The sequence below is a fragment of the Barbus barbus genome, assembly GCF_936440315.1.
Source record: "Barbus barbus genome assembly, chromosome: 18".
Classification (NCBI taxonomy): domain Eukaryota; kingdom Metazoa; phylum Chordata; class Actinopteri; order Cypriniformes; family Cyprinidae; genus Barbus; species Barbus barbus.
The window spans coordinates 20,595,271-20,727,694 of NC_136746.1; the positions used below are offsets into that span (position 1 = coordinate 20,595,271).

At 36.8% G+C, this 132,424-nt stretch overlaps 4 protein-coding genes across 7 annotated transcripts; 2 read left to right on the top strand and 2 right to left on the bottom strand.

Moving 5' to 3' along the window:
* The first annotated feature begins 4,898 nt into the window (after positions 1-4,898).
* On the top strand, positions 4,899-34,002 carry LOC306884517 (sine oculis-binding protein homolog A-like). Its single transcript, XM_079440447.1, has 9 exons — positions 4,899-5,202; positions 11,992-12,063; positions 13,058-13,193; positions 15,440-15,637; positions 19,321-19,472; positions 20,384-20,407; positions 26,506-26,589; positions 30,778-32,847; positions 33,937-34,002. The coding sequence occupies exons 1-8, from the start codon at positions 5,107-5,109 to the stop codon at positions 32,833-32,835; spliced, it is 2,820 nt and encodes a 939-aa protein (XP_079296573.1). The 5' UTR covers positions 4,899-5,106; the 3' UTR covers positions 32,836-32,847; positions 33,937-34,002.
* A 6,289-nt stretch (positions 34,003-40,291) lies between these two features.
* Positions 40,292-44,822, top strand: LOC306884530 (solute carrier family 66 member 3-like). Its single transcript, XM_079440464.1, has 7 exons — positions 40,292-40,561; positions 41,897-41,979; positions 42,064-42,133; positions 42,889-42,946; positions 43,093-43,213; positions 43,290-43,331; positions 43,414-44,822. Exons 1-7 carry the CDS (start codon positions 40,416-40,418, stop codon positions 43,503-43,505), a joined length of 612 nt encoding a protein of 203 aa, XP_079296590.1. The 5' UTR covers positions 40,292-40,415; the 3' UTR covers positions 43,506-44,822.
* Positions 44,823-44,844: 22 nt separating this feature from the next.
* LOC306884514 (rho-associated protein kinase 2-like) lies at positions 44,845-91,208 on the bottom strand. 4 transcript variants are annotated; one of them, XM_079440440.1, is made up of 31 exons: positions 90,402-90,899; positions 67,927-68,008; positions 64,792-64,892; positions 63,909-64,046; positions 60,455-60,715; positions 59,168-59,312; positions 58,940-59,078; positions 58,737-58,828; positions 57,521-57,680; positions 57,333-57,393; positions 56,886-57,014; positions 56,579-56,806; positions 55,617-55,863; positions 55,427-55,533; positions 55,004-55,163; positions 54,587-54,747; positions 54,174-54,358; positions 53,965-54,034; positions 53,737-53,840; positions 53,289-53,475; positions 53,081-53,174; positions 52,741-52,835; positions 52,438-52,629; positions 52,182-52,350; positions 51,778-51,848; positions 50,622-50,710; positions 50,409-50,487; positions 50,006-50,264; positions 49,425-49,638; positions 48,517-48,783; positions 47,729-47,932 (listed from the first exon to the last, which is right to left on the bottom strand). In XM_079440440.1, the coding sequence occupies exons 1-31, from the start codon at positions 90,498-90,500 to the stop codon at positions 47,848-47,850; spliced, it is 4,470 nt and encodes a 1,489-aa protein (XP_079296566.1). In that variant the 5' UTR covers positions 90,501-90,899; the 3' UTR covers positions 47,729-47,847. The 4 variants fall into 4 exon arrangements, with proteins under 4 accessions (XP_079296568.1, XP_079296569.1, XP_079296567.1 ...); XM_079440442.1 differs by lacking the exons at positions 47,729-47,932; positions 48,517-48,783 and adding an exon at positions 44,845-46,106 and having other exon boundaries at positions 90,402-91,208; XM_079440441.1 differs by lacking the exons at positions 47,729-47,932; positions 48,517-48,783 and adding an exon at positions 44,849-46,480.
* A 1,296-nt stretch (positions 91,209-92,504) lies between these two features.
* On the bottom strand, positions 92,505-95,367 carry LOC306884531 (ciliary microtubule inner protein 5-like). The gene is made up of 3 exons (XM_079440465.1): positions 94,869-95,367; positions 94,467-94,506; positions 92,505-93,360 (listed from the first exon to the last, which is right to left on the bottom strand). Exons 1-3 carry the CDS (start codon positions 95,099-95,101, stop codon positions 93,163-93,165), a joined length of 471 nt encoding a protein of 156 aa, XP_079296591.1. The 5' UTR covers positions 95,102-95,367; the 3' UTR covers positions 92,505-93,162.
* Positions 95,368-132,424: the final 37,057 nt, after the last annotated feature.

Genomic DNA, 132,424 nt, shown 5'->3' on the forward strand with positions numbered 1-132,424 from the left:
ATACGTTAATTACACTCACAGACTCTGATAAATGAAAAGGGATGGGGTTTCTCCTGCCTTTGATAAGCCATTCTAAATATGTGTGATTAGTACATGGTTAGCTGTATTTTAGGATTTGCATTTACCATTGTTTCTAGTCTGTTGTGCACGACCCTATTAGAACAGACATGCGACCCATTTTTGGGTGGTGACCCACTGGTTGAGAAACACTACTCTGTATTGCATGTCGGAGTGTGATTGCTCTGGATTTGTGATAATCCCCAAACTGAGATCACGCCAGTCAAATGAATCCCATGGGATAACAATGTTGACTTCAGCTGTATCAACTGTTAAAAGCCAGGAGGGAATTTCACTTAAGCGCAAGAACCTTAATTATGTCAAACGTTACTTTTTACACAACCTGAATTGTGTAATTGATGGATAATGTCCTTATTTTGACACTGCAGCCTTTGTTGGGAAATTCACATTTTCAAACCTATCACAGATGGTGACACAGTTGTTGGCCACAATGTTACCACTCAGACAGAAGTTACTTTTCAGGGTTACTGTGTTTGAAGCAGAAAGGAGTTGACACATTTCACATTTCATTTTGAAACCCTTTTTATGATTATATACTTTACTTCAACTGAACTCAGTAATGGGCTTGCATGAGGTTAACATGTTAAGACCATTAGCCCAGTTCAATCTGTTAAATGATGTCTTGGGTCAAACTAGTAAATTTGTACTATCCTATTTGACTCTATTGCAGTGCATCTTTCATTACATCTCTTGAAGATAATCAAGATTCTGGAAACATGTACACCGTAAATAAAATACTGTAATAATACAGTTAATAATTTTAACAGTAAAAGATTTCCTGGAATGGTAAGATAAAAACCTGTTAATTTGTTAACAATACGTTTTCTTACTTATAGGCCTATATGGTGAAAAACTGTAATAAATCTAAAAATAAATCTTAATCTAACTGTAAACTGACATTGCCAGAAATCCCTTCATATTTGTAGGGCTTTAAGTTACATCTTGTTAAATTGTTGTTTATTGCATTATTTCAGTGCCATGAGTGTTACCGTGATAGTGTTTTTTAATTGTCCAAATAAAATCTGTAAAACCTAAAATGTTACTACTATTTGACAGAAAAATAGATCAGTAATATATTTTATCTGTATTACCAATTTATTTCTGGCTTTTTTGTAAACCTGAGATTAAGAGTATAAGATTGTAAGATCTTGGCTTGCTCATTACAAGGATTAAACTGGCCATTTTTGTTAATCATAATGCCCCACCACCCCATTCTGTAGACATGAAAAGAACCTATAGGTTTGAGAATAATGAGGGCGAAACGAACTGTTGATTACACATTCACACATGCTGCTGTGGGCATAGAGAGACTGACAGAAAGGGAAAAATAAAGGACCTCTCTGCTCTCCTCTCTCTTTGAAATTCAATCAATTCCACCTTCTATTTAAGACTGGGTTGCATTACTTTAATCCACAACTCATGGCACGTGAATCTCAGATTCCCCACTCACCTATTTTACAGTGAACTGTCTCAGAAGTTATTTAGCAAAAGTCTATTCGGATACTCTGACAGATGCCCTCATCATCACATATATAATGGCACTTCCACTGAAGCTACTTATCTGGTGCATAAACCATGAACCATACCAGTCCAGCCTTAGAAAATGTTTCCTGAGCATCTCTGATATGCCAGCCTTCCCTCTGCCTTATTCTGTTCAAAACCTTCACGTTTAGCATAAAGTTCTGCTCATTTGTCAACAAACGCCTCCACAGGTTAAAAAATGGATGTTTACTGCATTTACAAATCCTCCACTCAGTCTTTCTAATAGCACTCAATGAAATGATACCAACGCCTAAATAATCAACCATCTACTACATGATTCCTGTAGTAGAGCTCTGCTTTTTGGGTATCCACATTCAATTCACCTGTCGTTTTTTATTTGCTGCAGTACAGTGTTTGCTCACTGCTTCATTTGTCTTTTCTATCTAATCTTTGTCATTCTTTCAAATGTTGCCACTTATGATTAATTAACAAATTAAAGCTGTAATCATCACGTAATTAAGAGGTCTTTTGTGCTCCATGAAGTAATTTAATCGAACCAAAACTTCACAAGCAACATTTGTCTTTCTATAGAGTTGTCTTCGATAAAACTGGAGGCAAACAAGACAGCAAGCTATTGAGGTATGTTTGAAAGTTTCTGTTTAACCATATAGTATCTAGTTTGTGGTATAATGGTAAACCTCAGTGCATAAAGAAGAATTCATGGGAAAAAAATCACAGACGATAAGTCAGTTACTGTAGAACATATAGTATGTTTGGCTTTTATATGCGAATTGAAAACTCAAGGTTCATGCTTGATATGCACAACATAATTTCTGTCAGAGCCCCATTTAATTAAAGAGTAGTGGTCTTAATTTAAAGAAGCAAAAAATTCATCCCAGATAAAATGAAAATAGTGTAGTTATTAAACAACTGAAAGCAATCTGCACTGGAAACCCACTTGTGTGTACTTTTCAAACGGTCGTTTTGTACTTTTTGAATTCCTGAAAAGATTGAGCGGAGGCAAGGTTGGCCCTCATTTGGCGGCTGTTGTGTGTTTCAATGGAGAGCTGTATTTTGCATAGACTCTGTGGGTGATCCGAGTCACATTTAAAAATAGTACGAGGTGAGTTTCTGAATTAAGTTGTGGTGTGTATGTGAAATAAAGAGATGAGACTGTTATACATACAACAGGAGAGAATATAGCATTTTCAAAGCTTCATCTGTCCCTGTGATTGTAAAACGAATGTTTATTTTTCATGAACCAGTGACGGATTCGGCATCCAGCTGTTTTACATCTACTTTTAATTTCTTTTGTAATACTTCCCTCTCGTAGAAATCCCATAAGTATCTTTTTGAAATGGAGACACACTAACACATGCATTTTCTCACACACACACACTTTAGCGGACACAATACTCACACAACATAAACAAGCAAGGATTACAATGAGAACAGAAAAGGCTGATGTTGTCTCATGACCACACTTTTTCCACCAGGCATTTCCCAAGAGATGTAAATTCCATCCTCTAATCTTATTTGTCATTGCATATTAGAGCCTTACTTGTGTTTACAAACCATATTCCTCTGCACTTGATACACAAAGCTAAGAGCTATGGAATCGAATCGGAGTGAAAGCCAATCCATGCTGGAGAAAACACAGTTTGGCCTGTTAGAGAAACGGACTGAAGCACCTCCTCTAGTATCAAGAGGGGTAACAGTATCCCTGCTAGAATGTAACTGTTTATCATGGGCTAATGTTCGGCAGGGGCTGCCAGAGCTGTGTGTGCTAAACAATGCACTCATTCAGGCCGTCGCGCATCTGCTAGTGATCTAGGACGGGACGTCGATACGCTCTCAAGGACGACGGCCTCTGGTCCGATCCAGAGGAGAGAGGACGTCTTATGCCAACCTACCCTACTTGTGCCATGCTTGAGAGCCAATTCACCAGTGGGCTGGAGATGGAGAAAACGAGAAGGAGGGAAATGGGGCACGATTTATTGAGGGTTAAACATGCAGATTATTCTCTTTCTCAGAGAAAGACTTTTTAAAAGTAGTCTATGTGACTTTCATCTCCATCTTTACAGTCCATTAACTCTTTCTGTCCAGGTTTTTAGGCTCTATCTTCCTCACAGAACCCAAGGTTTGATTCACAGAGAGCAGCCTTAACTTAATACTGAAGTAAAAGTGATGAAGAGACTTATGATGTGATTTGTTTGTTGCAGGTGGACCTCTGCATGCACTCCAAGGTATCCCCAAAGTGGTTCTTAACCAGTAGGTTGTGTCCCCAAAATGGGTTCAGTTCTGTTCTGACAGGGTTGAAGAATAGCAGGTGAGAAAAATGTAAAAACTCATACAGTCATGCATATAGCAATAAAAAGAAAACACTTCCCATATATTTTGTTGTTGGTGTCAAAGTTCATGTATCGGTTAAATAATAATATATAATAATAATAATGATGATGATATTTTGCAGCCAATTCTACTTCATACTTACTTTATACAAATTCAACCACACTGAAAACACTGAAAATTTCTAAGATTTACTTTGAAGGACAAGTAACTCAATGATAAAACAACTTTTCTTGTAAAACACTTTTAAAGTGCATTTTCTTTTATGTTTTTTGGATTTATGGATTATTGATTTCCTGTTTGTTTATTGTTGGAACTGTGTCAAAAAAAGTCATCAAAAAAATAATGTCTGATTTAAGATTTATTTTTCACTTATCTCATGCTCCAGTACAGATATGACACTTTTGTGTGTGAGAGAAAGAGACTGAAAAAATACCTCAGACAAGATGAATTAAGAGAGTTTTTAGGGACATTTAAGTGGGACCCCAGTGCTTAAGAAGTACTATACATCTCGTCTCTTTTGCCCCTGTAAAGTCTTTGTCTGTCACTCACACACACAGACCTTCAGAGTGGGTTTTAATTACCTGCAGATATCTGTCTCATAAATACTAACACCCACTATGATAATTCCACCCATTCAAAGATGTTTAATTAAAAGTAAACGATTAGGACCCCTTGACTGATTTATTTCCATTAATTGTCTCGTATGACAATATCAAGCACCCCCTGCGGAGCGGTGATAACGCGCGCGGGGTGAACGATAACACATCAGACAACGGCACCTATTCACTCCTATCGCGCGACAACCTCCGCCACGCGTGGAGTCCTGAGTGAAAACCGATCTGTGGAAAATTGGGGAGGAAATAGCCTTCCCGGGATCAGCGTGGCCGTATAGAGTTACGGTGGAGGCCCCTCCCCCTGTCTGGCTCGCTCTTTTTTTCTCAACCTCTCGGTTGGCTTTCCGAGAGTGCTCGATCCTGCTCACGCTCAGAGCGCTGAGAAATAGCAGGCAGAAGATGGCTGACTCTACCGGGCACGGTGAGCCCACAGCAGCAGCAGCAGCATCAACTTCAGTGGGGCTTCTCGCATGCCTGCCATTCGCTGCCACTCCGCAACTCTGAAACGGCCCCGCCTCGCTCCGTGCCGTGCGCCCTCGGGGTTTTTACCCTCAAATATTGACTGAGATTTAAAGAAAACATGGCTGAGATGGAGAAAGAGGGAAGACCTCCGGAAAACAAGAGGAGCAGAAAGCCAGCTCACCCCGTGAAGAGGGAAATTAACGCAGAGATGAAGGTAGGTTGTACGTGCGCTCTCTCTCACTGGCGCCCATAAAGGCTTGTCATTTTTGGATGCGTTGAGCGCACCGCCGCTCCGCCCTCGGACTGAATATAGAGGGCCGATTCATTCAAGCGCTGTGTGTTTGGGGTTAATCAGCTAACTTTGATTTTTTTTTTCCTGGGTTGCAGAACAGGTCGGCATTATTTTCCTCCCGTTTCTTTTTTGAGCTTAATTCACACACCTTCCAAACCACTCTAGTTTTGCTTTCTAGTGCTTGAGATGATCTATTTAACTAGATGATCTATTGCATTATGGATTTTATTTAAACACATTTTATGTGCTTTTCTATGCCATATGCGCGTAAAGTATAAAATGTCCACAGTCACATCACGAGAAGGTTTAGAGTGAAATCCCCTTGCTGGCTCCACTGTAGTTGATGGAAAATCCAGTGCCTCAGTCTCCGCGTCAAACTGCTGCGTTACTACTACTACTAGCGTGTTACTATCACTCAGCTAAACAACACAAATGCATGAAAACAGAGTAAAACTCAATAATGAAATAGAAAACATGTTGTAAGGGTGCAGCTGTCCAGCTGTTCTGATGGGAAGCGCTGGTCACTCCAGATGTTCATCTGTTCAACACTGACTGAGCTCTGTCTGCTCGTGACAAATGCACATTTAAAAAGCCTTTTGGGGTATTCGGTATATGCAATCATAGTTTGGTTCATTCAAGAACTAGGAGATTTTTTCACTTTTTTGTTCCGTTTGAGCAGAGCCGTGCGTTAGTATGTTTTGAAGGCGCACACAGGCGCTTTGTCTCCTGGTTTTGTGGTGCTCATTGTCTGAAGCGTTTGCATCAGCTGCCATGCAGCCTAATGTTTTGGAAACGCCAGAATTTATCTGTGCTCTTTATCAGATCAAGCTACATTCATTCTGATAGCACCATCGTGGTATACAGGGACGCATTTAATTAGTGTTATTATTAATTTGATAACGTGTTTCGGTCACTGTAAACGCGTGTGTGGCTTTGGTGAATTTGCTCCATTCGCTTTGTTTCTTGTCGGTAATTATTTGACGGAACCTGCGCGAGGCTCACCGGTCCGCCGGGGCTCAAAATTTGACAGATATTGATCGACCTGTAGCGGAGATACACGCGTGCGTCTCCCCGGTCTCCTTAAACGCCACTGATCTTTCAGTTTGACGTAACTCACACACACACACACACACACGAGAGGGATGCAATGCTGCCCTTGCAGAAACTGACTTATTCTGGAGCTGTTACGCGTGAGATGTGAATTATTGGGGCTTTGAGGGACCGGAACCCTCTTAATTAGTCAGTCATTATTTAAAAATAATGTGTCAATTGATATGTTAATTATGTTTAGAATTATTTATTTACTATTATTATAGGCTACATTTTTGGATCATGAATCTTGAAGTTTCATTCAGGTTATTCTGTTTGACTTCACTTAAATCATATAATCAATAAATCATCAGGGTCTATAGATAGACTAGAGGTCCTCACTGTGATATCATTTCCTGTTTATGTCAAATGAGGGCAAAACAGCCGCATGCATGTTGGTTGCATCACTGATTTTGAATTGGCTTACAAATGTTTTTTTTTTTTTATTAATACTTAATAAAATAAAATAACTTTACTGTTTTTATAAAAATAATAATAAAAAGAATGAAAATATAGTTTCAAGAATGTCAGCGTTTTAATGACACCTTTTTCTTTTTTGCAGTCTCCTGATCATTACACCACTTAGAGGTTTTTGAATATCAAATTTGAATTTATAAACTGAAAAAATGTTCACCATCAAGTTATTTATTATCTGTGTGAATACTACTTGCAATTAATTAATTGTAAAAAATTTTTTTTAAATAATAGATCAGTACAGTCAGTTTTTGTCAGAAAAGGATTGGAACAAATACCTTGCTTCTTAAATGGTGTGAATCTTCCATTTGCTGAAATAATTTTTGCTTGATTTCCGTTAGGTTCTATCCATTCCTACTAAAAGTAGAACAAATAAAAACCTATCAAAATCATTATCAAATATATACATGACAAGTTTAAAAGAATTGGCATTCTGTCCGCTTATGGAGACCTTGAGGACAAACCTCGACTCAAACTGTAATATACCCATGTGGGTTACTAAATAGGAGATTAAAACAGGGCAAGAATAAAGGTGGAGTTGGGCAGATGGAAGGATGCTGGAAAATAGTCACCTGAGTGAGGTAGGCAGCGGCTTATAGAACTCAGTTTAAAGACTGTGGCTTATACATAACAGCTTGTGCACTACTCATCTTTAATACGTTGAATTTAGTGCACAATTCAGTGATTTCTCCCAAAACGTCAACTTGACAGAGAGAGGACCACTGAAACCCAACTACTTTAGGGTAAACTAAAGTAATATTACTAACACATAGTAATCTTACAGACCACGTATAACATGCATAATAAATTAAATGACACCCATATAACAGAATGTGTTACACATTAACATATAATACACCATAGTCATAGATAACATAATCATACACCATATCAAAACACTGCCGGTAATCAGGCACCACCTTCTTTGGTAACATATACGAACATGCAAATACAATATCAAATTAGCTGAGCATGCTGGGTAATGGGTGGTACAATAGTTTGTACACACATTTAAAACAAATGAATTCTGTGGTATATATTTTTTGTCATTTATAGTGTACAAGCTGGACTAAGTCACAGCATTTCACACTGATATGCTTCATCATGGGAACTTCTCAAATAATTGACAGAATTGAATCATAATTGCCTCAGTTATCCTGAAACACAGGTGTTTTTAACAGACAACCACCTACAACGAACCTTCTCACCCTGCGATCTCTGATCAGATTCTGCACATTAAGTACCTCTTTGCAAAAATTAATAATGAAGAGTATTTTCTAAAGCAGTTATGTGATGAAGTGTGAGATTGACTGTGATCTTATACACTAATAATGGCAGGCCATTTGAATAATGTAAGCATTCTGTTTAAATGGTCAGAGTTTTAACTAAAAATTAACATCTTTTTGACAGAAAGATCATTTAAAAGATCATTCCCTAGAAAAATACTCTTTAAAAATTTGTCTGTACACAAGCAAAGCTGTATCCTCTGAGACATTAAGGATTCAAAGGTTCCAAAGGGGGTTTTTTTTCGATGGAAAAATCTTTGGGTTCCCCAAAGAACCTTTCAGCAAACAGTTCTTAAAAGAACAATTTATTATGAAAAGCATTTCAATAATCCGAAAAGCCTTTTATGCAATGGAAAGTTTCCAAGGATATTAAAGGTTCCTCCTGGAACCACAAATGCCAATAATGACCATTTATTTTAAGAGTGTATAATTCAAAATTGTGGTACAACAATATTGGCTTTTCAATGATTAGTTCTTAAATTATTACGTTTGGTTTCCCTAATCCTTGATACGTGGTTGCATCCATACAACAACATCCCATACATCTTCACCAGACACATGCAAGTGCCCTAGATACCCCATGCAGAGATACCCCATACAGTTACCACAGACAGACCACAGAGACGCCGCTACAGCTTAGGGCGGTGGTCCCATGCATATGCAAACGGTGCAGATGAACAATATGTGCATGTCTCGCCCCACGCAACATGAAAAACAGGAAACAGCAAAGCCATGGAGACAAAACAAAACTTTTCCCCAAACATTTGCGTCAACATACACAGATCAGGTTCTGTGGAATCAAAACTAAATTTGATATGCGGTGTTGAATAACCAGAGGAGGGTTTAGAGCAAGGGTCTGTTTGAGGGGTCTGAGATACATGTGCGAACAGGTGTCGGTAACAGAGCGAAAATCACAGCGAGGTTGAATACTTCCATCCCAGCTTTATTAGCAAATGCGTCTGCTGGCTTTCACTCATTTTTCATTCTTAAACTCAGTGAGTTCATGCTTTCCACTGTGAGCTCTAAACTCTCCGAAAAAAAAGGTACAAAACTGTCACTAGTACGCTTTCAAAAGGTACTAATATGTTCACTTTAGATGCTAACATGTACCATTTAGGAGTAAATAAGGTACCTTTAAGCTTTTGTACCTTAAGATGAAAGTATGCATAAATTTAGGAAGTCCAGTTGCTTGTTCTTTAAAGGTGAAGGAAAAGCCTTTTCTTACAGTCACTTCCTGTTTGAAGGTCTCTAACTATGTAAAAAAACCTCCCGACATGCAGAAACAAAGCATACTGTAACATATAAAGAGCGTGTGTGTGTAAATATAATCTGCGTTTTACTCTGCACTTCTCTCTTATTGCCTCAGTGAGAACTTGAGACCTGAGCATTATGAATTTCTCCCTCTCACGTATCAGATTTCCACCAACACACACACACACACACCCAGCCTATGAGGAGTCCCTCACTTTGGTGCTGCTTAAAACAAATCTTTGTTTAATTATGCTCTTACTTACAAGAAATGAGACAAAGGAAAAAAGGCATAAAGAAAGAACCAGAGAGATACGGTAGATTGTACACAATGTGGCCTTGTAGAGGATTATACTTCTGAGAGAGATACACAGAAGAGACGTCTGACAGTGTTGCCTTCATCTCCGTCTGCTTTCATGTGCAGCATGGTAAAATAAGCCCCGTGCTGGTGATTGCCCCAACGGAGAGGGGGATGAGAGAGAGGGAGAGGAGAAAGGAATGTATACAGCAATAGGCAGCCTAAGCTGTAAAAACTGAAAGCTGAGCATACAGGCCGGATCGGATATCAAGGAAGGTAGATGGAAATGAAAGCAGAGCATAGTGGTGGTAGTGGGGGGAGAAAGAAAGAGAGAGAGAGAGTATGGAAGAGAGAAAAAGAAAGTGATATTCAGTATGAGAGAGGGACAAGAGAAAAAAGCAAGAAGGGAATGGAAAAGTGTGGGTTGGGAGGAGAGAGGAGAGAGAGAGAGACGGGGAAAGAGCGGTTGGTCAGAAGGAAAGTTGGTGAAGGGAGGAGGGAATTTTATCATGGTGTACAGTGACCTACTCTTGTTACCGCGCGCAGGGTGTCTGATTCCCCCGGCGTCACAATCACAGCGAACAGAGCGGGAAAAGGCGGCAGAGAGGGAATGAGATTTGCTACTTCGTATCTTGTAACTTTTCTCGCTGATGTTTCAGTCTAGCATGAAAAGCGTTCTCTCCAAACATTTCCGATTTCATTTAGTCTCTATAAGGGAGGAAGCACAGTCTTTTTCTCTCTATCTGTTTTTTTCATAGTGATTTTTTGGTTTTATCAGAGCGTGTGTAATTACCGGGTGGCCTTCAGAGAGGAGGAGTGCAGGGAATTTCAGATTGCAATTATGTGTATGGAGTAACATTTAGTGCAGAATCCAGAGCCTTTGACAGAACTCAAGCTGATCGGCAGCACTATTAAAGACTAACTCACAGCAGTGATGCACATGAGGATGTATGTTTTAAATTGTCACTTTTCCTCTGTGCTTTGTAACAATGCTTTCTAAACTTGTTTTGTAATGGTTACATGTGCATGCAGTTTGATCGGATGAAATAAAAAAACACATTCATTATAGTAAATGATAGAATAGATTAGTGTTAAACGTTTTATTTCACTTTAATAGCTTTTTCTCCATTTTTAAAACTGTTTAAATCAGAGATGCCCAAACTGGGGCCTGCAGGCCAAAGTTGTCCTGTAATGACCTTTGAATGGGCCTGCCATGCCATATCACAAAAGGAAGGAAAAAATAAGGAAAAAAGAAACATGAAGCTTCTTCATTTCATTATATATATTTTTAAAACATTAAAACATTTTATTTTTTAAATATAAACAACAATATAAACAAATTTATATAAAATAATTTGAAATTTAAATTTTTTTTTTTTTAATTTAATACATTTTAATATAATATAGTTAAAAACAATACAACATTTACTTTTGGTTCAAGGTCCTCAATCAAGTTTGATTTTTGGCCCTTTATATTTAAACGTTTGAGCACTGGGCACCCTGTTTTTAATGAGAATATTTTCCTCACTTTTGACAATATATTTAACTCTCTTTCTATAATAAATGTATAAAAATTGTTGAAATAAATTTGTATTTTTGACATTTTTAATAATAAAGAATCACTTTCCCCAAGCCAAATGTGATCTTACATTTGACCCTGTGTATGTGTGACCCCTTATTAACACTGTAACTCAGGTGAGCCCTCTTGAGGAACTGTTGAACCCCTCTAAATTCAGCTCAGCTGGTGTTCCCAGACAATCAGAACTCTAGAAGTGCCCAAAAACTCTTCAGAGCGGAGCTCAGGTGATTCTAGATTGATCCGTGCTGTGCGGATACAGTCTAGTAGGGTTTCCTGTGGACAGGGTGTGATTACTGCATTGTGACTGACCTTGTGAACTCAATCTTAAAACAGAAGCCTCACCTTACAGACCAGAGGCAGGACAGACACCTGGTGGCCATACAGCAGAAGTGCAGGGAAGGAGTGGAGAAGGGCTGTTCATCAGTTTGTACTGTAAAACGTACAAGTGTGCTTTTAAATATGTTGCACAACGATCCAATAGTTATGAAACATTATATTAAATTATAACATATAATATTACATTAGAGTGAATCCCTCATTTAGACTTTTTAGATTACATGTCTATATGTGTTTATAAAAGCAGTGCTATAGTGTACACTGGTGAGTAAATACAAACCACATTAACTGAGTTTGTATATATCCCAAAACACATAACAACAGTATGCTGCTGGATAGTTAATGCGATTGACTGACAGTTTCTGTGTTTGATTGACAGTTGTTGACTCGTGTCTCATCAGGTCCCGTCCAATCGGCCCCTTCCAGGGGCGGGGCAGGCAGGCAATCTTCATGGCAACTCGCCCTACTTGATGGTGAGAGCCTCCCTCAGACTGACTAAAACAGAAAAAAAGTGACAAAAATAAATAATATATATACAGAAATAAATATCTGAATGTTTAGATGCTCCCTTATGTCTTTTGAACCCATTGAGATGTGAAAACAGGTGGGAAAAATAATGAATAATAATTTAATATTTATGCATTACATTTTTATAATTAATGTAACTTATTTCTACTCTCTCTCTCTCTATATATAAGCACTTACTCAATATATTAAACTGTGCTTTACATAAAAGCAGGTTTTTATTCATTAAGCAAATATCTACTAATATGTTTGACAAGTATAGCTGCTCTTTTGAGGTCATGTTTAAATATTAATCAGCAGATGCAGGGTAAATGGGTATTAAAATCTCATAGTATAATATTTTTTGTCTAGTAAGTTGAAGCTGCATGGATTCTGCTGTGGTCTTAATAATGCTGTTCTCCTGTTGTCTGGCTTAGCATTGTTTGCTTAGTTAGATGTTGTCTGATGCCCTGGTCTGTCTATAGCCTCTCCAGATTTCTTTCTTAAAGGGATATGGAGCTGAAACGTTTGAAGCTATTTTCAGTCAGATTTGGTTTATCGATGAGCTAGTGGATTTCTTGGATGAAACTACTTTTGGCCTTGGTTCACAATAGCCATGCAAACATAAGATTCCCTGTGGAGATTTTGTTTATCCGCATTGCAAAATCTGCCACTCAGAGGTTTTTACATCGATTGTCTCAGCGCAGTACACCTCCCAAATTAATAATAATAATGCAGACTGCAATTATTCACTCTTTCAAATTCCCTCTGTGTGCATTTAGGCCTTTTCTGTAAGAACGCATTATGAAACGAGTAATTCTGTAGTCAAAAAATAGGTTTTAGTAGAATTTAGAGGATAAGTGAGAATTGTCTGTTGATTCCTTACAACTTACAATAAAAACTACTTCTAAAAAGTAAAGCCGCATTTTAAATTGTTCTCTCTTTTGCTCTCTCTCTCTGTAGAGTTTTGCTGAAAACACCATGAATGAGTTGCTTGGATGGTACGGATATGACAAAGTGGAGTTACGAGACTCAGATGACATAGAGATCCGCAACTATCATGACGGAGAAATGCGGCAACGCATCTCTGTCCTGAAAGGTGAGATCTGACATAAATACAGAAATGTATCTTTGAAAGGCATGCAAAATAAGATTTACACATACTCTATCATATAGATTGTCTCAACACGTTCAAAAGTTAGGGGTTGGTAAGATTTGTTTTCTTTTTGAAAATAAATTAATACTTTTATTCAGCAAGACCACATGAAACTGATTAAAAGCGACAGTAAGGACATTTTTAATGTTTCAGATTATTTCTATTTCAAACAAATGCTGTTCTTTTTAATGTTGCATCCATTAAAATATCCACAAAATATTAAGCATCACAACAGTTTTTAACATTGATATTAATAAGTATTTCTTGAGCACCAAATCGGTGTATTAGAATGAGCATTGAAGACTGCTTAAAAAGTCAGCTTTGCCATCATTAATCATTAAAATATTTAATCATTAATCAAAATATTAATCATTTATGGAAAACAGTTATTTTAAATTGTAATCATTTTTCACAGTATTTCTGTTTTTACTGTATTTTTGATCAAATAAATACAGCTTTGGTGAGCATAAGAGACTAATTAAAAAAAATTTTTTTTAAATCTTACCGACCCCAAACTTTTGAGCAATAGTGTAATTTTGATTAGAATATTTGGGTACCTGAACTCTCTTATTTCTCGACAACCCAGTGCTTTGCTCACACTTAAAATTTAAATTCAGAGAAAGTTTCAGTATCTAACTATACCTTCTAGACCCTCTGAACACTTGACACTAATATGAATAACTTGCATTAATTTTTTTTTTTTTATCATTTTATCATCCCTTAATTCCCCATAGGTTATTTGTAGCAGGTTCATTTCACAAACCTGTTTGCCACCAGAAAGAGCCTAGAGGGAATTCTGGAGCGGTAATAAGACAAAATCCTGACAAGGACAGGAACGAAAACAAGGACTGTCAGATTTTAAATGTTGTTAAAGAGAGAATGCACTGTTAAATTCCTGAACTTCCTCCGTCGTTTCCCCGAGAGACCTCCGATAAACCCACAGCTTTATCTTTGGACCCTCCATGCTGTCTCCTGGCTGGCCTCTGTGCCAGAGCATTAGAGAGTCTTAAACTGTCAGCCATTTTTTCTGTAGCCCTGTGGGGACAGAGAAAGAGATGCCAAAACAATGAGCTGGCTAATTCCTTGCTAAATCCATACTCCAGCCTTCATTAAAGAAAATGGTGATTTAGGCATTAGACGGTTCCCAGCTAGCGCCACATTTCTCCAACCTACCACGCCTGCCATGTGACGCTCGCCGTAATTACTTTCTGCTGTCAGACAAATCCACAGCCGCAGATTACGATATTTCACTATTGTTAGTTGATGTTGCTGGAAGTGGAGAGATTAGGTGAAGGACAATCAGACTTAATTAACTCATTTAGCCGTGATCGTCTCTAAACGAGCATGCCGTTAGAGTTACAAATGGGCTTTTCTGCTATCTACTAGTAATCTGTTTGGGTGCTCTTGTTGAATCTTGTCTTATTTGCTGCAGGTGGAGGTGTGCATGTGTAGTATGGGAATGTCTTCTCTAGACTCTGTAAGAGCTATTTTAATCAGTTTTATGTCATTTTACAAGTCAAAACAGTAATGTGATGTGTGCATTTGAGAGATTGCTAGAGTCTCAGGGCTCCAGAGTTTGTGAATGACTTGTGAAGTAAAAAAAATTATACACTGATCCTGAAGAAAATATGTTCAGTTGTGTTTGAACAATTCCTTATATATAATACTGAATACGCATATACTGATTCTTTAGTCAGTATGAAACCTTGTTCACAATATATTTTACTGTTTTACTTTCCCAGTAAAACAGAACATTATTCAGGAAAAATTTCATAATAATAATAATATCAGTACTTCATTTTATCCATCAGAAAATTATTGGATTGTGATAAGTGGGTGTTATGAACCAGAATAGAGCCAGACCTGAATGTGAGATTGTTAAAAAAAATGACCAAATAATGTTTAAGTAACTTGAGTAAAAGCAAGTTATTTTGATTAAAATTTATGTTGTTGTTTTTTTATTTATTTAAAATGGCACGGATTCCTGTTTCTTTCCCTGAATAAGTCTGAATGTAAACAGGGTCAGTTATGATTTCACATTGACTACAATGAACTGATCACGGCCATTTGAATTCCATGACAGTCACATCCACCAATGACATTTCACACTACAAATATATTATGTATTTCACACTGTGACTGATTTGTGAAACATAAACGACTCCCCATTTCTTCTCTCTCCTCTCTAGAGAACTCTTTGCCAAAAGCATCCACAGTGGAGAACAGCAGTGGTTCTCCTCCACACGCCAACAGCTCTGGCTCTACTCCAACATCACGGAATGGAGTGACAGCTGAGGTGTCTGCAAACCCCTCCTCCTCTAAGGAGCACGGAGGCCTGCCAATCATAGTGCCCTTAATCTCGCCCCCTCTGATCAAAGCACCAGCAGGTAAGAAACACAAGCAGCAAAAGCATGCATTTGAGTATTTAACTTACAAGCGCACATTTAACTGAACAAAATACATGTGTATTGTATTTATTCTTGATAGCTTACACAAACAGGGTTCTCATATTTATAATCCCAGGCTACAAACTTCATCCGTGAAGTGTCGAGATTTCAGAGTTAGGTATAAATGGAAGTCGAAGTCAGCTCCAAATGGGTTGGTCAGCTCCAAATGTGTTTGTTAATAATACTTGCTAATATCCCCTACACCAAACCCAACCCTAAACCTATCCTCCCTCTTGGAGGTCTCCCAACCTTTATGAACTGTGTTACTGTTTTTATTTGCATATTTATCAGACTGATAAAGTTGACCATTTATGGAAATGTCACCATATCAACATTTTAACCAGTTTCCTCAGATGCTGAAGCTAAACATGTGAACGTTTCTGCGACTGTACAAATATCATTGAAACATTAGTGTTTACAATACTGCTTGAATCTACGCTGCCGCTACTGAAATGCTAAGAGCTGAGACAAAAAAGCTGTGAATGTGAGTTTGCTGTCAAAATAATATTTGAGATAAAAATCTGCCATATACAGTATTGCCATATGATAATAGCAAGAAAACACATATTGATTTGTCTGCTGGTTGAACACAAAAACATGCAGCATGACTAGTGTATTCTGTGCATGCCGATTCACAAATAACTCTTATGAGTCTTTAAATGAATCGTTCAAAAATACTTGGGCTGCATTCTGAATATGTATACCTCCCAATAGGTGAAAAACAAAATGTGAAAAGAGAAGTATGTTCAAATTCATAGTATTCATAAAGCAAAAAATAATAAGGCAAAAAAGGCAAAAGTAGGCAAAACAAAGTACCCAAAAGACCTACTTTTGGCAAGAATCTGAAATTCAAATCCAGGCACTTTTCTATCCCATGAAGCCACAGGCGAGGATTTGTGAATCACAGTGAAGTGACGCAGCAATGCTGGTATAGGTTACATAATGCAAAGTAATTACTTATTTAAAAAAGTACCTACTCGGAGAAAATGAGATTTCAGACTTAGCCTGTAGTTACAGCTTGAATCAATCTAGCGAATCTTTCATTGATTAACACACTGAATCATTCAGAGTGGTTACTTCAACATAACACTCACTTATAGAACTGCCAAGTTATCATTACTCTCAGCCATGTCTGTCTTGAAATAAAGCATATTTTGTATACGTAAGGTTTGTGAAACAAGTTTTAATAATTTTAATCAATTTAATAATATACAGTATTTCAATATGATTTTTAATATAAAAATGTCCTTAATCACTAACATGAATAAAATGCATCTGAGCTTGCATTTTGACACTGAGAGTCCACTCTCATTGTTTGGTGAGAGTGTGTGTTGTAGCGCAGCAGACCAAAGACATGGTGTCTGATGGGACGGCACCATGGTGAGGTGCATCCCTATAAACCAGTGTTCTGTGCGCTGGTGTATTCGTGTGCGTGTGTCTATGTATGTGCGCCTGTATTTATGTGTGCGTTAATGTGTGTGATGTGGTGAGAAACAGATGGTGTAGACTCGCTAACTACCACAGCAACAGAAGCCAACTCCCCCCTCCCCATCCCCGCCCCTAGCCTGTGGCCCTCTTGAATAATTCATGAGCATGCGCATAGTGACAGAGGGCTTTTGAAGTGCAGGTATGTACTGCTCTACCACCGGATGTTCCACAAACACACACACACTTGCACGTTCCCTCTTAAATTCAGGATTGGGATGGAGCAATGAGGCTGTGCTGAGGAAAAACAAACAGAATTGCCATGGCAACCGTTTTATATGTGAATGTTTATATTTTGAGGGTTGTAGAGGAACACTTTGAGTCTTTGCTACTCTGTATGATGCAATTTGTCAGGCAAGCTCTTTTTATATCTTTATGTACTTAATCTTTCTATCTACTTTTTCCAGCCTGCTGAATCTAAAGACATCTTTATAGGATTTAAGGCTGCTCTGTCTCTGCTCAAAATTAAGTGTAAAGAGCCAATGCCACATAACTCAATTTTGCATTCTCTGACCCACCTCAGCTCCTAGTATCAAAGAGTTGTAATTTAAGTGCAAATGCATGCATTGCAGCTCTGAGCAGCATTAAACAGTCTGTGTAAAAACACCTACTTGCCACTTCTTTGCCACCTTTGCTGTGTAAATTAAGCTTAAGTTTCAATGCTCTTTTCCATACGATTAAGGTAAAAGGGGTGAGGATGACCATCAAGCTCCAAAAATGTAAAAAATGCACTAACTTTAAAAATGCTCTTTTTGTATTTGGTGGAAGAAAATAAACGAGTCTGGGATGACACAAGTGTACGTAAATGACAGAATTTTAATTTTTGAGTGTGTTATCCCTTTAAATCATAAATGACTTCTTGTACGTTTCAAACAGGTAGTTTGCTAAAGTCTCAAATAAGTCTCCTTATCCCCAGTTCATGCCATTGGTTAAGCTAATTAGACAGCTTAAACAGATTGTACTTTTCTTCTTCTTTTTTTTTTGCAGCTAGGAGTGAAAAAATTGCTAAAAAAACAAACAAAACAAACAAAAAAAAACTATGCTTGGTTTTGGGTTCTTTCCTCTGATCTCATCTCCTTGTGCTGATTAGTTTGATTTGATTGTTCAGCCTACGGAGATATGTTTAGCATAATTCTGAATTGATTTCTATCTTAAAATATAACTTGCTCATTACGAAAGAAAGAAGAAACAGAGAGAGGGGTGCGAGGAAAGGTTAAGTCTAATGGGCAGAAATTTTCTCTCCACACACTCAGATTTATCTGATCATTAAACAGCTGCTAGAGGGTGAGAGTGTAAAAGATCTCTGAGGAGAAACCATTTGACATGAGCAGACACATTAAAATTATCACATACTAAATCTGAAGTTGGGAGTCCCATTTTACAAAATTGAACATTATGAAAACACCAAAAAAGTGAGCAGTTTTCTGTTTGTGGCAATATCAGTTGCATTTGAATCAATTGGCTCGGTGTGTCTTTTTGGCCCCTAGAAGCTCGCTCACCCCCATTCCCAAATACACTCACATATGCTCGCACTTCAAACACCCAAACCCGAACACTTGTGCCCGCAAGCTTCTAGTTGTTAGTGGAGCATGATGGGAAAGATCTAACATCATGTGGCATGCATTGTGATGTAGGCAGATTGACTGACACACACACACACACACACAAGAAAAATACAAACGTATATAGTCTTGATGTGTGTGGGGTGATGCATGATGACAGGTTTCTCTTAACCCCTTGTGGGCTGGTGAGGGAAAGATTGCCTTTAGTGTTCATGTGTTTGTGCATTATATACTGTCTGTCTAGAATATGTTGGTGGTGGATTAATCAGTGTGGAAAATTACATTGTTGTTGAGAATATTATCTGGTATATGACGTCTGGTATGTGAGTATGAATTGCAAAGGTACTTTAGTCTATCCTTCTTCTTGCTAATAACAATAAAAGAAAATAAAAGAGATGCAATACTTGTATACGCGTGTTCACATATGTTTATGTACTTGATTTTATGATAAATTTAGTCTCAGTAATATGAAGAAAAACAATAATGGTTTACGTTTTATCTGAAATGTCACTATTTTTCAAAAAGTTGACCGACTAGATCCTTCTATATTCTTTCTCTTTTCTCTTTTCTTTCCAGAGGAGGACACCTCTAATGTTCAGATAATGTGTGCGTGGTGTCAGAAGGTGGGAGTGAAGCGTTATTCTCTCAGTATGGGCTCTGAACTGAAGAGTTTCTGTAGTGAGAAATGCTTCGCTGCCTGTCGACGTGCCTACTTCAAACGCAACAAGGTAAATATCCAGTCTCCGCCTCTTCCTGTCCCCTCAGCCAATCAGGCTCCTTCTGTCTGATGTCACTTCTTCTGTTCTGCCCTAACCTTCATTGTTACTAAATTCTCTGGCTCAAAACTTTAAATGATTCTTACTCTGTTAGATAAGACATTATTTTTTCTTTACATTTTTAATACATTTCAGACAGAGACGGGTTTGAAAGAAGTTTCAAAACTCTCTCATAACAGTTCAGGTCATTTTCCCATAAACAGCAGTTTATTTCTAGAGTCTTTATTAGGTTATTGTTGTGATCAGCAATACATTTTTAATTTTCATCCATTATTGTTTGTACTTCACTGATATTTTTGAACATGGTCGGTTCACAAAGACAAGCTGATGGCATGAGTCAGTCCTACTATGCAATACATTATAACTGGATAAAATATTAAACTCACAATTTTAAGGATGGGGGTAATTTTGGCAAGTTTTCTTTTAATATATATATATTAAATACTATAATTTTGGTGATAATGGATTTCATGGCAGTAGATTAGATAATCTCTGTGATGTTTTGTGGTATTAACTGGTTTCTCTCACTCTACCCTGTATGATAAAATTGCAGAAATTATAAACTTGCTGAGCAATTTCTAGCTTTTGCTCAATCCTTTAACTTTGTTTCGATCTTGTTCATTTTCTTGCAATTATGTAAATAATTGATTGTGCCTGACATTTACCAGAGCGTATCTCTGAAAGTCTATTTTCCCCTTTTAAAGAGATACTTAAAATACAATACAATAATTTGTTTTATTTTATTACAGAGCTCAAAAAGTACAGCACAGTACAGCATAACAGCAGTGGACCTCATTTAGATTTAGACCTCATGCCATCAGAGTGAGACAGATATTGATTGTGTGTTTTCTCTTCTATCTAAGCTTGGATATGTGAGGAATTGCAGTGTAAGTATACTGTGTTTGGATTTCTCCTCTCCTCGTGTGTGTTAGAGACTCCCTTGTACACTTATTCACATACTGATGGAACTCATAATATCATGGACGCATGCAAACACACTCTAAGGCACTACACATGCATACAAACACACACACACACACACACACCTACTTACACACAAATACACCATCACACATGCATACGTACACACACAAGTGTCTCACATGCATGCGTACACACTCCCACATGCATGCATGTTTGTTCACAGCCACCCCTTGCTTAGTGTGTGGTGTGTTTGAGGACAGAGTGGACAGCATGAACAGACCAACAAACATGCAAACATGAGCTTTACTACACACATGCATATAAACCTAAATGCATACAGTAGTCTCTGTGTCACACACACACAAAAACATGTGGATACACAAAACAGACATTTGTATAAATCTCAGAAATTGTTGAGCAGTGTAGAGATACCCAGGGGCATAGAGCTCATAGATCTGCATAAAATGTGTAAAAAATACATATACTTTAGTATCTTTTTCTCAGCTGTAGAAATCATAGACCTTATCTATAACAGGTTGTACAGGTTATAGAGGCATATTATTCACATAGCTGAACATAAAACGTGATTTTTATAGAAGAACAAGCATATAGATGTACGTGTATATTTTGATGCGGAAAATACATACTTTTCTAAAGAAAGAAATCCAAGAAATCAGTCAGAAAATGAAAGAGAGACATACATGAGTAAAAATGTGTAGCCAGAAAAATGAACCCCTCCATACAAATAGTAAATGACTTTTAATTCCATGACAGTGAATTCACAACAACTGTTAGGAACTGGCTATATTCATATTCTTGGATTATATTTCACCCAAATTCAAAAACAAAAACAAACAAACAAATAAAATATAGGCAATTACAAAAAGGCAATTATATTTTGGTAAAATATTAATGGTTCTAAAAATGTAGCCTATTTTATTTACTCATTAATTTTGCATTGTGAAATTTATTGACAGTTGATCATTAATTAAGCACCCCAATTATGATTATTACCATGAAAATAAATTATCATTCTCATTACTGTTTGAAAAAAAAAACAATGGTGCATTATTTAAAGTATACAGTATTTATACATCATTGTAATATTTATTATATCTGCTGATTTATGCTGAACAATGTATGCTGATTAAAAAAAAACATTGCACTACAGTAATGAGAATCTATAATAGTTATATAATAGTATAATAGTATAATGAATGCAAAAAAAAATTATATATATAATATATAACATATATAATAAAATATAAATACTTTCCTTTTAATTTATTTCTTTTTATCTTTTGGAATTTGTGGCCTGGACAGATTCTCTTTTTTTTTGCTAAGTCATTTTGTGCAATGTAGATTAAGTTATTGGAGGAATGGCCTGGACATGTTTTTGTGAGATGTACTCGAACATTGATTTAACCCTGTGAAGTTCACATAAGATGTAAGGGTCTGTTGTGCGTCTGCAGTCTAATTTCCATTGTCCATGTTTTTATTACAAAAATGTCATTAGAATTATGCTCAAAGTCCAGATTTTCGTTATTTATTTACTCACGTATAATAAAGAGAACAGTGTGTGCTGAGTGACATCATCTGATATGCGGTCAGTGTAGTCTGTGATTATTATAGTGTAAACTGTGAGGTCGTTCTGGCACGTCTGTAGACGTTTGGATGCTGTATCTGGTTCTCTGAGGAGACACGTCTGTGGAATGCCAAACAAACGTCTGGCAGGAGTATGTTCATTTAATCTCACCAATCATAGAGCTGTTTACTTCACTCCTTTGACAATTCTCCTGGCGTTCTGCCACCACTGCGACTCCACCTTTATTTCTATAATTCATTAGGATGGGGAAACTCTATTACGCTCAAAGATTATATTTTTTCTTTCTATTTTGTCATGTACACCACAAGGTCAGCTGCAAAGATAAGCAGTATTGTGTTTGTGTGTGTGAAATAAGACACTGGGAGGGGCTGTGGGGCGGTGGGTCTGGTTATGGTCTGGTGTTACTGCAGTAAATACCTGCAGCTGCTACATCTGCAAAACTCAAAACGGAAAAAAAGAAATCATACACATGCATACGTATCTCTATCATCCCACTGGTCCATCTCGGGTAGTAAAATATCCTCACACCAGCTGCTTCAGGTGATTATATTTCCTCCCTATTAAAGGTTTGTGTGTGTGTGTGTGTGTGTGTGTGTGTGTGTGTGTTTGTTTGTGTGTGAATAAGAAGTGTCCTCCTCAGAGGAAATGTGGTAAACCTCTGTCAGACACACACACACACACACACACACACACAGTATTGTTATTGTATTGTGTTTATTGTGTCAGATGGTGGGCTCGTTTTACAGTGTCCAAATCCTCAGATTTGCATGCGTGTGTGTGTGTGTGTGTGTGTGTGTGTGTGTGTAGGTGCTGAGCTAATGAATTTTGGCAAGATATTTTTAGCCTTATGAAACCTTAGAGTAACTGAATATTTGGAATACAGAGAAGTGTGCCCATATATGGTGATTTGTTTTGGACTGAGGTGAATAGGACTGAAATGTATTTGTGATGAACAAGGGTGAATAAGTACAATGAACGGGGGTCAGTCTAACTCGGTTACAGTGAGAGTTGGTTGTAGTGTAGTTTTAGAGGCAAATTGTATCATGAAAACAGTTATCAAAAGAACATATCAAAGTCTATGGCATAATGTTAGGCAGCACTATCAAAAAAGTAGTGACATAAAGTATAAATAAGTTCCATATTGTGTTCTTTTGACGTACGCTTTTGGGAATGGGATATCTTATTACAATTTTTCTGAGCTTTGGCTCAATTCTAGAATGAGATTTTTTTTCTTAAAATGGAAAATTTTGGTCTTTGAGCATTTACTTTCTTGTTCACACTAGATTTGAATTTGTTATTCATTTATTCGTTTAAAAAAGGAATGTGTGCAAAAAAGTACATTAACACTTTGCACAGTAAATTGCATTGTAAAGTTTATAGAATTAAAAAAAAAAAGAAAAAAAAAAAAGATCCAAAGTAACACCTGCTGCTGAATATTTTTATGGAAACCGTAATATGTTTTTTCAGGATTTTTTGATAAATAAAAAGTTTAGAAACACAGCATTATATTATCACAAACAAACATTAGATAAATATTCTGTATTATAAGTAATGCTTTACTTATTGAACAGTGGTGTCTTTTATCATATTGCTATAGCCTTTATTTTATAAAATCAATAAGCAGCTTTAAAGTAAATGTACCATATACGAAATCTGTACTAATCTTTACCAATTAGCAACTTGCTTTAGTACATAATAATGGTAATCATTTAGGTAACTTGATATACATCACAATACATGGCATTATCATCATTGCAGAATTAAACAAAAATGTTTGTGTGAAAGAGAGAGAAAGAGACATTGAAGAAAATGTGTACAAATGAACCTCAGTCTTGGACACCTGGGAAAAGCAACCCTTTTTTAACTGCCAAGCAGATGGACACAGACAGACACGGTTTGTGCTTCATGCCATAAAAACAGAATGAAACAGAATTAAATGCAACTCTGCCAATAAGAGCAAGAAAAAAGAGGAGTGTAGACTGAATGGCCATATGCTCTGTGTGTGTGTGTGTGTGTGTGTGTGTGTGTGTGTGTGTGTGTGTATTCTGGTGTGAGTCAGCATCAAGAGTGATTTTCAGCTCAGATGCAGCGAGAACAAAATATTGGGAATATGAAAGACAGAAAGATAGTATAAGCTGAAGAAACATAGAAAAGCCTGAGGTCACCTACAGTACATTATAGGGACAGTCAGTGGTCAGCAACTGACTAAACATACAAAATAATGTCTTTGTGTGAGGGTCAGGGGGTAAATACCAAGTCATCGGAAATGTGTGTGTTGGATCTTAACCAGTTAAACATCCATTTCTTGACTTTTTCCATTCATTTCTTCATCTACTGGTTCATTCATGCTTCATCCCGCCTGTGCTTTTCTCCTGCACTGTGCGAGTGTGTCAGGAGAAATTGTAATTCTCCTAAATGTTAAATTTGATTACAGTGTTAAAATCTGATGGAGCATAAATTATTAGCCAGTAAAGGGTGATGTTGATTTATATACACATATCTCATTAATATACTCATAACAAATGAGAACATTAATACATCTATAACCAGTAACTTAGTTACTGCAGGCTTACAAATGTGCAACTGATGTATTCATTTCTATTTTGAATGACAATTTCTCTATCTCTGAGACAAACTTTTTTAGCTGTGTGTGTGTGTGTGTGTGTGTGTGTGCGCACGCAAGTGTTATAGCCATTGGACCTCTGCTTCCTCAGGTCTTGTTGCCATGGCGTTGTGACTCACGGTGCAGAGTGATTATTTCATAGCTTCTAGCCAGGAGAACAAACATACACTCTCTCAAATCACTGTCTCACACATACATAGACTTGGCCACTCTAGCCACTCACATATTAGCGGACAGACCCTGGGCAACATGTCAGAGCAGTGGAAAATAGAGTTAATGGGTTAATGTCAACTAACAAATGCATTGCTTTACCCATATGACATTGAAAAACAAAACCTCTTCCTTTTTATATACACTAATTAATTTGATTTCGATTTGGCAAGTGAAATGACACAATGTATTTCAATTTTTCCGCAAATGAAAACCTTGTTGTTGTCAGCAGAGATAGATAGATAAAAGACAGACAGATAGACAGATAGATAGATAGATAGACAGATAGATAGATAGATAGATAGATAGATAGATAGATAGATAGATAGATAGACAGATAGACAGATAGACAGATAGATAGATAGATAGATAGATAGATAGATAGATAGATAGATAGATAGATAGATAGATAGATAGATAGATAGATAGATAGATAGATAGATAGATAGAGGAAATTGAATGGAAAGGTGGTGAATATGCTTCTCTCAGAAAGGTGGTGAATATGCTTCTCTCAGGTGTGCTAGTCTGTGTGTGTGTGTGTGTGTGTGTGTGTATGGGGGGGGTATGTTCCAGAATGTGCCTCATATGTGTTCCCATCTCTGTCCTTGGAGAAGTACATTTTACCTGGCAGTGTGCAAAAGGTACACACACACACACACACACACCTGGGTTAGGTTGTGTGATGCCCAGATGGTGGCTGGCAGAGATGTGGTTGAAATGCTAAAGCCCAGGTGGCATAACACACACACTGCAGCAATTTGGGGCATGTTTTACAATACAGATGCACAGAGTTGTCTTCACATACACTATCAAGCTGCAGTTTTTGGTTACTTAATAAGCCGTCAGGTTCGGTGAGTTTTGTGTGTCTGCATGTGGCTTCATCTGTGATTGTGTGTATGAAAGAGGCTTCACAGTGCAAATGAATGACGTGTGTGGTTATTTCTTAGAGCACCGTCATGCCTCAAGTCATTAAGACTGCGGATATGCCATTTGTGTGAGTGTTAGAGAGTATGCAGCCTCATTAGTGCTATATGTAAATGAGTTGGCTCAAGTCCAGAGGGGTCACAGACACTACACAAAATAAAGCGCGAAGATGGCAAAAGTGTGTGTGTGCACAGACTGATGTTCTTCAGTGTTTTTGTGAGTGGACATTCAGTGGCATTCAGGTACTCAGAGACTGAATAAACTATTGAGAACATGAAGGATACTCTATAAAACTCATTGTTTTCTTTAAATTTTTTCAGTGCTGTTTTATGATACTGAATTTATTTTAGTGTTGAGTGTTTCAGCTGTGCTTTCTCCTCACATTTTCTAGAATATTTTTCAGCTTTTAATTGAGAAATTTCAAGGTTTTTTGTATTAGTTTTTTTTAAAGAATCTGATATAATTGAAAAACTGTTCTTGTTTCAATCTACCATATTAATATATAAACTTGGATTACAGAATTTGAATATAGACAGACAGACACTCACACATTCAGGTCAACACATGTTGTTTTTTATTCTCTCACTCCATTTCCTCATTCACATCATTCCTTCTTTCTTTTCTACATCTGTTATGTGTGTGCTTATTTTGTTTTGTTTTGGCCATGCATAAAAAGGGACATTATGTTTTTCCTTTAGGCCAGAGAGGAGGAGGGCATTCCACACCACAGCTTGTCCAAAGACACGCCCAGACTTGTCCTCAAGACAAACAGCGATGTGCTTGTAAGATATAAACCATTTAACACCCCAAAATTAGACATGTAGAAACAGCAAATGCATATTGATTAAGATGAGTTAGATTTTAGAAAGATTGTGTGATTGTGGCCATGTCTCAAAGTCTTAAGTCTTAATTCTGAAAAATGGTATTGACAAAACATTTATCTTGTTTGTTCTAAAATATCCCTTGTGAAAATTACCCATGGTTTTGCTACACTAACCATAGTTTAACTATTTTACAAATGGTTATACAAATGGTAATCTATATGTAAAAAAACAAAAAAAAAACATGGTTACTACACATTTACAATAATAAAACCATGGTTAATTTTTTGTAAGGGATGTTCTGGCATTTAGTTTTTTATTGTGACATTATTATTATCAGGGATGCACTAATAATAAAATCCTGGCCAATACCAAAAAAAAACAATAATTACTTTCATGTTAAAAACCGATAAACGATTAATTGTTGATATTAAAATTACATGAATTAAAAATAAAATCATTAAAAGCTAAAATCAGTAATTTTAAATGCTAGAAATTAATATAACTAATCACAACATAATACATAAAATACCATTACAGGATGTACAAATTTGACATTAATTTTAAGGTTTATGTTTGGCAGTGTTATTTAATGATTCATGTTTATAAAGATTAAAATGAATATTGATAACTATAAAATGTCTGATTTTGTCCATTGGTTGATGTAGTACACACATATATATATATATATATATATATATATATATATATATATATATATATATATATATATATCATACCATTATTGGCAGTGTATCCCTAATTTATGTGACATGACAAAATTAATCATTGTCAATATTTTCAATGATAAATGTTTTTACTTATTTTTTTATGCATTAATATATTTCTTTATGCATTACAGTGATGAGTATAATGTCACAATTACAAACCTGATGACTTCTTATGTGGTTGTTTTATTTTGGGGTGGAATATGACCCGTAAATTCCTTTATAAATTCCTAAAGACTTAGCACTTGACACAAGACTGGTCAAATCACACACCTGCACTGTTAACTCAAAACTAGATCATGAGGTGTTCTGCTTAGCTGTAGCTGTAGAAGCAGTTTGTTATTTCTTTATGACATTCCATATTTCATGTTTTTGTTTAAATATTGTCAATCTGCATTGAATGTTACTGTTTACAGATGAATGGACAAGTGGGGTATGTGCATGTGTGAATAGGTGTGTGTCTGTGTATAAAATCAGCATATGGCTGGTTGAGAACAGACACATTCTGGGGTCAGAGGGTGTGCGTGATGGGAAAAGAAAAGCATTAGCACAGAAACTTCCTCTCTAGCATTGAGTTGGCAGCCGTACGCTTGCAGGTAATTACAGTAAAAGAGCGTACAGCTACTCGCAGAATGGTCACGGACATCGGCTTAACGGCCACAGCAGAAGTAAATGGCAGTAATTACCTCTCAACCATGTTAGAGAGAGAGAGAGCAAAGCAAAATAAGGGTGAGTGAAAGATTAAGAGAAAGAGAGAGACAGTGGAGAGAAGCGAGCGAGAGAGAAAAGAAGTCCATTAGGGTAATGTGCAGTAAAATTTCTCTTAGAGAGCCATGACTCGTTAAGTGGTCTCCATCTGTCTCGCTTTTTAAACTCAGGAAATATGAAAATCATTTATAATTGAGAATATCCAGGCACGCCTCAAGCTGGTTTGTGCATGTTAACTGGCATGGTCAGAGCTCCCACATTTGAAACAGAGCAAAGGCTTCATTAGAAAATCACATTGATTCATGAATGAGTGGTGTCTGTCAGCCTTGTTTTCCTCCGCACCATCCTGCGGCAGCCAGCTTCTTTCATATCAAATCACTTGAAGGAATGCGCTAAAGATTGGATTACTGATTCAAAATCAGATGTACATTTGTATGTAGATTCTTTAATGAATCATATTCATTTGATCTCTTTTGATTTGTTCTAAATGGATACTTTCATTAATCAGTATTTTACTATAAAAATATCTAAACATCCTTAAAACAAGACAAATTTAGTTGAGAAGCAAAAATAATATAATAAGACTTTCTTCAGAGAACAGATATTGAAGTTACCCCACTTGTTTTAAACATAAACCTCATTATAAAATAGCATAAAATAATTGTGCATTCAGCAAGAAACACTATGGGGTAACAAGAAAAAAGGTATTTAAGGTATATTCTCTAGTCTTATTTTATGCAGTTATCTAACATAAATTTCTCTTGTTTAAGTAAGTTTATTTTTACTGGAAAAAAGGGTGAAAAGTGATAAAGAAAGTACTTTATATCTTGGAAGTAGACTTGTGTTACTATGCTATGTGAGTATGTATGCAAGCGTGTCTACTTCCAGCGAGCCTCCCTCTCTCTCTCTCTCTCTCTCTCTTTCTCTCTCTCTCTCTTTATCTGTGTGATGAATGTCCATCATTGACAATAGTGGCATATGATAAATGCATTCATTATCTTCAGTGGAACTCTGGCTTTGGCAGTCAATTCACTAGTCTTAAGAGAAATCTCTGTCTCTGCAGTCTGCTCAGGCAGGGCTGAGGCAAATCATATTCTGATTCGGATTCAAAAGCAGTATTGGCATTGGCATTATAATCAAAGTTTTAAATTGCCAATGCATTAGTAAACAGTACACACATTTGGACACAACACATATCAACAGAAGCATGCATAGGGCTTTGTCGCTATTGGATTTCCACTGTGTTCAGCTTGTGTGTAGTTATAGCATAGCATAGAGTGTAATTTGTTTCTACTTCATTTTGGGGCAAATTCAAGAATGTAGCACATTACCATGTAGTATTTTAGTGTGAAACATGCCTGCTTTCTATGTTAATTAGGCTTATTATAGACACTAATAATATTAATTATACCACAAGCTAGCACTCAGAACCGATTCACAAGAATTTGGGTGTGTTTGCAGTTTGCACCATTACTTAATTTGCATAAACCTTTAGTAAATTGGGAGCTAAAAAAACTGAAACAGTGCATGCAAATGAACAATGCAATTCATTCTTTGTGAATTCCCCATTCTGTGTGCAGTTAGTTATGTTGCCTGGTCTGTCTTTGTCTACCTGTCTGTCTTTATGACAAGCCAATGTTTGCAAATCTCTTTCTATGTACTCTACTCGCCAGGCCTGAGGCAAATTTTCTGCACTCAACTACTTTGACTGACCTCCTCTGTGGAGAGTGACAGCCTTATCAACTCCAAGACAGTTTTGTTGAGTGGTTGGACAGACAAAACTATCCTGGCAGAAAGAGTGTCAGAGAAAAAGAGTGAGACAGAGGCAGTGTTCAATCATTTAGTAGTATTTCTTTCTTATAGGATAGTTATGTCAATGTTCAACTTTCTATGGTTTGGCCTGTCTATCCCCCCTGTTAAGTTATTCTTTGTGTTAGCAGTACACATCCTATTCTTTAATTACCCAGAGTTCCCCAGTTCTGTCTTACTCTCACATGCACACACAACCCACATTTTCTGTCTCGCAGGTTTAAGCCCCTCGTTCCCATCTTCTCAGTCTGTTGTCACTGTCTTTCTCAGTTAGAATCACATGCAGTGCCACACATACACACTCACATACACACACTCAAAATCCACATGCATAATTGCCCCTTGAAGGGAAAACCTTTTAGACATGGCTGTCAGAGTTTGACCCTGCAGCTTGCCTTGGGCAGCTGACTCCTGACATCTTTTAATGAGTGTGTCTGTGTGTGTGAGGATGCATGTGTCAAAAATACAGAAGGCCAATGTGTTAGGACGAGTTAGAGAACAGAAATACACAATAAATACCCCTTTTAGCATTATATATATATATATATATATATATATATATATATACACACATATTTGCATATTTGTTATTAACATATTTATTTTAAATATTTAAATGCATTATACATACAGTATTTTATTCACACTTGGTTTGTTATATATAATGTTATATATAATCTGTAAAACCCTAATCTTACATAGATCTGACACTTCACAAAACACACACACTGTGTCATCAGACACTGTGTCATCAGACTCTCTAAGTAATAGAGAAGGACAGCCATGCTCTTTTAATGATGTCTTAGTCCACAGAGAGTGTTTGGATTAGTATGCTTTAATATAGACATTGTGAAGTATTAATCTCTAGTTTATGTTGTTCATTTTGCGGTTGTTCATGTTACAGGTCTGTGATTGGTGCAAACACATCCGCCACACTAAGGAATACCTGGATTTTGGAGCGGGTGAAAGACGGCTCCAGTTCTGCAGTGCAAAGTGTCTGAACCAGTATAAGATGGACATATTCTATAAAGAGACTCAGGCCGCACTGCCAGGGGGTTTATGTAACCCTCCTCTCCCCACGAGTGATACAAAATCAGAGAGCGCAGCGGGTGTACAGCTCCTTACACACGAGTCCTGGAGCGCACCTCTCAACGAGCTGCGCAGTCGCAGGGCACCTTCACCAGGGAGTGCCACCACTGTAGCCAGACCTTCTGGATCCACCTCGGGGTCACCATCTGAAACTGGAACTGTGTGTTCCTCCTCGTCCTCGTCATCCTCATCATCATCATCATCTACAAAAATCTCCACACCTCGGCCGCACGAAAGTCCCGCATTACCGCCACCTCCTCCACCACCTATAGCAGGTTTACATCCAGCTCTGGGTGTGCCGCCTGGCAGCCCGCCGATGGTGATGACACCCCGTGGCCCAGTTCCTCTCCCTATCTTTATGGAGCACCAGATGATGCAGCAGATTCGCCCTCCGTTCCTACGTCCCTCAGGCCCCATCAGCCCTCATTCCAATCCCATGATTCCTGGCATTGGGCCACCACCTCCTCCTCGGACTTTGGGTCATCCATCAAGCCCTATGCACCGCCCGCTCCTTTCCCCCCACATACACCCATCCTCCGCCCCAACCCTTCCTGGGAACCCTCCGGGTATGATGCCCCCTCATCCTGGTGGCCACATGCCAGCCTTGCCTTTCCCCCCAGTTAACATGATGCCAGCTGGACACATCCCAGTTCCGCCCATTATGAATATTGGCATACCTTCTCTGGCCCCCTTAGTGCCACCACCAACATTGTTAGTGCCCTATCCAGTGATTGTGCCATTACCGGTCCCCATACCCATTCCGGTGCCCATACCATTCAGTCCGCAGGCTTGTGGTGACCGACCAGGAAATGACGGAACACTTCAGAGTGCTGCGAGTGAGCGGAGTGATTCAAAAGCATCGCCACCATTTTCTCAAAGCACCTCCAGAGGGGATTGGAGGGACTTTCAGCAAGCCCCTCCCACCTCAGATACACTTTCGCCAGGATTTTCCAAACAGATGGAGCATGGCAGGGGAAGCGTGGTGGAGTTGATGGTTAAAACAGAGAACTCTGGTAACGGAAGCTCTGGACACTCCCACAAAGACACACCAGCAGATGGAGTCATTGATTTAACAACCAGTCGTCGCTCCCGGCAACAGCTAGTTATCCAGAGAGCTGTAACCTGTGTGCAGGTAAAAGCAGAGCCTGGGTTAAGCCCACCACCTGCAGTTTTGGGTGAAACTGAGGTGGATGGGTCGGCCGGTACTAGCACAGGTACAATAGAAGATAACCATAGAGACAGTAATGCTGAAAGCCCGTTGGCTAGCATGGCTCTGCCTTGTGCTGACCCGTCCTACTGCAGCGGCACGCCACCAATTTCTCAGCCAATCACATGCAGCGCTGCCACTGTTCCTAGCAACACCACCACAGCTAAATCTGAGCCTGGCTCTGCTACACCCTGCAATGTGATTGTTAATGGGAGCTGTAATGTGCCTCCAGCAGAGAGTTCGATCAGAACACCTCCGTTAGAGCAGCGCCCTCTAGTGGACCCCTGCCGCAGGACTTCCGCTGTGTGCGATGAGCCTGCAGGGGCCGATCTAGAAGGAGAGGACCTGAAAGAGAACAGCTGCTTAGCAACAGAAAGAGACTCAGCAGGTAAGAGAAGCTCAAATGACCAGTCTGCCATTACCACAGTAACAGGGGAGGACAAACCTCAGGGCCCTGAAGATGCCCCATCTGGTGAGGACCATGCCTACGCCCTGCCCCTAATGCCCAAACCTGGCTGTGTCATTCAGCCCGTGCCCAAACCTGCTGACAAAACCGCTGCCATTTTGCCCTGTGGCTTGACAGCCCCATTAACAGGAACTGTTCCAATGGAAATGGAGCCTCCACTGAAGAGAAGGTGTCTGCGTATCCGCAATCAGAACAAGTGAAATAGAGGATAGGTGAGAATCAGATTTTTTCCACTTCCTTAGTAGTCTTATGATTTACTGTATGTCTGCCTTCACTCTTAGATTGCTTTAAGCGCTATAATGCAGTAAGGTTTTTTTTTTTTTTAGATTTTAAACCTAAATTTATTAATAAAGATGTTTTATTAAAGAAATAGTTCACACATAAATAAAAATAATTTTCATTTACACACACCCAGGTTGCACCCAATCTATACTTCTTCTGTGATACACAAAATATGAATTTTGAGAAATGTACTTTGTTTCTCTTTTCTACAATTAAATGTTGAACTAGAGCTTTCTAACTTCAAAAGGAAGTAAAGGCACCATAAAAGTATTATAAAAGTTCATATAATTCTATATAACTCACTAATATATCATACATACACTGCCATTAAAATGCATGGTGTTAAGATTATAGGGAAGAAAAAAAAAGAAAGAAATCTCTGATGCTCACCAGTGTTGCATTTAGAGTATTTGATCAAAAAGTACAGTAATATTGTGAAATATTATTACAATTTAAAACAACTGTATTCTATTTGAATATATCTTAACATTTAATTTATTCCTGTGATGGAAATGCTGAATTTTCACTGTTACAGTCTTCATCTTCAGAATCCTTTATGATGATTTGTTGGTCCAGAGACATTTCTATTATTATCAATGTTGAAAACAGTTTCATGTTTTTGTGGAAGCCACAATACATTTTTTTCAGGAATCTTTGATGAATAGAAAGTTCAAAACAACTGTATTTATTATAAATGTCTTTACTGTCAGTTCCAATCAATTTAATGCACCCTTGCTGAAATAAATCTCATATAATTTTGTCATTTTGGAGCTTGACAGCCTCAGTCCCCATTGACATGAGGGGGAGTAAATAGTGACAAAACTTTGATTTTAGGGTGAACTATCCCTTTAATACACTGAAAACTCTTAAATTTATCCCTGAATTGATCTTTTAGTCATATAAATCATTCAAACAGATCAAAAAAGACCAACAAGGCTGTATGTGACAGTTTACCCATTACTCTTTTTTTTCTCTTCTTTCTTTCTCTCTCTTTTATTTTCCACACCTCTCTCTTATAGAAATCACCATCTCACCAAAGGGATAAAGAGGACTGCACTGCAGCAGAGACCATCAGCTGTCCACAGACTTCGTCCACAATCCAGCCAATCAAGATATCAACCTTATTTTCTCCACTTTTCCAAACACGGACATACACGTTGTGACATAATATGCACACAGATCATCCAGATTGGGCAGCAGTCTGCTCCGTCTCCACCCCTTTCGGCTAAACAAATACTGGCACAAAGACTTAAACTGGGAAGTAGATCGGACGTGATGTTTGAGCTTCAGCTGCGATATCTTCAGGCAAAGTCTGTTCTCAGTCTACTTGTTGATGAAAGAGATATTTTTCATCCTCTCCTCTCGACCCCTCCATCCACGGTTTGTTGAGAGGACTTTCCCCCTGCTGGTTGGAGACGCCATTACAGTGTACATATACAGATTTCCAAAAAGGTGGAGCTTAAGCCAAACACAATAGATCTGCCAGGCTGCCAATCAAACACACTAATGAATAATTATAATCTGGAACAGGGCCATTCATATCCTGCCACAGATGGATGGACCAGTTTTCTGCTTTGTGTGTGCATTCAAAGAGCTCGGTTTAATCTGTCTGTACGTTTGGAGTCGGATGCTTCTGATTCAATAGCTTCAGTCAGAAAGACTAATACAGATGCAGAGTTTCTCTAAAACTCTGAAAACTCTCTCCTCTCAAATCTTTCTCCCCCTCACTTCCTCTGACTATGTGTATCAGTATCTGCAACACCAGCAAAACACTCTGTACTCTTTCTTAACCTCTTTCCTTTCTCTCCTTTCTGAGGGAGAGGTGTTCTGGAACCGGACACCAAAAAAGACAGGAAGAGAGAAACATACACATACCCTGGAGGGAGTACAAAAACAGAAGGATGGAGTGAACTTTCATTTCATCCCTGGGAAGAAGCTGGAAACTCATCCATCGCTGAAGAAGAAAACTAGAAGATAAGTAGTCTGCACTACTGGAGAACAGGTTTGCTGGTTTATTGTGCAATGAAAATTCATTCACTCACGGATTTGATTGAGGATTACAGGGTACAGACCTCACCAAGCATTTTGGTGAACTGTTAAAATGGCTGCTAGCTTTGCGGCCATTGGCTTGGAGACTGTCCCACCCAGTCTGTTCAATCACACACGCTCATTGCCACGCCGCACGGCTCAGCGAAGAGTTAGTCTAACACTGCTGGTGGGTTGTGTACACATTGTCCTGATGTATCAGATGACTTAGATGGAAATCAGTGTCCACAGAGGCATTTGGGTTGGATTTCTCATTATTTATATCAGTATCCATCTTATTGCAGTGCTCTTATTTAAGAAAAATCCCTCCTGGGTTTGCTATGAAGAATACAATCAAAACCGGTGGAGAGGTCAGTAAGCGTCTCGGGCAGCTGTGAGCTGGTGTCAAGGGTGCATTCTTGAGGGTTTTTTATGCTTTATTTTTTGCCAAATCCCAATCAGTGCTAAATTATGTTCATCACTTCCTTTCCAGCTACGGTTACAGGAACAGTCTCAGTTAGTTCCAAGGTGCCTCAGTGTAGAGTTCACTTACACAAGATGCCAAGAACATTTAGCTTAAAGGTAGACTGGGTTGGTTAGGTGGACACAGAGCCAAAATGAGTTTAGTTACACAGAGTACTGTAAAAGCTGAATGCATGGTTAGCACCTGGGTGCATAGGTTATTTGTTTTGACTAAAGTGGAGGACTGAACTTTAAAGCCAAGTGTGTGTGTGTGTAATTGGGAGAAGCTGGATCAGATTTCTGGCCAAAATGGAGTTAAGTTTGACAAAACATTCAAGTTTGCCAATTTATTTTGGGAGAAGGTCTAAAATTTGTCAAGCAATGTGTCGGAAATCACAAGGAGGATAAAACAATAAAAAAAAATCACTGGGATCAAAAATACACTCTGATGATTTGGCAATATTGATGAATACAAAAGTTTAAGTCATACATGAAAAGAGGAAATAAACCTAAACATTTTCATTTAAACTATTTCCTAAAAGAGCAGAATTGCAGATCAGACATTCTTTGTTTTACGTTTTTTGTTTGTTTTCTTTGCTTTAGTCACTTTTTTTCCTTTTTTAATTTTGTTGTTTTTATTTACTTTTTTATTGCTTTTTTATTTTGCTTTCTTTTTTGTTTTGTTTATTTTTCCTGTTTTTCGGTTACTTTAATCCCTTTTTGTTTTGTTTTTCATTTTCTTCTGTTTCTATCTTTTGTTTTTCATCTTTACTGTTGTTGTTTTTTCTCTCTCTGATCACTCTGATATAAACTGAATTTAACTGGCCCAAATCTCCCCTTCAACCTTTACCACTTCTCTCTCTCCCACTTGTCCCCTCTTCTTTTTCTCTCTGCTCTTGGACGACGTACAAAGAAGAGTGTAATCCTACCCTATCCCTCTGTACTTTCTGCTGCAGGATTCAGTTTCACAGTGGTATATTTTTTTTAAGAGTAGGCTCAGAGGTCTAATTGTGACTGGTAAGGACTAGAGTAAGGACTGGATTTCTCTCTGGGGTTCATATGTGGCGGAGTCTCATTCCAGTGTCAGATTTAAACACACACACACACACACTCCTGTGTCAGATTTATTTTGTCAGTGCTGATACGGCTGGCTGACCCTCCGTCTGGATGGAGGTGTTACAGAGAGCAGATTGATAAAAAGGGCAAAATGTCAGAGAAGCATTAATACACACACACACCCAGTATACACGCTCAGTCCATGTGTTTGGGTGTGTGTGTGTGTTTATAAGAGAAACAGTGAATCTCAGTGTTGATCTGAGAATCTTGATACTGCTTGTGCGGCACAACCAAACGTGCATTACATGTCTGGATTGGTCGCGAGGAGCCAGCAACAGCATCATATGTCGCTCTCATTATTGACTCAAATTTCCTTGCTTCTTTCCCCTCTCTCCTCCTCCTCTTTCATTCTCAGCCCTTTTACTTCTCCCCTCTTATTTGTTTTCACTTACTTAAAGTAATTATTTACTAAGTTAGTATTTTAAATATGCCACAGTGAACTATGTAAACCTTTTTCCACCTCAGAGTAAAAAATAAAAAGTTTAATTGTGAGATCAATTTGAAATAAAAGAACACAAGTCACACTGTGAGATATAAAGTCACAATCATAGGAAATAAAGTTGCAATTATGAGAAATATTCACAACTACAAGAAATAGTCACACTGTGAGTTACAAAGTCTCAATCCAAGACAAAGTTGCAATTATGAAATATAATGTCTCAATTGCAAGAAATAAAGTCAGCTTTGTAAGATATACAGTAGCAATTTAGCAAAATCATAGCTGAAATATAGTCACAGTATGAGATTCAAATCTACAATTGGGAAACTTTTTTTACTCTGATATCCAGATGTTCTGAAAAAAAAACACGCCAATCCACCAAAACTCATTTTTCACTGTTACCTATACAATTTTAATCCCATTTTCAAACTCACCTCCTCTATAAAAGCGTACTCTTAAAAGAAGCAGTTACAGCTTGTTTATGTTGATTAATAGGGTGTTTGAAGGACAATTTAAGGTCACGTCATACTGAAATCATTTCCTATATAGCTGCACACACCACCCAAACACCCATTACTGTTTATCTCACAGACATGAAATATGATTTTTTTTTCACTTCCCTGTGTGTGCGCGTGTGTGACCTTGCTGTTGTAACCGGAGCAGCACAGACTGGGCTGGGACAGATATAGCCCTGAAACCCAACACTGTTGTAGTGTCTGCGGTCCCACGCAGACAAGACAATGACACCAGCAAAAACGTACGTGTGTGTGGGACATAGCAGATGAAGCTGTCCTTGACAACAACAGAGAGACACTGTGTATGTATGTGTACATTGTATGGGAGAGTTAGTCATTGAACTTATGGTAAACACTGTAAAACTGTGTGTCAGCTATTGTAAATGGCCACAAAACAATATAATTTCTCTCATAAAGTTCAAGTAATCTTTTAAAAAATTGTAAAGCACGTGTTTGATTTGCTGTTCAGTGCTTTCTAAATTACATGATGGTGATCCAGATTGAAAAATATCCAGTTTGTCTAAAATGGGCTTGCCAGATCTTCCTAAAAATGAAAACACTTTCATGCCATTGGGACATATAAATACAAGACTTAATTTTGGAAATAATCCCAAAACAATGCGCCCCGTATTTACAAGCAACGGCATAAAAAATGACCAAAGTTGCTTACAATGAATGGCAACATTATTCCACTAGAGGGATGTGAAGTGTGTTCGGTCAACAAGCTCAAAGTAGCACAGATGAGAGATGCAAGGAGTTAAAATGAACTGAAATAACAAACCATAGAGCTTGAGTGCAATACTGTAATCCAAGAGCGTTTCAAAGGATCTTCTAGAGAGGCGCCTGTTTTAGTGGCCAAACTGTCTTTCAGCCCCGAGGCTGGGTACAGAGAGAGCACTTGGCTTTTTCATTCACCAAAATTAGTCATTCTGAATGTTTGGAGGGCTTCTGTTTAATCAGTCAGGGGGAACATGAGCACTGCTGTGGCCAAAGATCAGCCACACACACAGAAACAAGATGGAGACGCAGAAACCCATACAGCCCAACTCAAATACCAGCAAAACCAATCAATCAGTTGCACCCCTCATCGAGCAGTGTTATACAACTCAAACTAAACAGCAATCACAGCAACGTCAGCTCTACTGTAATGATGTAAAATCAAGAGAACTGGAAAAGCGAGCGGCAGCTTAGATGTGAGTTTTCAACATCTATATGTGACAAAGGGGTCAGTAATATCGCGACACTCCTGTAGCCATGTAAGAAATGTTTTTTCCCATCATTCCTGTGGGCGGTATCAAAAGGATGGCTTTGTCAACAGCCGGAATTATGCAACAACAAATTCTTATTTCTGCACTCTGTGTGAGAGGCACTATGTCTGTGTACAATAAGAGCAAACTGCAGTTTTTAAGGATCTAATGTTAAAAGTTTTTTGAGGCGAACATTTGAGCTGCCTTAATTCTTTGTGCTCTGTAATTAACAATGCCTGCTTGTTTAAAAAAAAGCAAAAAACACTTTGTAAAGCACACACTCACACACTCACACACACACACACACAAATAATAAAAATCAACTTTGTTATCTGGCTAGTATGGATGTATAGATGCTTTGTCTGTCCTGTATGAATCTGAGATTTTGCTAAATTTGCCCACCCTCAACTGTCTCACCCCTTTCACCCGAAATCTTGTACATTTACCCTTGTTGTTGTTTCTCAATCTTTTTTGTGTACTTGCAGAACATTTTATGGTATTATTTATTACTGGCAAGCCTTTGCATTAATTAAAAGCAAGAGAGATGGTTCTTTGAACAGGGTAGCAAGAGGCAGCGAAGCTGCTCAATGAAAAGTATGTCTGTTTTTGTTTGTTTGTTTGTTTGTTTTTCTAAATTAAAGGAAACGGCAAGAGTAAAAGAAAAAATATAAACTTGTCTTTTGATTATGAAGTTGTTATAAAACTTGTTGCTTTAAAATGTATCATTTTTGTGTTGTAACAGTATTTGTTTAACCCAGTGAATTGCTTAAAAACAAATAAATAGAGGCACACTCCAATTGTCATTTCTCCAAGAGTGCTCTTCATTTTGTATTTTGATTGCTTATTTAATTGATTTATAGTTGGGTCATTTTCAAATTATGTTGACTTAACTTGATTTAAAAATTGATAGACTTATTAATTGGTGCCACTGGAATCTCAAAACAAATAATCTGTTTTGATTCAATATTAAGATTTTATGAAAGTGTGAACTAAAACTAATCATTTAAAACAGTCTTGTTTAAGTCAACATTTTTAATACACAATGTAACACCAACGACGAGTGTAAATTGTTGGTTAATGTTCAGTTTTGAACCTGAGAAGTTCTTATGCTTTTTCCAAATTACATTTTTAAAGACCGATGACATACATGACGAGTCTTTACTTTGAAAATATTTATGTGTCATTTATTTATTTAGCACAGGTCCTTGCACTATTTAATGTGTAGAAAAAGTAATAAATAAGTAGGCCTAAAATAACTATGCTATATAATGGTTTACCAGATAAATGGGTACAAAGCAAGAAACTGTCAAATTAAAATCATAAAAGTCAAACGTTTTATATTGTTTAATAGCTTGTATAGTTTTGCTTTTTAAATGTGAATTTCCGAATATTTTAAATCTTTTTCATGACTGAATATCTGTCACCATATTTCTTGCTAATGACCTAGTTATTCATTTGAACTGAAGGTATGTAATAATGGCATGCTGGTCTGTTCTTTATAATCTGTTGGCGCCAAATAAGAGATGCATTTGTAGTCGAGAAGCAGCTGCAGCAATGAGCTACGGGCGCCGCGGAGGCTCAAATGTCGCGCGGCGCGCTGATGTGTGCGGAAGTGCCGCTGATTCAGATGCTAACATCTGGAGCCGCTTTATGCCAGGATCCCACGAGCGGATCACAGAGAGGGATTAACAGAAATGGACGGCAATTTAACGCTGCATTTGGCGAACTTCAGCACTCTGTTCGTGTGTATGGTGCTGAAGTTCCCGCAGATCTTCGTGCTGATGCGGGCCAGAGCCACCGCTGGAGTCAGTCTGAACAGTCTGCTGCTCGAGCTTCTCGGGTAAGAACCTCACACTGACTCTTCTCTGAACTCAGTCTGCTGCTGCAGGAAACAAGACATCCGGATTGAGCTGCATCCTGTCATTCATACAAATATAGTGCATGGATGTTCTAGGGGCATGTGACAAGTGTATGTGCATGTAACTGTTACAGGGGTTATTGAAATGTTCTGATGTTGCTTTAAGTATATTTTAGTCATTTTCACCACAAGTTTAATTAAATGGAATCAAATGTTATCATATACATAACATTAGTGCACTATGCACTAAAGAATAAACAGTGAATGTAGCCTAGATGGGGGTCTTCAACTTTTGCATCCCAGGGACCCATTGTTATATTGTATAAAGCAGGGTTTCCGCAAACCATGACTTTAACAGCAGTAATCACTGGATTGTAAAAAATATTGGCACTCCAAAAAAAAAAAAAAGCACTCATAAATTTTTTTATTATTATTATTTATTTTTTTAGAATGGAGATGAATGGAACTGTCCACTGCACTATAATTGTGCATGTGTGTACATTAAATTAATTTGCATATGTTTTTTATGCATATTTCTTCACATATCAATCCACAATTTTTAATTGTTAGCTTTAGTCATTTTGTTGTTTTTCTCACTTTTATTCGTTTTTTTTTCATATCTAAAATTCTATTTTAAATTCTATTTTAATTCTGTTTTAATACTTTTTTAATTGTATAAATTTCAGTAAATTTAATTAATTTCATTAGACATTTGACTTCATGACATTTTACATTTGCTTGAATTTCCATTATTTGTTTTTTTTATGGCTAGCATTATGGTTAGCATTATGGTTATGACTAATTTTTAACAACACAAAACTGAAACAGCGTTATTATCTGCAATTAAAAATAAAACGGAAACCATAAAAACAAAATAATAAATATAAAAAAAATTATTTTTTATTTAAAAAAAACTTGACTTATTTTACTTTATATTTTATTTATCTTTAAGTACTAAAATAATCCAAACTAAACAGATTAAACAGATTAGTAAATAAAAAAAATATATATTTTTTTAAACAAATAAAAATGACAAAAACAACAATTACCAAAACTATAGTGAGAACAGAAAATATAAAAATAAAATAAAATTTCAAATATTTCCAAAAACTGTAGCTGTATATCAGTTATACTGAAATAACAGTGGCCTGAATACCCACGTGTATTGTATACTACCATATTAAATAATTTTTTATCAGATTTTAGAGATTGTGGAGTGGAGTTGGATAATAGTTGGTGTTAATTATCAGCTGAATGTTTTTATGGATGTCCAAAATGTGTACAACCCAGTTTTTCCTCTTCTTCCTGTATGTGTAGGTTTATAGTGTTCATGTCCTATCAGATGTATTATGACTACCCACCACTCACATACCTGGAGTATCCCATCCTCATTGCACAAGGTGAGCACAGCTGACAGACCAGACTCTGATGCTTAAACACTCAAATCCAGTCTCAGTTATTTCTTCAATCTTGTGTGTCCACAGATGTCATTGTGCTCCTGTTAATCCTGCACTACAACAGAAACATGAAACACAGCCTCATATACACAGCACTGTATCCTTCAGACCCATGCTGCCAGGTTATGATATATATATATATTGTGACGATTCGGCTGCCTCCCCCCTTATTATCATCACCACCCCGTCCCGTATTCGCCGCCCTTCACCAGGCTCCCGACGGGAGTGGGTGTGTGAGAGAGGAGGGGCGCTGAAATAGCCAGGGCTGGCGGCGTGTGATGAGGCGCACCTGATGTGAATAGAGCCTCATCGCCGCTGTTAAAATGCCGAGCGCGCCTCTCCTCGAGAGACTGGTCTCTTCCCCGTGCATGCACACTGGTGTCCTCGTGGGTCCAGGAAGGGAGCGTAGAGGAACTCCCGCGCCGCCAAAGACGCGAGCTGCCGGACCCGCAGTCCGGATGGAATTACGCACCCGTGAGACGGCTGACGGGCCAGGATGCCGGGCCGTTGAGTCCCTCGGAAGTGCCGCGACGCCTAGGAGGGACGAAGCCACCACCCTCGCGCCCCGGTCCCGAGTGTGGAGCGCGTGCGGCCACCGGACTCCGCCCCTTACCTGGATCCTTCCCTCCGAACACTGCCCTCCTTTCACGAACCCCGCAGCATGACGACACCAGACCCCCTGTTTATTTTGGACACTTTTACCCCTTTTGGACACTTTATTTGATCATTTTGTTTAATAAAAACCTCTCCGAGGCCTGATGCCACACCCACTGTGTCTGTCGTTTGCTGCTCCCGCCACAATATATATTTAATGAGTACGATAGTTTTTCATTCCTTTACTGTAAGAATCAGGTTTGTGGGTGGATGGCAGCTGCTTACAGTACAGAAGTGGGTGATTGATCTGGCCATGGTGAGAACATGCCACCACTGATCAATTTGCATTAGTGTCGTATATATAGATTCAGATTATAGATAAAGCATTTTTGCAATTTCTCTGAAAAAAAAAAATCTTACAAATGTTTTAATGGTAATAAGAGGTTGTTTTTTGTCTCTCAGAGTTTGTGCACTTTCATTAGTGCTGGCAGTAAACTGGCACAGCTTCAGTGTCTGTGGCGCTCAAAGGACTCTGGGCAGGTCAGCGCTCTCACCTGGGCTCTGGCCACATATACATGCCTGAGTAAGTGACACGAAAGGAAAACTAAGCACTTCTCCAGTCTGTCGTATTGACATTGAGTGTTTGCTCTGTTTGTCAGCACGGATCTTCACCACCGTCATCACCACAGGAGACACACAAGGTCAGTAAGAGCTTCCTGATGGGATGTGAACTGTAGTGAAGTGTTGATTGTCATCTTTATCTGTCCTTTTTTTCTTCTCTAGTTCTCATACGGTTTGTCGTCATGAGCATTCTGAACATGTGGGTCACAGCCACCGTCATCTACTACAAACCTCATGCAGTGAAACAGGATTAAGAGGATGCAACTTTCTGCATACAGTTTATCTCAATGTATTCTCTGAAGCTTTTTTTTTTTTTTGAAGAACTAAACTAGATTCAGGTCAGATGCTATTTGGATGTACTGGATTTACTGACTTTGGGTAAGTGTGTACAACCAAAAATTTTATCATGATGCTCTGGGTTTCCCAGTTGATGTAGTGCTTGCAAGCCACTTCTTTGTTGAAAAATTGAATCTTGGGTGTGCTTATTATATGTTTGATTCAAAATGCAACAGTGATGACATTATTTGCATACTGGATTGTAATTGGTCTTGTCTTTCTTGCTTCTATCAGACCATTTTTAGCCAGCTTTACACTGATTAGTTCAAATTAGAAAGTTAAAATTTTCCACTTTTATTTTGCTGCCTTGCAAGCACTAGTATTTTCTTCAGAACATGCAAATCTATTATGACTTGGGATGTGGGAGAGTGCTTTTTTTTCAGTATAATTGCTTTAAATCTCATTCCCATGAAGGAAAACTGATATGAATGTTGTAGACTCACAAATGATGAATCGAATTTGATATATATCAGAAGTCTGACCAAATAGTGTAATGAAACCGTAAAAACCTTCCTATCCTTCTCTGATTCCAACACTTTCTTATAATTCTTGGTAGTTTTCTTGCCTGTAACTCCCTGCATTTGTACATGTTCACATATACTGTATATGTTTTTTTTTAAGTTGTTATACTGTAAGAAGTTTAGTAATGGTCTTTTTCTTAGAAAGGGAAATATTTTTGAGCAATTTTCAAACTGTTAAAATTGATTAATGATATCAGGTTGCTGAAGAGACTGTTTACTGTAGTTCATAAACGGGTGATATTTACATATGCTGAAATATGCACTTTTTTATTGAGCTTCATCTATATTGATCTGTATTATATGGCGATATAATGAACATATGGTAATTATTAATGCAAAACCAATAAACCATAGGACTCTTTTGAACTCTAGTGTTGTAGTATAAGATTACTTAAATTATTTCTTTAACTATTAGGTCTAAAGCACACTGTTTCTTTTGTGAGTACTTTAATAGATATGTTCCTTTGTATTTTATAAATCAAAAAACATCCCTTTTTGTGTGAAAATGTGTGGATTTGTTTAGTTGCAGAATTCAATAGTATTAAAAAAAAAAAAAGCTATCATGTTTTATAAATTAACTTTTCAGAATTTTTCTATGGTAAACAAATGAACACCCCAGATAATCAAGTATCATTTTTTGAGTGCAATAACTATCTTTACAGATTATTATGTGTATTGAGAATGTACTGTATGTTATTCTTGTGATTAAAGCGGAAAAGAAAAGTACAACCACATTGTTTATATTAAAACTTTACTTCCTTTTACTACATTCACAGCTATATACCTATGTAACTCACTACTTTTGTTTACAAAAATAAGCAAATGTTATACAGGGTTTCCAAACGACACGGCTACATATGCTTTTCATTTTATGGTCAAACAGTACATCAATATAAAACATGCAAATCTGGAGGCAGCGTTTTAAAATAAAAAAAAGTGCCCAGACCTGTATAAATAGCAAACCAACTGGTAAGATGGCAGGTCAAATATACGCTGTATATTCATATATATAACGTGTAAAAGAACACGGATGTGCATTCACAGCACACCCAGAGATACACACTGTTTGCTAGGGTAAAGATAAACACAAAAAACAATGACCACTTCAAATCACAAAATTAAAAAAAAAAAAAAATCTACAAAATACTTAGTGAATTTAAACGTGGTTTTCAGACATTCAGACACTGTCTTATGAACATTTCAGCTATGTGCTTGCAAAATGAATCAGTTTTTGGCGCAAGTTGTAGCGTGAGACCCAAAATTTCAACTTTTAACAGCTGATGATCAAGATGCCAAAAACTGACTGCTGGAAATATTTTAGAAACTCCTGCCCACATGTAAAGCTCACATCTAGATGCTGATCTCTGTTAATCATACCATCATGTCCCGTTAATTAAGGTTCCTCCTCAGATTACATAGCACAAGTGTCCAGGAGAGCATTAGGGGATGCATTCATGATCAGAGAATGTTTAATCAAGCTTTGATCACACAGTGGAGTAAACAAAGATAAAAACACTACAAGAAGAAACACTAGTTTGATTGCATTTATGAAGGAATGAGAAACATACGTAGTGGTGTTTTCTAGCCGTTTATGTTGTGTGTTGCACTACTGTCTATATTCAGCCACTAAAGACAACCAAAAAAAAAAAAAAAAGACTACGGTCAGACCCAGCTGTCGTCCACATTCTCTGGCCGGTCCAGCGGGGTTCAGTCTTAGCGTTCAGGTCAACTCTGGCCTCGAATGAATAAGAAGTTTGGTGTGACACTGACCCTTCAGTTCTGTGTAGATCTGTTGTGCTCTTGAAGTCGAAGCAACCGTATGCCCAGAGAATAAAAGCCATATCACGACAGCAAAACCTTCATCAAGATTTGTGCATCTCTCACTTTTTTTGGATTTGCCAAAATGTGCGAAAAGTTATGACAAAGGTCTTTAGTTGGTGTGACAGGAAGAATCCCAAATCACCATGTAGCAGCACCAGAATCCCAATATAAGGTTAACTAGAGAATGAGGGAGAAATCGAGAAAGAGAAAGACAAAGAGAAAGTTAGTTTCACCACATTTTAACCCAAGAGGAAAGAAAAATCCTTCGGCCATTTAAAAAAAAAAAAATCATGCTCAAAAAAAGCAGATTAACACACCTGCAAACACACAACAGGTCGCAAACTTTTATTGCAAAAGGGAAGAAAACAGACCTAAAAATAAAATACTGTTTTGATACACATTCTCTCATTTCGTTTTTTCCTTTTACAGTACAGCTGAAATGTCTTCTTGATAAACAGTTTGTAAACACGGTAATCAAATGGACTCATTTGTTCAGAAGGCTGTTGGTGGAGTCTTCTCGCCTCATCTTTGGAGGGTCCAGTCGAGGGGGACTAGGGCAAGAGGGTCAAAGGTCAAAAAAGAAACAAGCAGGCCAAATACCAATTCTCTGAACAAACCTCCTCTCCTTCATTACTAAATGAGAAATGATTGGAGAAACGATTCAGCTTTGCATTGGAGGGCAGAGGGTGTTTATGAGAATTGGTACAGAAACTTCTGTTGGATTAAGGCAAATTCTCTATAGCCCATCTTGGCCAAATCGGTCACACAAAGAGTTAACACACCCACATGCTTAAATTTGCTTCAACAGCAAACAAATCCCACTGCACACAAAAAATAGGCACTCCATGACTCTGTTCCAAAACCAAATGAGCAGCCTAGAGTTTAGTGTCAGCACAAAAATATTTACACATAGAACAGCCAAATTCTGGATAATATAGCATTTTCAATTGGATTAAACTGGTTTTGATCAATTTTAATGATAAATTTAATTTATATTTATAATTAACACCACTTTAATATAATTGTATGGTAACACTTTATTTTAAGGTGTTCTTGTTACACGTTACATGTACTTACTATTATAATAACAATAAATGATGAATAATTACATGCAAGTAACATTAACCCTAACTGTAACCATATAGTTAATTAATATTACTCAGTACTTAAATGCATAATTACACTGTAACAAGGATACCTTAAAATAAAGTGTAACCCCATTTTATTCACAATTTTGTATAGATTATTTTAGACATATACTACCATTTAAAATTCTAGGGTCAGAAAGGTTGATTTTTTAAAAAAAACATACTTTTATTTTACAAGAAAGCATCAAGTTGACAAAAGTGACAGTAAAGAAGTTTAGATCATTACAAAATACATCTATTTCAAATAAGTGTTCTTTGAAACTTTTCACCATATCAGTTTTCACATTTAACCAGCATAATTTAGAATGATTTCTGAACAATCTTGTGACGCCTGGAGTAATAGCTGCTGAAAATTCACCTTTGCAATCACTGGAATAAATTACATTTTAAAATATATTCAAATAGAAAATGGTTATTTTAAATTGTATTAATATTCCACAATATTATTGCGTTTACTGTATTTTTAACCAAATAAATGCAGCTTTGTTGAGCATAAGAGACTTTAAAAAATCTTACTGACCCCAAACTGATAAAATTCTGATGTTAAAATTCTATTTTGTTTAAATAAATACGCTACAAGTGAATTTAGGCATCAAAACATTATAATGTACTGTATATAAAACAGATTACATTTAGCATTAGATAACATTTGTGTTATCAAATTACTGGAATTACTGACTGTAAAGATTGCCCTCGTGTGTTGTGTATGGTCATTTTGGAAAAGAGCCCCTATGTAAGTAGTTACCCTGTTTGAACCCTACACATGCTCCTCAGAAATTAAACGTATGGTCATAATCTACATCATCCACGTCATCCAGAGCCCAGTGCCAGTCCTGAAGCTCCGAATCCAGAGGCCTGCAGGTGGAGGAGAGAGCATTCAGCCAAGCCTTCACCAACCTCACTACAGATCGTCTCAGTCTGGAGGTAGTTCGCTAAGGTGAAGCTACAACTTGGCACATAAGAGGTAATTACTATAACTGAGAACCTTAAAAATAAGACTGGCCACCGCTCAATGTCTGCTGAAGCTTTAACGGCTGTACATCTGTATGCATCTAGAGTTTGGTGCCAAATGTGCAATCAAGTTGAAGATACAGACCTCTATGTGAGAAGTTTGATGCATACTTTTAGTATTTAGCCTTTAAATTCACTGTTACTAATCACAATCAAAAACCTGAGCTGGTTACAAAAGAGAAAAAGTGCTTTGTTAATGCCCAAGCTGTCATCTTGCATCCCAAGTTACAAAAAGTAGCCCAGCGTAACACTGTTTAAGCTTTATATCCGGTTAGCCACCATTAGTAAAGACCGTAAATGTTATTCTGCTAGTCAAGCACTGCGATGTAAACCTTGAAAGCTCTTGAATGATGTTACTGAAGCATGCTAAAGCTAAACATCAATACATCCTCCATCCAACTTCCAGGTCGGCCAAGTTCTTCTCTCACCCAGTGTTGAACTGGGGGTTGAACGGCTCTGGAGCACAGGGTCCGAGACTTTCCTCTTTCTTGTCCATGTGCTCTTTGTGGCATTTGATCTGGCATCTCTGGCATTCCAGAGCCAGAGGAGGGTTGAACATGTTCCACAGGGGTTTGGTACAGGCCTCACAGTTGGCAGGAAAGTGGTAGAATAAAGGAATAAACTTGTGTCCCTTGTGGTAGATGAAGCCAGATTTCTCCGGACACGCTGTTGGTTCCTTTACGTTGTGCACAGACCTGTGTATCATATAGAGTAGCACTCTAGTGTGTAACCGGTGCCAAACACGTGTCTAGCGCTTCATTGATTTTATGAACCGCTATCTTAGAATCAGACTTTACAGGACAAGATGGTAAAGGGACAGTTCACACAAAAATTAAAAACAGAGAATTGTCATAATTGTCACACTCTAATGTTGTTCCAAATTTGTATGAAATTATTTATTCCATGCAACATAAATTATATTTTACAATGTCCGAGATGCATTTTTTTCAATAAAATGAAAGAAGAATGAAGACAGTGACCAAGAACCAGCAAATTATTTTTTGAAGTTATAAATTGACCAAAGATAACTAAAGTAACGTTTTCCAGAAAATACTATTTCAGACTTTTTACTTTATAAAACTCAACGTGTTACTTGTTTCTTTGCGAAAATTCGAGATTTCTTGTGAAATTTGTAAAATTGACTAAATTTTCTGAAAATTGTTTCAAATTAAATCCTACGCAGATTTTATTTCAGTGTATCAAAAAATGTCATCTTGACGGCAAAATTATAACAATAATATGGAAGCCCGTTTCTGCCACTGAATAAAAAACAAAAAAGGTAATTGTGATTTTTTGAATTTTGCATTAAAAAGTCTTGCCGATGCTTGGTGCTCACCTGGGTTTGCCGGAGGGTATTTGTCGGCTGGGTCTCCTCATGGATTGACTGCTTTGTACTTTAACAGGAACTCTGGGAGAGGAGCGGTGAGGGGCTTCTGGTGCTGGAGTTTTTTTAGGGATCTTCTTCATGAGCCGACTAAGCCACTTCTGCTGGTCCTCCTGAGACGATGCTAACAGCAGCAGATTTTTAGCCGTAGACACATCGTAGTTCACTAGAGATAGACGCAGAAAAGAAAAGCAGATGAGGGTGAACAAGTGAATGGGACAATTTACTTCAAACGTACAATACTGTTAAAATAGAAGAAAAAAAACAACTGGTATACATGTATAACATGTCGGTGTGTGTATATATTTATTTATTTATTTTTTCACACAGGGTTTTCACACTTAATGACTTTTCCACTTTTACTGTTTTTATATAGTTTCATAGTACTTTTGCTCTCTCAAAAAGTAACTCTTACTTGAATAAAGACTTTAGAACTGAAGAAATCATTTATGACTATATTCCCAGGTTTTCCAGGACACAGGAAACCCTTTTTTTAACTCATTAAGGTAGTACAGAAGACAGCCCCTGCTCACCTTTGCAGGGAGCGATGACTTCCTCTTTCTTGTCCATGTGGTCTTTGTGGCACTTGATGTGGCATCGTCTGCATTCGAGAGCTGGAGGTGGTTTGAACATGTTCCACAGGGGTTTGGTACAGGCTTCACAGTTAGTGGGGAAGTGGTACAGGGTGGGAATGAACTCGTGACCCTTATGGCAAATGTAGCTGGACTTGTCCCCAGGAAGAGGTTCCAGTTCTTGTTCTTTCTTGCACTCACCCTCATTAGCGTACAAGATCTGGGGGAAGCAATAATAAGCGATGAGTCCTTAGCTTACAGCAGTTATTCTTAGGATTCAAATACAATTTTATAAAACTTCTACAGGTTTAAAGTTTCAAAGTTCCCTGATACCCTGCCTGTGTTATCTGTGGTACCAATATACCTGGAATATTCTGGGGATCTCTTTGGCGTCAGCACGATAGACGTCCGTCTGGGTTACCGAACGCACATGGAAAAGTTTACTGTCAAGGGAATACCAGAGATATGAAGACAATGACAAGATGACCTAAGTCGGTCAGAAAAATAAATGATCTTTTTTACACTGGGACAAAATGCATTTCTATAACAAGTGGATTTAAAGAGTAAAAGGACTCACTCTATGTCCAACACCATGTAAGGATTGGAATGCTCTTTGTCCTGCTCACTGTTGTAGAAGAGAATCTTCTTGCTGCTCACCACAACATACTAGAGGAAAGAAAAGAAACAAAAGACTCACTGAATCCTGCATGACAGGGTTGGATGGGATTTCTGATGCAAGGGTATCATTGTCTAGCACTACAACTCTAGTGCTTTAGCTCTTGAGGTTGAGGTTTATCCCAGGTAATGAGTATTTACATTTACATTTATTACATTTTGCATTTAGCAGACGCTTTTATCCAAAGCGACTTACATTGAATTCAAGTTACAGTTTTTACATTTTATCAGCTCTTGCTTTCCCTGGGAATTGAACCCATGACCTTGGCGTTGCTAGCGCCATGCTCTACTATTTGAGCTACAGGAAAGCCATTCAGACAACGCGAGTTAATAATTGAAATAGAACAGGTTTATTAAATAGTTAAGCAGTTCATTCACTCACTATAAAAACAGTGTCATTTTACTATTATTGATATATTTTGAAATCTTTTATTCTTATATTTCATTTGAATTATAGTTTAAGTTGTAGCAATTTTGTTATGTGCTTGAAACTTTATATTTTTTATATTTATATTTAGCTAAGTTATTTTTGTTTCAGTAATTTTAATATTTCAATTGAACTTCTATTTCAGTTACTTGCCAATGCAACATTTCTAATTCCATTGAATATTAATATTTTATTTCAGCTTTATTTAGATTACCAAAAATGATTTTTAAGTTTTGGTTCAAGATAAAACTGGACACATTAATTTAGCTTAATTAATCACTAATTTGCATTCCTATGCACATCCACCATATCATGTCATATATGATGCCATAAATTAATTCAAAAATCGATCTAACACAAACATATTAGCAACAGGTTACTTCATTTGTATCTTTGTTCTACTATTATTAATTGTTCAGTGTGTTATAACTTGTTTTGTTCTTTATTTTCTTACTGACCTTTAATCTTTATAAAAAATAAATAAAAAATTATGCACTGATAACTTAATTGAGTGGTCCATTTTAATGTCATGTTGATGTTAATACTATTGAACTTTTTTAATAGCATAGCATCACAGCGTTCTTAGCTAACTGCTTGTTTTAAAAATGCAATACTCATGTCTAAAACATACCTTCTTTTCCCACCCGAAGCGTTTGGTGTTGTTCCTCACTGGTAAAGACAGCCAACCCTCCAGTCTTGTCTCTGTACAACACACAGAGAAAGACATGTATAATAAAACAGAGCAGTTTTATAAAACTACATCAGAGAAAAGTCTTTCAAGGGAAAGCATAAGGTCCACGCAAGTTTTGAGAGGTCAAAAGGTCATGCACTGAAAGCCATGCAGATCACCTGTAGGGTCAGGCTCTGCAGTGATGTGAAGGGTGAAAGATCAAAAGCTGAACTGAGAACCAGACCAAAACTATGCAGAAAGAAACGGGGGTGACATGGAACGATGTGAAGAAAACACAAGGAAAGTGAATTAAAAGGAAAAGGTAAACAGAATGAAAAGAAGTTTGGAAAAGGACTTCACAGTACCTTGTAGTGACTCGTCAGTGTCCATGTCTGGGCCACTGCTCATACTGGCAGAGTCGAGCGACTGGACGTTAATAGAGTTCAACAGGCCGCGCAGCTGCTCAATATCACTGTCTTTACTGTCCAGAGCCATCTGCAGTTCGATACGCACCTGAGACTCATCTGCCAGTTGCTGCAGGAAATAAACAAGAGTAAGAAACAAGCATTCTGGCTATATGTCAAACAGTGTAGCATTCTTGAGACTTATTAGCAGTCATACCGCTTGCATGTCATTGATTTCTCTCTGGTATTTGATGATAGTGCTGTTGAGCTTCTCCTTCTCGGAACGCAGCTCCAGCTGCAACTTCCTGTTTTCCTTCTCCTTCCTCCTCACGTCTGTATCATTTCCACGGCGACTTCCACCACCTCTGACCTCCTTTCTGTTCATGATCTCTGCCAGCTTGTTCACTGCCTAGAGTAAAAAGCCAATAAAATTAAGAAAAAGTAGTAACTGAGGCAGTAAATAAAAATCAACAAGCTCAATTTGATTCACATTTGCTACAAGGACAACATTATGGTGTACCTGTGTTTTGAGAGTTCTCTCTGACTGAAGCTGTTTCTCAAGGGCAAGTTTCACTTGAGTGATGGACTGCTCTTCATTCTTGAGATTCTGCATGTCTGAAAATTAAAAATTCTCTCAGTCATCACAGAGACACAAAAAGCCAAATTCAGCCATTGTAAAACCTGTTATTCACCTGTGTGAACAAATCTAAAAATCTCAAATATATATGTAAAAACTAATTTTAAAATATTTTTATTTTAAAATGATTAAAATATGTAAAAATCACATAATATAATACAATATAAAAGTCATAAAGGTTGACGCATTTAGCCACTGGTGGTGTAAGTTCTGGGTAACTTACAGTCTTGTGTTTCCTTTAGCTTGTTGTTGAGTTCTTCCTTCTCATTGGCCAGGTTTGCCACATCATTCGTCAATGTGCGATTAGCTTCCTCTAACTGTGGAAGGATGGGACAATTAAACCCAACACCATCCAATGTTCTCAAGACTGCTGCAAATCTAAATGTGATTTCTGTAATAGCGGCTAATAGCTGAAGTGTGGTGTAACTCACTGAGATGATGGTGGTGTCTTTTTCAGCGAGCTCCTGTCTGTGTCTGGCCATCATCTCTTTGATCTCTAGCTCCTTCATGATCTTCTCCTTCTCCAGGTCGGAATACTGCTCCTCTGCAATGGAGCGCGCCAGCTGCTCCGAGTCAGCTTTTGTTAGTGTGATCTCCAATTGGGCCGCAAGAGAATCCCTGAGAATAAGATACGAGAAAAAGGTATACCGAATTTAAACCAACATATACACAATAAATACTATCAATTTACAATGTGATTAAAAAAATACTAGTATTTTGACCCCAAAAAATGTATATTGACATGTTGTAATGAAAATTTGGTTTAAATTAAATTTTAATACTGAAAAATTAACACATTTTGCACACTAGGCTTAGTAGGATATGCTTTTTTTTCTGCTTATTATTGAATATATATATATATATATATATATATCTCACCTTTCCTCCTGAAGCTCCTGAAGATTCTGCTGCATGTCTTTATAGAGTTTATTTTTCTCCTCACACTCTTCCTTCAGCTCCCGCACCTGTGTCTTATACAGTGTCTACACACAAATGCACAGGCAGGCACGGGCACGCGCGCACACACACACACACACACACAAAGTTATGTTAGACCTTTGAGTGTTCAGTTTGTTTCTGGAGGGAAAGAGTGTTTAGACTTCTTACAGAGAAATACTGCTCTGCCTCCAACTGATCCTGCAGTTCCTTCATCTGTCCATCAGAATCCTGACGCTCCCTAGGATCACATTCACAGAAAATTTATATTTGAATAATTTCAATGTTTTTGCAAAAACAGAAGAGGTTCCCGACCACAATCTTAAGCTTTGTGTAAGGTAATGACTATTCAATGAGTTCCATATGCATGCGTTGCATACTTGCGCAGTTCCATATTTTGTTTTTCCAGGCTGCGTTTGATTTCCAACAGATGGTTTATCTCCTGTTTGAGCTGTTTCTCTGATGTTCGCAGGGTGCTAAGCTGCTGGTTCTGAACCTTCAGGTCATTCTGGGTCAAAGTGCGTTTCTGAATCTCTTGCTCGATCTTCAGACTCAGATTCTTTACCTAGAGAGAGAGAGAAAGCAGGAGAGTCTATATAACATTTTTGCAACAACTGTTATTGTGACGGAAAAAACAAGTTTTTGTTTTATATGATAAACATAACGCTTCAAGTGAAATGACCTGCTCTGCATGTCAAAAATACACAGTAAGCGACATTTACAGCCAGTAAATTCTCTTAATTTACTGGCCATCTGCAGTTGTTGCAAAAATACATGTATATCCTCCAAGCACCTCTTCTGTGAGTCTCTCCTTGTGTCGTCGCAGTTCCTCTAGTTTCTGCAGTGATTGTTTATAGTCGCAGTCAAGCATGGAGTTCTTCTTCTCCAGTTCTAACACCCTGTTCTCCACACGCAGTTTAGAGGAACGCTCCTCCTGCAGCTTCTGTTCCAGCTCTAGGTGAACAAACACAGACAGACATGTTAACCAGAAATAAAATCTTTGTTAACTGTTTTAAAAAAGCAGAAATTCCTCAATCAAATCTTCAATGTAGCTCTTGCCTAAACCACCAACTCTAAAACACTGTATTATCCATTCAACATTTAAAAGTAAACTTTCCTGTCAAGCTACCTGTTTTAATAGGAAATATGGAAACGCACATGTAAAAAATTTTCATTTCAATTAATCTTTAATCTCTTTAAACTCTCATACCCTTTACAGCCTCAGATTTGGCTCCTTCGATGGACTCGCTGATTTTGTTCTTGTCAGCAAGTCGAGCTTTTGTGGCCTTGTGTGCCGCCTCCTCCTGCTCCAAACCCTGCTGCAACATCTTCAGCTTATAGGTCATGTCAATCTGGTTATTGCTCTTCTCCTATTGGGCGCATAAACCAAGGGGGAGAGACATTAGAAGAGCAGTTGGCCATAAAATTCAATTAACAGAGAGTAAACCCCAATAAATAAAGTCTGTAGCTTTCTAATAGCCATTTGTGTACAACATTATTTCAGCAAGGAATGCTGGGAATGATCAACACTGTGCGAGGAAGGTATTAATGACGTTTGAATCCACGACCGTAGCTTATAATGATGTCACAACTGTCTCAACAAGGAAAGAGGAAATGAGAATGATTTGTTTACCTTTTCCAGGTCTGTAAGCTTCTCCTGAAGTTGCCTCTTCTCTGTCTCAGCTTTAGATAGTGCCTGTCTCACCTGTTTCACTTCCTCCTCCAAACCAGAGATGCGTGCTGCAAACAAGAGGTGGAACGTGGATGAATATGGTTGAGCGTGAAATGAACACACACATTCAAAGCAGAGGATATGCACTTACCCTGTAGATCAGAGATAGTCTCGGAGCCCTGGGTTTGCTCTCGTTTTTCTGTGTCCAGCGCGGCCTGCAGGCTGATGTTCTCCCTCTCAAGCGTGAGTTTGCTGTTCTCTAGCATGCAACATTTGTCCTGCAGTTCTCTCATGTGAGCCTCCAGCTGCTGCAGCTGTTTTGAGCTCTCTGTCTGAGTTTTACGCAGCCGCGCAGCAGCATCAGATTCAGCCCGCAGTAACGCATTTGCCTCATCCAGCTGCCGGAGAGAGAAAGAGAGAGTTTATAATGGAGACATGACACTATGTCTCTAGGATCACTGTGTTACTTGATCACACATGAGAAAAACACATAGCCTCGTGTTGTTCCAGGAAGACTGAGATTCTGGGAACTCTACTTTTAAGTTTAATTAATTTTACGTAAGACTATGGAACAAAATGTCACAAGCATAAAATATTCACATAAATGTTTAATTTCTAAACCATAAAAATACAAATGTTAAATAAATATGTATATATTTATTACATAATACACTTATTTATTATATATTATATTAATTACAGTTTAAATGTTTGGGGGTCGGAAATCTCTTTTGCTCACCCAGGCTGCATTTATTTGATCAAAAATACAGTAAAAACAGTAATAGTGAAAAATTACTACAATTTAAAATAACTATTTTAATATTTAAAAAAACTGCAGTCTGTATTTTAAAAAGTAAATTAGTCCTGTGATGGCAAAGCTAAAATTTAATTCATTCATTCATGATCACTCAGGATTCTATGGGAACAAAGTTCAGATACTATTTAAAATTTTTATTTTTTTTAAATATCACATTATAATTGTCTTTACAGATACTTTTGATCAATTTAATGGATCCTTGCTAAATAAAAGCATTAATTAAAAATAAATCAATCAATCAATCAAATTTACTGACCCCCAATTGTTTGTTTGTTTTTTCTCTCTAACCCACAAACCTGTTTCTGCAGGTGGATGTTCTTCTCATTGGAGATGTGCGAGTTCTGGTTTTTCTTCTTCATTTCATCCAGCTGATCCCTCAGACTATTCACTTCATTCTCGAGGCAGCGTTTGCGGTCGGCTTCACTCTCTGCCCTGCGGTGACTCTCTACGCCCTTGTGCTGTAGGAGAGCTTTCTCTCTCTCCAACTGTCTCAGAGTCGTCTCCAACCCTTTTCTGCTATTTATCTATAAGCACATGTGGTAAGATTACTGTATATTTCTACACACAAATTGCTGAGATCTCATAGATGAAACACCCTCTCACTTCTTCATCAAGCTCTTTGGTGATCTTCTCCAGGCGGCTACAGTTGGTTCTGTATTTTTGCTCCAGCTCATCTTTGGCCTGCATTTCATTGTTGAGCTGCTCTTCTACAGAGTGAAGTTTCTTCTGGAGCTGAGTGGAAAATCAAGCAATTTCGTATGGAATAATCTCTTAACTTTATAAATTACCTAACAAGATCTATATATTAAGCAGAGAGAAAGTGAATACTTACTGCTAAATTGTCCTGTGGGTAATAAAAATAGAAAGAAAGAAAAAAAAAAATGTTACAACCAATGCTACAAGAAGCACTAATCAGTTTAAGTCCAAGTCTCATATCAAGTTTCCAACCACCAGGGACTACTGTATGATGTAAATCCAGTCTCTACAGAGCATAACGCAGTTAAATTAAATGTATAAGCTGACGAAGGTGGGAATGTGTCTGTGTCGTACCTCTGTCTTGGATGCTGAGTGTTCTTTTTTCATTGCTGAACTGTTAACAGCATTCAACAACCTACACAAAAACAAGTAATCTGTGACATTAGTTATCAACTGGTTTTGCATCAGGAAAAGAAGTACAGATCCAACACTGTACCAAGAAATAGTTTATTGTACAAAAGTGAAAAAAAAAATGGTCTTACTGGTCTTCTTTAAAGTAGGTGAACCCCACAAACGGCAGCTGATTGCCAACGAAGGCTTTGGTTGTGGGAAAGGTCTCCACTTCTCCTTTATCTTCCTCTATCTCATCGAAATTACTGGTGTCTATGTCACTACTCAGCTCTGGAACCACAGGTGCAGCAGCTGGAGAGAGAATGGACAAAAAAGGGTCACTGTGTGTTTATAACAGCCGATGTAAACAACACTGATAGTAGAGATTATAATAATAATAATAATAATAATATTGCTCATAAATGTACACTTCTACTTCACAGTCTTGCTTTGTCTTTAGTTGGGTAACACTGGAATATGAATGTGTATTGAGCACAGTTATTTTAGTTTTAGAACTTTATTTTTGTTTAAATAGTTGTTTAATAGCTGTTTAATGTTTTAACGGCACATAAATAGTTGAGGCATTCACTAATATTAATACTAAATACTAATAATAAAAATGTTTTCTGCAATATTTCATAGTTTCTAAAGAGGGATCTTTTGAAAGAACACTTATTCAAAGAATGATATCAAAATAAATAAATAAATAAAGTGTCCAAACTATCTAAATGTAATGTTTTTGGACACTTAAGTTGAAACTAAATGCAATCAGCTGAACTTTTTCAGCTCTTCTGACCCACTTTAATATGTAATAAATATTTCTATTGTCTTTGAAAAATGGTTTAAGTGTACCGCTGAATGTACTGAAAAGCATTTATGATAAACTAAATGATCATTTTCAAGTTATCGAAACTCGTTTTATTTAAACACATTTGTAATTACAAATTTGTAATGATAAAACTGCAATTTGGAACATTTAAAATATATTAACTATATTAACATGTGCTTCAGTATGTCAAAATGATGTGCAAAAGATTCTTAAAAAGTTTTTTTTTTTAAATCACTTTAAAAGTAGAACTTCTAATTTTACAAAGTGCACTTAAAAAAAAAAAGCTAAGAAATGTATATAATGACATTTATTTCATTAATACTATATTACCTGCAAGAAGAGTTGGGTTTTTTTAGATTTGTTCACTTGTGCACTCTTTTTCCACAAGGGCAATGTTCCATAAAGACAAGAAGGTGTTTGAGAAATACATATACTCACTTTATTAATTTTTTTTCAGTGATATGACAAATTCCATAAACATTTGTATTACTTTAAAATGCACTGTAAAACATATGCAAGTATGATGGCTATTTACTCACTCTCTCTAATTGTGCTGAAGGTCCACTGGTCGTTTTTAAAGAAAGGATGTCTTTTAATTTCTTCTACACCATTTCGACCCAGGCGAACCTCCCTACCAAATGCAAACATCCACAAGAACATTTTGTCAGACAGGCATGTACCCTGGCAGTTGACCATCAATATAGAAATACACATACATCTATCTGTGCATGTAAAAGCTCACCTGTCTGTTAGGAAGGCACAAATTATGTTTTTGGCTTCTTGAGAGATCTCAATATCATCAGGAAAGTTAAGAGAGTTCTTATGGTCCATAATCTTACTGTAGGTCCCCACCAGAGAATCGGCATAAAACGGTGTATCACCTGCACCCACAAACATTTACCCAATTTAATAAATCAATACCACGAATGCACAATTTAGGCAAACACACACATTCACATTCCTGACTCACCAACCAGCATCTCGTAGATAAATACTCCCACTGACCACCAGTCACACTCGCGTCCGTAGTATCCGTCCCCTCCCTGAGACTTGAGAACCTCCGGCGAGATGTAATCAGGGGTTCCGACTGCAGTGTCACAATGAACCATCCCCGTCTATCGTCAACCAACCAATCAATAAGTCAACCGATAGGATCTTTGTCGATCTAGGTCTAGAGACTCTACATAGCAATATATACAATTTACAAAAAGTAATATCACATTACATTACACAAACTGATGCGTACTGGCACTAATTCAAACATTTTTCTTAGTGTGTAGTTTGGTTTCTCTACTCTAGATGGCACTATAATATCAATAAGCAGTATGTCCAGCCTAGTTTTTGTGGCTGGAATGTGCTACTAAATGGAAGGGTCAGAATTTAATCAGGACTTGGGGGAAATAAATTTGTCACTGGCAATAAAAGTGACAAAAATGCCCCAGATACGCAAAATGTGGGGCAAACAAAACATGTCCCTGTAGTGAATTTCATATATTAGTATCTGTTACATAACATTTGATGTATTTCATAACCTTCTATTCTAGGCCTATCTAGTCTTGAGTTCAGTGCCCCAGCAGACACAGTAGCTATCAGATACCTACAACCTCAGAGATGACCGTTGTTGAATAACTAGAAATATACTGATATATTTGCTGTTTTAAATTTAAGATTGGTGTTCACCTTCAGTGTTTTTATTGCTTGGATCTTTTTTCATGACTCCACCAAGTTCATAACATTTAAGTATCCCAGACCCATATATCCAATATTTTACAGCTATTGCTCTATAATTACCACATATGATAGAGATAAAGCAGAAAATGTACAGGACAGGATGACAATGTAACCTTCAGTACATCAAACACAACTGGGCTATTTGTGCTGATATCCTATAAAACTAGAACAGATGGGTGAGGGATTGGTTGGCCACATTTAGTCTTTAATCAACATAAACTGAGCATTTTTTAAATACAACAGATTCCTAGCCTCAGTATGACCCTAAGACCTTTGAACCCACCTGAGGTCTTCCTCACTCAGACATATAGGAATGAGAGGAGGGCTGAGTTTTTCTTTGCTTCTTTGAGTTTGGACAAGAACTGGCATGTGTTCAAGGTATTCGTCACGCAATTACATCCAAGAGTAACCTAAAAATCCCTGCACTCAGGGTGAAAGCACCCAGTCAAAAGCTGACCAGAGCAGTTTTGATGAGAGTCTGTGAACTACTGAAACTTGGCATTGCAATAACTGGTTATCCTCTTACCCCATCCATTTTCATGCATGTTCCAAAGTCGGCAAGTTTGAGGTGTCCGTAGCGGTCCAGCAGCATGTTGTCTGGTTTGACGTCTCGGTGAATAAAGCCCATGGAGTGGATGGCGTCCAGAGCCAACACAACCTCAGCAGTGTAAAATTTTGCCCACTTCTCTGGAACGTCGTATGTACTGGTGAGATTGACAAGATCTCCTCCTGGCATATATTCCATAACCATGTAGAGAGAACGGTCATCCTGGAATGCACAGCACAGCTGAGGGAAAGACGAGAAAGAATTGAGAAAAAGAGAAAGAGAATTATTATTATTAATTAATTAATTGATTTATTTATTTTTGTGATTGTGCTCAAACTAGAGATACCCTGATATATTTATGGTCCAGTTAACATAACACATAATTATATTAGTATGTTACATAAAATTTGATGCATTTCATAACGTCCTATTCTAGGCCCATCTAGTCTTGAGTTCAGTGCCCCAGCAGACACAGTAGCTATCAGATACCTACAACCTCAGAGATGACCGTCTTCAGAGAAAAAAACAACAACACATATACATACATATATATAAATAAATAAATAAATAACTGAGGCTAGGAAGCTGTTGTATGTAAAAAATGCTCGGTTTATTTTGATTAAAGACTAAATGTGGCCAACCAATCCCTCACCCATCTGTTCTAGTTTTATAGGATATCAGCACAAATAGCTCAGTTGTGTTTGATGTACTGAAGGTTACATTGTCATCCTGTCATGTACATTTTCTGCTTTATCTCTATCATATGTGGTAATTATAGAGCAATAGCTGTAAAATATTGGATATATGGGTCTGGGATATTTAGATGTTATGAACTTCGTGGAGTCATGAAAAAAGATCCAAGCAATAAAAACACTGAAGGTGAACACCAATCTTAAATTTAAAACAGCAAATATATCAGTATATTTCTAGTTATTCAACAACGGTCATCTCTGAGGTTGTAGGTATCTGATAGGTTTTCCTGTAGCTCAAATAGTAGAGCATGGCGCTAGCAACGCCAAGGTCATGGGTTCGATTCCCAGGGAAAGCAAGAGCTGATAAAATGTAAAAACTGTAACTTGAATGCAATGTAAGTCGCTTTGGATAAAAGCGTCTGCTAAATGCATAAATGTAAATATGTAAATAGCTACTGTGTCTGCTGGGGCACTGAACTCAAAGACTAGATAGGCCTAGAATAGAACGTTATGAAATACATCAAATGTTATGTAACAGATTCTAATATTTATTTATTTATTTAGTCATTTAGCAGACGCTTTTATCCAAAGCGACTTACAAATGAGGACATAAGAAGCAATCAAAACCAACAAAAGAGCGACAACGTGCAAGTGCTATTACAAGTCTCAGTTAGCCTAACGCAGTACAGATAAATATTATTAATTTTTATTTATTTATTATTTATATATTTTTTTTAATAAAAAGACAGATAAAATAAAATTAGAATAGAGAGTGCTAGAGTTAGAGGGTCAAGTAAAGATGGAACAGATGAGTTTTTAGCCGTTTCTTGAAGATGGGTAAGGATTCGGCTACACTGATTGAGTTGGGCAGGTCATTCCACCAGATGGGAACAGTTAATGAAAAAGTCCGTGAAAGTGTTTTTGTGTGTCTTTGGGATGGTACAATAATGCGTTGTTCACTTGAAGAACGCAAGCTTCTAGAGGGCATATAAGTCTGAATTAATGAATTTAGGTAAAGGGGTGCAGAGCCAGTGGTGGTTCTGTAGGCAAACATTAATGCCTTGAATTTAATGCGAGCAGCTATTGGTAGCCAGTGCAAATTGATGAACAGAGGCGTGACGTGCGTTCTTTTCGGCTCATTAAAGATTAATCTTGCAGCGGCATTTTGGATTAATTGTAGAGGTTTAATAGAATTGGCTGGAAGACCTGCCAAGAGAGCATTGCAATAGTCAAGTCTGGACAGAACAAGAGCCTGAACAAGGAGTTGTGTAGCATGTTCCGAGAGAAAAGGCCTGATCTTCTTAATATTATATAATGCAAATCTGCAGGACCGGGCAGTTTTAGCAATGTGGTCTGAGAAATTTAGCTGATCATCAATCACAACTCCAAGGTTTCTGGCTGTTTTTGAAGGAGTTATGGTAGATGAGCCTAACTGGAAGGTGAAATTTTGATGAAGTGATGGGTTTGCTGAAACTACAAGCAGTTCTGTCTTCGCTAGGTTGAGTTGAAGGTGATGGTCCATAATCCAGCAAGAAATGTCTGTTAGACACGCTGAGATGCGAGCAGCTATTGTCGGATCATCAGGATGGAATGAGAGGTAGAGTTGAGTGTCATCAGCATAGCAGTGATATGAAAATCCATGTTTCTGAATGACAGAACCTAGTGATGCCATGTAGACAGAAAAAATAATTGGTCCAAGAACTGAGCCCTGAGGCACCCCAGTAGTTAGATGTTGCGACTTGGATACCTCACCTCTCCAAGATACTTTGAAGGACCTATCAGAGAGGTAAGACTCAAACCACTGGAGTGCGGTTCCTGAGATGCCCTTTCTCAATAGGGTTGACAAGAGGATCTGATGGTTGACCGTATCAAAAGCAGCAGACAGATCCAGCAAGCATAATATATGAAATTCACTACAGGGACATGTTTTGTTATGTTAATTTATTTACATAATGATGTGTTATGTTAACTGGACCATAAATATATCATATATTTATGGTCCAGTTAACATAACACACAATTTAACTTTTAGCATTTTAACTGGGGCACAGATTCATAAATAATATTTTTTTGTTGACAACCTAAAAGTGTCCCATTTGATTTTAAGAAATACGATTGTAATAATCATAATAGGAATCAGTAAAAACATACACTATCATTTGGGGTTGTAATGTTTTTTTTTGTTTCTGAAAGAAGCCTCTTCTGCTTACAAAGGATGCTTTTATGTGATACAGTAATTACAGTAAAAACAGCAAAACTATGAAATCTAATTAATTACACTTTAAAATAATTGTTTTCTACTTTAATATAATTTAAAATGTAATTTATTCCTGCGATGGCAAAGCTGAATCTTCAGCAGGTCTTCAGTGTCACACAATCCTTCAGAAATCATTCTAATATGCTGATTTGGCTATCAAGAAACATTTCTTGTTATTATACAGTAAATGTTGAAAACTGATATTGTGCTGCAAGATATATTTAATTTCTTTGTAATAATGATTCTTTTGATCAATTTAATGCATCCTTGCTGAATTAAAGTATTAATTTCTTTACATAAAAATCTTACTGTTCTCAAACGTTTGAATGATAATGTGCATATTGGATAGTCGTGATATTTAACGTTTGGAAATGGCATATTCCTTATATTCATAGATCAAACCAAGTATGTGTGTGAAAAACATTGTTGCACATGTGAAAGGACAAGTTTTTGGCTTCAAAAAAATATCGTCAGCGCATCTTACCTGCACGACCCATGGGCTGTCAGCAAATGCCATGATGTCACGTTCCTCCCAAAAGAAGGCAGAATCTGAACGTTTGATCATTTCAAACTTGCTGAGCACCTTCATTGCATACACCTTCTGAGAGGCCTTATGCCTAACCTACACAAACACACAACCAGATCATAACAAACTACATCACATACCTTCTGTGAGAATATTAGTGAATAATGTATTACTAACAAATGCATTACTAACAAACTACATTATTCAATTTCTAACAGGCCTTGTGTGCCTCACTCCCAAAACGATTTAAAAATAAAACTAATAAATATTCTGTGAGAGGCTGTTTTGCCTTCAACACAGACAAGCCACATTTTAAAGCACCCTCTTTTGTTGTGCTTTAGGCATGACACACCCACACAGCCCCTGTCAGACATCTAACAGAGGAGAATACTGGGTAATCATGTTGTTTTTGTCTGCAGGCTTGTCCAGGCGTATCCCAATGCATCTCTCCCCTGACTATCACAAACACACACCCAGAGTGACGACACAATACAAAACTACACATGCTCTTTCTTTTTTATATCTGGCACGTAAATACACAATTACTTGAGGTCCCATTCGACAGGAACCACACAGAACTGCTTGCAGCATTTGGATGAATGCGCACACACTTAACCCATCCATACAGGCAAACACACTGATGCCGCAGATTGATTTAGCAGTGTATGTGTGACTTATAAGTTACCTTTGCGCTAAATTGACTAATTAACTAGCTACAGGATTATAACATCAGACACAAACGAAAGAAACAGTGGGAAAGATTTGCAAGTTTTCTTAGCAGTCACATAAGCTGTACGTTTAAATGCATCCTGAAATTCTTTCAAAAACAGTGTTTCCTTACCAGCTGGACTTCTCCGAATGCTCCTCTACCGATCACCTTCACTCGGTCAAAATCATCTGGCTTCATCTGGAGCTCCCTTATTTGGCCCATAACCTTCTCATCTGTACACACAACACATCAAAATCACATCTCCTTAACATGTCAAGAACAGCCAGATTTAGTTTTCCGCTGACCTGTCAGGTGTGTTAATAGTAATGACTGACTGATATAAAATTTACATGACAATTAATAATAATAATAATAATAATAATAATAATAATATCAAAATTATTAATTGGCCAGTATTTATCCATAATTCCCTTTAATCAGGATAGTGCCATATTTAATTTAAGACAGGAATGAAAAAGATGCTGTGAGGAATGAAGTACATGCATTCAATGGATTGTACTGCTGACGAAACATCTTTCTGAAAAACTTTTTAGATTTCAGACTCCATAAAACAGACTTCATTTTGAAAGTTGTTAGCTGGGAAAATTGCATGATTTAGGACCTTTATACAGTGCAAGCAATTGTAAAGACATTAAATCTATCCCTCACTGCCTCATTTTCATTTGCATTAAATTCAATTCAATATGATGTCTAACCTGACTAAGTTCTATTGGCCAATTAACTGAAGTGTTTTTAAATATTTTTGAGTAATTTTTTGCATAAATCTCATTTGTTACCATTAATGTTATCATTCTAGTTTTTTGAAAACTTAAGTTTTTTTTAACATCTTTTAACTTAAGTTATTCATTGAGCATTGAGCAATTCAGTTATTCATTAAACATTGAGCATGTTTAGTGTGAAATCAACATCAGGGATGACAATTATCAAAGGCCAGTGCAGAGTGTTCTCACAGTCTGGATGAGAGGACTGTTGAGTCACACTCTCTCTTCCAAACCAAACATTATAATGCCCATACAGCCCTACTGGTCTCCATGACAACAGGCAGAATCAGGAACAAAATCGGGACAGAATGTGATAATTAGTCAAAAGTTTAATAGCGCATGAATAGAACACAGACACAAATGCATTCACAAAGACGCTACAAAGGTACCGGCTACTGAATTTAAACAAATATCATTGATAACATAAAGCAAATTGAGTACTAAATTATTGGGAACAAATGCCATATTAGATGAACTGTGTTGAAAAATATAATGTATTCCAACCATCCAACCATTCTCTAGGGATGCACGATATTATTGGACCAATATTGGAATCGGCCGATAATGGATTTAAAAGAAAATATCGGCATCGGCCGGATACAAAAAATTATGCCAATATGTCTTGCCAATAAGAGTAATACATTAACTCATGTGCTCAGGGTGTGCTAGTGATTAGATCACGTTAACAGTGCAATTAGATCACGTCAGCTTTGTGGCTGATTCTTGAAGCAAAGTTTTGCCTGAATGGTGATTAGATTCACTGTTTTGGATCGCTCCATTTAAACTGCTGACTTGCTGTTCTAATGCACTGCAGCCATGTGTTCATGTATACTGTTGTTTTTTTTGTATCAAGGTGCATCTATTGTTTTTTTAGTAACTAATCGATGTGAATTGATGCGAGACAGTATACGCTGCGAGATGCAAGATAAATTTTGGAAAGAATTCCAACAATAAAGTGTAATTGGATTGAAAAATTTAATTGAAAAAGTCATCTTAAATCTAACAAATACCTCTAGTTTTATTCATTTAACAGACCTTTGGAGTTTGGGAAAAACTCATGGAAGTGACGTGTTTTCGTGCATTTTATTTTTTCATATGGTGATTGTGAAACATGAAACGCCTCACTTACATGATTATATGGTGAAATTTGTTGTTTTCCATGTTAATCAGGCCAATTTTGATCAAGAACAATACACTGTGGCTTTAATTCAGTGTAAGCGGCGCAGCAAAAACAGACTCGGCACCAAAATGATCGCGGCACTGCTCTGCTCCTGCTCCGTGCGGTGTGAATACTCTAATCTGTTAACATGGGCACTGGAAAAAAAAATGCTCTGCTTACGCGTGCGGTGTGAAACCGATGTAATAGCACGTGCAGCGGCAGGAGCAGCAGCCTCCCCCAGATCCTAATGCCTGCTCAGTAAGGAGTATTATTTCCGTAGGGGCCGCTGTTGGCCTACTTCTAATAAAATGAAAGCAAAATACACAAATAATATTTAGACTGTGTTTCTGATTAAATAAAGCAGTAATTGAAGCCACAAAATCATGAGTCTGTTTTGATTTAAAAGGTCAGAAGCTATAGCTTTCATGTACAAAAAATAAATAAATAAAACATCACAAACATGAAACTTAAATTAAATAATTTGATATATACTGATTTATTCATTAATGTGTAATATGTTATATTTTTTAAACAAATTATGAGCTCTAAAAGATTTAAAGATTTTCTGAATTTTTTCTTTTGCTTTAGGCCATTTAAAAATGTTAAATCATAAAATAAAATGTTAAGGTTACCACTGCATCTCTCTGTTATTTATATATCGGTATCAGCATTGGCTATCGGCCAAAATGAGTTGAAAATTATTAATTATCAGCATATTGGATATCGGCAAAAATCCAATATCGTGCATCCCTACCATGCTGCAAACTGCTTGCCCAATGGTCTGGCATGGTGATGCTGAAGCCTATCCAAAGGTATTGAGCCATAGGCAGCAAGACTAGATGACCAGTCCATCACAGAGCGAATATTACAGCACCTGGTATTCCCAAACGGTCTCTAATATTAACCAAGCCAAAACTAGCTGATGAGAATTTGCACATCCAGAATTGTATAGTCAAAATGCTAAATGTGTGAGACCTAGAAATTAAAACCACAAGTGTCCTGCAATGAACTGCACTGGAAGTGCATTAAGATCCTCCATGACATCAACTACAAGCCATTTCTTCATACCAAACACACAAAAATGCAGTTTTCACAGTCTGTGTTGACAGTTCATTATTTATATGATGAGCTTCAGTGTTGTAAAGTGAGGGGCCCAAATTAGGAAGAGCCACTCAAAACAATTCAACTCAAATAAATGCTGTTGATGTTGTAGCAGGAAGCAGCCTCATTGTAAAACTTGATGCCACCATTAAGTATTTCCTTTACCCACAGAATAACAAAACAACAATCAGAGAAAAACATGACCTCTTAAAAGCAGATACTCACATCTGTTCAAGAAGGTCTCGATGTTCTTATTTTTACGCAAGGCCGGAAAGTCCAAATCTAAAACCATGGCATTCATGGAATCCTGAAACAGAAAGACAAACACTTTGAGTAATGCATTAAAATAACGGTCTCCTTGTAAATAGCATTTATTCAAAGCGAACATGTCTGTATTTTTCTTACACAACCTTGGAAAATTTGTGAAGCAAATGATCTACTGTTTTTTTTTAGTTTATTCTAATTCCATTCATTTTTACAATACTTCTCATTTATGTCACCCGATGCACCTTCGTGATTTAAACTTTAAACAAATTTTCTGGCAAAAGTGCTGCTGGCAGCCTACTATACATTGTAAAAATCAATGAAGATCACATAAACTGCTATGAAAGGCCAGTGTAGAAATACTTTTAGAAGTATGATCTTAATTCAGATCCTTTTTTAATTGTAAACAATGTTTTAATAATATAAAATCACGTGCTCTGGATACATGCATATAAACTTTTGTCACAACCACTCCACACAACAGAAAAATGTCAGAGAATCAGAACCAGTACATAAAATGAGAAGCATTTTATGTAAATAATTGTAGCTAAGCAATTTAACAAAAAAAATTGCTTAGCTACTTAGTTTTGGAAAACTAATCCCATCTGGTTACTGTTTCGAAAATGTTTATCTGTCTGGGAAAAAAAACAAATGTTAAGCAATATCTCTTTTACTTAAACCCTGAGTGGAATGAGCTACAGGCATATTTCAAGGACAGGAAGTTTAATGGCTAGGCAGAACTTCCAGCCTGAAGAAATTAAGATTGATAAGTCAGCAAGGCTTTACAGTCAGTAGATAATAAAAGAACATCCACTTCTCTTGATGAAGCCTGATCTGACAAGTCATTCATCATTGTTTTATTACAGCCTTTGTTACCCAGAGCACACCACCTTTTTTGGGCATCTAGATGATGTTCTGCCCTGAGGGAATGCAGTGTATAATGAACGGAAATGCATTTAAAACAATTAAGAAGGCATTGAGGCCACCAGGCCCGTGGATTTGTTTCTGCACATGCAGACTGAGGTGATGGCTGGCAGTTATGGCACTGCTACGCTTGTAAAGCGCTTTGAAGCAAGACCAGGTCTGTTGTGACCGACATACCAGGCATGGTATCGCTGGAAACCCTTACCGGAAAAGCATTCGGAATGTCCAACAGCCACACCTCTCCCCCTCCTCTACCTTTTTCACTCTCTCCTCTGCCCTGCCTTCAACTTCCAAAAGTTCTCTACCCTTTACTGCACAATGTGAAATCTTTATGGACACAAATCCTCACTCTCTTTCTTCATAAATGCATCTGTTCTGTCTCACTTTACTCTGTAGCAGGGCAGGGTGATATACAGTGCCCTCCGTAAGTATTGGAACAGTAAAGACAAAATTGCTCTGTTGGCTGTGGAGTCAAGACATTTGCAAATATGATTAAAAGATGAATATGAGACAAAACTACAGAATGTCACATTTTATTATTAGCCGTTTCAACACGTTTTACCAAATAAAAAGAACAGCACTTTTAGAGTTCATCCCACTCATTGATGTGAGCATAAGTATTGGGACAGTTGAACATAAGGCAGATATAAAAGATTAAAAGCTATTATTTAGTTGCAGATCCCTTGCGCACAATCACAGCAGTGAGTCTGTGACCCATAAACATCACCAGACTCTTGGTCTCATCCTTTGAAAGACTTTTCCCAGCCTTTAATGCAGCCAATTCCAATTGTTGCTTGTTTTGGGGAGTTTCTGCCTTTACTCTCCTCTCCAGCTGGTGAAATTCTTTTGGAGGGCACTGTATATCAGATAGAACCACCATTGTTAACAGTGATGATTTTAATGCACTTTTTATTTGGCCATTAGACTGCATCAGTAGGCCAGATTTGCTCCATGACATGACTAAGTACTAGGGATGCACCGATACCGATACTGGTATCGGGTCATACTGAGCTCATGTACTCGTACTCGTATTCGTTAAAATGCCCCCGATACTAAATGCAGATACCACGCATGTGATCAGTGCCATATTCAGACAAAGAAACACCAACAACAGAAAAACAGACAGCAGAATGTAGTTATTAGAGATTAAGGATGTCTAAAAATGTACATGCAATGAATATAATGTTAAACATTCAGTATTAATGCGTGTATAGCTGATGTGAGCAAGCTGATAAGCAAAACACGCTGAGTGGATCCAGCGCACGGCGGCGCAGATGCGCGAGCTTGTCGAGTGAATATCCCTTTCTCACAGATATCACTGGAAAGTTTGTACTTCGGTCGGAAATGTCAAAAACAAGTAAGTAAAACAATGCACAAGTTACTTAACAGTAGGGAGAGAGAGATAGAGAGAGCGCGCGCGCACTTCTGTGGTGTGATCTTTATTGATGTTCGCTCAGCACGCATCATTTGAATTAAAACTAAATCGTAAATATATGACAACATATAGGGGCATTCATTCACTTTAAACATCATTTATTTTTAACCTTAAGCATTGAACACGAGTGAAACACAAGTGAAACTATCAGCCTGTGTGAAATGCGCTAGGCTGTTCTGTACTTGTCCCTTTCATCTGCTCCGGTACATATAAGTGCGCGCGCTGTGCGTGTTTTCCTTGCTTCATGCGTGTTTCTGCAATTATATGGCTTTGAAATCTAAATGTTTCAGATGGAGAAAAAAAAATATAAAAATTCGATATCTGAAAATGATTGATTTATAACGAGTGGTTCCCTGCATAATTACAGCAAAAAGCGTGGTTACAGCATTGAGCCGCTGCAATGGAGCAGCTCTAATGCTATTTAAGATGATGTACCATAGAGCAAATAAATAAATAAAAAATTAACAGTGAAAGTAACAAAAAAATTGTAAATGACATTTTAATGGGCATAATTAAGTGTGAAAAATAACCGAAGGATATACAGTCAAACCAAAAATTATTCAGACCAGATATAATTTTTTATTTATTTATTTTTTTACTAGTGGGTGCAGGACACTATAGTTAATTTAAGTAACTGAGGATAGCTAAATAAAGTAAACTGTGACAAATTATACCCAAAAATTCTTCATACAGTGGACTACCAGTAAAATTGATACAAAAATGAGACCAAAAATTATTCAGACCAAGCAATGGAAAAAAATAGAAATTCAGGCTTTCATGAACCTGGTTGACAGCATGCCCAAGAGACTACAGGCTGCCATTAAGGCTAAGGGTGGCCCGACAAAGTATTGATAGTTGTGTAAATATTGTCATACCAACAGCTGTCTGAATAATTTTGATTGATTGATAGAAAGGTATTATCAAGCTAAATTTGTTCTGACACAGTTTAACTTGGAGTTCTTGTAATATTTTATTAGCAATAGCGAATAAAATGTGAGAAATGTTGAAGGTGTCTGAATAAATTTTGGTTTGACAGTATCTATTTGATAAATGAAGTTAATCAACTAACATTTTACATACTCATTTGTTTTCTTTACCCAATATTTAAAAAAATGTAAAAATACAATAAAAATATCCGTATCGGTACTCGGTATCGGCAGGTATCAAAAATTAAAGTATCGGTATCGGGTGAGTACTGGAAAAAGTGGTATCGGTGCATCCCTACTAAGTACCAGTACAAGACATTTTAAAGGCATATGACCATTTCATATTTCACCAGGCTCTAATGATGATGGTTCATTTATGTCGTTATAATACAAATATTATAAGTTTATTAAATAATTAACTTGGACCCAATTTATATGAAGTGTTTTTCACTACTATGTAGTGGTCGACCAATATAGTTTTTTTGACAGCTGATGCCGATATCTTGGAAAGCAGGGTGGCCGATATAAAGCCAATATAATTTTATTTATTTTAATTGATATTTAAGAAATTTGAAATCATTTGAAAATGGATTCAAAAATAAATGTTAAATAAATACTTATACTTTAGACGACAAAGTATTTTTCACAAATAAATTAATATTTAATAAAGATTAAATATTATTAAAAATATTCCCAGTATTCTGGGAAGTTTGTGTGCATTGGGAATCATATTTTTTCAAATAAAGCCAAGGTAACACTCATTTTACATACAGCAAACAGTGGAAATGACATGAATATGGCAGTGGGCAAATGCATAAAACACAGCATAATTTAAAATCACGAGTTTAAAGTTTGTCGATCGCGCATCTCCAGTGAAGCTGAACTCTCCTCCTGTCCGCATTCAATTCACACGGACCAAAAGTCACGCAGAGAACAAGTGATCATGCAGGATGCAAATGCACAAGATCTCACAATTGGATCCGACTAAGTCTGCATGATTTGTGAAATTAAATGTTCATTAGTCATTCAAAGATTTGTTTAAATTATAGAAATGTGTATTTGCTGAATGCTGATGGCAAACAAGAAAGTATTAGGCCTATATAATGTTTGCCTTTCTATTACTAATAAGTTCTTTGTTTAACCGTTCTATCTGATTATTAGACAGACTTCTATCCATATTAGACAGAACTATTAACGACAACAGTGAACGAGGCAGAATGTGAGCACTGTGTGCTCAGGCGCTGCCATTCTAAGCACCGTCAAAGTAAAAGTCAGATCGGCCGATGAAAAATGCCTTAGCGATATATCGGTCAACCACTACTATGTACTAACATTTAAACTATTTAAATCATTGCACTTACTGTTCACAAAGAGGGTTTTACATTGTACTTATTACATACAACCAACTGCATGTAATTAAATCTATAATTTCTGCAATTACATCTATAACTACACTGTTGACCCTACCCCTAGCCCCTAACCATAACACAAGACCTGTTCTTAAACTTCACCGTACCCCACCTCACTAGCATCGAAAGCAATTTGCAATACAACATGAACCCAAGTATTTTTAACCTAACAATTTTTTTATGCAAGTCCATAGTAGTTAAAATCATATAATATAAAGTGGGACCAACATTATATTTGTTTAAAAACAGCTTACTGTTTGCAATTGAAAACATACAGTCAATTTAGGAGTCAGTTCTTTAAATGAATCAGTCCAAAAGACTATGAATCAGTTCAACCTGTTAATTCAGTAACTGCTTTGACATATTAAACGTGTGACTATACCACTCAATAGCTGAATTCTGTACAAAACACTGCATAGCATCATGGGACTAGAGCTGACATTTAATGGAACTCGTGTGTGCCCGTTACATTTCATCATATCAACAGCACATTTCCCAGTAAAGAGCACTTCAAATATAAAACTTCTATTTAAGGAAAAACACACCGTCTATCTCAAAGCACACACAGGCAGGAAATGACACCTGCCACCAGTGGCTCCAGTGCAACTGCTGTAGTGTCATAGTGCAGTTTAGAGATGACATCATTTCTTCCTGTGGCCCCCTCTCCTACAGCCATCAGAGACATGAAACAGAACATACCAAAACACACCAAAGTAAACATTTAAAACATGAGGATGGTGTGAGGTGTGCTGAAAAGCCCAAAAATATAAGGGGCCAACAGAACCCATGAGTACACATGTAACCCACCTGTACAAACACCCACAAAGAACAACCACACTGGATCTTTAGCTTAAAACTGCAGCTCCATTTTCAACCTAACACACGCAGAGTATCAACTTTTGCCTGTGCTTTGCTTAAAGTTTAACTTGAAAGTGTGTCATTTTTTGCACCACTAAATATGAGCCATTTTGCACATTAACCTGAGACAAGTATTTTAACAATTAACCTTTAACTGAATGTTCTTAGAGCTAAACAAACCTCTGTTGATGTGCAAAAGGTTAGACTTGACCTTCAGCCTCTACAGGCCAGGATAAAACAAAAAAACAAAACACAAAACATTTAAAATAACATATTAAAAGCACCGTAGTTGTGAATACCATTTCTTTAAAGACTTTAATCATTCTGATTAGGTCAATGAGGGCATGCAACCATGGCCAAATAAAAGGAAAAAAGTTAAAATGCCTATACAATTATTTTTTTATATAATATTAAGTGTCTGAGGGTCTAAGCACCATTAAAGTATTCAAGAGTTGCCCAGCACACATGGTGGGAGAAAATCCTTTGTGTCATGCATACAGATTGTTTTTCTTCCATGAATCTGTTTGACTCACAAGAAGTCCTCTATATTTTCTCATTACATTGGGAAAACAGGTTACAAAAACTGTAAATTTACAAACAAAAAAAAAGACAAAATGACAAGGCAAACAAAACAAAAAAATCTATAAGTGACCTCTGACAGACTATGACCACGTATAATTCTGAGTTACAGACCCACACATTAATGAAGAAAAATTAACAACAACAACAACGTTATGAAGCATGGATGAAATTCATGTTAAATGTAAAAGGCAAATGAAAACACTGAAACATGAGTGGGAGTTAAAAAACTGCATCTCGGCACTTTAACATTACCTCAGACACACACACACAAATGGTGAGTCACTCCCACCTACACACACACAACCTCCAACACTAACTGCAATAATGACAAATGATTATCCACGCTTCAGTTAAACCCGCAGACATCCTCTGGCTCTCACACCCCTTTTTCTCACACTTACAGCCTCATGTTTCTGACCACCTCTCAGTTTATTAGCTCCCCTGTGTGAAACAATTAGCTGTACACTGATACAACATGCTGATTAGTGGACCGATATCTGGAAATTTGAAATAAGCATCACTCGGTAATAAAATAATCTGAAGTGCGAACAAATGAGGGTTCTGCAAAAATATGTGGCTAAATTAAACATGAAATGAAATATCAAGGAATATAGAAGCTAAATACCATTGAGTTCATTTAACACAGTGAGTGATCACAACATGTAAAGCCCATGACAACGTGCCCCAATACAAATGTGCCAACCGGGTAAGTTCATTGCACACCGTACTGTAGAAAAAAGAAATCCTTTGCTTCTTCATGCTAAACTATCTTATCTTTATTCTGGAATCATTTCTCACCATCATGCAGGCTGATGTATTTAGTTAAGAGCTGTTTAGGAAGCCAAACACTTCAACTGAACTGATACTGATGCCAGTATCTAGAGAGAAGGGTGGCAGATGGCTGATATATCATCAATGTTTATATTTAATAAACTTTTATGATGGCAATGAGATATGCTAAAATGAAATGTAAAATGCTGCACAATATTTACTCAACATTAACTACAAACATTTGATCAGAAAATGTTTATTATCCATTGACAAGGCAGTTGGCAGATTTTGAAACAGACAAAAAGGGAACAACCACTATTGTAAATCCAACAAGCAGTTTTCAATCAATGCAGATAGTCTCAAAATAAAACATGCTGCTGCTTAATTGGTCTGGCAGATACATTGGTGTGTTGCTAGCATCAGAATTTTACAGTTGTTCAAACTTGCTAAGAGTCCTATAATGCATTTCTCAAAACTATCAATGCAAAAATCAAAACCGCAAAGATTTAAAATAAAAATCAGTTTATTCTAGGATGGTAGTTGATCTGTTATCCTTACAGACTAGGCACGGATTAATTGCAAAATTGAACAATCAAAGAGACATATCTACAAACTCACAAGAGTGAGTTTGGAATATAAACCTTGTAGGGGGGTCAATTTTTTTTGAGAATTAAACATGTAAAAGGAAAAGAGAACATATGCTTCAAGTAAAAAAAAAATTTTACTTCTCTTTGTGAACAGTAGAGTAATTTATGTTTGCTCATTTTAATGTTCACATTAGCGTGCGCATACAATTAACAAACTCTATCTTTTCACTGCAGAGGAAACAGAAGCTGCATCTAAAGTGGCATTAGATGTATTTACACAGACTGTTTGATGAAGCGTATTTGCCATAAATGCATTTACATCACAATTTCATAAGATTAATGTTTTAATATTTTTGAAAATACAAGTTAAAAATGCTGGGAAAAATGCAATACTTTTAAATATGAAACCAAACCACAAGTAGATGAAGGTCAATGACTGTTTTAATGAGCGAGTCATTAGTCAGTAGTTCATTCAGAATCGAAGCGTCTGTCTTTATAAAAGGGTAACTGGAATCATTGACTCACTTGATTCGTTCAAAAACATGGATTCATTCAGTATCGAAATACTGTTGTGTGTTGCTGGGAGATTGTTTTCTAGATAGTAATTTTCATTTATATTCTGTCTGTACAGATTCATTTGTTTATATTATTTTTTCCATGTTAGAGTCTAATTGTTAATGAGTTGATTGTTGAATGATCTCACCATTTTCAGCTGTGTATAATTATCTTTGTTACTTACACTGGTCTCCATGTTTGTGAAATTATACCTTAAAGGCTACTAGCCGAAATGTTGCTTAATAAACATGCTTAAGTGAGTGTGCAGTTGTTCTTCTCTTAATTGCTGGAAGACACAACACTTCTGCTGTGGCTTTGATTGAAACTTCGTCAGCGAACTTGTGCAAAAACAGTCAATAGTGTATTACAAATTGCGAACTTTGTGTCTGCCTCCCTCACAATGAAGAACTTCCATGCCGACGACATGTTTACTTGCGGATCTAAGCGTAAGTGTGCCGTCAACACGGAATGGCTCGTGAGATGAGGTGTATCCGATTTGAAGCAGCGAAGGCCGCGTATAACATCAAAGTACCGCAAGAGCGATTACCGCAAAGTAACTGCGGAGCATGCCCCCACCCCCACATAAATCAAATTAATGCAGCTGTGGAAAGAATTCTTTCCAAAAAATAAATAAATAAATTTAATTTATGTATTTCATGATCTTGCTATTGCAGGAGAATCTGCGCGCTACAGAGATTTCAGAGAAGATTTCCTGGTCAACAATAGGCAGGCAGAGAAAGTGTCACAGAGGGCAGGATTTCTGTACCTCTTAGAAAGTACTGGGAAAAGGTTTCCTGGTTGTTTTGACTGAGGGGGCGAGAGGAACAGCTGCTGTTCCCGAGTAAAAATGGACAAGGCCACTATCACACCACCTTATATGGCTATGTTTCTCCTATCTGCCCACAGAAAAGAGAGAGAGAGAGAGGGCGAATGAAAAGAAGGAGGGACCTGATAAGTTCTGGAAAGAATTACAAAGTCAAACTTTACAAGACAGTTTTACATATCAATCTTTTCATTCAAGACACAAATATGGCATGCAACACACAGTAAAAGAGGGTTTCCTTCTTAGAATCGGTCAAAACAGATATCAAAGCTTCCTCATGAATATACAAACATCTTCTGCATGTATGCTTGCATTTGCATTCTTATAAACCATTATGAGCACATGTATTAGTTAACTAGTTAACTCTGAATTTCCTGTAACAACTGAGAATTACATCAGCTGCATTCCCACTTGATTTCAAACTGACCTGTCAAAATAAACTGTACACATTCCTATCCGTTAAAGTGAGAGTCATTATCTGAGCACCTTTATGACAAGAACTGCAAATGGTTCTTGTAACTCATGTGTTTGAAGTGTAATTTGATAATTGGGTCCCACTTTACAATAAGTGGCCTTAATGACTATGTACTTACATTTAAATTAGTAGTTTAGTACAATGCACTTATTGTGTAAATACATGTTTTTACATTGTACTTAAGTTTTAAAAAATACCTGCATGTAATTACATCTGTAATTAATTTCTGTAATTACATTTACAATTACACTGTTGACCTATCCCTTACACCTTAACCTACCCTTAAACCTACCCATACCACCAAAACTGTCCCTAACCTTACCCATATCCCACGTCAATAGCAGCAAAAGTGTTTTGCAATAGAGTACGACCACAATAAGTACATTGTATATATTTTTTGATGTAAGTACATAGTAGATAAGGCCACTTAATATAAAGTGGGACCGAAAATTGTTCAGCAAACCACTTTTACTTGTGGTGGGGTCTCTCTTAAAGTAAAAGCACAATTGTGCTGAGTAACAGAAATAAAGTGTTCCACTCATCTATCAATCCATTTATCCTGCAGTGATATATCATAGTAATAATTATTAAAATAATAATGATTATTATTATAACTATTATTATTAAATGAATTGTAATTACTAATTACTACAATTATTTTTATTATCAATATTAACGTCACGCTTATTATTATTATTATTATTATTGTTGTTTTAGTCAAATTGTGCAACCTACAACCAAGCACAGCAAAGGGGAAAAAGATTTTTCCCAAGATTGTGCAGCCCTAAAAAAAAAAAAAAATCTATCTAAAAATGTAGGAAGTGATTGTAAGGTCAAATTATACATTTAATTAACAACATGGAAATTAAAAAATTTACTATTTTATCTAATAATTTGTGTTAGAGGAACTATTCAAATCAGTTGCAAGTCCCCTCACTACAAATCACTATTTGTAGGTGTTTCTGCCTAATATAGGGACCAATTATGAGGTTTCATTTAAGTTACAATGCCGCCTTAAGCTGGCTACACACTTGTCTATTTTCAAATCTTAACCGATTTTAAAACCATGGGAGACCACAGATGTGAAGACAGTTGAACCGATTTTTAGCCTTATAAGCCTCTGAATGCACACACTAGACGATTCGACCAGACCATGTGACCACACACTTGATGATTGTAGGGATGATTTCACAGTGACAAGATCTCACAGAGACTCGCCAGATCAAACGTGACAAGAGAAGGAAAACAAATGGAAGACAATCGACGTTGTCAGCTTGCCCTCCCTTCGCGCTTTCTGTTTCACAGTGAAAAACAAAGTATAACAAAAAACATAGGTGATGCATTCAGTTTTCATGACATGTTTGTGGCTGCCAAGTTTCAGCTGTAGAAGCACGCAACATCCAGAAGGTGACGCTTGCTCGCTCTCATTGGCTATCGTAGCTATCATGTTTAAAACATATATACGATTTGAATTCAGGGATGTTCCGTCTCAGTCGGGAGCAGTGAAATAATCATAATGACATCACACAATAGAGGATGTTTTGGAGAAAAAAAATAATAAATCGCTTGCGACAAACCTCGAATTGGGCCACTCCCCCTGATCGTTCGGGGGTGAAAATCGAGAGTAAAATTGGCCTTAAAAATCCTCTAGTGTGCAGCCAGCCTTAGAAGAAAAATGCCTATGTATGCAGTAGACAACAAGGTGCCTCACTAGGTCTTGGAACAGACCCACTGTGCGAGGGGACGTCAAACTTCAGTTTCACTGCAGAGATCCTGTAACTCCTAAAAAACTCATACATTATTTATGAAAAGTGACTAGAGCTACATTAAACCATTAAGCAGCTGCTCATGGTTTCTCAGCCGGAACCTCCATCCCTCAGAATCAGAGATCAGAAAGTAAGGTACATACACGTGCATGAACTCGGGCTTGATAGGAATGTGATGAGAGGTACACCCCATCACTCCTTCTCTCGAAGACACCCATACACACCTAATAAATTCAGCAGGCTCCGTAACTCATGTGTTTATTAATGTGTCAGCCAGATAGACCTCTGAAGAATGTAGAACAGTGGTTTTTCCAGTGCAATAAAGATCATGAATCATATCTGATTTGAATGAAACTCTGTAAACTCTACAGCATGAAGCTGGTCAGCGTCACATACCACCCTTGACATGTTGCTAAAGAGTGTTCAATGGCATTCTCTATTCTCCATTAGTTAGTCAGACGTTTTAATTGGCCTAATTTGCTAATGCCACTAGTCCAGTTAAAACGTTTTTCATCCTTCAACACACACAGAGAAAGGATTACACGAACACAGAGTGCACGCCAAAAAAAGCACAATATTCCAGTGGAAATTGAGACACAGACAAGGAACATTCAAAACATCTGTTCACAAATTACACTGACAAAGATCAGTTTCAGTCAAAATGGAAAAAAAGCTTGTCAGAGATAATAAATAATTGGATAAACTGGTTTCAGACAACAGCTACCTCAAATATCTACAAATAAAAAAACAAAAACTAATTTATTCTTGTTTTTGAAAGAAATGAATGCTTTTATTCAGCATTAAAATCAGTGAAAACATAAAACATTATAATGTACACATTATAATGTTATATAATGTTACAAAAGATTTTTTATAATTAACAAAGCCAAACTTTCTATTCAAAGAATTAAAAAAAAAAAAAAGTATCTGTTTCCACACAAATATTAAGCAGCACATTTGTTTTCAACATTGATAATAATAAAGAAATGTTTCTTGAGCACAAATTTGGTGTATTAAGCCCTATTCGGACGGGACTACTTTTACAGGGGGTCGTTAGAGAAATTTGTGTTTCACAGACGTACTTGGTGATTTTAATCCCATCCGAATCTGCCATGTCTGTATTTTTCTCAGACAACCTCTGTAATAATTCCAGAGCAAATGACCTACTGTTTTTCAGCAAACTCAGTGATCCTCTGAGAAAATTAATCCCGATGTCTGTGAATTTGTTTTTCACAACGCATTTCCTTGTGTGTTTTGGCCAAACGTGAATTACCGTAGACGCTCTTACCGTGCGCACATTTGATATATTTGCCTCCCGGCAAAGGAAAAATAAAATTTAAATAATAATAAAATATAGAGCCAGAGCACATAAACTGTTAAGACTGGCTATTGTAATATCAGCGTCAGGTAAAATTATTCGCGTTCATTTCTGCACTCAATTACATGATCAATCGTACATCATGTACCTTTATGAAAATTAAACACGGGTTTACTAGAAATAAATAACTAAAGTAAAAGTAAAGTAACCACACATTTACATGGTTTTGCTATACTAGCCATTTAGCTTTACCATAGTATTTGTGTGATTATGGTTAAAAACAAAACAGACGCTCCCACCTCTGTAATAAACACGGAGATGTTAGTCCCGTCCGAATTGGTACATGAAAATCGCAGACGTCAGGTGATAAGAATCGAAACGTAGTTTTTAGAATGATTTTTGATGGATTATGTGACACTGAAGACTAGAGCAATGCTGCTTAAAATTACGCTTTGCCATCACAGGTTTAAATTACAATTCGAAATATAAATATTTACTTTATTTGTTATATATTAATTGTAATATTTTTCACAATATATTTTTTCACTGCATTTTTTATCAAATAAATGCAATATATAATGAGGGTTTTCCTTCAACACTACTAGACAGAGGTCTTCAAAACACACATCTCCTGAAGATGACACATCTCCCGTCCACCATGGCAATCAGATAAAACTTAACGACAACGCACAACATGGGTGTGGAACTTCTCTGCAGCACAATACCATACCATAAAACAACAAACAAATACCGCTGCAGTCCTGATGAACATTAGACTGGACTACAGCGTACATCCTGCTGTCTGCTTATGAAGCTCTGCATTAAATACATCTTGCTGTGATGCTCCATTTGCCCTCAAATCACTTCCCAAATCACTGTTGGTCAGTTTTCAATGTAGTTGATGCATTCTGGTATTTTATACCAAGAGGTTTGGTATAAAAAAACCACACTGGCCAAACCTTTCATTTCAGTCACCATTTGTATTCTAGGAAGGAAGAGTTCAGGGAGAACCTCTTGACAACCCAATATTTTCTCAGAAACCATATTTCAGAAACATAGAACAAGTTGTATTTCATTAAAAGATTAGTTCACCCCCAAAAAAAAAAAATTCTGTCGTCATTTACTCACCATCATGTTCCAAACCAGTAAGACTTTTTGGTAAAACTTTACTTAAAGCCTTTATGTATAATGCATTATAAAAGTAGTTTTAATGCATTAATTATGCCTTGTAATGCACATTATAATGTATTGTACAATCTCATGAAAAATTGTAACCACAGTAAATGCATTATAACGCTTATGAATTTATTATCACATTCTTCAAAATAGCATTTATGTTCAACAGAAGAAAGAAACTCATTCAGGTTTAAAACTAATTTTGAGTGAGTAAATGATGGTATAAAAATAAAACACTATGACAGAACTAACAGACAGAATTTTTATTTTTGGGTGAACTATACCTTTATTAATAAAACAACAAAACAAAAAGAGACAAATCACTCACTACTCTTGGCTGTAGAATAATTAATACAGCTGCTTTGCTTTAATAATAATAATAATAATAATAAATCTATATAGTGTTTTATTTTCATATTTGTTCATTCAATTTCTTGAATTTGCTCCTGCTGAATATCGTACCTGAAAATAAAGCACTGTTTCATTTGTATATTATGTGTATTATTTGTAACGTGTATCTTTGTTCTTATTTTTTAATAGCAATTCTTTTTTATATTTTGTTACCTTGAAATGCTTTTTCTCTGTAATGGGGAAAGTAGTTTGGCTGTAATGCTCAGACAACTTGCAAAATTGTAAAACCAACATGATAAAATCGTGATTTTTTATTTTTTTTTTAAATCGTGATATGATATTTTTGCCATATTGCCCACCCCTAGAAGAATGTGTGTTTGGAGCAACACGAGGCTGAGTAAATGGTGACAGATTTTTGTGCACTATCCTTTAAATGTAAAATTACACCAAAAGTTAATGTATGTAAATATCAGATGTCAGAGAAACCTGATCATTCTTGAGAAAAGTTTCAGGTCTAAAAAGAGAAAGTTGTAATATGTCCTTCATCTGGAGACATTATAATCCGCCTCCAGCCACATACACACACACAAACACACACTACAGAAGCAAAACTTCTTGGATTCTCCAGCAAAACAGTAGCTTCTGCTAATGGTGTTGACAAACAATACAGTATCCAGCTCCACCAATACAAGACACAGGAAGTTTACAAGTACATGGGGAGGCCTCATCAGCAGAATCTAATGAGATTCTATATCCACCATATAGTGAAGAACACAGGTCAGGTATGAATGTTAGCAACATGAAATCACATCTCCTCTCCCGCTGCAGAACAGATCCTCTCCTGATGAGATTAAACCTGCTGCATCCAACAATGACAACAAACAATAACAGTATCAAGATCCAGCTGGACTCCTGTTTATCCCAGATGTTCCTTGATAAACCTTACAGACACTAGGGGTCGACCGATTATCAGCCTGGCCGATTATTGGCACCGATATTAAGCATTTTTATGATAATCGGTATCGGTCATTTTCAAAACCGATGTGCCGATAAAATTATTTAATTTTGAAAAGCGCTATTTGGCTCTGATGCAGCCTGTCGGAACTCATCACTCTGTGGCCTAGAGCAGTCTCCGCCCACCGCGCATCTGATTTGTTGAGAGTCAGGAGGCCGACCAATCAACGAGGAAGACTAAAGGAGCTCTCACACCGAAAGCGCTTGCTAACTGGTGCTGCTTCATCACGCATCAGTTATCTCTCAAAGGCAGCAGCAGACCTTGCACAAGTTGCAATAAATTACAATCCACTACACTGAAGTTGTAAAAACCTCAATATTATCTATTTATGGTTTCCGAGATGGGGGAAACGCGGAATCCAGCGTTTACTGTATAACGCGGAGTCACGGAATTAGTCAAAGTTTGGATGAATTAATCAAAAGTAGGTCAGTACACTTAAATCGACTGATGATATGGACTATCTGTAAACATTAAGCTGCAAAAAGACTTTTTAAATATGAATTCTGCATGTTCGGCGTGTCTCTATATGTGAATGGCACAGACGCGCGGTTTTGACACACACACACACACACACACACACACACACTGAAGTGCGCGACGCTCGCGGTGTTGCACTAAATGAGGACATAAATATATGAACATCATCCCCAGAACTGCTCTGAGAGTTACTTCATGAGCATTTGACTCGTTTGAGTAAAACGATCGTCATATCATAAATAGGCTACAGAAACTTAAGAGGTCCTCATGGCAACCCGTCAAAATAAAAGTTCGGTTTATTTACTAATACTACTGCAATTATTACAAATTTTGTTTAAAAGAACAAATCACACAATACGCTATTTCTTACATGTTTTAATTTTAATAGTAAACACATTTGTTTGCCAAAAAATAGTTTAACTCTCATTTGATTAAAAGATAAATTAAATTAAATTAATGTTTTATGCCTTCATTTGCACTGCTCTGTAAATGAAAACTAATGGAAATTACTGTCACATAGGCCAAGACTAAGATACTGTCACATAGGCCAAGATTAAGTTACTGTCATATAGGCCAAGATTAAGATACTGTCACATAGGCCAAGATTAGGATGACGGAAATTGGGACATTTCAATAGGCTATTGAACCAAGTGAGCCTATAACAGGCTATTAGTGTTATAGTTTCATTAAAATAGTTGCGGTCTTCTTCGCAACTTCTACAATGGAGCTATGAAGACAATTAAATTATTTACACTTATTATATACATTGCGCTTTTTAAATTAATCAATTGATGTGCATTAGATGATGAATTGAATAGTCACCTCTTGTAGGTTATGATTTAGTCAACGGAAATAATTAATGAAGAATTATATAGAGGTTATGCTATTACACATACATTTCTAACATGTAAATTATTGAAGCCAAATACTTACATTTCCCCAAGCTGTTTAGCTGTAGTATTTAGTATTCATAGGCTTAATCATGAAGCATACAGTGGCCCCACTTTTAACTCTCTCTTTATATATTACCCTTATTGTAGATGGATGCATGGGGGAAGACAAGAGTAAGAAGTTCAACCAACACTGGGGAAGGCCGTTTTTGTCAGAGCCCTTGTTATTCTTAATTTTGACATTCATTTTCATTTTTACACCAGACATATATATATCGGTTCAATATATCGGTTATCGGTCTACTTGGCCTGTAATAATCGGTATCGGCATCGGCCCTGAAAAACACATATCGGTCGACCCCTAACAGACACAACAGCTTTCACAGGAGTGTGTGTGTGTGTGTGTGTGCTCATATTATTGCTTCAGTGAGGAAGACGTGCCAGTTGTAAAGCTACTGTAAGATACACCAGCACATAGATACAGTTACAGTAATATTGAGGATTCAGAGATTCCAAGATGTCTTAATGTTTCAGATGCCTGGTCTTCGGTAAAAGGTTTAAGTCTCTTAAGCCCGGTTCACACCAAGCACAATAACGATAAAGAAAACGATATAGTTTTAAAAATCATTCTCAGTAGTAAAGAATAACAGCGTGCACACCACAACTATAACGATAAAGGCACAGAGAAACGATATCGTTGGAATCACTTCCAGAACGATTTTTTTCCAGCTGATCCATCCTGCTATAATGTGCTCGAGAATTTAAAGCGGCAGACGCACGTGCTCTTATAATAAACAGACGATATCGTTTGCTGGTGTGGATGCTAATATAGTTATCTTTATCATGCTTGGTGTGAACGGGGCTTTATACTCGACTGAATTTATTTGATCAAAAACAGAAATTCTGTAAAATATTACAATTTTACTATAAGTATTTTAAAACGTACCTATGATACAAATCAGAATTTCAGAAGCCATTACTCCTGCCCTATTTGAATAGGGCCTAGAAAGTTCAGAAGAACAGCAAATTCTTGAAATTTTTTAAACAATATAATCTTTACTGTCACAAATATTTTTGGTTTTAATTTCTTTTTAAATGTTTTTTTATTCCTGTGATAGAATAATTTTAACATGCTGATTTGTTGCTCAAGAAAAAAAAAATTCTTACTATTACCAATGTTGAAAACTGCATAACATTTTTGTGGAAACCGCGATGCCTTTTTTTTAGGAATATTTGATGAATAGAAAGTGCAAACGAACAACATACTATGCATTCTTGCTGAATAAATAGTATTAATGATTCCAAAAAAAAAAACACTACTGACCTCCAAACCCTTTTCTTTTTGAAATTCAACAAAATATGTATTTCTTTTTTTTTGAACAGGAAGTCATGGGTGTTTCTTCAACTATGGCACTTTTGGTCCTGTGAACACATAAAAACTCTAAAAATGCACTCTCCACACTCTCTCTAGTTTAGTCATGAAAATTCTGAAAACAATAGTTTTTCACCACAACTCTAATGATGTATTGTGTTCAACAGCATTGTGGAAATGACAATGATGGAAAAGACATTTTAACAATTTGGGGGGGAAAAAAATGGTGGAATGACATTAGCATAGTCTTGCTGATTCACATTGATTTTTCTAGATTTTTCCTCTCATCACACGTCTCATTTTTCATCCCAAGCTCTTCACTGATGTCTCTTTTGTAAACAAGTGCACCAAGTTTTGATAAAAATTTATTAGGGTTAGAGTTTGAAAGATTAAAAGTCTGAGATAAAAAGGAATTTAAAACGCTTAAAACAAACATCATGAAGGCAAAATAAAGAAACGCTTTAACATGATCATGAAAAAGTATAAAAGGGAAAGTTCACCCTAAAAAAGTACCTTACTTTACAAAACACGGGTCTAATGTGCACGTGCAGAACAAGGTTGGAATTTGAACACTGTGGTCAGCATCTCTGACCCACTGCAACCTCACAAACACACACAAACTATACAAGCAGACGCTATCCACACACCTCAAGGGAAGAAGGGAACAGAGATAAGGCCCATCAACATTCCAGGCTACAGCGTGACCGCCGGTTATCTTAGCCAGACCTATTCAGGGTTGCAAACTAAGTGTCTAAAAAACACCCCACAACTGAAACATTTCACTTTGACCCAATCCAGAGCAACACAAGACCTGATTTCTAGGAATAAAGAATAGCAGTCTGGTTTTACGTTCAGCCTGGGATTGTGCGCTCTACAATCATCTGTGTAAGCGCTGCCTTTCTGACAGCCACTAAATAAATGACAGACTGGTTATTCATTAACCTTCCCTCCTGAGCTTGACCTTTGCCCTTTCTCTCAGACCACACTGCCACCTGGAGCAACTTTAACTGTACAAGGCAACCAGCTTAATGATCTTCCATCATGCTGATCATGAAAAATCATTTGTTAAAAGATTAAAGAGTTTTAGTAAAGCGAGTGTCAGTTTATATTAGAAGAAGTGTAAACCTCCATGTCCAATTGCTGCTCTCTAAATTTAGCAGGAATATTACATCATGGATATTACATCATCTTCAGGTGAAGTGGAGAAATCCACTCTCTGGAATGCTGCTGTGGTTGCTATCTCTGAGTGTTCAGATCAACAGGTCACATCTGGATTAGAATACTGACTCAGAACCCACAATAAGTGCATTTACATGCATGTTACAAGCTTAATTTCAAACAGTTAGACAAACAATTTTGCATGAAAGTTTCTAAAAGCAGGTTATTGATATTATTGTGTGATTTTTTTCATGCATATGTTAATTTTTTTTAATCATAAAAATGACCCAATCTTCTAGTGCAACAGCAGACTTCTCTCTGGACTTCTCCAATCATTTTGTCCTCATTAACCCAGCCCCTTTCGTACAATTGACTGCAAGCTTGCATTCAGACCTGCCTCCATCCAATCAAAAAAAGACAGATTGAAAAAGAACTACTTTTTTTTTTTCCCTTTTCATTAATCTGTTAAATTCGGATGTATGTGACAATACAAAAAAATGATCTGTCGCTATTTTTGTAACTTTAAATGTAATTTAAACACTTTAGTCTAAACTGAATTCATACCAGTCTGTTTTTTTTAAGTTGGACTAACAGACGCAATATGCACAACATGTATTTATTCTTTAAAATATTCCATTATGCATCGTGTTAAAAAAACGTACAATGTTCAAACGATTATAAGTCGGCATGTAAATAGAGGACGAACGATATATAATCACGGCTGATATTTGGCAATTTTTCTTTATCAGCATTGGCCGATAAGTGTCACAACAGAAAGACATTTACTTTGACAGCACTGAGAATCTAGCACCTAAATCCTCACACACAAGAGTTTCTTTATTAAAATACTATATGATTTATTTTGCTTACAATTGTTATGCATATGTTATTTACTACGTTTTAAATGAGGCTAAACCATGTGATACACCGACATCCAAATTAGCTGCTAAAAAAATTATATCAGGTGACCATTACATGTAAAAATACAGTTTCTGACATTAACCAATTTGATTCAAGAACTTTTGGAACCTTTTTTGTGCCTGTAGTGCAGGATTAAAAATTGTCACAATAAGAGTAAAAGAGTAATCAGGGTAAAAAAGGAGGCCATCGCATCGTATTTACACCGTAAATATGGAAAAGTGCCTTTGGAAACATACCTGGAAAATTCCAAAAATTCCTGATGAATTGGCTTGGCATCACTCTTCAAAACACACACAGACTGGCCAAAGCAGTTATAATCTCAGGCTCAAATACTTGATTTAAAGGCTTGAAATCAATCGCATTATGCTGGATAACTGTCAGTAATCAGCTTGAGCTATAACTAATGACAAGTTAAAGAGTTCATGAGGGGGTGAAAGCAAAGAGAAAGAGAGAATATTTGTATTTTTGGGGATAAGAAGTGTTTGCATTCTCAACTTCTTATTGGAAGAATATTGCACTAAAGAAATAGAAATATCTGTGATGCGTTTTCTAGAAGCATCTCGCTACAGCTAAACACTCTCACACAGAGCTATCTCCTGCCCTGAGCTAAACCAGAGAGGGACTTGAGCTAAAAATGGCAGAGAGAAAGACAGAAAGAGAGAAAAAGAGTGAAGCCTGTTCACTCCCACTCACTGCTTCCCACTTCTCTGCTCATCTCCTCCTCAGGAAACACACACATTCTTCAGCTGTGGAGAAACTCTGTCACCAGCACTCTCATAATGGATAAACACGCACACACCTCTTTGATTAACATACACACCGATTCTTTCAGAAAGGATGACCCATATCTTTCTCTCAGACATCTGCTCAGAGCTTAGACCAAACTCTGGCCCAGATACAGCGAGTCAAATCATGCTTCATCAAGTGTCTGCGGCGTATTGTTTGGTTTTGGAAAAGATTAACTTTAATCAGCCACAAAGATCTGACATTTTACATGTAGTTTATGCATGCCGGAACATTCAGTACCAAAAGAACTGCCTCCTTGACTGCCTCAAATGAATCACTTTACTTACTGTGAGTTTCACAACTATTTCAAGTATCTTTGATGAAGTCCAAACACACATACGTAAAGCTAACATAATTATTTCCGATATAAAATACTTTCTTTTAGTCATGCAAATAGTTCATCTTATCCAAAATCATAAGTTATCCATTAACAGGCTGGATTCTCTGAACAGTGAACACTGTTGTTCTATCAAATCATGACTGGTAGCATCACAGCCAGCCCAATGCAACAACACTGATTTCACCAATAGAAAGAGTTTTGGGTGGAACTGTCATACTAACCAAAGGTTGATACGGGAGAGTTTGTCTTTAATTTTTTTTCGTTCTATTAACTATCAAATGTAGAACTTAAATAGTGATTAGCATCTGCCAATAATCAGTATTGGTTTTAACACACTTGCTTTAAAATTGACATTTAAAAATATGGTAAACATGGAGAACTATTATTAGAACTTTAATTAAATATTTTCTATTTTACCACATTTTAAATGTAATTTATTCCTGTGATGGCAAATGTGAATTTTCAGCAGCCATAACTCCAGCCTTCAGTGTCACACAATCATTTAGAAATCATTCTAATATGCTGATTTGGTCCATAAAAACACTTCTTATTATTACCAATGATGAAAACGGTTGTGCTTAATATTTAATAGACCAGCATTTATTTGAAACAGAAATCTTATGCAACATTATACACGTCTTTACTGTCACTTTTGATCAATTTAATGCATCCTTGGTGACTAAAAGTATTAATCTCTCTGACGAGCAGTACGATTAATTTATGTTGCTCTCATGTAAAGTTATTTATAATCACAGACTTCTTAAACTTTCTAAATAATTTGCATATATATAGTTTACTAAAATTTTCTGATTGATGGTGTCCCCAAATGGAGGTTTCGTCAGATTTATCTAACATATGGCATTCTGCCTATCTTCTGTATTTTCAAGAGCTAGGTCAGACATAAACCGATTGACAAGCTCTTGAGATATTATCGCTTGGCACCAACTGAGCCGCACATGTGCCCACAAACACATAAGGGCACTTAACTATATCAGTTCACAAAAAAATAAATAAATAAACTCTATGAAGTGCACTTCGAAAAGATTAGATCAATCTGTGAATATTTCTCCTCTCAGAAATATGTGTCCAATACCTTCACCTGCAAGCCAGTTAATAGTAGCGTCTACTTCCAGAACCAAACGAGCCATCAACAGCAGGAAGGGGGAATTACGAAATTGTCATGTTGCAGGCCAACAATATTACTATATTTGGAGCGAGGCGACAGATGAACTCAGAAGTTGACGCAGCAGAGTTATTCAAACATGGCAAGTGTGTGATAATACTTTTATACGTGGAGATTTCGACTGGAGGTTAACCGCTACTTTTCATTGACAATGAAAGTAGAAAGTGAGGCGATGTTTATGAACAGATACCGAGGATATTAAACACTGAGCTTCCTCACAGTTGATGTTTCTGCAAAGCAGCATCGCGGCTAGGTTGTTGCTATTTCTTTCTCGGTGTCTCTAGGCAACGGATCTTCGAGGCGCATTAAACATTCATGAAAAAGGACGGCGAACTCACCAGCAAACTTTCCAAGTTGATCGCAGACCGCGGCTCTTTGAGCATGGCTTCCAGTTGTCTCAGCCGCTTTTCCATCCTTCTCTCCGCTCCTAGCGACATTTTTGCCTTGTCCTGGCGCCAGTCTGAGCAACGAAGAGCGATCTGCCCAACTTTTCTGGTTCACATTAAAGATACAAGATCTTCTTTCAAGTTGTCGAGCAGCGGGCCTAGACAGCCTCCGACTCGCCGCCCTCCAAAAAGTACCCCGGGCTTGTCCAGAATAAAGCGAAAAAAATAATCCAATGGGAACAATTGAGGTTTTCCAAACTTTCCCCCTCAAAACAATCTATGAAGTGGTTACTTTAAACATCTGAGCCGAATCAAACTTCCCACCCTTTAATGCTAGAGTACCGTCAATGGCGCGATAAACTTTTAATTTTGAGAGGATTGAGCAGCAGGGCGTTTTCTGGGCGCCCCTCTCCTCTCCTCCCCGCCTCTCTCCTCCCTCCCCCTCGTCTCCTCTCCCACTCTGACTTCAAATCTTCCCCAGTTCATAAACAACGCTGCTGTTGTTCAAAGGCGAGCATCTGTTGGAGTCGACCAGACCATAAACTCCAACGCATTCCTGACAGACACTAACAGCGACATGAAACGGAACCGGTGCGTTTTATGTGTATTGTTAATAATTCCTGATAAAGTTCATTATTTTAAGTTACTCGCAAGCGCTTTGCTGAAGTGTCGTGCGTGGTTAGTGGATTCGGTCGCTCGCGCCGGTTCCGCGGATCGGTTCTTCGGTATTCCAGCCGGTAGCTCGAGCCTTCTGACATCAACTAGCGATGTCCGATCCGTGAGCGAATCGTTGTTTTGACTCGGACCTTTTTTAAATGAATCAGTTGATCCGACTCACAAAATGGTCCAAACGATTCGCCTGAGCAGTTCTCGAGTTAGCAAATAATACATTGATTTAAGTTCTAATTACTAAATTTAAATAGAATGAAAACACATGAAATTGCAATAAACGCCAACAAACATGTGTAAATATGGCTTATATGAAGGTTTCACAGTAGGCAATATGCCATACTAGGATATCAAGAACCACGTGATGACTCGAGTGCGTCATGACGCAAAAGAATTGTTTTTTTATGTAAACGATTCTTTGAAATGAGTTGGTCAAAGGAACCGATTTGCTCAAATGAATCTATCGCTATCGTCGACCACAACAGCAGTCTTTACCCATAAGCCTCTCTTCTCTCTGTCTCGCCCACGAACGGCGACACACGGGATAATGCAAATATCCTCCAGTGGATAGCATTCTCACACCCACCACATATCACAGAACATCACTCGGCTTTTAGTTGCATTATTCTCCATAATTGTTCAGGAGTAAAGGTTGTGCTGTAATGAACGTGAGTTGACTGAACTGAGTGCGAAATGAGAGGTGACATAACACTGGATGTTGAAATTATCGCATTGAATCATGTTGCTGCAGAGTGGTGTACATTGTAAATTGCCTTTTTATTTGTCTATTTATGAGGTGAATCAAATAAAGGATTGCATGTGTATGAAGTTTTCAAATTAAATGAAAATGCAGTTGGTACTCATAAATGGCCTATTGGTTTATTCATAAAATTCAGAGTCTTTTATGAATTTATTCTCAAACCAATTTTGAAGTAGCGCGAGGAACACGAAAGCAGCAAAAGCTCCTAATGAATGAGTGTAACAGCGACCTCTTGTCGGTGCAACTCCATTGTGAAGTAAGTTTTCACTTGTTGATATTAAGAAGGCAAATTCTTCCACTAGAGGGCGCGTTTTATCTCTAATGGGACACACATGAGAAACAACCTGGCTGTAGTAATATTACCTGAAATATATTTGGTATCACAAGATTGAACCGACTCCCCATTTTATGCATTCCTAAGTTTCAAATCAATCATAATTATTACTCATCAAATTACTAGGAATATAAAAAATTCAAGCCATTTGGAGCCATCAGGCCTGTCAAAAACATTTAATCTCTCTTTCTCCCAAAGAGTACAAATAAGCCAAAAATATGTGAATGTATTTTAAAATCTCTTTGTTTTGACTGTCATCACATTTGTGGCCAAAAAGAAGGCACACAATGTAGCCGTTTAAAAGGAGAAAAACTTTATTGGAATATAATTTGGCAAGATGTATATTTTTAAACATTACAAATGCAGAAGGTCTTGGCAAAATATTCCAATCCTCTAATGTTCCATGGATAAAATGTCTAAATTGGCTAGGACTATTTGTAAACTGAACTGTGAAGAATTACCCGACACATCTAATTCCTCTTTTCTCTTGAGATGCAAACAAATCTAACCCTTTCAAGTACAGAATAATAAATCTCTCTGATCTAGGAGTTTTAATCCAGTTCTGTGAAGAATTAGCATTTATACACTGAGGAGTAACAGCGTTCATCTAAAAAATGAATATGTAAATAGTATATTCATATTTACTGCCTTTATCAACATATTACAGTACTCTGAGAGATGCATAATGTCAACACAAAATCTAATATAAAAACAGAAGCTCGAAACACATTATCAAAACAAACAACAAACACACACATACATACAGAGGTTGGCAGCTGGTATTTGGGCTGTCCAGAGAAAAAAAATACATCTACAAAACAAACAGTCACCCACTGAACACCCTTGAGTTGTCTAGTTATACAGGTAAAGGGAAGGTCTCTATAGAGAAGGCAACAAATCTTTGCTAAAACACTACAGTGTGTTTTGAACAGATCCTTTGCCTGCAAACCTCAACAGGGTTGCATCTCTGGATTTCTTTTGGTCTTGCGGTGGTCCGCCTTCAGGGTTAGCAGATTGTCCAAGCGAATCAGCTCTTTGCCCAGCTCAGTGTACAGGCCACTGCCGAACATTTGGCTACTGGTGTTTGGGACTCTGTCTGAGTATAAAGGCACAGAGCTGGTGAGAGGAGTTTCTGTATGCGGATGACCCTGTGAGAGTGACAAGGGAAATACAACTCAATTAACATACAGGCTTAATAATGCAGCTTGAGGAACTCCATTGTGAAAACTGACAATGAAAATATTCACCTAAAAATAAAGATGAATGAATATTAATAATAATAAACACTTCGTAAAGCACCTTGCGCATGGATTGAGAGCACTTTAAATTGTGACCCTGGACCACAAAACCAGCCATAAGTAGCACGGGTATATTTGTAGCAATAGCAAACAATACATTGAATGGGTCAAGAAGATCGATTTTTCTTTCATGCCAAAAATCAATAGGATATTAAGTAAAGATTATGTTCCATGAAGATATTTTGTAACTTTCCTACCGTATATATATCAAAACTTAATTTCTGATTAGTACTATGCATTGCTAAGATTCATTTGGACAATTTTAAAGGCGATTTTCTCAATATTTAGATTTTTTTGCATCCTCAGATTCCAGATATTCAAACAGTTGTATCTCAGCCAAATATTGTCCTATCATAACAAATACATCTATCTATGCATCAACGGAAAGATTATTTATTTAGCTCGGATGATTTATAAAGCTTAATTTAAAAAAACATTACCCTTATGACTGGTTTTGTGATTATAAATTTGTTATTAGTAGTAGAAATAACATCATATGAACATGAAGTCTGACCAGTCCCATGCCAACTGGTATGATCTCCACCCCATTTTAATGCTATTTTTAAAAAATACGGTTCAGTTCTTTTGCACAACTACTTAACAAAAATTAATGAGTGTATGAAATAATTTATTAGAAAGAGCAATAACAAATTCAAACAATAGAGACAAATAATTGTAATATATTTTAATTAAAAATGATAAAACATACACTGCCGTTCAAAAGTTTGGGGTCAGCAAGATTTTTTTTAAAGAAGTCTCTTATGCTTACCCAAATTGCATGAATTTCATTAATAAAAACTGTAATATTCTGAAATGTCATTACAATTTGTACTAAAATCTTACTGATCCCAAACTTTTAAACAGTATAGGCCTCGTAATTTATATTTGCAATATATGTTTTGAACAAAAGTCATGAGTGACAGTTCTGAGTCATGGCCTATAAGAGGGTTTCTTACCAGCTGGTCAAAGTTCATCAGGAAACTCCAGTTCTTCTCCCTGTCATAAAACAATAATGAAGCATTTTACAGCATGATCTCTCTTATCTCCAGATGATACAATACAATGAATTATTTAGAAGCGAAATTGTGATCGTTTTATTATATGATGGTTTTGTGTACTGTAACAACGGCTGTATATATACAGTAGTTGGTAAAGAACAAGAGAGGAGTAACCGTAACGCACACCTTCCTGGGGGCGCCTGGTCAACCACAATCCTTCCCGTATCAAATAACGGGTCAAACAATGCCACATTTAAGAGGTGAAAGAAAAGATTAGTAACGTAACTCCAGAGAAAGTGAGAAAACAAACCGGCGACTCCATGACATTTATAAGAAAGTGAATGCAATTCTCTGCCTTACCATTCTTTTACACCACTTCGCTCCGCGCGCACAAACTCTCTCCAAACCTGGTCCTGCTTTACCGGATCTCGGGTATCATCGTCTTGCGCCGGTGTCTCATCGGTGTTTCGTGTCTTGTCTGCTAAATGCCTGAACACTGAGACCGAGGACTGAGAGGCGAGAGGACCATTGGGTCGGTCCGGTAAACGGTACCCAGCCGAAGTGGCGCGCCGCTTGTTACCTTTCCTATCCATCACTCAGTCCTTCAGCTCGTCAGTCAAACACAAATATATATTTAAGCCACTGTAAAGACCATTTTTACCTATTTAGCCACTTGACTTAAACTGTTATATTAATGTAAGAGGTTTTCTTTTTAGCAGACCTCCCTGTCTTGCTCTGAGGTGGAGGGACGAGTGGCGCGCCAGTTCCAGCAATCGCAACAAGAGAGCTGCTGCTGCTGCCGCCCGGTTGCGCGGAGATTGGCACTTGTTTACCCGAGACGTTTCCCCGGGAGACAGCCGGGCGATGCTGGGATACTCTCTCAAAGCTTTTGTTAATTCACGAGGAGGAGACATCCGCTGCAACAATGCAGCAAATTAGTATTACAAAAGCCAAAGACTGACAGACTGGTGACATAACAGTGCACGTGGGCCTACATAAAAGAGCAACTATTCAAACAAAATTTTCAAATATGAGAGAAAAGAAAAGAAAAGAAAAGAAAAGAAAAGAAAAGAAAAGAAAAACACACTGATATAGGCTAATCTTTATTTATTTCAGTCCTCAACTGCATGTAACAGACAAACAGTAATCTGTTGAAGTTTGTGACAGTAGTTAATTCATTCAAAGTTGCAGTTTTGTACAGGTAATGCCTGTGCAATGATGAGAACAAACATGTAGGCCTACTCAATTAAAAATAATCATGTCCCTGGAGAAGATTTCTCTGCACAGAGGATGCAAATCTTTTCCCAAACAAAGATGAATTGTGTCATGGTGACATTTGACCTCGAGGTCACCGTGATCTGCTCTGTTAACATAAAAAAGGCCTGTAACCAGGTTTATTGATATAAAAGAAACATTAGTTGAAAAAAATAAACAAAAAATGAAATAAAATAAAAGTTAAAAATTTTACCAATATTTAAGTAAAATAACTAAAACCAAATAAATGAAAACTAAATAGATATAATTTAAAATTCTACAAATCACATAAAATAATGACTAAAACTTTAAAATGTAAATTAAAATGAAATCAAATGGGAAAAAAAACTAATTCAGAATTAAAAAAAATATAGAATGAAAAGTATACCAATGTTACTAAAATAATACATGGCTTTTCTCTTAAATTTTACTTTTGTATAACATTTTAAAATATGTGACCCTGGACCACAAAACCAGTCATAAGGGTCATTTTTTTTTTAATTGAGATTTATACATCATCTGATAGCTCAGTAAATAAGCTTTCCATTGATGTATGTTTGTTAGCATAGGACAATATTTGGCGAGATAAAACTTTTTGAAAATCTGAAGGTGCAAAAAACCTGGGCTAAGTATTGAGAAAATCGCCTTTAAAGTTGTCCAAATGAAGTTCTTAGCAATGCATATTACTAACCAAAGTTTTGATATGTTTACGGTCGGATATTTACAAAATATCTTCTTGGAGCATGATCTTTACTTAATATCCTAATGATTTTTGACATAAAAGAAAAATCGATAATTTTGGCCCATACAATGTATTGTTGGCTATTGCTATAAATGTACCCGTGCGACTTCTGACTGGTTTTGTGGTCCAGGGTCACATATTTAAAATGTGTTTTTAAACCATTTAAAGGGCAGGAAAAAAAAACATTTTAAAATTTTATTTTCCAACACAGTAAGCCACAAACAATATAATTTCATGCTTTTATTTTAAATTTTACATGTTGTCCTAAGTAAATACTATGTAAAACTTAAGAAAATTTGCTTTGTTTTCTTACAGCATGCCATATTACGTCTAGATGGTTGATGAGGTTTTGACCAGCATTTGACCAGATTATTGTGGTGCTTAAATCTGCTGTCTGAAAAATATTTGTACAAATAATTTTAAGCACTATGCAATGTTTCTTTAATATTGTTGGAGACAATATGTAACATTTTATGGGATGTTTTTCTTGTTTCGCTAAAGGGGGTGGTATACTCCATATTTTGATTGCCAACTTATAAGCAGCAGCAGGTTAATCACACAAATGTACAATAAAGAGAGAGAGAGGAAAGTAAAAAAACAAAAAAAAATGTAAGCCTATAATTTTAATTTTGAGTCCATAATTAAATGTTATGAGTTTAACAGTTTTTAGAGAGCGGTTTCTGCCTTTCTCTTGAACTGAACTGAGTTCACATACCGTGTCACGGCATTAAATAATTTAGCTGAGTCCAGTAAAGCCTATGATTCACTGTGACAGTAGTTCTGACTTCAGCTTTTGGGGTGCAGGTGATGTTTACCTGCAGTGAGTCAGACAGGTCCAGTTCTGCACACCTAATGGAAACGAGAGTGTCTGTATCAGATAGAGAACATCAAATTGGACAGGGCTTGAATAACCTGGTTAAAACTATGAAGATCTTTTCCATATCAATTTATTTCAATAAAAGAACTGGCCAACTTTGTGTCATGTCAGTCAAATCTATAGCCAAGAGCAATAACACCATGAGCAGCCTGCCTAAAATTATTTCAGTTGCTTGACTTGTAGTGTAAGCCAGTTTTGATTTTATGAATTTAATCTTTATATGACTGGGATGCAGTCCTGTCACATGGATCTATTGTTTAAAAAAAAACACAAATACATGTAAACACAGAGTGTTTTTTTTTTTTATGAAATTAGCCTGATGATGATAATAGCTTATTGGCATCTGTGGTTCCATAAATAATCGTTAACATCCATGGAACATTCGCACAAAAGGTTCTTTATATTGAAAAAAGTGTATTTTAAGAATTGTTCACTGAAAGACCTGATACTGTCAGACAGAGTTATTCAAATGAGTTTTCATCTACAAGTTTTTAATGTTTTGACCTTTTGCTTCTGCTTTGAAGTATAATACTGATATTTTCTCAGACATATTTTTAGGATAGAAAGCGTCTCATAACCGTTATCAAAAAACTGTATGGATACCCAAGCATGTCAGACAGTCACACCCATAGCAGGGGGAGAAGTCCGTACTTTCCAGCTTTTAAACATCCTGCCAACCTCCATATTGATTTGCAAGAGACTTGTGGGGTGCTGTAGTCTTCCACCCCATTTTAGGAAAGGCTTACTCATCACCCCAACCAATTACTGCCTTTCACCATGAACGCATTTAATGAAACGATTAGAGCCAATTTTTCCTATGGATAGATTTCCGATTCATGACGCATGACGCCCACACACATCTTCCCATCAGCCTCACTCAAGGTGACAAAATTGTTGGAAAAGGTGAATAGCGAGAGAGATGAAATCCCATTCTGAATGGTACAATAAGATCAGAGGAGGACTATTTTCGGCTGGTTTTACCAACCTGAAACAGTCTTTTCATTAAAAGTCGTTTGATTGAGACTGTGATCCACAGTTCTGTCAGGAGTTTGCTTCTCTGATCTGGTCTTTGGAGACTGCTAATTAACTTAGAAAGAGTTTATCCCTATTTCCTCAGAGGACCTCCTACACATTCACAAAGTGACTTTATTTTGATCAGATGGTGAGAAAACATCACGTTAATGCTGGCTGTATGATTCCAGAGTATGCGTGAGAGGCAGCAGGGAAAAAAACAGCAAAAAAGACAGACAAACAGGTATATATGCGTGTGTGCGTGTCTAGCAGTGAGTCAGTGTGTGTGTGTGTGTGTGTGTACAGACTAAAATATATGCCTGAGAAATGTTCACTGGCATGAGAAATTGCATGTGGGTGTTTAGAGGGAGATGTGGTTTCTTTGGTGTCATTAATATCTCAGAAATTTTAATTAAACATTACACTGTGTCCCAGGGCAAACCTGGCACTTGACATAAATAGTCCTATATATCCACGATATGATCATTCAATACACCATATAACCATAGATGACTAATTTAAAGAAAAATTATATTTCTATATATTTCTTACTCGGGTGTTTTTTTTTTTATTTTTATTACCTAATATAAATCTGAAATGCACCAAATTCTCAGGCTGTGTGTGTGCGTTATTCTCCCGCAGGTTCTCTTCCAGCAGTGTGATCACATCTGACAGCAGTCAGTCATCCTGCCAATTAAATAACATTACAGATACAACAATCAGTCATTTATAGAGGTATAAAAATCGACAAAAAGTTGACAATGTTACTACAACCCGAATTCTGGAAATGTTGGGACATTTTTTTAAATTTGAATAAAATGAAAACTAAAAGACTTTAAAATCACATGGGCCAATATTTTATTCACAATAGAACATAGAGAACATAAATGTTTGAATGGAGAAATTTTACACATTTATCCACTAAACGAGCTCATTTCAAATTTGATGCCTGCTACAGGTCTCAAAAAAAGTTGGCACGGAGGTAACAAAGGGCTGAAAAAGCAAGAACTTTTGAAAAGATTCAGCTGGGAGAACATCTATAGAGAAAACACACATAACTCTAGATTCAAAGCCTTGTGTGAAACAAAACCCTTTTGACAACTTCTCCGTATGACATTGACAACTAGCCTCAGTCTCCCCAAAATAATATGCAAAAAAATACAAATAATCTCTTACAACAACACCTGTTGCAATGTTAAGTGAGTTTAGATATTTTGTTCAAAGATGCATAAAGTTTCACCAACAGATTCAGTTCCATCCTTGATTGAGCTGCACAGATGTTACACTGCTCCCTGTCATCTTGCTTTATGCCCTACAAGAAGTCTAAACTATAAGGGGAAAGTGCAAAAAAGTGACACAAATCGCCTCGCAATCAAGAGCTCACTTGACTGGAAATCACTTGGCTTTTTTTAGCAGCACGAATGTTTTTCCGCTTGTGATCTCTGATGAAGCCCAGGCGTACTGAAAGCTTCCAAGCAAGAAAAACAAGAAAAAAAGATTCAGTCAAGGTACATTAGACAAAAATGTTACTTTAAAAGATTCAGAAAAACATCTTTCAAGGGTCTGCACTCAGCAATTACACATAATAACAGAAGAAACCATTTACAATAAGCCTAGAAACGTCAAAATACAGATAAAGGGGTCAAATAAGGACCCCACCGTTTCATTCTTCCTTTCTTTTCCTTAATTCTTCCTCCCACACAAAATGGGGGGCTTCCACTGCACACCATGCTGACCCCTGACTGATAATGGACCAGAGATGGACTCCACAGTTACTTTTTACCGCAAAATCATCCCCTGGGGTTGCAGTCCGATGACCCTCTCTAAAGCTGTTATATAATTGCTATTTTTCCCTGCATCCTTTCCACAGAAAGATGGAGGCATGATGACTGTAATTATCCTGCCGCAAAGCAGACAAAACGGGCGAACGGCTGCTGCCCGCCAGGCAGAGGAAACAGTAAAACCTTGTGTTCTTTTTTCCCTTTCCGTTTCATTCTGTCCCTTTCTCTTTTTTTGCTCCCACCTTTTACCAATTACTTCTGCACAGCCATTGAAAATTAAATATATTTGCGTGTATTTGAAAGATGGAAGGGTGTGTGTATTCATATTAATGCAAGTATTAGTGTGGGTGTGTTTGTAAGTGCATATGCGAGTTGGGTTTGATAACTCGTGGCAGTTGATTTGAGCCCCTGCCTCACTTCCCTTAGATACGACTAATCAACCATTTAATTACACAGGCCTCTGTTTGTATTCAGCATATATGGGCTTTTACATGCTTGAAGACAGTAATTAAAAACCAGTGTGAGATAGAAAGAAAGAAAGAAAGAAAGAGGAAGAAGAGAATGACAAAGACAGGGCAACCTGATGATTTCATAAGAATGACAGTACAATGCTTTAAAAGCACTAGTCTGTCTTTTGTTTATGGAGATTGTCATACGTTAAGTGCTTTCTTTTTCTCTACTGTTGTGCCTCTGTGCATCTCTGGGTTGTGTTTTGCCTCTTTATTTTTCTCCCAACGCCTCAAGTTTCTTCAGGCGACAGGAAGCTTGAGCATACGACTTGGTAACCAAGCAACAACATACCAACCACGCTCTAAAATTAGGGAAGTGATGACGTCAAGGCAACCAAAACAAAATCATAAGAACATTAAAATGCACATGTAACAGCAAGAAACACTCGCACTGACCAGGCGGTTTTCATACTTCAATCAACATCATGTACCTCTATGATTTCCTAATAATAAAGCAAAAATAGAGCTGCCATAAAGCTGCACATCACCTCAAAAGTAATACACCGCCAATCATTCACGCTGCTGAATAAAGTCATGCATCAAGGAAAAGCAGCACTCTTATTTTAGTAAATTGGCATACAGCTATGGCACCTTGGATGGAACAAACAAAGCTTAATTTTCTGTTCCAAATCGCTTTAATTACTGTGCTAATCTGTCCAAATGAGATGCATCCAGGGTATTTATTTTGTTAATCAGTAGGCAGTAGAACTAAAAGAGCTCCAGTCTGCATAGAAAAACTCTTTTTGACCTCTTGTTCTCTTAGTTGCTGTACAGCAAACCTGACTCTCAAGAAACAGAAATAATGGAACAAGTCATTGTCCATTATATACATTATATGTCATCTATACATTCAATAAACCCCCTTTTTATGAAGCACCATTTAGGGCACTTTCAAGCTGACCTTCGTCTCACGCAGCCAGACTTTAGATGTGGCTTGAGGTCTATTTCTCATCGCATCTTATTCTTTCCAAGTACCTCCTACTTAAGACCAATTTTCACTCAAGATAACTATAAACTATAAAGTTTATAGACTTTAAATGTAAAGTCTTAATAATAGTTCTAATCCTATGAGAATAGGGAAGCTCACACCAAAACTACATATATGTATAATAATAATGTAAGGTCTGTTGGTAACGCTTTAGATTGCAGCCCGCACTGTACCGTGTAATTAAACAGAATTTACAGCGTACCTATTTGTAACTATAGAGTACCTCCACAGTACCTACTCATAGGTATAAGGGAACAATATGCAACATTTGGGGAATAAGGGGGTAATAACCTGCGGAATTATAAAGCATTTATACTGTATTCCATAACTAAAGGGTACCTATTCTGAAATTACGTGCATGTAGAGTCCGCGATTTTCCGCGTCAGCATAACTTAAAGCTGAATGTTGGTAAATGGAAACAATTGGGGAATAAGGGGGTAATGACTTGGAAAATTTAAGTATTTACACTGTTAGTATTTCATAAGCAAGATGTAACTATTCTAGGATAAAGTAGTATTTATATCCTACTGTGTTAGGCAACATTATGATTTAGAATAATTTGTCTTATTGTAATAACACAAAATATATGATGCAACATATTTTTGCACTACGTACTGGGTAGCCTACTTATTGTATTATTACAACATGCATATCTTACATGACATTGATACAAATAGTAACTGTATACTATAGCATAGTATAATTTAGTAATTATAGTGAAATAAAAAAAAACACCATTGTCTTTATAAATTTTACCAGTTTACTAAAGAATATAAGCTATATTATTTACTAGTGTTATTTATGTGGGGTCATGGAGATTACTGAACTCAGCTGTAAGTATGGGGTAATTATGTGATGAGCTTCTGATATGATTTGGTTTAGAAATTTCCATATGAAAATGTACCTCATGAAAGAGTATTGCTTATGGTCATCTCAGCAGCGAGTCAGGTCACCAGCATTTAACTGTCAAGGTGCAATACAGTGGAAAAGTAGATGACCTGTTTCCAGCTCCTCCCAGGATAAATAAAAGCATAATATACAACACGTATAATTACTGTATAATTGATGTTTTTTGATCGCTGTAGAGCTGTTGGTGCACTTTGGGCTTCCATATGTGGGTTGAGGCAAGTAGAATAAAATGTACTACAACCTTTTTCTTAACTACTGTGCAAACATACACCCTTGTTACGTGTAGTGATTGTGTAAGTGTAACATCCGCGGGCTGTAATCTAAAGTGATGCCTTGTTACCCTCTTGTTACGTGTAGTTACTGTGTAAATGTAACATCCGCGGGCTGTAATCTAAAGTGATGCCTTGTTACCCTCTTGTTATGTGTAGTTACTGTGTATGTGTAACATCCGCGGGCTATAATCTAAAGTGATGCCTTGTTACCCTCTTGTTACGTGTAGTTACTGTGTAAATGTAACATCCGCGGGCTGTAATCTAAAGTGATGCCTTGTTACCCTCTTGTTATGTGTAGTTACTGTGTATGTGTAACATCCGCGGGCTGTAATCTAAAGTGAAGCCTTGTTACCTTCTTGTTACTGTGTAAGTGTAACATCCGCGGGCTATAATCTAAAGCGATGCCTTGTTACCCTCTTGTTACGTGTAGTTACTGTGTAAGTATAACATCTGTGGGCTGTAATAAAGAAATATTTTTATTATTTAACAATTTTAACAGATCTTTTCCAAGAACAATGCAGAAAAAAAACTAATATGCAACCACTTATACAAAATACAAAGAACTGTAAAACACACACACAAAATCATGTTCTACATTTATTTTTAATAGGCATATTGGCAATTTTTCCTTTCAGCTGTGGACAGGAGTCGAAAAAAAGTTCTGGAGATATTTTGCATATGCTTGCAAAGTTGTCCCTGCAGTATATGAGGGAGCAGAAAAGTCCTCCCCATCTGATGCAGTTTTCACCTGCGATCACAATTAGAGAAAAAATACATTGCAAAAAATAAAAAATAAAACTGTTAATACATGTCAAGTTTGCATAAAGTAAAGAAGTGTTGCACAAAGTCAACACTTCGAGGGAAGTCGTGGCCTAATGGTTAGAGAGTCGGACTCATAATCCAAAGGTTGCGGGTTCGAGTCTCGGGCCGGCAGGGATTGTAGGTGGGGGGAGTGAATGTCCAGCGCTCTCTCCACCCTCAATACCACGACTGAGGTGCCCTTGAGCAAGGCACCGAACCCCCAACTGCTCCCCGGGCGCTGCAGCATAAATGGCTGCCCACTGCTCCGGGTGTGTGTTCACGGTGTGTGTGTGTGTGTGCACTTTGGATGGGATAAATGCAGAGCACGAATTCTGAGTATGGGTCACCATACTTGGCTGTATGTCACTTCACTTTCACAGCTTATATTTAACCAAATAAAATAAGGACTTCTGTGAGGACTCTGTGTCACAGAAATATTTCAAGGAAAATCTGTAAGAGTTGCCAACACTGTTATTTTATTATTTATTGCTTTACCGTATCACAAAGGACTACAAAAGTACACAGGTAACTGGAAAATAATAACAGGAACATAATAGTATAACAAAATAGAGAATATGTGACAGTAGGTGACACTCCACTCTGATGGTCTTTCTTTCTTCAGTCGTAAAGAAATAATGTTTTTTGAGGAAAACATTTCAGAATTTCTCTCCATAAAATGGACTTCTATGGTGCCCCCGAGTTTGAACTTCCAAAATGCAGTTTAATTGCAGCTTCAAAGGGCTCTAAACAATCCCAGCCGAGGAAGAAGGGTCTTATCTAGCGAAAAGATTGGTTAAACGCTCCTCTTGTATAGCTCTGCATGAACGGTGTTTGTTTCCGGTTCATGTCAGTTAGGGTATGTCGAAAAATTCCCATCTCATTTTCTCCTCCAACTTCAAAATCGTCCTACATTGCTGCCGAAGTACTGACCCAGTGTTTACAAAGTGAATATACAAATGCCCTATATAAAAATGGTGCGATGTAGGACGATTATATGAACAACAGAAGTTTATTTTAAACAGCAGAGCAAAGTTGAATGGATACGGTGAGTATGAGCTTCACTTGACAAGTTGGAGTGCGATGAGTGAGTAATGATAAATCCTTGCCTTGACAGGAACTCGTGGAACTTGGAATAGAACACACACCTCACACTGGCAGATTCTCTGACTTCTGGAGCAGAACACTGGAGCAGACAGACTGGGGAACACTGGAGTTCACACACACTGGAGAGAACACTGGAGGTAAGTAGCAGGTAATTCGCTGTGATATCATAAGCAGTCCTCTTCATCAAAACGAGACCAGACAATGAGGTGTTGTGAGGTGTGTGCCTTTGTAGTGGATGGGGATGAGGATCCAATGACGTGCAGGTGTGTTCAATCAATGATTAGGTGAAGCCAGGTGAGGGCGTGCTTTGTGATTGGAGAGGGAGAAGGACAGACAGACTCATAACAGATATAAACATATTTAGAAACATTTCGTAAGGTACAGGGTATACCCAGGGGTTAAGGTGAGTTGTAGTGAGTGGAGTGTCACCTACTGACTGTCGCATATTCTCTATTTTGTTATACTATTAACTTCTTGTTTTTATTTTCCAGTTACCTGTGCACTTTTGTAGTCCTTTGTCATTTTATTATTTATTGTTTTACCGTATCACAGTGTTGGCAACTCTTACAGATTTTCCTTGAAACATTGCTGTGACACAGAGTCCTCACAGAAGTCCTTATTTTATATATTTGGTTAAATATAAGCTTTGTGCAACACTTCTTTACATTATGCAAACTTGACATGTATTAACACATTTTTTTTTTTGCAATGTATTTTTTCTCTAATTGTGATCGCAGGTAAAAACTGTATCAGAGGGGGAGGACTTTTCTGCTCCCTCATATACTGCAGGGACAACGTTGCAAGCATATGCAAAATATCTCCAGAAATTTGTCGACTCCTGCCCACAGCTGAAAGGAAAAATGTATAATATGCCTATTGAAATTAAATGTAGAATGTGTGTGTGTTTTACTGTTCTTTGTATTTTGTATAAGTGGTTTTCTGCATTCTGTTCTTGGAAAAGATCTGTCTTTGGACCTTGCATTTAACTATGTAATACAGTTCATTGTTAATAACTTTGAAACACATCTATTGTAGCATAACTAAAATTGTTATTTACACAGTAAATAAACATTGTTCATAACACAGTAACTACACGTAACCAGAGGGTAACAAGGCATCGCTTTAGATTACAGCCCGCGGATGTTACACTCACACAGTAACTACTCGTAACAAATGTGTATGTTTGCATAGTAGTTGAGAAAAATGTTGTAGTACATTTTATTCTACTTGCCTCAACCCACATATGGAAGCTCAAGTGCACCAACAGCACTACAGCTATCAAAAATAATAAATTTGGTAAATGTGTATTATGATGGTATATTTATATGCTATATCCTCGGGGCAGCTGGAAACAGGTAATTTAGTTTCCACTACTGCACCTCAACAGACATGATTCGCTGCTGAGATGACCATATGCAATGTTCTATCAGGTAAATTTTCATATCAATTTTTAAACCAAATCATAGCAGAAACTCATTACAAAATTTCCCCATACTTTAGTAATCTCGACTATGGTGGTTTTTAACTTATAATTACTAAATTATACTATAGTATAGGCCTACTATTTGTATCAATGTCATGTAAGATATATGTAGTAATAATACAATAAGTACCCAGTATGTAGTGTAAAATATACTGCATCATATATTTTATGTTATTACAATAAGACCACTTGTTCTAAATCATAATATTGTTGCCAAACACAGTACGTCATGCATACCACATAATCTTAGAATAGTTACGCATTACTTACAAAATACTAACAGTATAAATACTTTTAATTTTCCAAGTCATTACCCCCTTATTCCCCAATTGTTTCCATTTACCAACATGTACGTTCAGCTTTAAATTATGCTGTCGTGGGAAATCGCGAACTCTACATAAACGTAATTTCAGAATAGGTACCATTTAGTTATGAAATACAGTATAAATGCTTTATAATTCCGCAGGTTATTACTGTCAGACCTCTGTTGTGTGTGTCTTGTGTTTCCACGTGCTCCCTGTGTTTTCATGCCCATATTTGGTTTGTTTCCTGTCCTCGTTTCATGTCATTAGTAGTTTATCCTTGTCCAGCCGTGTTCGTTAATTTACCTGTGTATTTATAGTCCTGTATTAATGTTATTTCGTCTGGTCTACTCGTTACTCCCCGGTGTTTGATGTCTGCCTTGCCTTGTCCTGCCCTGTCTTGCCGTGATGTCTTAAGTAAAGTCTTTTGTTTTGAGTTACATCCTCGTATGCGTGTTCCTTGTTCCTCCCTGCTGTGTGCACCGTGACAATTACCCCCTTATTCCCCAAATGTTGCATATTGTTCCCTTATACCTATGAGTAGGTACTGTGGAGGTACTCTATAGTTACAAATAGGTACGCTGTAAATTGTGTTTAATTTCACGGTACATCGCGGGCTGTAATCTAAAGCGTTAACGGTTTCAGTCTGTTTTGGGTTTTGTTTCATTTTATTTTGTCTTTTATTTTGAAGGTTAGTCTCAGTTCCTGTATGTATCATGCTTCCCTTGCCCTCATGTTTCTTTGTTCCCTTGTTCTATGTGTCATGTTCTGATTGGTTCTCTTGTTCATTGTGTCATGTCTTCATTGATTTGCTCATGTCATGTGACCCTCATTGTTTATTATAAGTGGCCATGTCTTTGCCTTTAGTTCTTGTCATGTATTGAAGTTGTAACCTGCTGTCGAGGAGTCTAGTTTGTTCATGCCATGCCAAGCCTGCTTCATGTCAAGTCTGTCAAGTCTCGGATTATGTTTGGATTGCACACTGTAAATAAACTGCTCTTGGGTTCATCACTACGCTTGCCTCCAGTGGACTCCTTGCAGATAACTACATATAGGAATGATTTTGTTAATCTCTTTCAGAACAATTTTTTGTTATAGATAAGAACATTGAGCCAATCAGAATCCACCTGACTCCAGTATTTAAAGTGGCAAACGACAAAACTGTGGTCGTTTATAAAAAACAATATCGTCCGTTGGTGTGGACACTAATATAGTTTTTATCATTATAGTAGAATATGCTTTTAGACAAAGCGATCGTCTGACTGACATCTTAAAGCAAGTGTATGTAAGGTTGTTTTTTTCTTTTTTTGGGTTTTAAATTAAAATATCCATTTCAAATTCATTCTGATGGTACACTGAAGGCAAATGATGTCTGTTCTGGAAGTACTGTAGATTAAGAGATTCAAAAAATCATCTTTCAAGGGTCACCACTCAATGATTAAGAAACCATTTTAAAAAAGCCTAGAAATGTCAAAACATTTAAAGATCTCAAAGTGATCAAACAAAGAATCAAAAGATCCCATTCCTTCATTCTTCCATCTTTTTAAAAAGAAAAAAAGAGGACCAAAAGTAATACGTACAGACCTACTGATTATTTTGCAGACATAACTCAGAAGACTAGTTAGCATAAACTAGTAGTTCTAAAACTACTAGAAGATGGAAAATATAAATAAAAGACAAACATGGCAATAATTTGTTTTTGTACAATTACTTCTATTTGTACAACTTATGAGTTTCATTCAAAAGCATAATTTTTAAAAAAGGAGCTTGATATTTTTGTGCATAAAAAGGCAAGAAATGTCAATCAGAAAAACTATGATACTTCAGGAATTAAATGCCAACATCTTCACTGTTTATACACCAATGAAAAGAAGCACTAGACTGGTATTGAATGGGGATTTGTCCATGTTAAAGAGAGGGCACATGTGCTCTGGCACACAGAAAGCTGTAATTAACTCTGATTAATACTGTGTTTATGTATATTTGAGCAGCCCAGTTACTAGCCAGACTGTCCTTGATTTACTCTAACACTGCCAGTTTTATTCTCTCAGGCCAATTCTCCCAACTCTATCCTGACTCTCCCACTCTCAGTGGCTGTCTCTCTATCTCCTCTCTATCAGTGAAGTTAATCCTTTTAGAGTTATCACCTCTACACCAGACCCTGCTCGGCTCCCGGCTCTCCAAGACACAGAGAATCTGTCCCAAGACACAGAGCAACAGATTAACCCACAAGACAGAGCAAGCGATGCTCCTATAGAGGATGGAAAGATGATGGAACAGTAATCCTACAAAGAAAAATGTTATTCTGAGGAGCGAGGGAACAATTTCTTTTGTCTTTGTGACAAAGAGTCTGTTTCAAGTCAAGTCTCGGATTATGTTTGGATTGCACACTGTAAATAAACTGCACTTGGGTTCATCACTACGCTTGCCTCCAGTGGACTCCTTACTGATAACTACACATAGAAATTATTTTGTTGAAATCTCTTTCAGAACCAATTTTTTATAAATAAAAACATTGACCCAATCAGAATCCACCTGACTCCAGCATTTCAAGTGGCAAACGACAAAACTGTGGTCGTTTCTCAAAAATAAAAAAATAAACAATATCGTCCGTTGGTGTGGACACTAATATAGTTTTTATCATTATAGTAGAATATGCTTTTAGACAAAGCGATCGTCTGACTGACATCTTAAAGCAAGTGTTAGTAAGGTTGTTTTTTCTTTTTTTGGGTTTTAAATTAAAATATCTGTTTCAAATTCATTCTGATGGTACACTGAAGGCAAATGATGTCTGTTCTGGAAGTACCGTAGATTAAAAGATTCAAAAAATCATCTTTCAAGGGTCACCACTCAATGATTAAGAAACCATTCTAAAACTAAAATCATTTCACTAGATGAAATAGTGTATATGTAAAACACAAATATTAGATGGAAAACCAAAAATTACTAAATCTAAACTGAAAAAAAGTTCTTTGTCAAATTATTCATAAAATTACTAAAACTAAAAACCAAAAAACCTAAAAAAAGAAAATAAAGGCAAATTCAAAATATGAATAAATGTGATAATAGTATATAAACAATACTAAACTAACACTGATTTCCCTGGAAAGTGTTATACTATGGTGCTTTCAAAACATTGCTTCGAGTGTTTGAAGATCCCAACACTGCAACACTGAGTCGACCAATGGTGTGAGTTTGGAGACTATATTTGACCCTGGACCACAAAACCAGTCTTAAGTCGCTGGGGTATATTTGTAGCAATAGTTGAAAATACATTGAATGGGTCAAAATGATTTTTCTTTTATGCCAAAAATCATTAGGATATTAAGTAAAGATCATGTTCCATGAAGATATTTTGTAAATTTCCTAACGTAAATATATTAAAACTTAATTTTTGAATAATAATATGCATTGCTAAGAACTTCATTTGGACAACTTCATTTCTCAGTATTTAGATATTTTTGCACCCTCAGATTCCAGATTTTCAAATAGTTGTATCTCAGCCAAATATTGTCCTATCCTAACAAATCATACATCAATGGAAAGCTTATTTATTCAGCTTTCAGATGAAAAAATGAAATGGTTTTGTGGTCCAGGGTCACATATGTTTATCTGACAAATGACAGTGGAAGAGTGTGTTCTGGAAACTTGTTTGAAAACGATCATTATTTTTGCCATTCCATGTGGTTGTGCTACATCTCTTTGCTCAATCCTTATACAAACTTGAGTAAATCTACCAGAATTCTGTCATATGGACTTTTTGCTCTCTAAGAGAATGTGTCAGTCATAAAGTTCCGCTTCATGCCGTTGCCGATTTTATTTATGTGCAAATGTTCACAGAGAGTCTGGCAGAGCAGTCTCAGTGCAGTCGGAGGAACAGGGCCAGTGGGAGTATCGGCATACCAGATGCCTTTCAGTGTCACAACAAACCTCTTTCTGTCAGAACATTGTTTGATAAATTGATCTCGTGCATCGGATATTCTTTTCAGATGCCACACACATTGATTATGGGACACTCTGTTAAAATATAAATACTGTTTTGGACTAGCTGATGACAGACTGAGAAATTTATATATTGGAACTTAAGGATGTGAATCAGAACTCTGTACAGGTCAGATCAGGATTCACTGCAAGTTATGTTCTGCACAAAGAACAACAAAAAATGATTCTAAAGTCTGAAAGTGTGTTAGTAAAACCTTAAAGCCTTTAGTCTCTCAATATTTAAAAATAAATCCTATACACACTTTTTGCAATTGCTAAAAAAGCCATTTAATAAGTTGCTCCCAGATGCTCTGAATTACTAGAAAGCAGAATATTGTGTTTACAGGTTTTGCTCTTGTTTATTTATTTATTTTTAGAAGCCTTATCTGAGCAAAACTCTCAAGGACCTGACAGAACCTAGGATACTTCTGGTAAATTCAGTCTAGGCAGCACATCAAACTTTAATGAGAACAACATCTTCACAGAGTGCTTTAAACACATCACATAAGTAAAGAGAACATCTGCACACTAATTTATTTTACAGGTAAATATTTTGACGGTGATTTTTGATGTTTTATTTAGTACTTATTTTTCTGACCTTGTTTAAGTACTGTATTATGTTTTATATTTTTTCTGTGTGGATAAAATCAAATCAAATGTTAAATTAAGTTAAATTAAATTAAATTAAATTCTGATTGAACATAATACATTTGACAGATGGACGTATCGCTCAAAAGAAAGACAAACCAGTAAAAGACATAAAGAGCTTGATGGGAGTGAATGTTTTATATATATAATTTGTCCATTTTAAAAGAACAATATTGCAAATATGTGTGGCTATACTTGTATTTCTTATTTTATGTAAGAAGTTTTTTTTTTTTATGTAAGCAGTCTATTTCCATAGCTAAGCAGCTTTTTCAAGTTCACATGAACTTATGTAACTAACCCAGCTTCTCCACAAACAAACAGCTAAACAGGGGAGCACTTTGTCCAGGCAACAGAGGACAAATTCTCAACCTCGTGTCTTTCCTCTGACCAGCACAGCATCTAACTGACCATCAGCAGGAGTATAATCACTCCAAAATGACGACTGACGGCTCCTCAAAAGGCATTGCCCAGGCAACAAGACCCCCAACCTCTCTCTCTGCAGCCATACACGTACCTCTTTGTAAAGAGCTGTTATTTAAAGCTCAGGAACAAAAAGAGAAAAACAGGGGGAAGTCATCTGCACTTTCTACTCTCAGACTGAAAAGTGTTCCCCATCATGAGAAAGGCTTGAGGATCTTTAATCACGATTCTCTCACAGGTTCTTTTTTTAAAGCCATTCTGTGAAAGCCCATTTGTGTTTTGCTCAAATCGGTGAATCAGTGTCTGATTCATTTAGGACACTCATCCAGACCGTAGCTGCAGACAGGGGACCTTACGGTGCAGTCAGCGGGGAACAGACTCCCACTGACAGGTGAGAGAAAGCCCACATCTCTCTCGCACTAATGGAAAAGCCACAGCAGTGTGTCTGAATTATCTACAGAAATAGAAGAAAAGATATCTGAAAAATGCAACTTCTGTCATCATTTACTCACCCTCATGTAGTTCTAAACCAATGTGAAGCTTAAGGCAGAACAAAAGGAATTTAAGTATATGCTCATATTTCTTTTCATAATGAATGGGGCTGTCAAGTGGACAAAAAGAACACTAAAAGTGGTCCATATAACTTGTGCACTATATTTGAAGTCTTTCAGCATTATACACAGTGTGAGGAAAAAGGTATGAAAAGATGAGTTTTTCCATTTGGAACATAATTACAGTGAATATTAATACAGTATGGACTAATTTTATGATTTCATTATACACTGTGAAACCTAAAAGTCAAATTAATTAAATCAAACAGGTTCATTTCACTCAAATATTACTTAAAGGTCACTGCATTTAATAGAAAAAAAAGGTTATGTGAATTTAATGACTGATATATTAAGCAGAACTCAAACTGAAAGAGTTACAACAGATTTTGAGTCCATGTTTCTAAATGTAATGGTTTTAATTCATACAGTGAAATTTCATCTGGTCAGTTTATAATTTAATTGTACATAATAGTTTTACTGTACATTAGAATATATAATTTTTATAGTGAATTCAAATTAAACGAATTATTTCTAAACTTAAATGTATTAAGGTAATTGGTTTCCTCCATTAAAATGGCAATTATCCTAAATTGCTGGGTTTTACAGTCTATCTTGAGGTTATAGTTAACTAAAACAAAAACCTTAAAAACATTTTATAAACACAAAAAAACCTGGAAAAAAATTAAATAATTATTTTAATCCAGCTAGTTTCCAAAGCAATGCTTCTCATTTTCATTTAGTTTTACGTTATAATTATAACTAAAACGAAAAATTTAATTAAACATTAAGAAAAACGGTATTTAAAAAATAAATGAGATAAAATGAATAAAAATGACTCAGAAAATACAAAATTAAATATAAAATGACCTTATTATATAAAATTCACCATATTTGTTCCACAGAAGGGTTTGGAACAACATGGTGAGAATTTATTTTTTTTTGACTAAATTATTCATTTCTTTAAGTAGTTTTAGACACAAATAGAATTTGTTTTAGATACATTTTTATGTACGTTTGCCATTTGCACTAATTTACCTAAATGTACTTTGATGATCAACCCATAATGCATCAGTAAGAGGAGGTCTTGTCTAGGAAATTTTCCTTCTTTTGGAGGAAAAAAACAAAAAACATGAAAAGCAGACAAAGATGCAGAGTTCAACATGCTGAAGTCTGATGTGTATTTACTAAGGATAAACAAACGCTTTAAAGCCCACTGTGTGACAGCATCCCTCCCTCCAGAGACAAAGAACTCCTCTTTCACCTCTGTTATCTCCTCTGGGCTGACAAAGAATGTGTTTCCTTTCTTTTTTTTTTCCCCTAATGATCACTTTAGGGGCTGCTTCACACTTGTCATTTCCTCTTAAATTATTCTGACCTTGAACCCAGCACTGTAGGCGTACAACCCACTGAGATGTTGTAAAAGACTCCCCAGAAGGTCATTTTCCCTGAGTTTTTGTTTTTTTTACTGTTTTGAGTCTGCATTGTTGTTATTCTAGGTGCAAATGGGGAGAAATTGATATTATTTCATAAACTGCAAGATTCATACATGGTCCCTGAAGAATCTTCCGTTATTATCCAAGACTGCATGGATGCCGCATGCTGGAAGTTCATGTTTTATTCTTAAGTGTGTTTATGTTAGTACTGATCCGTTCTAATCCATGTTCTCCTGGTCCACGGCACTTTTATGGTGTAATGTGCTGTCCCTGGGCATGCTACCGAGGCTAATCAATTTCTGAGCAAGACTTAGCGCTTTAATCACCGTAATGAACTTATGCTGTAGATCCTAGAAAGCTGCACAACAGCATCATGCGCCACAGAGAGACCAGAGAGAGTGAAAAGGGTTCGGTAAATCAAATAGTTTTGGGATTTCAAGATATTGATATTGTAAAGGAGTGTGAAGGTCTGATGCAGCAGGGAAAACAAAATGATTTAATATTTGTTTTCCTTGCTGTATCAAGCCTTCACACTGTAAAAAATGCAAATAAATAATAAACAAATAATAATCCCTTATATTTATATTACTATTTATTTATAAATGTAATTAATTAATATTAATATTGATTATTGAATTTCTGAATTTAATTTTTGTATTCATATTTTTTATTAATACATTTTAATATTAATATGACTGACTCAAAATTTAGCACATATACATTAGTGTGTACATATATATATATATATATATACACAGTGGTGTGAAAAAGTGTTGGCCCCCTTCCTGATTTTTTATTTTTTTGCATGTTTGTCACACTTTAATGTTTCAGATCATCAAACAAATTTACATATTAATCAAAGATAACACAAGTAAACACAACATGCAGTTTTTGAATGAAGTTTTTTATTATGAAGGGAAAACAAAATCCAAATCCACATGGCCCTGCGTGAAAAAGTGCTTGCCCCCTAAATCTAATAACTGGTTGGGCCACCCTTAGCAGCAACAACTGCAATCAAGCGTTTGCGATAACTTGCAATGAGTCTGTTACAGCGCTGTGGAGGAATTTTGGCCTACTCATCTTGGCAGAATTGTTGTAATTCAGCCACATTGGAGGGTTTTTGAGCATGAACCGCCTTTTTAAGGTCATGCCACAGCATCTCAATAGGATTCAGGTCAGGACTTTGACTAGGCCACTCCAAAGTCTTCATTTTGTTTTTCTTCAGCCATTCAGAGGTGGATTTGCTGGTGTGTTTTGGATCATTGTCCTGCTGCAGAACCCAAGTTCGCTTCAGCTTGAGGTCACGAACAGATGGCCGGGCATTGTACATCTGAACATCTGTGTTACTTTTACGCCAGATGTAATGAGACACACACCTTCCAAAAAGTTCAACTTTTGTCTCGTCAGTCCACAGAGTATTTTCCCAAAATTTTGGTCGGCCGGCCACTCCTGGGAAGGTTCACCACTGTTCCATGTTTTCGCCATTTGTGGATAATGGCTCTCACTGTGGTTCGCTGGAGTCCCAAAGCTTTAGAAATGGCTTTATAACCTTTTCCAGACTGATAGATCTCAATTACTTTCTTTCTCATTTGTTCTTGAATTTCTTTGGATCTCAACATGATGTGTAGCTTTTAAGAATCTTTTGGTCTACTTCACTTTGTCAGGCAGGTCCTATTTAAGTGATTTCTTGATTGCGAACAGGTGTGGCAGTAATCAGGCCTGGGTGTGGCTAGAGAAACTGAACTCAGGTGTGATAAACCACAGTTATGTTTTAACAGGGGGGTGAACACTTTTTCACGCAGGGCCATGTGGGTTTGGATTTTGTTTTCCCTTCATTAAAAAAAAACATTTTTTAAAAACCCCATTTAAAAACTGCATGTTGTGTTTACTTGTGTTAGGAAGGGGGCCAACACTTTTTCACACCACTGTGTATATATATACACACACACACACATACATAAAGCCCATGCATTCAAAAATATTTTAGCTATTTTTAAAAAGGTGTAAATAGCATGAAGCATCTTGATTTTTTCTGTAACGAAATACTATTCAAAACATGATTTCTTCAGGATTATTTATCTAAATTCAGTGACAAGATACAGGTCCATTGTTTGGACTCATGAGGAAGCATATCTAGAAATCGCTTTCAAAATATAACCTTTGTTCTAATGGCCCGAAGATCAGGCTCAATTCTGTTTCCCAAGATTATTCAACATGATTTCACTTGTCTGCAGGAAAAAATATATGCAGTGATAAAATAAATTAACATGCCATTCAGGGACTGCAAAAAGCACAGCAGGACTACGTAAAAGAATAAAAATGACATAAATAAAACAAAACCAATCCAGTTGAGTTCGGACAAACTCTTCCTGTTTACTTTACATCTTGCAGTGGTTTTAGCTTGTATGTTCACAATGGAGCGGTTCATAGAGTTTTGTTTTGAACTTGGACTCAATAAAGTAATAGTTATACAGTCCGTGCTTAGTTCATGGGACGGTTTTGGGACATTCTAAAACGCCTAATGTGGCTTAATGTTTCAAAACAGACATTAAATTCGATAATAATAAATCCTGATAGAAATTATTAGGCTTATTAATAACCTTATTAATAATATTACTAATAAAGCAGAATATGAATGCAACACCCTGCACATTAAGCCTTTTCTTCCCCATAGAAAACGCTTAAGGTAGGCTAATGAAAGGTTCATACTCATATGTTCACAATGGAGCAGTTCATAAAGTTTTTATTTTGAACTTGTAATCAAGTATAAAGAAATACAGGTTAGTTCAAGGCACGGTTCTGGGACATTCTAAAACGCTTAATGTGAAGGACCAAATTCGATAATAATAAATACTAATAAACTTATTAGGCTAATATTAATAACCTTATTAATAATATTACTAATAAAGCAGAATAGCCCAGAATATGAAGGCAATGGATTTGGTATTTTTAAATCACCGTTTTTATTCATTAGCCTACCTTAAGCATTTTATGGGGGAGAACAAGCTTACTTCTTCTTAGTAATATTATTAATAAGGTTATTAATATTAGCCTAATAATTTGATCACCTTTTATAATTATCGAATTTGGTCCTCCAGTGTCACTGTTTTAAAGCATTAAGCCACATTAAGCGTTTTAGAATGTCCCAAAACCGTGCCTTGAGCACCGACTGTATTTCTTTATATTTGAGTCCAAGTTCAAAATAAAACTCTATGAACCTCTCCATTGTGAACATACGGAGCTGTATGAACCACTGCAAGCTGTAAAGTAAACAGTCCGAACTCAACTGGTTTTGCGAGAGAACACAAATATCTTTGCGAGAGAACGCAAAGTTTCTCGAGGGAACGCAAAAGTTTTGAAAAATATTTTTTCCTCCCACCCCAAATTTTTTCCAAATCACCCCGAATTTTTCCCACCACAATGTCCCTTAAAGGGCTCCGTAATATTTCACACTCAAAGTCTAAACTAGAATTGATTTCATGTCAAGTGAAAATTAAAAGCACCTTTTGATGTAAAGAATACTTGAACTTTAAGGACACTTCCTGAAAATTTTCCACTGCTGCCTAAAGGACTGCACTAGTTTATAAGCAATATGTCCACGACTGACGTGTAGAGGTGCCCATATAAACTGCAGCAACAACGTTTAGAAGACGGATTGAAGGAAACTCTTCAAAGTAGCACAACAAAGACATGTGGCCTTCACTCTTCACACACAAAACACTCTGACTCCAGAAGCCGATAAGTAGAGCTATTTCGAATCTTACTGTTGTGAAGTGAACTTTTATTTTCAGTGTTACCTTTCAGAAGTCACTGTTGCTATTAAAACGCAAATGTCAACTAGGCACTTGGAAGCCAGAAAAGATGGAAACCTAATGCAGGTTCAGTGACAAGTAAAGGTGACCCAGGAATTAAAGAGTATATTGTGAAGTGACATACGGCCAAGTATGGTGACCCATACTCGGAATTCGTGCTCTGCATTTAACCTATCCAACGTGCACACACACAGCAGTGAACACACACACACACAGCAGTGAACACACACACACCGTGAACACACACCCGGAGCAGTGAGCAGCCATTTATGCTGCAGCGCCCGGGGAGCAGTTGGGGGTTCGGTGCCTTGCTCAAGGGCACCTCAGTCGTGGTATTGAGGGTGGAGAGAGCGCTGGACATTCACTCCCCCCACCTACAATCCCTGCCGGCCCGAGACTCGAACCCGCAACCTTTGGATTACGAGTCCGACTCTCTAACCAATTTTGTATTAATTAGTAAACATTGAAATAAAAATCATAACTAAAAATAGGCACTGAACTCCAGGTTTCACCACAATGACAATGACACAGTAAAGCCACACAAACCAGTGGTGGTTAGTAAAATGAAATACAGATGATTCTGTACACGTCACCAAGAGGAGTCCCTTGGCTCTCAGAAGGCCTTTAGAACCTACACAGAGATTAAATCTGAGAAAACCTTTCACAAAGATACTCTTGACTGCTTATTCATAGTCGTGCCCCATGGCCCTTCACTCATGTCCCAACTGCAGGCGCTTCAGACTCCTGGAAATTTGGACAAAATCGTCTCAAAAAAGCACACCAGTATCTGTGAAGAGCAGATTGTATACATATGCACCATCTACACATCCATATCTCACAGCTCAAATATCTATTTTCTACGGTGGCCGAGAGAGTAACTTCAGAAAACCCATGCAAATAGAAAAAGCACCTGCAAATCAAGAAAACATCTTCATCAATTTGACAGCAGCTGCTGCAAATGCTCACAACACAATCAAATAAAATATTTTATTGCAGCTCATTTCTTTGTTCGGTTGTGTTGTGAATATTTGCAGCGAGTGTGTTGTCAAACTGATTAAGTTGTTTTCTTAATTTGCAGGTGTTTTTTCTATTTGCAGCGCATTGAGCTCTCTCACCCACCGTAATTTTCTCTTCAAAACGCTGCCTGTGTGTTTCAGAATAAACTTTAAGACTGCAACTTGAACACTGAATAAGGAGTGATCATCTTTGTTGACAAAAGCAGTCAGTCTGACAACAAACACAAAACTAATCATACCATAGACAAATCAAGTTTTAAAGGTGGAGGCATTAATATCTTTGTGCAGTTGGAGGAGAGGTAGAGGTCAGTGATAGGAGTGGAGATGGTGTGAATAATTTAGATGAGTCTTCCCTTCCTTCATTAACCTCTCGCCGAGCAGATCTGCTTCACCGAGCCTCACTGAAAATAGACTGACCTATTAAATGTTCTGGAGTTCACACACATACATATTATCTTACACATACTGTACACATACATTTAAGTTTATCCTCAAGCATCCTCCACGGATTCAAACATTCTTTTCCTCACAGTTTTGTTTAATCATACAATCACAGTGACCAAATGTCTGCGAGTACACTCAAAATCTGAGATTTTTTTCATTTAAATTAAAAATAAATAATTAATGAATAAAAAAAGTTTAAGGAGTTGAAAGTATTATTTAACAAAAAAAAAAAAAAAAGACATAATTCATTGTAAATAATTAAGGTTGTACACAATTCTATAGGTCACTAGAAGGAACACTTGTGACGTGTGAACTCCTTTGTACAAAAGGTAATATGTTCTTGCTTTCATTGAAGCACAATATGTTCCTTGGATGTTTCTCATATCATACTGGAGAACATGATCACCAGGTTTTCACCAGGTTTTAACTTAAGCAAAAGAAAGACAAACCAAATAGTGTGACTTTCTGAAATGTACATTTTTGTTTAGTTTAGATTTTCATTAAAACTGTTAGGCTAATGATATATGCTAATTTGTGATGTAAAAATATATCACAGAAGAATGCAAAATAGAAGCATTTTCAGTGCTCTCAGTCTGAAACCCATTTACATTTATTCAGGTCTCTGCAGCTTTAAGATGGGGAGATGAGAAGATGGATGGTAATAAGCTCTCCTTTATTGTATATAATAATTGAGGACTGAAAAATCACCTCCCTGCCAAGTAAAGCAACACGACCACAGACCTCTGAAGTCACAGCTGTCTGATATGATGTTGAGTCATTCACCTCCCACTCTGTGTGTGTGTGTGTGTGTGTGTGCGTGGAGGTAAGCGATACACTGCACATTTCTAGTCCTCCTCTCAAATCACATATATATATTTGTATATATGTATATGTGTATATATATATATATATATATATATGTATATATATGTATATATATATATATATATGTATATATATATATATATATATATATATATATATATATATATATATATATATATATATATATATACATATATACATACATATATATACACACACACACAATCTACCTGGCCCTACGTGAAAAATTAATTGCCCCCCCCCCCCCTAGTTAAATCATGAAAGAACTGCGAGTAACCACATTATTTTAGAAAGCTGAGTTAAATTTCACTAGACAAACCCAGGATCCAAGATCCATTAACAAACCCAGACCTGTTGAATCAAGAAATCACTTAAATAGAACCTGTCTGGCAAAATGAAGCATGCTTAAAGAGCAACACATCATGCCGCGATCTAAAGAAATTCAAGAACAGACGAGAAACAAAATTGACATGTATCAGTCTGGAAAGGGTTATAAAGCCATTTCTAAGACTGGAAGAGAAAGAGACTGGGCAAAAACGGCATCCATGGGAGAGTTCCAAGGCAAAAGCCAATGCTGACCAAAAAAACCACAAAAGCTTGCCAAAAAATATCTTGATTATCCACAAGACTTTTGGGCAAATATTCTGTGCACTGATGAGACAAAAGTTGACATTTTTGGAAGGTGTGTATCCCGTTACATCTGGCATAAAACCAACACAGGATTTCATAAAAAGAACATCATACCAACAGTCAAACATGGTGGTGGTAGTGTGATGCTCTGGGGCTGCTTTGCAGCTTCAGGACCTGGATGATTTACCATAATTGATAGAACCATGAATTCTGCACTCATAAATCAGTTTGTGACCTCAGGCTCAAGCGCACTTGGATTATGCAGCAGGACAATGATCCCAAACACACCAGAAAGTCCACCTCTGAATGGCTCAAGAAAAACAAAATTAAGGTTTTGGAGTGGCCAAGTCAATGTCCGGACTTAAATCCGATTGAGATGCTGTGGCATGACCTTAAACAGTCCATTTACGCTCGAAAACCCTCCAATGTGGCTGAATTAAAACAATTCTGCAAAGAAGAAGTCGTGGCCTAATGGTTAGAGAGTCGGACTCGTAATCGAAAGGTTGCGAGTTCGAGCCCCCGGCCGGCAGGAATTGTAGGTGGGGGGAGGGAATGTCCAGCGCTCTCTCCACCCTCAATACCACGACTGAGGTGCCCTTGAGCAAGGCACCGAACCCCCAACTGCTCCCCGGGCGCTGCAGCATGGCTGCCCACTGCTCCGGGTGTGTGTTCACGGTGTGTGTGTGTGTGTGTGTGTGTGTGTGTGTGTGTGCATTTGTTCACTACTCACTGCTGTGTGTGTGCACTTGGATGGGTTAAACGCAGAGCACCAATTTCGAGTATGGGTCACCATACTTGACAATACGTCACGACTTTACTTTTACTTTAAGAGTGGGCCAAAATTCCTCCACAGCGATGTGAAAGACTCGCTGCCAGTTATCACAAACACTTGATTGCAGTTGTTGCTGCTAAGGGTGGCCCAACCAGTTATTAGATTTAGGGGGCAATTAATTTTTCATCGGGTGTCAGGCAGGTTTGGAAAGTTTTTTTCCCTTTATAAATGAAATCGTTATTTCAAAACTGCATTTTGTATTTACTCGGGTTATCAAAAAAAAACAGGAAGGGGCAAAAACCTTTTCATTTATACACACACACACACACACACATTACATACACACACACACATTGGTACTGCTGAATGTTTTAAAACAACACAGTAATATTCACAAGCATGACAGATGCATTTTCTCGCAAGATATTTAGGTAGGAACGCATCTGCTAAGAGCATCACTGTACATGTTGTGTACTGATAGCTGCAGCAGCCACCACCACAATGTCTCTGGAAACTCTAAATAAATATTAAAAACATGTAAATTGAGTCGTCGTATCTGTCTATGAGACAGAGAAATTATTCTGCCAAGGTTGAGTGGACTGGCAGAAGGCTTCCTGCTGCTCCCCACGTCCATCTGCAAGGGACAATTCACTCTTTTTCTTTCTCACTGAAATACACAGCAACCTCTCCACTGAGCCCATGGATTATTGATCAATGTAAAGAGCACAGGCCACAAAATATAGACCCTTTCTTTAAAAAAAAAAAAAAAAAAAAAGAATGAAGGAAAGAAAGAAAAAGCACTTTTCTCTTTTCTGAACATTTTCAATCTTCGTCAGCCCAGCAGGAGACTTTGAATGTCACCAGGCCGTTGAACAGAGAAATTAAATGGAAAGGGAGGCAGGGAGGAAGGTAAAGAGAGTGAAAGATAATGTTAGGGATGGAGAGAGAAATTCTGCTAGAGGTGGGGATGAGGACATGTAAAGGTCAAAATATAATAGCCATCCAGTTTCACCTGCTGTCCTCTAACAGATCATGTGAAGCAAATAACACGGAGGGAGAGAGAGGGAAAACAAGAGAGGGTGTTTGTGTGCATGTGCATTATTCACTGCAGAGAGTACAGCTTATCATAAAACTGAAATCAAATTTGACCTTTTATACATTTTTTATACATGTCATTCACAATAAAAAATGTTGGTTCCAGTAATCTTTTAACAAAATTTCATCTTCCTCTGAAACAACATACATCAAATTATATCAAATGGATTGTGAATGGAGAACTTTGGCTTTAAATACGTAAAGAATATGCATTTACTTTACAGAGTTTCTATTTTAAATAAGTGCAAATACAAAAAAATGGAAAATGTAATGTTAACTTCATTTAGCCCTAAATTGCTTAATTTCTGGCAACATTGTTGACTGCACAGATTCTGAAATCAATGATGAACTGACTGAGTGTTTACTATTGATCTCTTGCATTATCCTGTTTAATACTGTAAAGCTGCTTTGACACAATATTGTATGACGTGCTATATAAATAAAGGTGACTTGACTTCACCCGAAACACAAAACAATCCAAAATACAGGTAAAATTGTGTAAAATCCTTCAAAATTCCTTCACATTAACTTAAGTTTCTTAGAGTGTAGCCAGTCGGCAAAGGCTATTTACACTAACTCCACTCACCACTGTCTGAAAAAAAAATTGTTTCTTTTTTTCCATGCAATTAGTTTAGGGCTGTATAAGAAGACTAAAACAAATTAGTTAATTAGTTAATTTAAACAAATGTTTTGTCAAACCTACTTAATAGATTTAATGACTAGCATCAGCATGTTAAAGACAATTACATTTATTACCATCATATATAATATCAGATGAGCAAGTAAGAAGAGACTGGTCTCAGTACTAGCATTAGCAGAGTTATTGCTCACTGAATGAAGGAACAGACATATATTGCAATATATCACGTAGCCTCCCACAGGCTAAACATGAGCTCCAATGGTAACCACAAAACTCAAAAACATAAACTCTTCTACATATCAATATTAAACACTAAGAAAGACAGCCCAAGTAAAGCAGATTTAGCTTTTGATGCAACCGACTTGAGTCTGCCTTTTTCCGATCACATCTTCTCCCTTTTCCCATCTATGCTCATAAAGGTGTTCATTTTAATTAAAAAAAAAGAAGAAAATATTCAAAAAATGAAAATAATTACACAACGGAATTAACATCTATTTGTTATTAGCATTGTGTATTCAGTGTAATGGGATCTGTCTAGTTCTCCACTTCACCAATTCAGATATGTATTGGCTTTAAGTGCATTTATTTGGCAACCTGTCACACAAGACCTTGAATTATATAGTATTTAATGTAGTTCTATTACAGACATCTATAGAAACATTTGTAATAATATATACTGCAGTGGTGTGAGGTGAAATGAAGAAGAGAGGGTTTCTTCTTTCATTTCCAGGGATATTAAAGGATGAGATGAACTTTACACAAGACTCGCTGCTGTATGCGGATCTATTTCAGTATTCTCAATATGAAACTCAAAATGCTAACAGCACAAGAACTTCCATGTGCGGTGGTCAGAGTTTTCCTGTGGAAACGAGCTCTTCAAAAGCATCTCTGGGCTCGAAGCTGAAGGCAATCTGAACAAATTTTTATTTCTGCTTCTACTGGGGCTTCAAAGGAAGCTGTAAAATGTGAGAAGAAGAGGAAGAGGCAAAGAAAAGGATGAGAAGGGAGAGTTAAGATTATGATGGTATTATCAGCAGGGAAAGACATTGCTGATATCAAGGTTGCATAATTAGCATAATGCTGAATTAATAATGGACCATGTGACATCTCTCAGAAATCCTCAAGCGATTCCCTTTGCCACAATCACTCACATCTTCAGATGACGTCTTAAAATGGCTTAAATGTAACTTTACATACTTACAAGATCCATTAATATAGGGGCACCAGAGGAACCTTTTCATAGTTCCTAAAACTATTAGCGGAGGTTCCCGCTTTTTGGTGGGTTTGCTCCGAAGGAACTAGGAACATATTTAGTTCTAGGAACTCCATTTGGGGGAATTAAATTTGCTCCTACTTCCGAATAGGGTCTAAAACAGTTCTACAGGAACTACCAGTGACGTAAATGTATGCTGACTGACCAAATGCATACGAAACACCGGCTACCTGGCAATTTTAAAAAGCTGTGTAAAAATATTTACCCAACTAAAAAAGCGAATATAACGGCATTTAGCTACTTGTTGTCTGCAACGTTGTGTTCTTTTCTCAACCTCGATGATATGCATGAAAATGCATGGTGTTGAATGATTAATTAGCACATGGTTTGTCTTGATTTTCACTACTTTCAAATATATTCAAATTCAAAAGTAATATTTTAATAATTTCCCAATATTACTGTATATACACATACACACACTTAATGATAAAGTAATATCACTGAGCATTTCACATTGTTTTAGAAAATTAATTTTTTTTAAAGCAACAGCATTATACATATAAGGGGATTCTAGAAAATGAAAATAACAATGAATTTACCAGTGGTCGATTACATTCTTATCTCCACTCTACAAAGACATCACATTTCCAACCAGCAGTAATGAATTCAGAAAGGACATAAAAATATGCAGCAATGTGAGCAGAACATACTCAGGGCGTGATGGGTTTACAGTCAATTACAAGCTCAATACAGAACAAGCATATGAGATAAAATCAACAACCACAGCACTTAGATAACGCTTGTTCTGTGGCTGAAACAGCTCAAAGAAACCATTAAAAAGCATCTTCATTGCACGTCTGGGAAAATGAAGTGGACCACCTCAAAAATTAGTTTATTTAAATGGTTCATCAGGACTTCTTTTCATTTTATCTGCAGATGGCCTGGGAGAGTGATAATGAGATTGCATTTTGTTCTGCAATAAATTTGAAAGAGATTATGGCCTTTGAATTCACAGATACACACATGCACTGCATTGCGGCAGGTCTTGCTATGTTAGAGCTGTTACACTGCAGGAATTTGCATCTCACACATCCAATTCAACACGCACACAGGCACACTGCTTTAAAAAGACACTCAAACATGCACACACTTTCACACTTCATGTGTGTGTTTGCGTGCTGCAGTAATAGACAGTAAACCTCCACTGGCTCAGTCGTGCACTGCTTGTCACAACAAATACCTGAGCATCTCTCTCTCTGTCCATCTCTACAACTCCTCATAAAATTTTACTCCTCATAAAATTGGCTAATTTCGCTGGTACTTGTGACTAGTGACAATAAAGGGCTACTACTACTACTAAAAAGGCAGCAATTTTGTGCTAGAAACTTGCATATTTTCATACTGGCTTGGTATAAGAGACTAATTTCTATCATCAAAGCTCAAACAGAGGCTGTAGAGATTTCAGCTCTTCAAAAACCTTTCATATTAAACATACTTTTTCATCATACTTTTTTATATTAAACTAAATTTACAGAATTCAATAACACATCCTTTACAGTACAGTGGTGGTACCATGATTACCATATTCATGTACCGTGAAATTTACAGGGTACTCCGGGCTATACAAAATTGAACGTTTTAGGTAATTTTAGGTAAAATTAAAGTGGTTGGCACAGAGAGATTTAAAATCATATATTAGAATACCAGCTTGCCTTTCTTTGTTATTCCCTATTACTTTCAATCCTGATTTTCCAGCTACCCTGAACAACATTGGTCTCTTGGCCTGGTTAAAAATAAAGATCTCTCAAACAGTATCTTGCTTTTTTCTAGGAAATACCTTAAGATCTTTCCAGCAGATATCGGCTCAATACAACATTCCGAGAACCCATATCTTCAAATACCTTCAGATTTGTCATTTTATACAAATGTTGTTACACTGCTGAGTCAGTAATCAGTGCAGCGATGTGGCTAGAATGACAGGAAGTCCCATGTCGATGCCACACAGGAACTTCCAGTGCAAAGCTGACTGTTTTACAGACTGTTTGAAGGAGAATGAGGAAAAAGTTCCAAGTCTAACATGACATGAGTACAAACAAATTCACTCACAAGCCAGGAACTGAAGCTTCATGTTTGAATGTTTTAGCACAGCCGGAGAACTCAGTTCTTTAATCTCAGCTGGGAGTCTCAGAGTCATCTATACTGATTTATGTACTGATTATTAAAGTCACAATATCAGATCTCTCGCTTTTAAACAAAAGTCCAATCTAAATAAAAATAAAATAACTTGTTTAAAGTGAATGGCACACAAGAGGTGACTGATCGTGGATCAGCACTAACGGCTGACTTAAATCTATAAATACCGGGGGGAATATGGGGCAGAACTGAATTATGAATGTAAGGGGCTGAAAGTGTCTATGTAAGGATGAAGAAGAGACAGAGAGGTGAGATCAAAGAGAGAAATATGATCTGAGAAATATGAAATATGAACTGTTGAAACTTGATATGGAATATATAGTGTTTCGTTGACCTGCATGATGCAGCTTGTGCAGTCCAACAGTGTACGGTAGCTTTTCCAGCAGCATGGTACTAGCTGCCCTACTCATTCCTACAAAACAGAACAACTCACTGGTGTTGATTTAGATAGTAATGTCACAGCTATATTTTAATAATTTATATTATAAGTATCTATGTATAGCTGTTTTAGTGTAGATTTATCAGTATAAGTCCTTTTATTTGAACTGATATTGATAAATAATTCAAAACCCCTCATTATTTTGTGCTAGAAATGACTGCTTTGATTAAATTGTAAATTGACAGCAACATACATTTTTGTAAAGAGCAGCTTTTCCCTACTTTGAAACTTGTCAAGCTACAAGCTGCTCTTAATTTAAAGCAGCTTCTCCAAAACTGGAGTATAGAACAACTCTTGTGTGTCTTCTTCTTCTCATCATAACTGAACAACAAGAGCAGCTCTGTTTGACCCCTCTGGCTGTTGGTACTGTGGAGAAGCTCATTTATTTTCCCTTAATTTTGTGTACATCTTTTTAGTTTCTTACAGAGAAAGAGAGAGAGTCTTCATTAGCTTCTGGCTGACTGGTGCATGTTTAATGTTGACTTTATACAGTGACATTAAAGAAGAAGAGGAAATGGAGGGAAAAAGAGAATAAAGTAGAATGTGGAGAGAATGGCCTAGAAGAAGGAGAATCATAGCAATTACAGCCTCTTCCTCCGTATCATTTTAACAGCCTTTTGACATTTAAGTCTGATACACTTCCACAAAGAACATATACTTCTGCTCCTTGAGGAGAAGCTGATCTTTAAGTATGACCAAAAAAATGGTAGGGGGAAGAAAGAGATGCTTTTTCTGTTCATGGTTCAGTGATGTTCACTGCAATCTACTGTTTAGAGCTGAAAGTGAGCACTTACCGTTCCTTTTCAAAGGTCACTTTCAGGTCAGCCACTTTGAGATATGTGATTAAAATGCCCAGCTGCTTAGTGGCCTTGCAATACAGAAATCACCGAACCGCTAATTAGAGTTGATCCGATCTGCATGGGCTTCATTGATCCGTATTCCACACACAGACTCGAATCAAACACGAACCACCAACATCCTGAATGTAAAAAATGGACAAAAAAGTTCATTTAAGATTTTCAGTGACTAACAATCAAAATTTCAATCTGTTGCCACAATATAGTTCATGGACTACTTTTATGATGGTTTTTTTTCTGTCTTTTTTTGGCACTTTGTTCAAAGATTATCAAAGATATTATTGTGTTTCACAGAAGAAAAAAATAACAACACAGGTTTAAGTAAAAGAAAGAATTTACTTTTCTTTCTTTCTTTAAACAAACTCATAAATGTTAATACTGAAGTATTAGACTCCAAAAAATGTAATCATATTTTCAAAAGATTTATGCATTTCAATTGCATAAAAATATCTTGGTTATCTTCAAAGAGTGCACAAATGTGAAGTATTTGGATTTAAAATGATGAACTTTTAAAGCTTTTTATTTATATAAAAAAAAACATTATTAACATTATTAAAACATTATTTGTATAATTCTTTTTTTAAATAAATTTTACACAATGTTAAGCATACATAAATTAATCCAATTTAAGCCTTTTGTTTAAATAATACTATTTCTGTGCAATTTCCTAGGAATATACATCATGATGGTTTGTTTGGGTAGAATGATAGATGACTAAAGTTTAATTAATTCAATATGTTGTGAAAAAGAAGCAAGAGACATTCTGAGAAAACATTGCACAAATATTCCATGTGCATAATATTTCTAATGTTTCTCCTGCATGTAAACACGAAAAATTAAAGCAATTAGAAGAGAAGGTCACATGAATGCATACACACTTGTGCACATGCTATAATGGCATCAGATGCAGCTGTTGAGCTCAACCCTAAAGGTGTTTTAGTGATTTGTCTCTCTCAGGGCTAAATCTCAGCACCTGAGCTGTGTTTAGCTGTAGTCCTGAGGTCAGATATTGTGGTGAACTCACCTGCTAACTGATCTACCTGAAGCCGGTAATGAATTTACCATGGATCGTGTGAATCCTGTAAGAAACCGTTTTATAGAAGCCATAGTGAACGGACTTTTGTTATTCTTAACACAAAAACACAGTATATACGTCAAAGAGCATTCAAGACTTACTGTCAAAGAGGATGGCTTTATGGATTCACTCTGCTTGTTTTCCACACACTGTGCCTTTCATTTGTTTGTTGTGCAGAGAATGAGGTTGTTTTTCAGCCTGCAGGATGTTCAGAGACAGAGAGAAAACAACACGAGCTCTCATTCATAAACCCTTATTATAAAAGCTTCTCTCAAATGTCATTGTGAGATCAAACACACCGCATTGCTTTTTGCTGAAGCAAGGGAGATTTTGTTTTCAATGTATATCCTTGTGTTTTTTGACGAAAGCCTGCTGATTCGGATGATACTAGACATGAAATTGTACTTGCAAATTAGTTTTGTCCCATGAATCTTTTATATTTGTACACAGAATAACTTCTATTGTTATCTTGGCAGGATGGTAGTCATAAACACAACTGTTTAAATGTTTTTGATATTCTCTTATCCTCACCAAGGCCACATTTATTTGATAAAAAAGTAAAAATTGTGAAATATTATCATCACAATTTAAAATAACTGGTTACTATTTTAATATCTTCTAAAGTATAATTTATTCCTATGGCAAAGCTGAATTTTCCGCCATCACTCCAGTCTTCAGTGTCACATGATCCTTCAGAAATTATAAGTATTAATTTCTTTAAAAAAAATAAAAATTCTTTCTGACCCCAAACTTTTGAAAGGTAGTTTATAAAAGTGATTTCAACTAATTTATAATTGCTTCAACTGATGGTGCAACGCAGAAAGGATGGTGCATGGAAAACTGAAAATCATATGGGTTTTGAGCTACAGAACATTTCCGTTTTGGAGAAAAAATAAATAAATAAAATTATAAAAACTAAAAATCCCAAAAAGGACTTCAAAGGTCACAGAACAGACACGGTTTATAAAGCTGCAAGCCAGTGACCCACTTGCCCCTGTACAAAGTCTCTGCTATACAGTCATACTTTCTCTACTCCAGAAAAAGTGCTTTGAAGAAATGAATGAGTCAGGAGAAAAAGTCTTTCAAGGGTTGCTGAGAACCTCAAGGAGCATTATTGAGGGTTTTTAGAAGAGAGAACTTGAGCTGTGAAAAGTTACAGCGTCAATATTCCAGCAGAGAGTTTTATTTAGGATGAATAAAGAGGAGAACATGAAAGATTCACTCAGGGGATGATGTTCCCTTGTCTCATGTGTTTGCGTGAGCGTGCATTTAAATCGCCAATGGATTCTCCTGTGAATAGACCACTATCTCTGCCTGTGAGCACTGACAAACAACCTGTTGTCCCTGAAAATCTGTTAATTTAAAACAAAACAGACTGTCACGGCGTATCATATCAGGTGTGTTGATGAAAGCGTTTGTTCTCTGATGTTAGATCAGTATGAGCAGCCTAACAGTGTGAATGGGCTGTGTGTTTGTCTGTTGACGACTGGGCTGAATATAAATGAGAGATGAGTTTAAAAAAACCAAAGCAAGAAGACAAGAGAGGGTGATTTCTTTTGTCTCTCATTACTCTTTCATTACGTCTCTCAGATGTTTGTTTTCTGCATATTGTACATCATGTTTTAGTTGAACTCTGTTTTTGCTCTTTTGTCCTCTAGCAGATTCATTCTCTCTTTCTGCTTTCATTATTTCATTGTGTGGATGCTTGGTTCTAGTTATAATTTAAAGTTTTGTCATTTCTATATTAACTTTTTAAAACCCAATTCAATTATTTTTCAGTTAGTAAGTTCAGTTATTTTTAATTTTTATCTATTTTTTTTAATCCAAAAAATCATAACGACACATAAGCATTTACAAACATTTATACTTAGAAATGTGAAATAAATGTTTATCGAAAACAACTTACAAATGAGGAATACAAGCGATTTTTTGTGGTATTTGACATTATGCTGTAACTTGGAACACTCTGCAAAAGGATATAACATTACTTTTAGCATGTTTCATGACACATTCAAAGTGAAAAGTTCAGTAAGTGGTGCTAACATTGTGTTCAGTTTTATGCAAAACCTGTCAACATTTTATTGCTTTGCTTGTTGTATGTATGACAGCAGTTCGACAATACAATGTCCGGTGAGAGGTGGTGAATGGTCTACTCTATCGCATTTGACAGAAATGTACCACCTACACTAAACCCTGATAGTGTTAACAAAAGCATTAGATAAAAAAATCATTTGCTGAAGCAACCAGGTCATTTTAGCTTGCTTCTGCAAGTCTTTGATATCTTTTATTGTGACTTGTGTTTCACAGGACTTGTACAAGTGCTCTCCACATCACAAGTGCAATGCTATACCAGGTGAGCTACTGAGCAAGTTTACTATCTCAGAAAAGCCATATATATATATATATATATATATATATATATATATATATATATATATATATATATATATATATATATATATATATATATATATATATATATGGAGCTATTCATGTGATGCAAATCTCAAAATGTAATAGTTTACTCTTTTGAAGATAATCAGCCCCTGCGATTATAATTTCTGTGAACAAGAATAAAACTTGTTGTTTTTTGAGTTGGTGGAAACTAGTGAATCAGCCTATATTGATACAAAAACTAAGTTACCTGAGCTACTAAACACAGTTAACACAGAGACTGAGAGCTGTCATGATTTAAACAAGCAAGTTTTCCACTATAACGACACCTAACAAGACAAATACCTGTCTCTGTCTCTTGCTCCCTCGTAGTATCTTTCCATCTGTCCCAATTTTGTCTTTTTAACAGACTCTGATATATTAGAGTTCCTCTAGTTTCTTTGACCATGACTGAGGTGGTGCCGCTCACATGGGACTTTTCCCACAATGCCGTGCAAGTTTGGATGTCACAGACAACCCACCGTGTTGTCAGATGTCTTGACAAGACACAGAGGCATCATTATCTTGACGTTACTATGGGAACTGAAAAAAAACAAGCCCTCATTAAGTGAGAAAATGACACACGCACACACAAAGAAGCTCGCGCACACACAGAGACTGAAAAAATTAACATTAGACGATAGCAGTTGACAGAGGATGCAGCCAATCATACACAGACACGCATGCACAAACAAACACACAATTGCAAAGTCATGTAGAGAGAGAAGAGATGACAAATGATAAACACAGGATCTTTTAGTTGATAGGGGACACAACAGAGCTGACGGGGGGTTTAGAACATTGAAATACTATTTGAGTTTCTGCACAGTCATCTCAGCTGGAGAATATTTTGCATGTTGCATATGTAACAGTTTATGCTGTGATTAATGGCTGATGTCGCTCAGGCTGAGAATCTGATAGAAATATCTAATAAATATTTAAATACAACATCAGTAAATCTTATTTGGCTTGCCAACAAGAGGTAAAGAGACTGTAATTCAATTTGACTGACAGACCGAACAGTAAAAGTGGTGTGTGGGTCCAATGCTTATGTTAAACATCCAACCATGGTAGATACTCCATTAAATCACCTCAAGACTAATGACCTTGGAGGTAACAGTCATAGGAATTTATATGAATCAATCCATTTTCAATTCTAAAAATGACAAAACTGACAGTTCCAATACTGAATTCTAGTTTTTAAAATAGTTCCAAACAAAGCTAAAGCATCCAGCATTGTGTGCAATAAGCGTCAAGCAACAAACAAATGAAAAGACAGTAGAGACAGTCCTGAAACGCCCAGATCTGAAACTTACAAATTAGATTGTACAAATTCAATTCATAAGATCACCGCACTCCAAAACACTTCAAATTTGTGACAAATT

Bases quoted from the DNA above. Each gene is read 5' to 3' on its own strand.
- LOC306884531 (XM_079440465.1), bottom strand. From the start codon at position 95,101: ATGGATAGGAAAGGTAACAAGCGGCGCGCCACTTCGGCTGGGTACCGT. The intron at 94,507-94,868 runs GTAAGGCAGAGA...GTTTTATGACAG, and splicing joins CGAAGTGGTGTAAAAGAATG to GGAGAAGAACTGGAGTTTCC. The intron at 93,361-94,466 runs GTAAGAAACCCT...TCACTCTCACAG, and splicing joins TGATGAACTTTGACCAGCTG to GGTCATCCGCATACAGAAAC.
- LOC306884517 (XM_079440447.1), top strand. From the start codon at position 5,107: ATGGCTGAGATGGAGAAAGAGGGAAGACCTCCGGAAAACAAGAGGAGC. The intron at 5,203-11,991 runs GTAGGTTGTACG...GTGTCTCATCAG, and splicing joins AAATTAACGCAGAGATGAAG to GTCCCGTCCAATCGGCCCCT. The intron at 20,408-26,505 runs GTAAGTATACTG...TTTTTCCTTTAG, and splicing joins GATATGTGAGGAATTGCAGT to GCCAGAGAGGAGGAGGGCAT.
- LOC306884514 (XM_079440440.1), bottom strand. From the start codon at position 90,500: ATGTCGCTAGGAGCGGAGAGAAGGATGGAAAAGCGGCTGAGACAACTG. The intron at 58,829-58,939 runs GTGAGCTTTTAC...TGCATTTGGTAG, and splicing joins TGTGCCTTCCTAACAGACAG to GGAGGTTCGCCTGGGTCGAA. The intron at 57,015-57,332 runs GTACGACACAGA...TTTTCCACTCAG, and splicing joins ACTCAGCATCCAAGACAGAG to CTCCAGAAGAAACTTCACTC.
- LOC306884530 (XM_079440464.1), top strand. From the start codon at position 40,416: ATGGACGGCAATTTAACGCTGCATTTGGCGAACTTCAGCACTCTGTTC. The intron at 42,947-43,092 runs GTGAGAACATGC...TTTGTCTCTCAG, and splicing joins GGGTGATTGATCTGGCCATG to AGTTTGTGCACTTTCATTAG. The intron at 43,214-43,289 runs GTAAGTGACACG...TCTGTTTGTCAG, and splicing joins GGCCACATATACATGCCTGA to CACGGATCTTCACCACCGTC.